General features: G+C 43.7%; 1 protein-coding gene and 1 long non-coding RNA gene across 3 annotated transcripts; both read left to right on the top strand.

Moving 5' to 3' along the window:
- Positions 1-47,758: 47,758 nt before the first annotated feature.
- apoba (apolipoprotein Ba) lies at positions 47,759-112,705 on the top strand. Of its 2 annotated transcripts, XM_084014018.1 has the most exons (29): positions 47,759-47,863; positions 48,432-48,467; positions 48,894-49,006; positions 49,923-50,068; positions 51,012-51,159; positions 56,095-56,244; positions 63,699-63,823; positions 63,901-63,977; positions 65,351-65,807; positions 81,875-82,019; positions 82,126-82,272; positions 82,359-82,570; positions 83,286-83,493; positions 83,574-83,744; positions 83,862-84,065; positions 85,899-86,072; positions 86,162-86,367; positions 86,457-86,639; positions 88,529-88,659; positions 89,316-89,526; positions 90,832-91,004; positions 93,011-93,186; positions 94,875-94,996; positions 95,851-96,224; positions 96,517-103,587; positions 104,221-104,329; positions 106,763-106,795; positions 106,902-107,088; positions 111,361-112,705. In XM_084014018.1, exons 1-29 carry the CDS (start codon positions 47,806-47,808, stop codon positions 112,531-112,533), a joined length of 12,720 nt encoding a protein of 4,239 aa, XP_083870144.1. In that variant the 5' UTR covers positions 47,759-47,805; the 3' UTR covers positions 112,534-112,705. The 2 variants fall into 2 exon arrangements, with proteins under 2 accessions (XP_083870144.1, XP_083870145.1); XM_084014019.1 differs by lacking the exons at positions 106,763-106,795; positions 106,902-107,088; positions 111,361-112,705 and adding an exon at positions 106,625-106,667.
- On the top strand, positions 53,021-53,744 carry LOC311016415. The gene is made up of 3 exons (XR_014597483.1): positions 53,021-53,110; positions 53,415-53,524; positions 53,585-53,744. It is a non-coding gene; the product is annotated as an uncharacterized lncRNA (long non-coding RNA).
- Positions 112,706-144,179: the final 31,474 nt, after the last annotated feature.

The raw sequence follows: 144,179 nt of genomic DNA, 5'->3' as shown, positions 1-144,179 counted from the left end.
TATTGTTTTGTCTTATTGGCTACCCGCCAATGTGGCAGGTAGATTTACAGTTTCACCCGCCAATCACAAAAGCCACCCGCATTTGGTGTGCGGGCGGGTGCCAATTTCATGCCCTGATTCCACATCTCTCATACATTCATGTTATTATTCAACTCTTCTAAGACATTCATACTTATTCAAACTATTCCCACTTTTCCAACTATTCATACTAATTTATCTTCTTAATACACATTCAAATCATCATACCAGCGTAGCGTCAGCTATTATTCATGACTTAAAATATTCCACATCTCTCATACATTCATGGTATTATTCCACTCTTAAAAGACATTCATACTAATTCAAACTATTCCTATTTCCTAACTATTCATACTACTTTACCTTCTTCATACACACATTCAGACTAATTCTGTCATGAACTCCAGAGCGCAGAACCGGTGGACACAAATGCACGACACAGTAGGTTCAGACAAGAAGACAGATTTATTACCAGGCAGGGTTCGGTACACGGGCAGGCAGACAGATAGGCAGAGGTTTCCAGGATCGAGAGGCAAAAGGCAGGTCAACAGGGGTAAGCAAGGTCATACACTAAACAGGCTTTGACTTGGACTATGATAAACGCTGGGACGAGGACTGTGAGGTACAACGAACTGGCAACAAGACTGTGAGGCACACAGGGTAAAGTACAAGAGGATGGGAACCAGGTGGGGAGAACAATCAGGGAGCAGGTGTGACAGGACGGGGGAAGGGCGTGCAGGAAGTAAATCTAGAACAGAGACAGGGGGTTAGTGATTTCAAAATAAAACAGGAAAGACAAGACATAAACATGAAATGTGCAACAGCAAACAGAAACTTGACAGACATGACAGGACCCCCCCTCCCCTAAGGGCTGGCTCCTGAAGGCCCAGGTGCTTGAGGGTGCGAGGCATGGAAATCACGAATAAGTGAGGGGCAGACAATAAACCGAGAGGGGATCCAGGACCGCTCCTCCGGCCCGTACCCCTCCCAGTCCACTAGGTACTGGATCCCCCGGCCACGACGGCGGGCCGACAGGAGCTTCCTGACCGCAAAGACTGGACCGCCGTCGATGAATCGGGGGGGTGGAGGGGGCCTGGCCGGAGGGCAGAACTGGCTGGTGAGTGCTGGTTTGACATGACTAACATGAAATGTGGGGTGGACACGCATGGACCTAGGGAGACGCAGACGGACAGAGACAGGGTTAACAACCTTGGTTATGGGGAAGGGGCCGATGAACCTGGGGGCGAGCTTGCGAGACTCCACCCTGAGTGGCAGATTCTTGGTCGAAAGCCAGACCTTTTGACCCGTGGAGTAAGCAGGAGCAGACGACCTCTTTTTGTCCGCCGCGGCCTTATATGCGGTGGACTGCCACAGGAGGTGCTGGCGAGCTCGCTCCCAGGTCCTCTTACAGCGGCGAACCAAAGACAGGGCAGATGGGACAGAGCTATCAGGGTCTGCGGAAGGAAAGAGAGAGAGAGTGGGTGACCATGAACTACATGAAATGGAGAAAAGCCAGATGATGCAGAGGGTAAGGAGTTATGAGCCAGTTCCACCCAGACCAGTTGTGATGACCAGGTGTCCGGGTGTCACGATGCAGTGATCCTCAGGCCTTTTTCGAGTTCCTGATTGAGGCGTTCAGATTGTCCATTAGACTGTGGGTGAAAACCTGACGACTGTGGCTCCCAACAGACCACAAAACTCTTTCCAGAACTTGGAGATGAATTGTGGGCCCCGGTCAGAGACCACGTCCTCAGGGAAGCCATGGATCCTGAAAACATGATTAATCAATGCTTCGGCTGTCTCCTTGGCCGAAGGAAGCTTGGGGAGTTGGATGAAGTGAGCCATCTTAGACAGTCTGTCAACAACAGTCAAAACAACAGTGTTACCACTAGAGGGCGGAAGCCCCGTGACAAAATCTAAGGAGATGTGCGACCATGGGCGCTTGGGTACTGAGAGGGGCAGAAGCTCCCCTGGTGGTCTCCGATGGGACACTTTATTCATGGTGCAGACAGTGCAAGCGTTAACATAATCCATAACATCATTCTTCATCTTGGGCCACCAGAAACGCTGCTGTACTACAGACAGGGTCTTAAGGATCCCTGGGTGGCAAGTTACCTTGTTGGTGTGTCCCCAATGTATAACCCCCCCCCCCCGGAGTTCTGGGACCACGAACAGTTCTGGACACTCCGGAGGAACCTGGATGCTGACACCAGCTGCTCTGACCTTGTCCTCAACTCCCCAGGAGAAGGCCGAAACAAAACAGGACCTTGGGAGGATGGTTTTGGGAGCCTGATTGGAATCGTCTGGGTCAAACATGCGAGAAAGAGAGTCGGGTTTGGTGTTTTTGGAGCCAGGGCAGAATGAGAGGACAAAATCAAATCGGCTAAAGAAAATAGACCATCTGGCCTGCCTGGAGTTTAATCGTTTAGCAGATTTCAGATATTCAAGATTTTTATGGTCAGTCCAGACCTGAAATGGCTGTTGCGCCCCCTCAAGCCAGTGCCTCCACTCCTCCAGAGCCACCTTCACCGCCAGCAGTTCTCTATCCCCAATGTCGTAATTTTGTTCTGCACTGGAGAGTTTTTTGGAAAGAAAAGCACAAGGGTGCAGCTTACCATTATCTGGATTAATCTGTGAGAGCACTGCCCCAACGCCCACATCAGAGGCGTCCACCTCGACTATGAACTGCTGGCGGGAGTCTGGGAGTGTGAGCACGGGCGCAGAGGTGAAGCTCTTCTTGAGGCGGTTAAAAGAGGTTTCACATTCTGTGGACCAGACAAAAGCTTGGTTAGGAGAGGTCAGGTGATGCAATGGAGCAGCAATGGAACTATAGTTGCGGATAAATTTGCGATAGAAATTGGCGAAACCAAGAAACCTCTGAACCTCCTTCCTTGAACGAGGCGTGGCCCACTCTGCAACTGCAGAAACTTTGGCAGGGTCCATCTGGATCTCCCCCTCAGACAGCACAAACCCCAGGAATGACACTGAGGGCTTGTGGAACTCACACTTTTCCGCCTTGACATACAACTGGTTGTCGAGCAACCGTTGTAGCACTTTCCGGACATGGTCCTTGTGGGTTTCCTCATCGGGGGAGAATATCAGGATGTCGTCTATGTACACAAACACAAATACATTGAGCATGTCCCGTAGGACGTCATTCACAAGATTTTGAAAAACAGCAGGGGCATTGGTTAAACCAAAGGGCATGACAAGATATTCATAATGTCCTGTAGGGGTGTTGAACGCCGTCTTCCATTCATCCCCCTGCTTGATGCGTACGAGGTGGTAAGCATTGCGCAAGTCTAGTTTCGTGAATACTTTGGCTCCCTCAAGGAGTTCAAAGGCTGTGGAGATGAGCGGGAGAGGGTACCTGTTTTTAATTGTTATGTCATTGAGCCCCCGATAATCTATGCAGGGGCGGAGGGATTTATCTTTCTTCTCGACAAAGAAAAATCCTGCACCAGCAGGGGAGGAAGATGGACGGATGATTCCAGCGGCGAGAGAGTCCGTAACATAGTCCTCCATAACCTTGCGTTCTGGGGCAGAGAGAGAGAATAATCTGCCCCTGGGTGGGGTACTACCTGGAAACAGGTCAATGGCACAATCATAAGGACGGTGTGGTGGTAGAGACGTGGCCTTAGCCTTGCTAAAAACCTCAGCTAAGTCATGGTAGCAAGCAGGTACCCCAGAAAGATCCGGGTCATGGTGAGCCAATGCTGGCCGAGGAACAAAACATGACTGGTAACAGCCCTGGCCCCATGACAAAACTCGACCCTTAACCCAATCAAAATTGGGATTATGTCTGGTTAACTAGGGGTGCCCGAGGATAGCCGAATGGGACATGGCGGGAAAAACATGGAAACTAATACTCTCAGTATGACTATCAGGAAACGTGACTTTTACTGATTGAGTGCGGTGGGTAATTTGGCCCAGAGGATTGCCATCAACTGCTTTCACCTCGAGGGGACGTTGTAACCGGAGCTGGCTCAGGCCCAGACTCCTGACGAGAGAGAGGTTCATGAGGTTAGCATCAGAGCCAGAGTCTATGAAAGTTGGCACCACCATGGAAATAGTGTTCGAGTGAAAACCAACCTTGACTTCATAGTAAGCAGGGTTATGAATAACAGTGTTCTGGCTCACCCTTACAGCAGTCTTGAGTCCGTACTTGGAGGCCTTGATATGGCAGTCTGCGACCTGATGTCCCAGGAGACCGCAGTAAAAGCAGCGTCCGTCCCTCTGCCGGCGAAGACGCTCCTCATGGGGGAGACGGGTGTTACCCAGCTGCATGGGTTCCTCCATGGTGTCGGCTGGGGGAGCGAAGGATGTGGAAAGTGGGCGCAGTCGATTAGGCCGGTCAGGCGAAGCACCTCTCCCACTCTGGTGAGGCGGAGCGCGCACAGGAAGACGATCCCGATCCTGATCTCGTTCCGTGAGCCTCTTGTCGATCTTGATGTCGACGGCGATGAGCGAATCCAAATCCTCTGGTAAGTCCATGGAGACCAGATGATCTTTAATGTTTCCGGACAGCCCCCTGAAAAAATGCATCGGCTAACGCAGCAGCATTCCATTCACTCTCAGCAGCAAGAGTACGAAAGTCTATGGCATAATCTGTGACCTTACGTTTGCCTTGCCTCAGTTTGATGATTGCTCGGGCAGCCTCTCGACCAGGCGAAGTGTGTTGAAAGATCTGTGTCAGCGCCCTTGTGAAGTCCGCGAGTGAGGCACATGACATGGCGCGGCGGCTCCATTCAGCAGTAGCCCAGGCTTCAGCGCGTCCAGACAGGTGGGAGATGATGAAAGCGATCTTAGAGCGCTCAGTAGGAAAGGCTGCAGCCTGCAGTTCAAAACGGAGTTCACACTGTGTGAGAAATGGCTTGACATCACCCGAGTCTCCTGAGAATCTCTGAGGCCGAGACAACTGGGGACATGGTGCTGCAGACGGTGCTGCAGCTGCATCAGGTGGTGCAGCGGCAGCAGCCATGATGGGCGGTGGTTCCGGCCCAACATTCGGCGCAGCTGCAGTGAGGGCTGCGTTGTCGAATCTCTCCAGAAGAATATTAACCTGCCCGCCCAGAGCTTGCATCATTGAGTCCTGCCGTGTGGCCAGGTCTCTCAGACTCGAGCACAGGGCAGCAAGCTGTTGCTCCTGCTGAGCTAGCTTCTGACCCTGAGATCTAAGGGCATTACGAACCAGATCTGTGTCGGCTGTGTCCGTCATGGCCAGTTCGTTCTGTCATGAACTCCAGAGCGCAGAACCGGTGGACACAAATGCAGGACACAGTAGGTTCAGACAAGAAGACAGGTTTATTACCAGGCAGGGTTCGGTACACGGGCAGGCAGACAGATAGGCAGAGGTTTCCAGGATCGAGAGGCAAAAGGCAGGTCAACAGGGGTAAGCAAGGTCATACACTAAACAGGCTTTGACTTGGACTATGATAAACGCTGGGACGAGGACTGTGAGGTTCAACGAACTGGCAACAAGACTGTGAGGCACACAGGGTAAAGTACAAGAGGTAATGAGGGAAGATGGGAACCAGGTGGGGAGAACAATCAGGGAGCAGGTGTGACAGGACGGGGGAAGGGCGTGCAGGAAGTAAATCTAGAACAGAGACAGGGGGTTAGTGATTTCAAAATAAAACAGGAAAGACAAGACATAAACATGAAATGTGCAACAGCAAACAGAAACTTGACAGACATGACAAATTCAACCCATTCCCACTTTTCAAACTAATTGACATTCTTAACCCTCCTGTTATGTTCATTTGTCAGGAACAGTGCATGTTTATTTATCCAAAGGATGTCTGAAACCCAAAAAATCCTAACAAGCAGTGTGAATACTTTATTACTAACTCCATGACTAATTATTCTATCAATATTAAGTGCAATGGTGTTCCTTACCTCTAACAGGAAATGGTTCAATTAGGATAATTTACTCGTTTTTCATAAAAAAAAATACATGTTCAAACCTTTTTTTAATGTTTCACTACTTTATTACTTTTGAAAGACCAACATATAAATCACAATAGTTTTACATAACTTTGAAATATAACATTGAAATTTTGTTTTACATACATGCACTGTGAACCAGAAATGAACAAAATCGCAATACAACAATACAACAAATATGAACGTGTGTTTGTGTGTGTGTGTGTGTGTGTCTGTTCATCTACACAGCACACGAGTGACATGTCATCACACTGTGCTTTGTGCAAATTAATTTTGCACATTTCGCACAGGTCATGCTTGTCTTGACATCGTCAGATGGCCTGCAGACCTGGCACCTCCTCCTCTTTCTTTTTCCCTCAGCAACAACCTAGAAACAAGAGGACCATGATTACTTAACCATGGTGTCTTTTCACTGATACCAAGACACACACAACACACTCTCATACACTTATACACACACATGCACACACACATGTGTGTGTATAAGTGTATGAGAGTGTACCCCCCCCCCCCCCCCCACACACACACACACTGACTCACCCCACGCACTGGTATAGTATAGTATAGTATAGTACTTGGTGCAGTCCTCTCCTGGATCTCCCTCACCATGGCTGCAGCGACTGGGGTCCTTGGCAGGTGCTGCTTCCATTGGATGTGCGGTGTCACAAACGCCTTCCCCAGCTCCTCAAGAAAAATGCACCTTTTTTTTGTGCAGAGTGTTCATGAGCACAACATTGTTTCCCTTTTTGGGGCAGTACGACACCAGGGCTGTGGTGTCTGTGAAGGCAAACATGGAAGATTGAGGGGCCCTGTTCTTGATTACCAGCAGCTCAGCAGGGAGGAGCACACCTGTGTGTGTGTGTGTGTGTGTGTGTGTGTGTGTGTGTGTGTGTGTGTGTGTGTGTGTGTGTGTGTGATTGGGGTGAAATATGTCTCAAAGTTGCAAAGAAAGAAATACTCTGACATTTCTGACACCCTTTTACCTCCAGTTTGACTGCTGGGTCAAATTGACCCGAACAGTATCTATGTGATATAAACATGCAGGGGGTGGTTGCAAATATGTGAGATGAACCATTTTCATATTATATGTTGATTACACTAATTAAGGCAAGTTTCAAACTGAAAAAATACTTTTAACTATTTTTCCTAGATCTTCAAACTTTAAAACGGGTCAATTTGACCCGTAACATAACAGGAGGGTTAATACACATTCAAATCATCATACCAGTGTAGTGTCAGCTATTATTCATAACTTAAAATATTCCACATCGCTCATACATTCATGGTATTATTCAACTGTTCAAAGACATTCATACTAATTCAACCCATTCCCACTCTTGCAAATATTCATCCTACTTCACCTTCTTAATACACACATTCATACTAAGGGCCCTAGTTTTGTGGCGCAGCGCAGGGCGGCGCAGGGTGGCGGAGCCGGCGCAATGCAAGTTTCGACCCGCGCAGCCTTGCGCACCGTCAGTTTGGCAGTTTGGTGGATCGCCTGCGCCAAGATGGGTGTGGCGGCGCAGCAGGGGGAGGCGTCACAGATTCAGCTTGGCGTAGCGGAAGTTTTGTGGCAAAAAGCCTCGCCGAGACTGCGCTGAAAGCTCGCCAGCTCCAACCTGGTCTACTTTCGGCGCAAGGCGTAAGTAAAGTCCATTCATTCAATGCGAATCACAGCTGGCGGAGTGGAAGTTTGGCTGACGGCGCGCAGTGCGCACACGTCACCGAGACCTCACAGGCAGGTTTCCACAGTTCCAGGCACATTTAAATGCAATAAACAATCACAACAAATACTATTTAATGCAACTAATTGAATCAACACGTGAATTTATATCTATATAGATTGTCCCGTCACATCTGACGTCAGATCAAAGGCGGATGGCACGCGTAACGGAAACTCAGCCTCTCAGACCTAAACATCTCCCTCTCTCTCTCCTGTTTTTTATAAGATGGGCATTGTTATTATTATGATACGCGCGCACAGCGCGTGATGAGCGTGGTGGGAGCAGCGGCGCTGCTTCTGTCATCGGGTTGTCAAGTGAAGGAACTTGCACTGAACCTCCCCTAACGCATTAAAGGTGAGGAGAGGAGCTCATTTGATTGGTGAAGACCTGAATCGGCTGTATTAATGGGCGCGTTTCGGATCGCATGCATTTGCGCCTATGCATGCACGAGACTTGAGAGGATCCGCCGGAACTCGTCATAAACACGCCAAGTTCTCACCACGTCAAGTCGGACACAGGTGCACTTCACGGACCTTTTTTTTTTTTTTTTAATTTAAACTTTATTAATAATTATATACATAACAAAAACTATCGCGCCAGGGGAAACTTCACGGACTTTGCACAAAGAATATGGCCTGCCCAGTGGCGCTGGCTTTCTTCGTCGCTGATGAACTCGAGCCGAGGCATTTGAAGTCCCGTTGTTGACGGAGGCTGAGGAATTTTCTCACGTGGGAAATACCACGTGATAATTCTAACCAACTAGGGCAACGTTGAGGGGAGTGTCTTATGTCCGCACTTATTTCAGACCATCTGCAGAGAAAAGCATGCGAAGGGAGGTACCCTGGAGATACCGCGAGTTTTTAAAGTCATGTGACATGTCGCAAAGGGAAGTTATCACCAGCATTTGTGACGTTTTTTTCCCAGAATGCCTTGTTTTGCGAGGCAAATGCATGCGCATGCTTGATTCGAAACAAGCCTATTCCCAGTCCACGCCTCGTCTCCTCCTCGTCTCCCACTCACGCCCTCTTCTCCTCCCTCTTTCCCACTTGCGCCGGTGGGCGAGATGGGAGGTGTGCCTGCGCGAGCCTGCGCGGTGCACGAAACTTGCAAAGTCCAGGCGGACACACCCCGTCGGCGCGGCGCAGGTGCGCTGAAAGCTGACTGCGCCTGGTCTACGAAACTAGGGCCCTAAATGTAGTCTATTTATCTTCTTCTGAAAGCAATATGAACAAATGATCACATGAATGATTATTATGAGGCTTCCTAAATAATTCAGTTAAAATAAAAATAATAAAAGACTATCTAACTGACAATGTATCCCTGGTACTTTCATGCAGGCTAATAAAATTAAAGTAGGCTAAAAGATGATGAATGAATAGTTGTGAAACACGTTTGATTTGTGATCGGAGTGACAGCTGACTGAACAGATGAAGCAGCAGGAGTAATCAAGCCTGGCTGTTAGCCTGGTCTGGTCTGGAGCAGGCTAATGGCACAGAATAAATCTCTATTGAAAAAGTTTCAGACATTTATTTTACATTCATCTACTATTTTATTCATATATTACACTACTTTTATGAACCTAAGACTTTGGTAAACTCATTTCAAGCACTCAAACAGTTCGTCCACATGAGTAAAGGTATGTTTTCATAAGAGATATGAAGGATTTCAAAAAGCAGAATTCAATTTTCAGACTTTGGGCCAAATAATCTCTTTACACATTGCTCTAGGACAAATTTGGGCCCCACTATACAGAAAGCTGAGTTTGTTCTGCACATTTCCATATAAAACACTTAAAAGGGGGAATTTAAGAAAGAATGATAAAAATCTAGAAAATAGCAAAAATAGCCTTAGACCTCAGAAGGTTAATTGGAATTGTACAAAAAGTGATTTAAAACTATAAAATGCCATTGCTTTGATTTAAAACAATAAATGATTTAAATAAATGACATGAATTAATATATATATATATATATATATATATATATACACAAAAAATGAACTGATTGATAAATGAATAAAATAAATGACATGAATTGAAATATATATATACACACTAAAAAAATGAACTGATTGATAAATGATTTAAATAAAGACATGAATTAAAACATACACACTAAAAAAATGAACTGATTGATAAATGATTTAAATAAATGACATGAATTAAAATATACACAATAAAAAAATAACTGATTAATAAATTATTTAAATAAATGACATGAATTAAAATATACACACACTAAAGAAAATAACTGATTTATAAATGATTCAAAGTTGAACTAATCTAAGAGGATTTCCTCAACATTTCCTTTTTTATAATGTAGACATAAAAATGTTTAGAAGGAATGATGACCTCTGGAAATTGTATGTTTCATAAGTGGCATATCTCAGAATCATATATGCCTTTCATAATCATGTATGTTTTTCATAATCATGTATGTTTTTCCTAATTAGGAATGTGTTTCATAATCATATAATGTGATTCATTATAATCAGGTAGTGTGATTCAGTATAATCATGTAATATGTTTGATATTAATCTATCCTATCATCCTCAGACTGCGACGGAGTAATGGAAAGTCACCATCAGTGAAGGAATGCCATGAGACACTCAGTGTAGAGTTTGAGTGCAGCAGGATAGAGGAAGTTCATGAACTTATACCCTCTTCATGGACACATATAACCACATTAGAGGAATAAAAACTGCAGCAGCTTACACACAGACGTACAGTCAATAATTATAGGTTTAAGAGGTACCAGTCAGAGCCAGATGGAGAGGAAACAAAGACGCAATGTATGGTAGAACACAATGTATGGTAGACGCGCATAAGTGTTGTTTTCACAGGACCGGAAGAAGAGGTTGGCAAGTGAAGAGCACGAGGTCAGCAAATGGACGAGGCCCCACTCTCGAGACAATGCCTACTTCATCGGCTCAATGGCAGAAAGAGGAACCTGCTGAAGGAGGAGCAGCATCTCAAAAATACACATATGCATGCATAAGCAGGACACATAGCCCTGCCTGTTTTGTAACACTATATATTCTGGAGCAGGTAGCTTAGACACCAGAACTTCATGCCTCTGGTACTGAGCACTGTGTTGCACACAGCAGCTCTTAGCTAGATAAGTGAATTTCTCCAGACGTCTGTATCATCTGATGTTCATCTGCCAATAAATGCCAGCAGCAATGGCGCACTAAAGAACCAACGGCTTCGCTGTCTCCGTGATCCTCCTGCAGAATCTGAACAACGCAATATAGACTCTGTGAGGTCCTTCTGATTGACTAACTTGTGAACAAAAATTCCTACAGAGAAACTTGGTGACCCCGACGTGATTCTGACAAGGGAGGACAGATTGAAGGAGCAGCGGAGGTTGGACCGGTGACCACGCGGAGTCACCTGGGCGCCTCCCGGCACGTCTGACAGTCTCCACCGGGTACCCACTATCTGAAAGGTAAGCAGTCACCTATTCTTTCTAGAAAGTAAAGACTGTGATTCGGCCATAGATTCTAAATTTGGTGGAGAAAGTCGGCATGTTGTCTAGAGGCTAGGTTTAATTTGATTAAGCAGATGAACTGAGGATTCTTTTTAGGAAGGTCGACCGCCGGTCCGGGACCGGTTAAACTCTCTAGGTAAAGGCTCAGGGAGCCTGGGGAGGAGTTTTTGGATCATGAATCCAGAAAGGTCCTCGGCGCATAAACGGTGCTCATTAAGACGTTCCGGGAACGCAGAAAGGCCGGAGGCTAGAAAGACCCTCGAATATACATTGGGCATAAGCAAAAGCGCCACAGGGGGATAGCCCCTAGGTGAGCCTAGAAAGCCACCTATTAGCGCTGGGAGCTGACGGTTCTGGGAACCGGGTTCAGGGAACCAACAAAGAAGAGAATAAAAGAGAGTATTAGAGAGTAATGTAATATTGTGCGTAATGTTGTATTGTGATCACTGTGTAATATTGTAATATAGGGGACTGTTGTGTGGGAGGTTTCGAAGGTAACAGAGAACGCAGACAGATAAAGTGTGAGAAGGTTTCTGTGATGGTGGATACACCCAGTCTGTAGCCGCTGACAGTGAAACACTGCCAGTAGAAGCTTGTTGCAGACATCACAGAAAAGCCTTGAGTTAAACTCACCACTGGTCTTCTCTTACCTGGGGGTACATAAATAACAGGGCTGTGACACTTGGTGTTTGATCAGTAAAACTAGTGGCTTATGTTTTCACACCGCTCTATCAAGGTAGAGTAGAAGGTTGTGTGAAGAGATAGCCATTAGGGACACGATCCACTGATCGGGCTATAAGTGTGTGTAAATAAATAAAGGAAAGAATTGTGAATAGTACACTACAGCGAATAACCATGGCTGCTACAGGGTGTGATTGGGAAGAATATTGGAAGAAAGTAGTTGAACAGACTCTGTCTGGACAACCAGGTCATAAAAAGAAAAAAGGAGAACTATGAGGAGAGATTAGAGGATGTAAAAGCTCACCTAACCCTATGCAAAGGATGGGGTGAGGGGGAGCCAGAAAACATGGTAATAATGATTCAGGAAGAGGAGGTCAAGGCGCAGAAAGCAGCCAGGGAGTATCAGAGCAAGGATCTAAGCAAGTTATGGCATCAAAGGAGGGAACAGAGAAAGCAGGGAGAACGGTTAGAGGAGTTTAGAGCAGACTTACATGCTGCAGGCATGGCAGCGGAGATAGTGCAGCGACAGAGAGGCAAGAAGAGGGAAGCGAAAAAGACGGACTTTCCCCCACCATACACCGGCCCCACCCCATCAATCCCCTCAGCCCCGACAGTAAACAAATTGTACCCAGAGCTGCCGCCACCAGCTCCACCGATCCGATACGCACCAATCAAACAACTGCCAATAATTGAGGCCCACGGGAGCGCACCAGTATGGATCACAAGAACTAGGGATCAGGGTCTGACAGAGGCAATGCAGGGCGGAAGTGAAGATGAGAGGGACAGGGAAACGGAGGAAGACCGTGATAGACTGAGAAGAAAATGGGAGAGGGAATACCAAGAAAGATATGAGAAAGAGGCACGAGAACTAAGGGAGATGGAGTCAGAAATAGAACAGGCAGAACGAGGAAGGGAGAGAGGAAAGGGAAAGAAGGTGAAGAATACAGGGACACAGGAGGCAGAAGGGGGAGAGGAGAGAACACACTTACCATTTGGAGAACCACCCGGACGCACACACCAGGCCCGACTGGCCTCCGTAAAGAATACTTCAGACTCAAACTTAAACGACCAAGACGATAACGCCAAAACACTACACCGCAGTTCAAAGGGAAAGGGAAAGCCTAAATCCAGACAGTTCCACCTCAAGCTAAAAATAGAAAGCTCGGACTCAGAGGAGTCTGACGGAGCATCCTGCTGTTCCCATAGCCCACCGAAAGAGAGCCACCCAGATCAATCAGAACGGGAGGATGCGGGGGAGGGCCCAAGCCACAAATCAATATCTACTAGGACTAGGAGTCGAGTAGGACCAAGTCTACAGTGTCCCTTGATACAGGGACCAGGAAGAGGGCCAGCAGTATATAAACCATTCAGTCTCGCAGACAAGGAACACATGAACGCGCAGCTACCACCACTGAGTGAAGGAGCCAATATGTGGCTACAGAAGCTAGACAGCTTAACCTTAGGAACAGAGGTCACAATGGGGGACATTAGGGGCCTTATTGGTCAGAAACACGGTGCAGGGACAATGCACCAGCTAGACACAGATGCCGGCACCACGGGGGTAAGAGATGAGACACCGCTCACCCGACACATAGTCACATTCGGCCCCGCACTAAGACGAAGGTTCCCACAACAGACTAGTCAACACACTGTGGCGTTTATCAGAAAAGACGGGGAGGGACCAGCGGATTATGTGGAGAGGTGTAAAAGGGACTGGCAGGAGAGGTCAGGAATTAACCCCGGAGCGGACCCCTTACAGGGGGCCATGTTCAAAACAGCAGTTATGAAAGGAATAGATAAGGAAGTACAAGCCAAAATGGAGGATGATCCTCGAGCGGACACTGAACCCCTAGTGGTATGGATGCGTACACTCCAACATCACATGCGCAGAGCAGATGAGAAAAAGGATGCCGCTAAAACGGAAGTGGAAGGTCTGAAGCTTCAATTGACTAAACTACAGCTAGTAGAAGCGCGGGAAGAGGCGGCCACTCAGAAAAAGGCCGGAAAAGCAGGAAACCAGATGAGTCAGCTGCAGTCAGGGTCAGCTCCAGAGAACCCAGCCGCAGGCCAATATTATGCAGGACCCCCTCCCCAAGGTGGACCATGGAGTCCCCCACAATCACAATGGAGAGAAAGATGCAGAGGGTTTGCCCCTAGAGGCGGTTTTGGAGGAAGAGGCAGGGGAGGATCGGGGTTCAGGCCGGACGGATGTTTTCTGTGTGGGAGCAAGGAACACTGCGCCCGAGAATGCCCCCAGCGACAAGGGGGGCCACCAGGGGCAGGACCACCGCAGCCCGTTGTGCCACCATCAGCACAGCTGGCTCCAGGGAACCAGATGCCTCAAGGTGTGTGGTATCCCAACCAATACTAGGGGTGCCCGGGGTCGGGAACAGGGGGAGAGGCTGACCCCCTGTTGAAAGGAGAGGTGGACGGACACCAGGTCGAATTTCTAGTAGACACTGGAGCAACTCATTCGACTCTGACGCAACCCAAGTTCGCCCACCGACTCTCCAATAGATCCATAGACCTTGTGGGATTTGGAGGACAGTCAACACCACTCCCCTTTACCGAGCCCCTCCCTACAAAACTGGCAGGCTATCAGTTTCATCAAAGCTATGTATATTCGCAGCAGTGCCCTATTCCGCTACTAGGGAGAGATGTCCTAGTCAGACTGAAAGCTTCTATACTCTGTGGGCCGCTGGGAGTACAGGTGTATTTCCCAAACGGAACAAAAGTGAATTGTTCAGAGACAATAACATCACGAAGGAGTAATGGACAATGGGTGTTGGGGGAAAATACTGACCAGCAGAAAAAGTCAGCAGACGTCTACTGGGCACGGTTGGAAGAAGACCCCGACCCACCGGTCACAAATGTCCTGAACCTATATCAACAGTGGAAACCATGGATCCACGCAGTGCATCCGTATGAACCAGTCCCTGATTCCCCGCACTGCACTCTCCTCTATGACCGCACTCAAACCGAAGAAATTTACGAGGAATATTTTAGAAAAATAGAGGGTTCACCTTGGACGCTGAGTTCTGACTGTATATATGTCTCAAAGAAAGGAGTTGCAGCATGCGTATTGCTAACCGAGAAACAAGCAGAGTGGTACCTCATGGGCGAGACAGCAGAGCCACACATAAGTCTAGCCTTAGGAGCAGGCACTCAAGCCAAGGACTTGGGGCCGATGGTAAAAATGGCATCCCAGTTAACGGACTGGGAGAAAACTTCCATTCCAGCAGTCACATACTCTAAGGGGGGACAAGTATATAGGATCACACATCACACCACATCTTTGTCAGAGCTGGAGAAAAAATTAATCACACGAACACATGGGAGGGAAAGTACAGATCATGAGAAAACAGAGGAAATGCTAGGACGAATACCTAGCACAGTGTGGGCACAAGGAAAGAACGACGTAGGACGGTGTGAACCCCCGGAACCACCAAGGTTTGAGGTAAAACCAGGACCCCCAGTATGGGTACCCCAGTACCCCACTAATGAAAAAGCTAAAGTGACCATAGACAGGACAGTAAAAGAGTTGGAACAAAATGGAGTACTTGAACCCTCCACTAGCAAGTGGAACACCCCTATTTTGCCAGTTCCAAAGCCAGATGGCACCTTTAGGATGGCACATGACCTCAGACTGGTCAATAAGAGAATAGAAACACCCCCTATTCCAGTCCCAAACCCACACACAGCACTCGCTGAGATCACTAGAGAGACAACTTATTTCTCGGTGGTGGATTTGGCAAATGCATTCTTTTCCATCCCTCTCGAGCCGGATCTAAGACAATACTTTGCGTTCACATGGGGAGGACAAAGATATCAGTACACATGTTTCCCTCAAGGCATGAACCTCTCCCCAGGCGTATTCAATAAAGTGTTGAACCAGCATCTAAAACAGGAAGTTACACTTCCAGACAAAACCATTTGTCTACAATATGTGGACGATTTGCTAATAGCGGCAGACAGTGCAGAACATTGCATACAGGCTACGGAAGCAGTTTTGAAAGCATTGGCTAAAACCGGGTACAAAGCATCCAGGAAAAAGTTACAGTGTTGTAGACCACAGGTGCAGTTTTTGGGGAGATGGATAACAGGGGAAGGAACTAATCTCTCGGGAGAACATAGGGACACGATTCTGCGACACCCTAAACCACAGGACGTCAAAACAATGCTAAGTTTTTTAGGATTAACAGGGTACAGTAAACATTTCATCCCAGACTACAATAACAAAGCGGGCCCTTTGCGAAAGATGGTACTCGAGGCGGGAATGAGAAATCAGAAAGACCTGTTAAAATGGACAATAGAGGCGGAGGAAGCCTTTATAAAACTCAAGCAGGAGATGGCAGGAGCAGCAGCTCTGCAGACTCCAGATTACAAAGAACCGTTCTACTTGGACACCGCCGAAAAAGAAGGAACAATGAACGCAGTTTTGTATAAAAAAAAACTACAAAAAGAGCAGAGAGAACTAAATCAGACAGTAATTGCATTTCTCCTCGTAGCAGTGACAGTTGCAGTTTTAGCATTGTGGTGTCTTGCTTGTATATGGTCTAACATCTGCTAAAATATGGAAGTCGCTCGACCCCGTCCATGGCATCCGTTCAGACACCCAGGCCTGTGTGGATTAAGAGGAACTACGTGTTTCCTCTTAACAGTCTCTCTGATAATTGTTCTCCCCTTGTGGTTATATGACAGACCACGGTCAGACTTTAGCAGCCCACATCCGTCCAACTCCACTCAACCTCTCAACCACACCAGACGTTCCCTGCGGGTAAAACGGGAAACAGTGAAAAGAAAGAATTGGTGTGCCAAAGAGAAGATTCGAATGACGTGGACGACTTTTTTGTGTCCACCCATTAACCAAACCACGACTTACTACATACCCTTATCCATGATCATAGGGCCACGAGGGAAGGGTAGCGCCGACACCCTCCGCCCCAAAGGGTGGTATTTAACAGGGGATTCCAACCCAGGATGGGGGGCCTGTTTCGCATTGGTCAAAAGGAGTGGGGTGCAAACCCAGCACCCGCCTCGCCAAAGCACTGCAGAAAATAATCACCATGACCTATGAACCGACAGGGGGAGAGGGGGGAACCCGGCAAATCCAGCTAACGTTTGATCTAAAACACTTTGCAGATGGAAAAGGAGAGTTTTCCCCGATAAAGTTATGGGCCTGGTACCCAGGGGCAGGCCCTCGTGATTATGATTTCGACTTCTCCATAGCCCCACAGCCGCCGCTCGAACCCAACAGCACGCAGCCACTCATCCTAACGTCCAAAGCGTTTGAGGCCAAGAAAAAGACCTCTAACACAAATACCAAAACCCCTGAAGCAGCCGCACCTATTAAGACCATGATCTGGGATCACACCAAAGAAGATAAGAAGTATTTTATGGAAACCGGTGCGATAGTGGACTATAACGCGTGGCTGTCCATAGTCAACAGCGCGGGTCATGCCACAAAGAAGGATTGCATAGTATGTATGGCGGCCAGAATGAATCTGAAACTGATTCCCACAGTATTCGAAAGGGAAAATAGCACAAAGAACGGCACCATAGCATGTATATACAGGTACTTTGCGAACCAGTGTCAGTTCGAGGATTCAGGCGTTAAATGCGCGGTTGAGTACGATAAAATCTATCCTCAGATGACAAAACAACAACGCCCCCTCCATTCGTCGCGAAACTGCCAGAAAATATCACCTGTTTTGAAAGTCATAATGGCGTCGTCAACCGCTGCAACAGCTCGGGCTGTTCGTTGTTTATGGGTGAGGTGTCTCTCTCACAATGCGATCAAGTAGTGGTTACAAACATGAACTTCACCGTCGTGCGAAGTGATATCTGGTGGTGGTGCGGAGGCACCATAATCAGGGACCGACTCCCGAGAGGATGGACAGGACGATGTGGTCTGATAAGTCTGTTAACCCCTATGAAGGTAATGCCTGTCAACATGACTAGCCTCCCCGGGAGTGCAGACATTCTGCACCGTTATCATCGTGTCAAACGCGAAATCGATTTGGAAAAGGGTTCTCCACTATATATAGATGCAATTGGAGTACCAAGGGGAGTGCCAAATGAATACAAATTAGCAGATCCAGTTGGAGCAGGATTTGAATCACTGTTCCTCTTTATCACAGTAAACAAAAATGTGGACAGACTTAACTACGTTCATTACCAAGTCCAGCGCTTGACAAATTTGACCAGAGACTCTCTAGCCGCCGTACACCAGCAACTTAGTGCCACGTCCCTAGTTGCTTTCCAAAATAGGGTGGCATTGGACATGTTACTGGCAGAGAAAGGAGGTGTTTGTTCCATGTTTGGTGACGAATGTTGTACCGTGATACCCAATAACACAGCCCCAGACGGATCTCTAACCAAGTCACTGAAAAAGTTGCAAATGATGGCAGAGGAATTAAAATCCCATTCAGGAGTGGAGAACCCCATGTCAGCGTGGTTTGAAAAGATGTTTGGAAGATGGAAAACCCTGCTTATGGCAGCACTAACATCTCTGATAATCTCTATTGCCATGCTGGCACTGTGTGGATGTTGTTGTATTCCATTCCTACGCTCCCTGACTGAACGAATCTTGGAGACCGCCATGACAAAAAGAGAAGAGCCCAGGTACTAAATGATGGCTTCTATAAATATGGAATCAACGACACACATATATGAAGCCTTATTGACTGATCCGGCAACTAGAGCCAGTACTTTCACCGGCACAGGTGACCCACTTGAAGGAGAAGTAGAGTCGGCATATTGAAGCCACTCCAAAGGATTGATCACTCTTAGGAGTGATCAACAGGGGGAATTGTAGACATAAAAATGTTTAGAAGGAATGATGACCTCTGGAAATTGTATGTTTCATAAGTGGCATATCTCAGAATCATATATGCCTTTCATAATCATGTATGTTTTTCATAATCATGTATGTTTTTCCTAATTAGGAATGTGTTTCATAATCATATAATGTGATTCATTATAATCAGGTAGTGTGATTCAGTATAATCATGTAATATGTTTGATATTAATCTATCCTATCATCCTCAGACTGCGACGGAGTAATGGAAAGTCACCATCAGTGAAGGAATGCCATGAGACACTCAGTGTAGAGTTTGAGTGCAGCAGGATAGAGGAAGTTCATGAACTTATACCCTCTTCATGGACACATATAACCACATTAGAGGAATAAAAACTGCAGCAGCTTACACACAGACGTACAGTCAATAATTATAGGTTTAAGAGGTACCAGTCAGAGCCAGATGGAGAGGAAACAAAGACGCAATGTATGGTAGAACACAATGTATGGTAGACGCGCATAAGTGTTGTTTTCACAGGACCGGAAGAAGAGGTTGGCAAGTGAAGAGCACGAGGTCAGCAAATGGACGAGGCCCCACTCTCGAGACAATGCCTACTTCATCGGCTCAATGGCAGAAAGAGGAACCTGCTGAAGGAGGAGCAGCATCTCAAAAATACACATATGCATGCATAAGCAGGACACATAGCCCTGCCTGTTTTGTAACACTATATATTCTGGAGCAGGTAGCTTAGACACCAGAACTTCATGCCTCTGGTACTGAGCACTGTGTTGCACACAGCAGCTCTTAGCTAGATAAGTGAATTTCTCCAGACGTCTGTATCATCTGATGTTCATCTGCCAATAAATGCCAGCAGCAATGGCGCACTAAAGAACCAACGGCTTCGCTGTCTCCGTGATCCTCCTGCAGAATCTGAACAACGCAATATAGACTCTGTGAGGTCCTTCTGATTGACTAACTTGTGAACAAAAATTCCTACAATAATAAATAATCAAATTTGGTGGGATTTTGCAGAGTTTGTTAGGGGTGACCCTCTCTGTGTCGTTGGAGTCAAGTACTTCAAGTACTTCAATGTCCCCATTAGGGAGGGTCCTGACCCCTTTGACGACACATCGAGTGTTGCCAGTGAACACCTACAGAAAAGAAATATATCATTTAGTCATTGTTGCATGAAGCAGCCCGCCTGATGTCCAATGAAAGACTAATTCTAAAGAGGAAGTATCAATACAAAGGATGTAGTAATTTACTCACCTTGACCTCTGTGAAGTAGGTCGAATGTAGTGTGTACCCATGAGGGGAAACTTTCCCCCTTGTGAGTCACACTCACCACCATGCCGACTTCCACCGTGCTCAGAACGGCCTCCCTCCAAAGGCATATTCTCACCTCAGCGTCATCCTACAATAGTAGAAACATGCTGCGTAAGCGGTGCTTACTTTCTACTAAAATGTGATCGAGGTATACACTGCCAAGAAAATGCTGAGAGAGAGAGAGAGAGAGAGAGAGAGAGAGAGAGAGATTCATATTTGAAAAAAAAGCACATCATTTTAATGATTCCGTACCTCCCTGATGACAAATACCCTCAGAGGGATGGGGCGGCCTCTCTCCTTGTTGTATCTTTCGATTGGTTCTGTCTAAATGTGACAGGGGAAGGACTTTTTTTAAATGCCATAAAAACTCAAAATACAATCAGGCATTTCGCTGTGGTACAATGCAAATGAAAAATAATTTTTAAAAAGTGATTTGGATCGTGTTAAAATATATGTAATGTATTTCAAAATATACACTAATTCACTCTGTCGTGTGTGTGTGTGTGTGTGTGTGTGTGTGTGTGTGTGTGTGTGACTGTAGGCCTCAATGTATCATTTGCATTTTCAACATGCTTATTGTGTTTATCTTTCACTCACTTCATTGCTGTGCAGTTTAAGCTTGTACTATTTATAGGCAATGTAAGATGGATTTCAAATCAGTGAAAACTGTGTTATTCAGTATGCGAGGGTGTAAATCTAAGGATGAAACTTTGTGTAGGAAAATGTCCACAAATTTATGGCGACTACACACCCCTCCACAGTGATGAGATTAGCCATCTCTGGCTCCACGTCCCTGATTTTTAATTTTTCTGAAGGTGGTGCCAACAATGTTTCGGCCACCTTCTCCAGGTGGGCAAGCACATCAATGGGGTGGCAAGCATAGATGGCCACCCCATATTATGCTGGGTCAGCATACATTTTTTAGGGCTGAATTTGCTCAAAGCATCATTTTTTATGGCATAGGAATTTCCTTCCTGCACTTGATTTTCCAGTTCTTCGAATAAAGTAAATTTGATAACTGTGCTGCCGTCTGATACGGCAGCCACAGTGTTGGTGTGGGTGGACAGGGGGATTGCCGTGCCATCAGTGAAGCTCCAGTTGGGGACCTGTATTTTTTGCCTCAAAGCTTACGGTCACAGTGGGGCACCTCTGGTAAGGCGTCGTCGCGGACCCAAAGGTTTTACGCAGTGCCATTCTGAAAATGCAGAAACAAAAAATACAGTTTTATGAGGTTTTATGGCCACAACATATATTTATTGTTCTCAGTAGCATATAAATTACAATATACAGATTAACCCGATAATAAACTCATTTTGAAGATTATGACTGTTGTTAATGTTGTACACTCCAGTACACAAGGAGGCGCTATAAACGTTTCGCGCAGAGTTGCACAAGAAGCCTGCCACATGAAAACAAAGTGGCAGTTCCGGATCCGGTTTTATAACACGCCCCCGGACCAAAGTGCATGGTCAAAGCCATGCTCAAGGCTCTCTGGACCGCTCCATAGCCACGCTCTCCGGGAGGGAAAGCTCTTGGCTATACGGCGTGGAAGTACCGAAGATCATGCGAATGCAGGCAAGTGATAAATGACATATATTTTAAGTGATTCGATTGACGTAAAACCGTTACGTTTTCTGTCTGTGATCTTACCAAGCTAGCGTTAATGCTGATTAGTGGCTTATTTCGAACGTTAGCTAACGGTGGCCAACGGCTCATTTCAAATGCCAGCCAACGGTGGCCAAAGGCTGTTTTCGAACGTTAAGCCTCGGTTATGCTTCTGCGTAGTGATCACGCAATGGCCACGCAGTTGCTTGGACGCAGTCGTGAGACCGTGATGGTTCTGCGTGGGGTTTACGTGCCACACCAGTAGAGGGCACTATGTTTTTTGTAAAGACTGACAGACCGACCGAGACTCTTGTGACGTATATCATCGTTAGCCTCGTTATAGCCTATTTGTTTACCTTCCGGCTTTAAACATCCACAATTTTTCAGAACTTGGTGTTTTATTTCTTTGTGCAAAAGCGACAAGGTGCAAACAATAAAACAAGGTGCAAACAATAAAAGTAGGCTATTAAAAGTTTAAATGGCGGTGTTTATGAGTGGAAACCAGAAAAGCGGTCTCCAGCAGATGTAGTTAGCAGACCAATCACAGCCAATGCCGCTCCGTTGGTGGTCTAGGATTTTTGGGAGGTGCACGTCAGGCCCTTGCGGTGGACGTAATGGGGGTCCGCAAGGACGTAATGGGTCTGTAAAGCCTCGGTTATGCTTCCGCGTAGTGATCACGCAATGGCCACGCAATGGCCACGCAGTTGCTTGGAGACCGTGATGGTTCTGCGTTGGGTTTACGTGTCGAAATGCAATTCAATGCCACACCTTTGGCTAAATCGTTATAGTTGCTGTCTGTGAGTTTAACGTGTGTTTGTGACTGTTGGCTAAATGACAATGTTGCAAAGCTAATGCCGGTCAACGGCTTTTTTTTTTTTTTTCGTTGCGCTGCTGGTCTTCAATACGGTAATATAGTAACATTACTTGGCGAAACTGACGTTGTCTTACTTAAAATAGGGATTTATTTTCGGTATTATATTTATAGAATATTTGCTGGTGTTTATATGTCCAGATAGGAATATACATCTTGTTAAAAAGTCAGTGTAGTGTGGTGACCTACCTTGTCAGTTCCTTGGAATGTTGTAGAATAACGGCTGGGCTGTCAATCAATTTATATAATATCATAACCACTGTCTCGCGCACCTAGAATGCCTCGCGCACCTGTAACATCCTGAGTCAGACAGGGACATCATATGGAATGCATTGAGTTGCACCTCTCAATTCCCTGCTTGTTGTTCCAAGACCGTAGCCCTGATCGCTTAGATTTTTGACAGTGAAACAAAGGACAAACTGGTGGACATGCAGTGTAACATTTGTGAGTGTAGAGAGAGAGCTGGAGCATTTTAAATTTAAAGACTATCAGCCTTTCAGTTAATACAGAAGGCAATGGTCACAGTTTTTTGCCCTAATTACTCCAGGACTTTTCTCATTCATTGGTTGTGCATTCTTTGTGAAGAGGTGTACACATCAGTGAAAAGTTTAACCTTCATCAACTCGAATATCCAGTGGCAAATAGCTGAGAGCTCTCTCCTCCTCTCTCCTTTGACCACTTCTTATAAATCTGTTGACATGTACCTCTTATGTGACTTGTGTTTTATCTCTCCTTCAAACATCCCAGAACCAGGCTGACAGAGGAACAGGAAAGGAAGCATCAGAGGCAGTGCAGCAATCAGCATTCAATGCTAGACAGTCTGTAAGTAGCTTCTAGAGCAGGTGTGTCAAACTGATTCAGTAAAGGGCCGCTGTGGCTGCAGGTTTTCATTCCAACCGAGCAAGAACACACCTGACTCGATTTATTCACCTAATCACCTGAATTGCCTTCACACCTTGATCTGTTGGATCAGATGTGTTCTTGCGATCATAGGTGGCGTCTATCTATTTATTTATTTATCTATTCTTAACAGAATTTTGGACATAAGACCTATTTTCCAAGTGAGCCGGTGTGTTCGAGACGTCTGGAGACGTTTTCAAGAAATTTCATTCAGTTCTTGTAGTTGCCGAGTTCGCTTATGCTATGGCTAGCGCAAGTCAATGGTTCTTAGCTAGACAGGCATTAAAACATTCTTGCCCACTCCACAGTGCACCCGAGGCAAATCCATTGTAACGGCAGACTATCGATGTACATATGTGTTGATAGAATGTTTGAAATAAAACCAACCTTGCATTTTTAAGGATTTATGTCTCAGCAGCAGCAGCAGCAGCGTGTCATACTTCCGAGTAGGCTATGGCAGCGGCGGAGTGATATCACCTAGCACTTATAAGTTACCGGTTCTATAATAGTTTGTTTACCTGCTGTCATTGCTACAGACGCAGAGTAGCCTGCAGTGCTAGTTTCTTCAATCTCACAGAAATGGTCACTTTTGGAGAATATACTGAAACTTTTGAAGACTCTGATGAGGAGTTTTTTTCCACCCAAACCCAACTGTACCTGTACGAGCCTGAATATACAGGGGAAGAATTGCGCGAGAGGGATGCTCAAAGGGCAGAACGTGAACGAGCATCTGTGGAGACCGAGATAGCCCCCGTTGGAGCTGAGAACCGGGACCGAACAAACGGAGACGGGTGTGCCAGGAGGGAATCCCCCGCAACGCGTCCGAGGGTTTACGGGTCTACGGACGGAGCAGAGGTCCGGGTTCGCGGTGTGTAATTGTGGGTTCGCGTGGCCGTGGGCTGCCCGGTGTTTGAGTGAGCTCCGAGGGCTTTTCACCCAGGTCTGAGGGCATGAGTCCCGACAATTCGTCCCGGTTCAATTTACCGGCAGTATTTCGGGCGGCGCGTCTTAGAGTTTTGAGTCCAACGGAGAGTCCGCATGTGTGGATTTGCGGAGCCGCCCGCTGCCCGGTGTTGGTCTGCAGTCCAAGGGCTTTTCACTCAGGTCTGAGGGCATGAGTCCCGACAATTCGTCCCGGTTCGATTGCCTATTTACGGGCAGTATTTCGGGCGGTGCGTTTTAGAGTTTTGAGTCCGACGGAGAGTCCGCATGTGTGGATTCGCGGAGCCGCCCGCTGCCCGGTGTTGGTCTGCGGTTCAAGGGCTTTTCACCCAGCTCTGAGGGCACGAGGCCCGACTATTCGTCGGTGTTCATCTGTCTATTTACCGGAGGGAATCCCCGCAACGCGTCCGAGGGTTGACGGTCCTCTGGACGGAGCAGTGGTCCGGGTTCGCGGTCCGTAATTGTGGCTTTGCGTGGCCGTGGGCTGCCCGGTGTTTGAGTGAGCTCTGAGGGCTTTTCAGACAGCCTTGGGGGTATAAGTGCCGACAGTTCGGCCTATTTACGGGCAGTATTTCGGGCGGCGCGTCTTAGAGTTTTGAGTCCGACGGAGCAAAGTAAAGTTCCACTGCTGCTGAGAAACTAGTTCCTCAAAAAATTGATGATTCATGCGATGCAAGGTTAGTTTTGTTTCAAATATTATTCTATCAACACAGATATGTACATCGACAGTCTAGTGTTTTAATTGATTTGCCTCGGGTGCACTGTGGAGTGGGCAAGACTGTTTTAATGCCTGTCTAGCTAAGAACCGTTGACTTGCGCTAGCCATAGCATAAGCGAACTCGGCAACTAGAAGAACTGAATGAAATTTCTTGAAAATGTCTCCAGGCGTATCGAAGACACCGGCTCACTTGGAAAATAGGTCTTATGTCCAAAATTCCGAACTATCCCTTGAAGTATTACAATAAAGAAATTAAAATTAAAGCAAGTCTAAGTGTAGATTTAAAAGTATAGCGAGTAATTAAATGCTGTAATGAAGAATATAACAAAATGAATCGAGCTAGAGCAGCAAAAGTTCGCATCCAGTAAATGCAGAAGCACTGGAAAACCAGAAATGAGACAATACCCATGTATCTCCATCTGATGACCTCTTCTGATCAGACTTTTTGAGACCACTGATCCACATTTTAAAACAAATATCGGCAGATTATGACCGGTGACTGATCAACCGCAGTACCCTTATTAAAGGGTACTGTGAATATTGTTACTGCTGGTTTAATGTGAAATAGTAACTTGTTTGTTTTTAATCTGTTAGTAATCAAGTGCTTCATGTTTTGTTTGTTCTCTTAGTTACAGCGGTTAAACATCCCTACACCAAGAACATCTGCCATCCTAGGCTCCAGGTCCCTGATGTTTTCGTCTTGTGTGGAGTGTGCCTGCAAGCTTCTTTCCTCCTCCAGGTGGACAGGCACATTGATGGGGTGGCAAGCATAGATTGCAGCATGGATGGCATAGGAATTTCCTTCCTGCAATTGATTTGCCAGTTCTTCAAATAAAGTAAATTTATTTGGGTGTTTGTGTGGGTGGACAGGGGGATTGCCCTGTGTGGAAGAAAAACTCTTCAGGTCCAATTCTGTGGCTGGTTCAAATGAGGTTTAATCACTGACAGTGGAGAAAAGAAATTCACAGTGTATCCATGAAGATCCAGTGTCCCGAATGGCCTGGCCGAGGTGGATTTATACAGAACATTCGGGAGAACAAAAGGGAAGGCGTCATGAGTGGATTTGCATTGAATCAACACATGTCTCTCTGCAGAGGAAGAGACATCTGTGGATGTCTACAAGGTGTGACTGTTCTCAGGAGAGCTAGACGATGTCACTACAGGGGTCACTCATCGGGCCTTGATCAATGTATATGAGACAAATGTTACAGAGACAGTTCAGGAAGAGGGAAAGATCAAAGAGTCTTTTCATCAAGACGGTGTAGAAGAAATTGTGTTACCTTACATTTCTTATTTGGTTTTGGTATAATGTTCCTTTCTCTCTAAACATCAAATGTCCTGCTGAGCTGTTTTCCATTGTGTTAACCCTTGCCGTCTTGATGAAAAGACTCTTTGATCTTTCCCTCTTCCTGAATGGTCTCTGTCTCAAATACATTGATCAAGGCCCGATGAGTGACCCCTGCAGTGACATCGTCTAGCTCTTTCGAGAACAGTCACACCTTGTAGATATCAACAGATGTCTCTTCCTCTGCAGAGAGACATGTGTTGATTCAATGCAAATCCACTCATGACGCCTTCCCTTTTGTTCTCTGGCATGTTCTGTATGTTAATACTGTGTTTTCTAGGCTACAACAGGTTTCGCGATCAGTGACCTATGCTTGGCAGTTGCCCTCTCCTCAACTTTCTTTAAAACTTCAAACATCTATGACCATATAACCAAACAACCCACTTCTCCTTTCCTTTCTTGGCTGATTTCTGAAATATCTGACTCTTTGCTCTGGTTTCCCTCACTCCATTGTCTAGCTCATCACGATGCAGTTCCAAATTCTGAGTATATTCAAAAAAAGCTGAGCAAGATGAAGGAGCAACCTCCCTCTTGCATGATTATGATATATATTTTGGTCATGCAGGGATTGCACTTGATGTAAAACTATCTCTCACTCAACAACCTATGTTTCAGAAGGATGATGGTGTTCCCCATATCGCAGTAGCTACTGCTAACAAATACGACACCTTGGAGCTGGGCAAGATGGTAAAGTTATTCCAATGTTGTAATGACAAAACATTTTGTGATACTGTAGCCAGTTACCCACTGTACAAGGTTGGCTCTTTGGGGTACATCCTGTGCGTCTCTTTTGACCCACAACCTGTTATCTTTTCAACTCTGTCACAGACAGAACCACACCTAGCCCCACCAGCCTATTTCTCCATCTACAACCTCCTTCCATATTCATCCCAGATCCCTCCTGCTTTGTGTTCCTCCCACCCTAATGATGTGGGACTGATTCTTTCTGCTTCTAGTGTAAAAATGAATGTCAACCCAGATAAACCACTCCCAAAGAAACGCCAGTATCCCCTTAAACCCGACACAGAACTTGGAATTGCACCTGTGATAGAGTCCTTGTTAGAACAAGGAAGAATAATAGCTACCTCCAGCCTCTGTAACACTCCCATTTTGCCCATACCAAAAAAACAAACAAACAAACAAATAAGACAAGTTATAAGATCTCAGTGCAGTTAATGATGTGTTAACCCTATTTTTCCTGTAGTTCCAGATCCAACCACTCTCCTCTCCTCCTGTTCTGTTCATCCCAGATCACTGTATTTTTTTTTATTTCAGTCACGCTGTGGAAACTACTTCCTCCATGCTACTGAGATCTCCACAAAACACTATTTGCCCCCCACTCTGTCTCCTATGTTGTCTTCCGCTCTGAAATGCAACATTTTTCCTCCTCTAGAAAGACTTGTTATGAGTTCACCCTTCTTTCCAAACCTAACCTTACTATTGAGCGCTGATCACCTCTTAACTCTGATCACCTCTTAACTCTGTTTCCCTCCTTCCTTCCCTAATTGATGGCAAGCCATATAGTTGTGAAAGTTGATCTTAGTTGATCATTATGCTCACCCCGTCCCGAACCACTAGACACACCACTTGCAAAACCTGAGTGAATTTGTTTGTAGATGGTAGCTCATACCGCTCTCCCACTGGAGCACTTGACTAGAACCCTATGAAATCTGTTTTAATTTTTCAAGATTCCTTTTATTTTTCCAGAATTTCGTGCTCTCCGTTTTTATTTTCTAAATTCTGATTTCCATTTTTATTTTTCTAAATTCCATGTTTTCCCATTTAATTTTTTCCAAATTCCGTACTTCCCGTTTTAATTTTTCTAAATCCCGGTTTCTGTTTAATCTTTCGAAATTCTTTTTTCCAGTTTAATTTTTCAAAATTTTGTTTTCCGTTCTCCTTTTTCAAAATTCTGTTTTCCGTTTTTATTTATGAAATTCTGTTTTCCGTTTTCATTTATAGAAATTCAGTATTTTACAATTTTATAGCATTTTTCATCAAATAGTGTCTAATCGTGTAGGTGATAGATCAAAATAAAGAAATTTCTAGCAGTCCCCTGCCCCTGACTTTCGCTGTGTCTAAAATCAGCGTACCTGTCAATCCACTCGCTGCTATTTATGTTTCACTTTTCAGACATATTCCATCAAACTCGCTAAGCGCAAAGCCGGGCTAATTTCGATAAGCCTCGCTACCTTTAGCGAGAGTTGCGTTCCATCAACGTGACTTGAGGGACTCTCCGCTAAGTAACCATGGGAATTTATCTGACCAAACTAGCCTGCTCCGGGGCAGGCTAAACATCAGGCTTACTTTAGCGGGGGTTTCAGAGAAGTCCGTCTGTCGGAAACAACTGTACCAGCAGAAGGTTCCGCCAAGTCTAGTCCTCGTGATTTCATCACGTGAAAGACCAAAAATTACATATATGAAGTACAAACTATATTTGCATCAAGTGTCTAAGAATACATGCTTGCAATTAAAAAATATGAATAAATCGTTTATTTCCTGAACACCGACTATCTAAATACATATCTATTTCTTGTGTTGCTAGTCTCCCAGTTGGGTGAGTGGTGATGCACCTGCCCCCAGGTGCAGGCAGTCCGTGTTCACATCCCGGCCAGGACGTCTTACAAATAATTTTTTTTTGATTGCATAATTGTCTTTAGATCAGAGAATTAGACCAACATTTTACTTTAACTATGATAAATATGTCATACAATTTCCCCAGAACCCAAATATAACTTGCAAAAACATGATAGATATAATAGCATGTTATAGATCCCAATGACAAAGGCATTGCTGCATGCAATTTTCAGCCACATAAATTCCTTTCAGGTGAGTTCATTAATAGGTTCATTGAATGTATTCATTAAATTGTTGCGATAAATGAGTTGGTCAATGTAGATGCATTTACAAGGCCTATCTAAAAAAAAAGAGAGAAAGAGAGAGAGAGAGAGAGAGAGAGAGAGAGAGAGAGAGTTCCGGCCAAAGAAAGAAAAAGAAACGACTACGGACGGGAATTGAACCGTGGGCGGCCGCATGTACAGCCGGCACGTTACCTCTACACTATCCTCACATTAGAGAAAACGTAGTCAGTGTTATATTAGAACATGTTACTCTTAACGGTACTTCCGTATTAAATCGCTCGGCAATTCTTGCCCAAGCAGCCTCGCGATTTTTATTCATCACTACAGTATTCCCTTTATTGGTTATGATGGGTTTGTACTCCTCGTACAGTTCCATCAATAATTTTTGCTCTGGTCTTTTCTGCCATTTTCTCGATGATTCGACATTCACGGTTCTGGTCTGGCTTCATATCCCGTGAACGTGCGTAACACAAGACAAGGTTAGCCTGGCTTGAATAAGCCTCAACAAGGCGCGGCTGAAATGCGTTAATGGAACGGGTTTAGCCGCAAGTGGAAGTTGGCGTTAGTTCTAACCAGGCTTAACCAGGTAAGCGCCGCTTTAATTAGCGAGTTTGGTGGAATACCCCTCTGGATGAGGCGGTGTTCCCGTTGATTACACAACGTTTAACCCCCCCCCCCCCTTTTCCCTTTTCTTTCAGCTTAGGTATGGTAACAAACTCTTATAATGTTCGAGAAAACATTGATTTTCAGATTTTGACAAATTGCACGAAATTCAAAGTTTTACAGGTATTCTTGTCAGATTCTGCGTTTTAGTCTATGTGCATTGTCGGAATCAGAGAGCCCTACACTTGACTCAGGTTATGCAATTGGTCCCCTATTTGAGATCCTAGAATCTCACCCACCCCCTCCCACCCCCCATGCTCAGCCCCACAAGCTGAGCTCTTTGCTTTAACGTGGCTACGTTACAAGCTGCCCCCTACACCTCTGAACGCTCTCCCTGGTTGTGTTGTTTTATGAATTGTGGAGCTCCTGCGACGGCCGCGCATTAGCCACACATTTCTTGCTTCCTCAACTTGTTTGTGTGACACATGGTGTGACTCACAGGAGCAAATGGGGAATGGTTGCTGCAATAAGCAGATTTACGTTGCTCCTGTTACGTCCCTAAATTCAAACAATTTTGTCGACACAAACCAAGAAGAGCATTCCCCCCGTGAGGACTCTTTTGTAAATATGCTGATTGACTTTGTACAAAGTCATATGTTCACATGTTATTGTTATTGTTTTTTTTTAATCATATGTTTTCAACATAGACTGAAGTTTTTGCAAACAGAAAAGCAGACACCACAACAGTGACTACTCTGCTCCTCAGAGACATTGTCTGCCTGTTTGGGATCCCACGCTGCATTAACAGCGACAACGGCACCCATTTCAACTCCTCTATCACACGAGAACTCTGCAAGGAACTGTGTTCTTCTGTCGCTCTGCACTAACAGGTGATCGCAGCTCACACGCCTCCCACTGACGGGAGCTATCACAACCTTCAGCCTGGTGATTTCAACCCTGAAGCAGTTCAAGCAAAGGAACGCTCTCAAGCCCAGGTGGACCGGCCCATCTCAAATACTGCTGACCAACAACACTGTCATGAAGTGTGTGACACCCCACATGGATCCACTCTTCACACCAGTGAAGATCAACAACCCAGCAAGATGCCAACATGGACCAGTGAAGATCAACAGCCCAGCAGGAGAACAACCCGGAACGGTGCTGTTCTGACCAGATGCTGATGAACGACACCAACATGGCTGCTGCTTGTGACCGGATTATCACTTCTGTGGCTCCTTTGCAGTACCAGTATTAAGCAATGGGGACAGAAAGTTGCTTTGGAAGATCCCCCTGTTAATACTGAAACCACGGAGCCACCAAAAAAAAGAAGCATATTAGCAACATCTCGTCCCTGCTTGAATGCTCCATCCTTCAACAGAGACGGGAAACTGGACCCGATACATTTCCCACACATGACCAAATTATTTCTACAAACACTTATATCAACCTGCCTAGAATGATAGCTGACAAAAGCTCGAATTCTAACCATAACGGTTACACATGTGGATTCATCCCACATAATACCGATGAACTCTTCCCACTGATGACTCTGCCCATTTCCGAATGTGACACGTGCCATATACTTCACCGGAATACACACATCTCACACCCATGAACTTTCTCCAGTTTTCACCTGAAATTAGAACTTTATCCTGCAAAATATCCATAAACAAGTGTCAGGCGTGCATGGATGCCCCTGCTACCATCCCTCTTAGTGTAGTTCCAGGACCATTAGAATTGTGTATTAAAGGCACCGGAAGTGGACATGACATGAATTTCAAATTGTCACTTCGTGCTTTCCTCCATGACCAACAAGGACTTTGTTTGGACTTCAACCTCGTCTACGCCTCCTGCCTACAGCTTTAGACAATCTTTTTAGCATCTCAGGGTGACACTTGTGCAGTGATTTGTGTTGAATATTGTACTTATGTGACAGATTATCATTGCACGCATTCAACACAATACTGATGAGGTGCACACCAGCAATATTAGCAAAACTTTTGAATGATTGGAAACGAATATAGAATAGATGTTTTTGTTGTTATGTTGGAATAATCTGTTTTTTTTTTTATTACCCCTTATTATTTTTTCTTGTATCAGAGCAATGTGTAAAATTATTACAGCTAAGGTGACTACTCAATGAACTACTCACGACGTACCTAAATAATTATTTCATGATGTTTTCGACAAATTGTGTAGAATTTATGTATTGTAATTTTCTTACTTAACTTGATTACATTTTCTTGTGTATTTACTGTTGTCCTATAGGACAAAATGGGGAATTGTAGAAGAAATTGTGTTACCTTACATTTCTTGGTTTTGGTATAATGTTCCTTTCTCTCTAAACATCAAATGTCCTGCTGAGCTGTTTTCCATTGTGTTAACCCTTGCCGTCTTGATGAAAAGACTCTTTGATCTTTCCCTCTTCCTGAATGGTCTCTGTCTCAAATACAGTGATCAAGGCCCGATGAGTGACCCCTGTAGTGACATCGTCTAGCTCTTTCGAGAACAGTCACACCTTGTAGATATCAACAGATGTCTCTTCCTCTGCAGAGAGACATGTGTTGATTCAATGCAAATCCACTCATGACGCCTTCCCTTTTGTTCTCTGGCATGTTCCGTATAAATCCAACTCGGCCAAGCCATTCGACAGACTGGATCTTCATAGACACACTGTGAATTTCTTTTCTCCACTGTCAGTGATTAAACCTCATTTGAACCAGCTACAGAATTGGACCTGAAGAGTTTTCTTCCACAACGGCAAGGGTTAAACACAATAAAAACAGCTCAGCAGGACATTTGATGTTCCGAGAGAAAGGAACATTATATGAGATACAAATAAGAATTGTAAGGTAACACATTTTCTTCTACAATTCCCCATTTTGTCCTATAGGACAACAGTAAATACACAAGAAAATGTAATCAAGTGAAGTAAGAAAATTACAATACATCAATTCTACACAATTCATCGAAAACATCAGGAAATAATTCTTTAGGTACATCATGAGTAGTTCGTTGAATCATCATTTTAGTAGTCACCTTAGCTGTAATAATTTCACACATTGCTCTGATACAAGAAAAAATAACAACAAAAAATATAAAACAGATTAAACCAACAAAAACATACTGAACTATATTTGTACCCCAACGACCAATGAGTGTTTCCAACCATTCAAAAGGGCTACTAATATCGCTGGTGTGCACTTCATCAGCAATGTGTTTAACATGTGCAATGACATCAGAAAGGCTAGCATTATAATCTGGCACATAAGTACAACATTCAACACCAATCACTGCACAAGTACCACCCTGGGATGCTAAAAGATAGTCTAAAGCTGCTCTATTCTGTAAGGCAACTAGACGGGTTGCAGCCAGCTCTTTTGATAAGAGAGACAAACCTAGGGAAGTGGTATTAGCTAAATCCTCTATACGTTTGGAAAGATCTCTTATCTGATTCAGGGAAGACAATACACCATAACTGGGAATAAGCATGCCGAATAGACGGCTCCAATATGTCTGTGAGTGGGTGATTAACACATCTCGTTTAGATCTTGTTGACCTTAATCCTGAGGGAATTGTAGGCAATTTATCTACAACTCGCATTGCTGGGACTACGTAGCCCAGGCCACACATTCGCTCCAACCCTTAGGAAGATATTCATATGCTTTTTGTCCACATATCCAGTACATCCCTTTTCCAGCTGGGACGGAACAAAAAGAAGCCGCTGTGGCTAACCTAGAAAAGTTAATGTCAAGTGTAGAACAAGCTGTAGGTGAAGGGCTGTAGTCCGAAGTCCATATTCTGGGAGAACTTCTTGGTATTGGATAAAACAGAGAGTCACAGTTCGAATATCCCATGTCATGACCAACTCCGGTACCTTTAATACACCACTTTAATGGTCGTGGAACTACCCTTAGAGGGATGGCAGCAGGGACATCAGTGCATGCCTGACACTTGCTTGTGGATGTTTTGCAAGGTAAAGGTCTCAGTTCAGGTGCTTGGATTGTCTTTATAGGTTTTCCTGGATTATCCTGCCGACAACGCCATATTGTGGAAGAAAAACTCTTCAGGTCCAATTCTGTGGCTGGTTCAAATGAGGTTTAATCACTGACAGTGGAGAAAAGAAATTCACAATGTATCCATGAAGATCCAGTCTCCCGAATGGCCTGGCCGAGGTGGATTTATACAGAACATTCGGGAGAACAAAAGGGAAGGCGTCATGAGTGGATTTGCATTGAATCAACACATGTCTCTCTGCAGAGGAAGAGACATCTGTGGATGTCTACAAGGTGTGACTGTTCTCGGGAGAGCTAGACAATGTCACTACAGGGGCCTTGATCAATGTATGTGAGACAAATGTTACGGAGACAGTTCAGGAAGAGGGAAAGATCAAAGAGTCTTTTGATCAAGACGGCAAGGGTTAAACACAATAGAAACAGCTCAGCAGGGGCCTCATTTATAAAACTGTGCATAGGATCCTCACTAAAAGTGTACGTACGCCCAAAAGCCAAAGTTAGCATGCGCCAAAAAAAAATCTGATTTATAAAACTGTGCGCACGCAAGCTGTACGCAATGTTTCCTTTATAAATCACAGATCACCTACAAGTGTGCGTACCTGAATCCCGCCCTGTACACGCCCACTTTTTACCATATTTATGAGCCGGCATGCATTGTTTCCGTGTGGTGAATCACGGCGACAGGTCAGGAAAAAAGCAAAGAAACGTAACTTTACAGAAACCGAGAAAGAGACACTTGTTGGGGAGGTGGAGGCCCGGACAATAATTCAATTTAGTGGCCACAGCAGCGGGATCACGAATAAAAAGAAGCAGTGCGAGTGGCAACAAATTGCTGCAGTCGGCGTCAGCTGGACTGAGCGGACGGTGGCAGAACTTACGAAAAAGTGGTCCGATCTGAAGGTAAATGACATTGTTCTACTCCTTTACCAACATGTATTTAATGTATTGCTTGCGTATTTGAGGAAGTTTGATTTTGATGTGACTTTGACAATGATTGTGTCTGAAAAGGAGGGAGACACAGACGCAACCATGAGACCAGATGGATAAGGGTAAACAGATTTTAAACTTTTATTATATATAAAACAAAACGTTAAATCGTTTCTGTCCTTCCAGAGTCTGCAGCGTTGGGCGTAGAGGAGGGTGACGGTGAGGAGGGTGAAGGTGACGGGCCCTTGGCACAGTGTCCGGGGTGCGCTGCTGCTTTGCGCCGGACCCGGACGCTGTGCCAAGGGCATGGCACATCAAGCGGTCGGGTGCTCACTGATGCCGTCCTGCAACTTCAGCGAGACACAATTGCCGCCATCAACAACATTGCAGATGAGCAAACGCGCACTGTGATTAATAAAATAATACGTTTACAATGAACATTGATTGTTGTCTTCCTTATCTTACAAACGCATGACATCCTCACGGATTCTTGCACCCTGTTGATATCCCTCCAGTCGGGCAGGGGGCCGTGGCTCGGGGTCATCATGCTGGGGACTCTACCACCTTTGCCGGGTGGTAGAGTCTGCCTCCTAAGTTCGCTAAAGTTGCGCTCTCCACGCTCCAAGACTGAGCGCGCACGAGCGTGGCACTCATTATAGCGCATTTCCTCTGCGCTCTGGTGGTTTAAAAACGAGGATAAAGTGTAACAATTATATGATGGCTTAATGGCTGTATGTGTGTTGATGACATATGCACAGTAAATAAGGAGAATGTTTAGTTATTCCCGTTGTGTTCTGCAGTGATCTAATGGAGGATATTTATTGTATCCTGTATAACATGCAGACGGGCCGTTTCCTCCTCCTCCTCCTGCGGTGACAGCGCTGATTCAATATTTCAAAATTATTATGATTTAAGATACAAGTCAGATTTTAAAAGAAGGTGTTAATATGAAAAATAATATCACTCCGTAAAAGCGAGTTCATCATGATAACGCGGATCAAACGTATAATATGGAGTGAAATTAAATGTGTGCGAGTCATCTAAACTGTAATAGTTGTTCTCACGTTTACTTCCTACAATCTGACATCTGTATCGCTGACTCCCCTCCAGTCTCCAGAATGTCGGTACCGGTACGCATGCCTCAGAGTTTGCTTACCTGTGCTTTGCTTACAGGTACGCACACTTTCCCGTCAAGTTTGGTTTTTATAGATCACAACCTTTGCGTGGAAAGTGGCGTACGCACGTTTCCAGCCCCGTTTTGTGCGTACGCAAGCTTTATAAATGAGGCCCCAGGACATTTGATGTTCCGAGAGAAAGGAACATTATATGAGATACAAATCAGAATTGTAAGGTAACTCATTTTCTTCTACACCTGCCATCAGAAAAGCTCCAGTTGGGGACCTGTATGTTTTGCTTTGAAACTAGTTAATTTCATATTAATCAGTTCTTTTTATTCATGTAATTTCAATCAGTTAATTTCATATTAATCAGTTTTTATTTATGTAATTTCAATCAGTTCCTTTCATATGAATCAGTTTTTATTCATGTAATTTTAATCAGTTCCTTTCATATAAATCAGTTATGTTAAAAGAATTTACCCGTAAACAAATAAATTCACCCAAGGAGGAGATCGGAGACATAAGTAAAGTCGACGTCTGACTTTAATCTTGTACAAGAGGAGCAGTTACAATGCAACAACGTGTGAGGATGCTCCAGAGGAAGTGCTCAAATCACTGTTGTGACTTGAGTCTTTTAAAGTCACAGGAGATAACGCGTCATTGACAACATGTAATACAAGACATCATGTGCACAGGGCCCCTGATAACGGTTAGCTGTTCTACAGGATGGCTTTAGGGCCTGTTTAGGTCATCAGTGGAAATACTAAAGTCATTAACAGTTCAGTGCATATGTACTAAAGTCATGGACAGTTCAATATATGCTTTAAGACAGTTCAATATATGCTTAGGAGGCTAAGACATGGGACCTCAGAGGTCACTGTGGATGCTAAAGTCGTAAAAATACTGAGACCCCCAAAGCTCTAACAGAAACAGAGAACACTAAAATCATGTGGTTAAACAAAATTCTTATAACAAGTTATTTTCATATATGTAATTTAAATCAATTTGATATATTTAATTTCATAATTTATTATTTCTTTGTGTGTTTACTTTCAATCCTTCATTAATCAGTTCTTTTTATGTTTAATTTCAATTTTAATATGTGTTTTGGTTATTTGTATTAATTGTATTATTTAATTATATGTTGTACATATCACATTGATGGGGTGGCAAGCATAGATTGCTGCATTATGCTGCAATCTATGCTGACCCAGCATAATACGGATTTAAGGGTGTAAATCTAAGGATGAAACTTTGTGTAGGAAAATGTCCACAAACTTATGGCGACTACACACCCCTCCACAGTGATAAAATGAGCTATCTCTGGCTCCACGTCCCTGATCTTAACTTGTTGTGAAGGTGGTGCCAGCAATGTTTGGGGTCCTCATCCAGGTGGGCAGGCACATCGATGGGCCTGTATTATGCTGGGTCAGCATGGATTTTTTAATCCATGTAATTTCAATCAGTTCCTTTAAAATAAATCAGTTATTTTCATATATGTAATTTCAATCAATTTTATATATTTAATTTCATAATTTATTATTTCTTTGTGCTACTTTCAATCATTCATTAATTAGTTCTTTTTATATGTTGAATTTAAATTCTATGTTTTAAATAAAAGGTTTGAACTAAAATGACTTGTAATGCAACACTGCTGGTCTAATCTGCATACACCTCTGGCTCTAAAATTATGATATCTATTAGTTAATTGTTTAGAGGTCCATGACTTGATTGCTAAGATTTCCTACTGCAAGTGAATGCACCATTTTATTTTGTCTACCATGTGTATGAAGCTTGTGCTGTTGGTGTAATGACTGCTTAGAACACTCACTGGCTTTCCTGCGTGACAATGTTTAAAAGGACCGTTATGGCACTGATGTGTCTCTGGGCTGTTTGGCTGTGTAAATGAAGGACTGTTATTTTGTCTACAAGATTTATGAAGCTGTTGGCCGAATTATTTAGATTGATGACTGATTACTCATATATCTCCACAAGAACCTTTATGGAAAAGTTGCTAAGTCTCTTTAAACCTGGGCTGCATAACCTTTTACACTGAAATATAGGAAATGGTGATAATTAATGAAGATGTGTCTATATAGAGACCCAAAGCCTTCTTAAAGTGTAATTTACCAGTGTCCCTGAACGCCTCAAACAACTGCGGTCATGTCACCTGAGCTAAGGCCTTTCACTTTGATGCTGCGTCTTTGAGGTAGGTGGATGTTCTCCCAACGGTTAACTCTTTAACGGTAAAATAAGCCGGTTGAAGTGGTTGAAATTGACATTATTGAGGTTTGATAATTGAGAGGAGTTTACACATTAAATCACCATAACTATACTTATATTGTAAGTTAACATTAGCAACGACACTTAATGGCCACATCATTAACGTTACCTAACTAACGGTCGGACAGTTGCTGATGCTAAGTTTAGCTATGTTAACCATGGACATATTAAAGGGGCCATATTATGAAAAACAGGTTTTCTCTGGTCTCTACACCTATAAACTGGTCCTCCCTGAGCCTGCCAACTCCCAGGATGAGGAAAACAAGCAATTCCTGCATGGTCTCTGCAGCCCACCCTCTGGTAAAACGGTGCTCCTACAGGCTGTTCAGATTTAGCTCCTTTCTTTACGTAACGAAAGGAGTCATTTGCATAACCCGAACTCCTCTGCATGATGATAGGAGATCCGAAAGGGGGGCGCCGGTCATGGCGCTGGGTGATCTGGCTGGTGCTCCGTGAATAAATCCCTGTGCAGGTGCAGCTGGAGACAATCCTCCCTCTGTCTCACGCGCACTGGTGCGTCTTCTGCTGCCTCCGGTCGGACGGAACCCAGGGGCGTGTGTCCGACAGAGCACCGTGCACGGCGGTCCGGGTCTGGTCTCTTGCGTTTCATTTTTACGGCTACGGTCCGTGTTAGCGTCTATGTGTGTGCTAACCACTTCACATCGGACTGCTTCAGTAACGAGGGTCAGTACAAAGCTGGCTTTGCCTCGACACTGACCCTAGTAAAAGGATCTGTCCCCACAATACGGGCCCCAGCAACTTCACCTGAGCCACATACGCGAGCCATAGCAATACATCCACGTAAACATTGCCGCATGCTGCCGCATAGCGCAAGCCGTCCTGTCTCTCTCAGAGTAGGCGATGACAGCCGGAGCTCATTAGCATTTAAAGGTGCAGACAGCAGCATGTTCTCAGTAGAGCTCATTTGAGCAACTTTTAGACAGCTGAAATTCAGGACCACAGATGGGTTTGGGGCAATGCATATCAAATACAGTGCTGTTGGACCTCTGACAGCTGTGTGAAATTGATGAAAACAGTATAATATGTGACTTTTAAAGTAGATGTTAACTGACAAAACAAAAAGTAACGTTTTTCTCCACTAAATAAGGATTTTGTCACTCATTTACTCTATCTTATTAGATTAGGATGTAAAGCTGTCATGTTAACATCAACCAACTGTTAGCTGACTTTAGCCTAATCATCCTAAGAATCCGTTTTAATGGCTCCTAACGGTTAACTTCAGTGCACCTATGCTTGTCCTAATGTTTCTAACAGTTTTAGCTGTTAGCCAGCAGTAAGCCAGATAAAGTAACTTAACTAACTGTATTTGTGCTCCAAACCCCTCTCATTAATGTGCATATGGCTTCGTGTTTTATACTGGACAGTTAAATACAGTTTTTAATTTGTTTTTATTTTATTTACAATTTTATGAAGGTTATCTTGACCCAGTAGTGTTAACACGAAATTACACTAATGATTCATTTGAATTCACAATTGCATTGTGTATAATTTAAATATTTACAGTTTTAATATAATAATGATGATGAATAATGAGTTTGTGTACATTATTTAATATGATTGGGTAAAAACTGTGATATTTGCATCTACATCATCTAAAATGGAAGCAAAATGTTGACCAGCAAGCTGTCTAACACATACTAAGAGAGAGGGAGAGAGCACATCAGACTAAACTCTTGTTTCCTCTCCTAGACAAAGAAGAAGAATATTCAGCCTCTGTGCTTGATTGGTGAGTAAAGGAAAATCAGAATGGAAACTCCGTACAAGACACGACTTTATAACTGTTAAACTCCCTTAGATTAAAGGACACATGGGCCAAAATTCATTTTTCATTTCCTTTTTAGATTAATTATTATTATTATGTGCAATTTGTTGTACTAAAAAGAGTAACTTTGATTTGTTCAGCTCTGCTGAAGTTTGAAATTAGATTAATTAAAACTCACAACACACAACCTGAGCTTGGTCCGCCGCTACACTCAAACAGTATCCTCTTATCACTGCAACATACTCCAACACAACCTTTTGATCATGGCAGTGTACCGTCAGTGCTGTGCACTCGCTTTTGCTCCATTTCTGCTGGCACACTGATCACCTGACAGTTGTTGAAAGTTAAAAATGTTAAGTCTGCACTCAGACTAGACTATAAGGTGTGAATTAGGCCCTTCAGAAATGCTACCTTAAAACATATGTTTCATTGTCAACAACATTCTGACTAAGAGTGCACAAGTATGCCATTTATTGCATGTTGTTTTTGTGTTGTTTTGTACATGTTTACAGTCACATGGCTGAACATAAAATGCATTTTCCATGAGGAACAAGTTTATTGAAATTAATGATTGTTTTTCTTCATTCTGGTTCACACTCTGCAAAAGAATATTGCCCTTGAAGTCCATCCTGCTTCTCTGATCCCAACCCCCCCAACCCATCTATCCTCTGTTTGCTCAATCTACTGTCTCTGCCTTCTTTCTCTCTCTCTCTAATTCACTCTGTCGGCCTCGATTTGGCTACCATTGCCAAAGGGCCAAGATTTTATGGTTTCCAAACCTGTCTGTTCTACTCTGACTGTTGTCTCTCTAGATTTTCTCTCTCCCTGTATTTCACCCCAGTCGGTCTGTTAGCAGAGAATGCAACAGCCACACAAGTTTGATGAATTTTGAGACTTGAAATGAAATAAGACATATCATACTTCAAACCGACCTTGCCAGTTATCAAACTGTCAATACTTCAAACCGACCTATCAGTTATCGTACTGTCAATACTTCATCATCATGCCTCAGAAAGGGAAGAGGTCTAAAGCATCCAAACTGCGCTGGCAGAAGTGTGGTGAGTCTCAAAACTCAAAACCAACTCAACAGACAGTGAGTTCTCATCTTCATGGCAACAGAGAGGTACATTTTCCTGAGTCTTCTCATGCTAGTGTTACACAGGTGTTAGCATCCCGCAGTCAGAGTCATCATACAGTAAATATGCTGAATCCAGAAACAGTCAGTGCACCTGTAACTCTGCATCATTTCTAACTCCCTGCATGAGTTAGGACACCTTCAACGTGCAGAACTTGATCTTGTTTTGGATAGAGGCCATACAATGTATACACTTACTATCAGTCAATTGAGTGCTGATGGACGACAAGTTCACACACACTTGAATACAGAAGAAATTCCTGAGATTGTTTTTGGCTACAGACAGCATCACATAATGACAAAGTGTGAATCAATGTTTGGTGTATTTGCAGCTCTTGCTGGCGAAGGCGAAAACCTGGACCTCGCAGACAGACTGCAGTGCTTGTCATCAGGGGTAAACTACGCTTTGTTGATCATGAGTTCCGTTTGCATCGCTGTTTTCCGAGACCAGCAAGGAAGGTATGGCTTTTTTTATCCACACTCTAGACGACCAAATGGCCTACCCCATGGTCCATTCGATACTGGTACAGCTGTCATGTTTATTTTCACACAGTTAAGCGATCTGATAACAAAGATTGTCACATCATTCCGTATGTTAGGCACTAGCCCGTGTGCTCCCTATGAGCTGATGCCTGTTCTGTTTCACACTATGGATGAAAACACTCCACATGTCGAGTCTAATGCAGACATTACTGTTTTGCACATGAGAGAGCAGGACCTTAACACTGTGTGTAGAGTAACACAGGCTGATATTGAGATGTCTTTGCCATCGTGCTCAGTTACAGAGTCCACACCCTGTCCTGGCGTTACATTAGATGCAAATGATTTTGCAGAGGAATGTCCTTCCTCAGACACACCAAAACCTAACAATCAAAATATACCAAAACTATCAAAACATACCAAACAAGAAAAGAAAAAGATCAAAAGAAGACTTGTGGATTTGGAGAAGAGAAAAGCTACCCATTGCAAAACTGCTGAGGGTGTGCTTAAAAAAGTAAAAAAAAAAATAGGAAAGAGAGGGAAAAGTATGCTAAAGATAACAGATTTAACAAGCTAAAATCCCATCAAATTGAACGTTACAGGCAAAATGTTGAGTGCAGAAACAGAAAGATGTCCTATATAACCACTCGCTATCAACAAGACACTAACTTCCGAAAGAGGCAAAAGTCATATATAGCTGAACGCTACAGTCGAGACACTGCCTCTTTAAGAAGAGGCAAAAGTCATATATAACCGATCGTTATGCAAAGGACCCTGCATTCAGATCTAAAAAAAAAGAAACAATGCGACACCTCATGAGAAACAAATACAAAAATATCCTTGCATTTAGAATGACTAATATCACACGCTGTGCGTTGAGAATAAGACAAAAGTACAGACAGATAAACAGAGAACATAACCTGAGAGATGACAGTCAGCGTAACCACAGGGATGACTGTGTGATTCGAGAAGCTATAGAGATTTTTCGATCTCAAATTAAAAATGGGCCAACATATGTCTGCACCGTTTGCCACAGAGCATTATTTCCAAATCAAGTGCGACGCTGCAACAGGTCAAATTACCTTAAAAATAACACATGTTGCTGAAACTTGCCTGACAGGGAGGTTTGTTCATGTTTGTACTGATGAGTGCCAGTGCTCAGTACCAGATGAGAAAAAGGGGGAGTGGATCCGTCACACGTGTCATAATCACCTTAAGGATGGCAATATGCCATCCCTCGCCAAATGCTTACCGTTTGCCAAAATTATCCCGCTTCCCAAAGGTCAACAAAGAGCCATTCATGGCAATGTGGTATGTGTCCCTTCTGAGGTCCAAGAAACTGTTGATGCCATACCTAGACTAAGAAGTGAATCTCACGTCATGAGAGTAAAGCTAAAGAGGCGATTGTGCTATAAAGGTCATCAGCTCTTCCAAACTGTGACTTGCCCTAAACTTGTGAGGGCTCTGCTCAAACTAAAAGAAGTCCATCCCCAGTACGAGGAAATAACTATCCGAGACAAAGCTGAATTATGTGACCCAACACTTCTTGATGCCGAAGACGAGGACGCAGATGAGGATGACAAAATGGATGATGATGATTATAATGCCAAGGATTGGATGGAAATTGACAGATTTGAGAACGATGCGATTTGCGATGCAGAAAGCTATCCTGAAAACGCTGAATCGGTTGTTCATGGTCAATCTTGTGATGAACATCAACCACTGCAGCAGTCAGACAACATACATCAGGATGGTGATGAACCTAATGGTGGCATTGCTCTTGCTCTCCAGCCAGTTGATGTTTCAGAGGAGATATTAAGTTTTAGTGAGGGGATCTACTCTGTAGCCCCCGCTGAAGGAAACAAACCAGTAAGCTTTTTTAAAACACCTAAACTTGAGGCGATGGCTTTCCCTGTTCAGTTTCCCACTGGTGAAAACACGCTTGATGAAAACAGACGTATTCAATTAACGCCTTGCAGTTATTTCAAAACGAGGCTTTGCTGTGTCGATGACCGTTTCGCAAGAGATACAAATTACTTGTTCTTTGCACAGTTTGTAACAGAAATATACCTGGCCACTTCCAGCATGAAAATACAGTTACTTAAAGGCAAGCCTTTTACCCGAGATGGCCGCAGAATAAACAATGCAATGTTGCAAGACAAACACGAGGTTGAGAGACTAGTGCGTAACAAATCAAAAACGATTCATGATGCCACTGAGAGGCACCCCAGCCTATTGGGGAAAAAAACACAAAAGATCTGTTTGCTATGATCAGACAGTTAGGCACACCCACGTTCTTTTGTACTTTTGCTGCTGCCGAAATGCATTGGAAAGAGGTGATTACAGCCATAAAGACTCAACAAGGTGAGCAAATTAATTTTGATGAGCTCGACTGGTCTTCCAAGTGCAAGATTTTACGAAACAATCCTGTGACAACAATGTTTGACAAACGTGTTGAGGCGCTGTTTAGAGATTTGATCCTGTCACCTGCGCAACCGATTGGCAAAGTTGTTGACTACTTTTACCGGTTGGAATTACAGCACCGAGGAAGCCCACACATACACTGTCTCATATGGGTGGAAGGTGCACCTGTGTTTGAATTAGACTCTGATCACAAGGTGTGCGATTTTATTTCCAGATACATCACAGCTGAGCTGCCTGATCCAAACACGCAACCCGCACTGTACAAAAAAGTTACAGAAGTTCAGATGCACAGCAAAACACTTTCAAAGACATGTGTTAAAAACAGTAATTCTAATTGCCGTTTTGGATTCCCCAAACAACCTGCCTCAGAAACCATGTTAATAAGACCTGGAGATAATGGTGATCCAAAAAAAAGAAGCAGAAGCAACATACAAGCTCACAAAACTTAAACAGTTGCTAAATGCACCTGAAAACGCATCTCTGACTTTCGAGCAGATTCTGGCTCTGTGTGAGCTCACTGATGATGAATACTACGAATGTCTGTGTATCACGCTGTAGTAGTCTCTCTCTCTCACATACACACACACATGGGCGCACACACAGCATAAACTGTGTTTTATTTTGATGTGTCCTGGGCTGCAACTAATGATTACCGATATTTTCATTATGAATTTATGTGTTAGAAAGTGGTGAAAAATGTTGATCACTGTTTCCCAAAGCCCAAGGTGACATCCTCAAATGTCTGCCCTGAACTGATGTCCACCTTTCATTACTTTAGTGGCAGTGGTATATCGTCATGCTGAAAACAACTGTAAATTCACATTTTGAAGCTGATATTTGAAAAAAAAAAATCTTCCCGGAGTGGCAGGCCTCCAGTCCCCTTTAGAAAATTTGCATCCTTGTCACCTTTTTCACCCCTGGCAAGTTTGCATCCCTGCTGTATATGTTAATGCTCAAACTTGTTATTAATAAACGTTGTATCGGACCAGCTGCATGGTGGTGTAGTAGGTAGCACTGTCGCCTCACTGTCCTGGGTTCGGTTCCCGGGTCGGCCCCAGGTTCCTTCTGTGTGGAGTTTGCATGTTCTCCCCGTGTTAGCGTGGGTTCTCTCCGATTCTCCGGCTTCCTCCCACAGTCCAAAGACATGCATTATGGGGATAGGTTAATTGATGACTCTAAATTGCCCGTAGGTGTGAATGTGAGCGTGAATGGTTGTTTGTCTCTACATGTCAGCCCTGTGGTAGACAGGTGACCTGTCCAGGGTGTACCCTGCCTACGCCCAATGACAGCTGGGATCGGCTCCAGCCCCCCCGCGACCCTGAATACAGGATAAGCGGTAGACGATGGATGGATGGATGTATCGGACCATTTACACATCCTCAATGTTAATGTAGGCTACTTGTAGGTTGTCCTGTTTGTCTCTTGTATGAGTTCTTAATTGATTTAAAACTGTTTATTTCCAGGTCCGTGGTCATTCAGTCTACCTTACGGATGACAACAACAGAGGTATACTGCCAGGGTGAGATGGCACGGAGGGCACTATGAGGTGCATGGGGACGGGAGCGGTGATGAAGGTGGACCTAGCTGGCAGACCCAAAACAGGTTTGCCTTTCGCCGCCCCCCCTAGTACACCCAGTGCCTCAACACCTGGGCCAAAGTTGATGCAAAGGTAAATGCCCAGAGTGCTTGAGCCAAAGTTGATGTTCTGTCACTATTACTATCACCCTAAATGCTTTCGTTACATCCATAGGAATGTCTTAATAGCAGAGGTGGTGGAGGGGAAGCCTGAGACCACGAAATCTGTCACATTTGTCAATTTTAAATCTGTGCTGTGCTCATCTCCTGTCCTTACAGCCCCTCGGATGGACCGTCCCTTTGAGTTACAAGTGGATGCGAGTGATGTGGGGGCAGGAACGGTGCTACTTCAAAAAGACACTAACGGTGTTGGTCGGCCTGTGAGTTTTTACTCCAAGAAGTTCAATGCTTTTCAGTTGAACTATTCTGTGATGGAGAAGGAGTCCCTCGCACTTATTTGGGCATTGCAACATTTCGATGTATATGTTGGCTCAAGCGTTCCTCTTGTTATTTATACCGATCATAACCCGTTTACTTTTTTGCACTCTGTCCATTGCCCAAATCGTAGGTTGATGCGTTGGATGCTGTACTTGCAGTTGTATTGCCTGGACATTCGCCACATCAAAGGCTCGGAAAATGTTGTGGCTGATGCCTTGTCGAGAGTTTATAGCTCCTGATTGCCTTGCTGGACTCGTTATGTGTAAACCCTCCTGTCTTTGTCTGTCACTCTTAAATGCTTCTCCAGGCGCCGGAGTTGCTGGGGACAGTATTGGGCTGGTTGGCTTGCCAGGGACAAGCGGTAGGACGGTCAGTGTGAGCTTTGTTGTAATTGTAGTAGTGAGTATAAGAAATGTGTATTGGGTATAAGGAATGTGTAATATGTAATTTAAATGTTATAGTCTTCTCTGTAGTGTTTTGGGGGGCTAGCAGTTGCGGCGTTCCTTTTTGGAACCCCTCTCTTATGGGGGGGTGTGTGACGGCCCCGCCTTCGATGTTGATGTGTTTTCGGTTTGCTGGTTGGTCTGTTGTTTTCCAGGTTCAGCAGGGGTGGGACCGTCATTACGGGATGCGCTACACCTGGGCCCGGTGGAGCGCATATATACCCACGCTGGCTGACCTCCCTCTGTCTCTCGCTCCATCCACGCCGTCTGAGGGGACGCCACGGCGCGGCTGTGCCTCCTGCTTTCTTTATTATTCAGCATTCGTATTATTATGCTTTAAAATCCTTTGTTACAATAAACATCACTTTGGTGTTGGAACCTCGTCTCCTCTCCCATTTCTTGGCTACAGTCTCCGAGCCGGACTGTAACAAGTGGGTCTGTTATATATGCGCTCCACCGGGCCCAGGTGTAGCGCATCCCGTAATGACGGTCCCACCCGTATATATCTGTAACTTATCTTTCCAAACGGGTAAATTCAATTATTTATGGAGCAGTTACAGTGTGAGCATAGTCTACGTTTGATCGATCCAAACGCCATTCAGAAAGCCACACTTTAAAAGTTGTTTGCTTATCATCTTATCAGACCTAACAAACCATTACTTCAACCGTTACTTCGGCATCCTTTTTATATGATTATCACAATTCAATTGCAACAAAATTGTTTGGGGTTCATACCACTGTAGTAAACCTGTCTACGTGCTGCTTGCTATTCACAGGGAATTCAGCACAATTAAATTCACCGAACACCTCTGGGTGTTGTTATGAACACAAGAAGACATGATATAATTTTGTTTCTGGTGTATCTGGGACTTCCAGTAACATCTACAAATCAGCAATAGAATTTATTTCAGCCATGATTGATGAAACCTTTCAACCTTACATGGAGCTAAGCCCCCCTCCTCTCTGGAGCTTCTTGCTTGGGTGACGCAAAATAAACACAAATGATCCCATGAATAAATACAACTGGTCCTGTGGCCAAGCATGCATTTGGTGTGAAAGTACCTGTCCAGATGATGGTTGGTACCACAGTCTGGATGAGTGATTGCAGCTAAATTTCATTGACACTGTATCTGTTGTCTGGAGACCCCTAAGTTGCTCTTTCTATTTACCCAATACTAACCTTGTGTACTAGTCAGAGTTTGTACTTTGAAATGACCACCCAGTTTTGCTGTGTCGGTATAGCTCTGGTAGTCAGGAGGGCTGGCTTATAAAGAATCGTGATAGAGGTCTTGCTGTCTTAGTCAAGACTGAGTGGGCTGATTTGACAAAGAGGAAACCTTTTTCTTTAGCCCATGATGGGTCACGGCTGCCTGTGTCTGTTACTGCTGCTGAGTAGCTACACGTTGGCTCGTAAGTAGAAAGCCATTTTAATTCAAAGTAATTTAATTAAGATAAAATTTGTCCAAAATCTTAGTAGCATTTTTGTAATTATTTGTAAATACCAGGACCCTGAAACTGAAAATGATATATTGTTTTACACCGGTGCTTCAAATAATCACATGTGTGTTTCCTACAATTACTGTTCATTACAAATATTGTGACTCAATATTTTAATGTAAATTTCGTAAATTTGAATGTTTACTTTTATAAAATATCTGTACATTGTCACACTCTGTACATTGTCTGCTGAATCTATGGATGTGAAAATAGATGAATGGATGGACTTTATTATCCCAAACTCTGTGTGAGATTAAATTAACTATGTATTTCAAAGGAACAGGAATAACAGTAAAAACCAGTCAGCAGGCATTTCATTATAAGTTGGATAACAAAATTCTTTCTTCTTAAGTTTGATAAATAAATGCAGGTCCATTACCATTTCATAATCTTATTTTCCTCAGCTGTTTTCTTGCCAATGTTGCCGATTATTATAAATAATGTCTTGAATTTTTATGACATTTTTTTTTCCGTTTTCCAGAGGAACGCAGTGGAGATAATGAGCAAACGTGTCTGTGTAAGTCGGTGTTATATTTCATTACTCAATCAACACAATCCTTTACTGTAGAGATTGTAATACTATCCTTAAATAAAAATGATGTGTTCCTCCGACACTGAGTGTGTGTGTGTGTGTGTGTGTGTGTGTGTGTGTGTGTGTAGTGTAGTGTAGTGTAGATAGTGTGTTGTTGACCTGGTAGCAGATCGATGGAGGCTGTGCTAAACTAATAAAGACATGACCTGTTTTCTGGAGATAGCAGCAGGAGCTGATGGACTCTGGCTCCTGTGCTGTTTATGATTCACTCCACATCAATTTGCTGCTGCTGGGTCCGAAGTTTTGCTACTGTGATAATGTGGAACACAATGATCCTATAGGTTTGATTTAGGATCTTTAAAGGCTTGAAATGAATCAATATAACCATGTGATACAACAATCTTACTGCAGTGATGTCCAGATTCAAGACCAATAAGAAGTATGTGTACCAGTACATCACAGAGAGCAGGAACAGCGTGGTGAGCACGGCAATCCTGAGGAACGGCCCTCGAGTCTCTTGTCAGGTACAGGCACGTTTATGTGTCCCACTTACTGTGGATCATTTACACATATTTTCCTAAGTTTTTTCTTAAATGTGTTAATAAAAAAGGTCCTAAGAAAAGTCTAATTTGAATTCATGAAATTTTCTTAAACTGCAGAATTGTTCGCACTTGTTTTCTTATAATGATGAATCCCATTGTCTTTGTAAATTGAAAGGACGTGCCAGTAATTCCTAATTAGCAAATGCAAACCCCCCGCCAATCCCCATAAAAGGGCAGGAGACTGCAGGGCCGTGTGCACACAGAAATCGCACACAGAACTTGAAAGGAAAAGTTGAGAAAAAAAGTAAAAAATGCCAAAACTGAATTGGAGGCAGGCTACTGCTGCAGGAAATGAACAGCAAACGGGCTGTTATATTTTGGAGCGTCAGTAGTGGATATAAAATTAAAATAAAACAAGATGCATTGGATGCTATTACTCGTTCACTGGATGCTGAAGGGCACACAACCAAACACAGAAGAGAGACGCTGACCACTGGAGGTGGAAAAGCTTGCCTCGAGTAATCGGTTTAAAACTCTGAGACACTTGAATACAAATTAATACAAATCTTAAAAATAATGATGCTCTGTAACCTGTTAGTGGAAGTGATTAATTGTTTTCTTGAGATTAAATGTAAACAATCAAACTGTAGAAGTCTAAATTTTAAAGCCTTTGTTTACAAACCACCGATTAATTGCTCATGGACTTGGACAGCAAGTCTTTTCTCTGGTCCCAGGAGTGGGTCATGACACACATCCTCTTGATGTGGTGGCTGAAGGGGAAATGTCACACCGTTTAATGAAGAAAATTCATTTTAAGGACGGTTGGGGCCCATTGGTCTAATCTGAGCTCCCTCCCTGTCTCTACATTGACCCTGTGTCTGCTGTCACCTGTCTTTAGGTTGAGATCGAAGTCCCCCAGATGTGCAGATTTGTCCTGCACACCAGAGGCTGTGCCCTCAGTGAGGCATCCGTGATGGATCGCCAAGGCCAGCCGGTCTATTGGCATACTCCCAGCTCTGAGGCCTTCCAGGCTGCCATGGAAACGTTAGTGGAAATCATTCTTCATGACATCTGATACAACCATTTTTAAAGAGAGTTTAAGTAACACCCCTTCATGTGTCCATGGTACCTTAATTTGCAAAAGTATGTACAGTAGTCAACATTTTTTTTATCCTATTTGAATTATACCGTGAATTACAAATATGATATCAGTTTAAAGGATTATTGATCTCAATGCTGTGGAAGTGAACAGATTCAGCTCAGGGTCAGCAGAAGTGTCCTGCTTTCAGTGTATTCAAGTGATGAAAATCCAAAATGTTCTTGCACAGTAAAAGAATCATAACGGATAATGTTTTAGGGTCAAAAGAGGCTTTTCTACATCATGACATAGACAGGCGAGGCGGAGCAGCACCACGTCATTTAGAGCATCAGGGTGAAAGTGAGAAATATACACAAATCTATATTGTAATTTATTCCCATGCATGCTGATCAGAGTAATCTCAGTCAGCAGCCCTCCTCTTACACTGTGCAAATGCATGCATAAGTGAGTTTCTTTGGTGACGTGCATGCTTTGTGTCTCTAACTCTGGAACTTTCAGGAAATATACCATTCTAGATGAACACTTGGTTTTCATAGCAGCATATGTGGTGTAGAATTGCAGGAAATTTATTCAGTATTCCTAATATTTGGTCCCCCATTTTGGAACATACCCAGGGTAAGGAGCAAATAACTTTATTATGTTTTAAAGAAAAAATATGTGTAATATCTGGAGTGTATGACAAAAATTGTAGTCTGTATATCTTAATTCATGAGGCCAGAAAAGGGTTGAGACGTTTGTGGAGAATGGTTACCCTTAGCTTTCTGAAAAAGGTGGCTCTCTTAACAATATATTTGAATAGCCTTGGCATATATGCTGCAATATTATCAGTTCTATTAGAAAAGAACTGAAAGAACAGCAAAGATCGATAAATGTCTTTTCTTTACCCAGTAACCCTCTGAAGTTCTCAGTGGACGAAGTCACCAGTGTCCAGCTTTACCCTGAGACAGACGAGCCAGTCAACATACTCAACATTAAAAGAGGAATCGTTTCATCTCTCTTGTTGCCCGTCATGGAGGAGGAACACAATAAGTTCATGGTTGGTGTTGTTACAGGTCCCAGGGATGAATAACCATGGTAACAGAAGTATAACCTATATGAAGCAGCTAAAACAGATTCTCGTTTCCCTCTGATAGTATAATTACACAACTAAAAACCATGACAATGCAACACATTTCACATTCAAGTCCTTCGCTCAATTCACTTTTCTCCATTTCAGTAAAACTCACTTTCACTTTTGACTGTTACTATCTGTGATACACATTTCCATTAACTTTTATATTCCATGAACACCTTTAGTACATTAGTAGCGGCTGTGGCTCAGTTGGTAGAGCGGGTTGGCCAATGTTCGGAGGGTCGGCGGTTCGATCCCCGCCCTTGTCACTGTGTCATGGTCGTTGTGTCCTTGGGCAAGACACTTTACCCAGCTTGCCTCGTGTGAATGTGTATGACTGCTGTATGTTTGAGGTGGTGGTCGGAGGGGCCGTAGGCGCAGAATGGCAGCCACGCTTCCGTCAGTCTGCCCCAGGGCAGCTGTGGCTACTATCGTAGTTTACCACCACCGGTATGACTGTGTCTGAATGAATGGAACCCGGAACCCTGTCAGAGCCCTTTGAGTGTCTTGAAATGCGCCATATAAATCCAATCCATTATTATTATTATTATTATTCACAGTATCTAAGTGGTTTACACACTGCTATTCGCATTTATGGGGCTGGAGCCGATTCCAGCTGACATTGAGCGAAGGTGGGGTACACCCTAGACAGGTCGCCAGTCTATCACAGGGCTGACATGTAGAAACAGACAACCACTAACACGGGCAGAACATACAAACTCCACAGAGAAGGAACCCGAACCCAAACTGGGAATCGAACTCAGGATCTTATTATTATTATTACTTATATTAGAAAGAAATGCATTTGTAAATTAAGTTTACATGCAAAGCTGGGATATGTGTATGCACGCGATTAGGGTTTGTCAATAGCAAAATTCAATGTCAATAGCCTGGTTTCAACTAGTAGAGGACAGTGACTATGTACATTTATAACACAATATATAGAATTGAAATACTTTGCGCTTCAATGTCAATATACAACAAATTCAAATTCTCAAAAATGTGGTCATACCATCTTATATGGGCCCCAGTATCATCATCCCACAACCCATAGTGTCTTCTCTTAACCAGAAAAGGCACAACTAGGTTACAGCATTAGAGTCTGTAGACGAAAACACAATGTATTGCATTAAATGGAGTTAATGGACATGAAAATGAAATCGCAGAAAATGAAGAGGAAATTTTGGTAACGATACTATAGTACTATTTTGTGCGGTGGCCCAGAGGTGTCAGGCCAAATACAAAAGCCACAACACAAATACAAAAGCCACAACACAAACACAAAAGCCACAACACAAACACAAAAGCCACAACACAAATACAAAAGCCACAACACAAATACAAAAGTCACAACACAAATACAAAAGTCACAACACAAATACAAAAGCCACAACACAAATACAAAAGCCACAACGGAAGTGACCCACAACGGAAGTGACTTCAAACACATCTCATACTACATTTTTTTTTTTTTACTTTATTGACATCTCATCCTCATTTTTTCTCACTTAACTGAATCAATTTCGGTTCTAGCTCCCGTTTAATGGACATTACGTATCAAAATATAAAGCATGATTAGTATTACACTTAATTAAATATTTAAAAATATTTTTTCAGTCAAACTACCATTGTCAAATGTTTTCTACAGTTTTTTATATATGCGCGCTCTCACGCTTTCGCTTTCTTCCTCTTACCTGAGTAGCTGCTTTCACTCGCCATCGATCGCGACTATTAAGCAGCTTTTATCGATCATTAATGTTCATGGATTGTATTACTCCTCTGACCACGGAACACCAGCACCTTCACCACGGAGACGACTGAGGCAATCGGAGGAGCTTCATTATTCACATACATGGAATTTGGATTTCCCTCTGAAGTAAGTAATATCACTTATCTGGTTTAAATAAGTTATTTGATTATTTGATTATCAATAGACAGGCATATGCATGCATAAACAAAATCAACTGACATGTAAGCTAATATAAGCCGTTTTAATATCATGTATGAGTTTGGTGGGATAAAAAAAAACAAGTAGTGGGCAGTGAATAATTTATTAGACAAATAATCCATGTTATATATACAGGTTGCAATACGTGTATGATAAGAAATAAGTACTGTTTATCAACAAATTAACAGGAAAAAATTCAGAATAAATGTAAATCTTGTGTTTTCTGTTACAGGTCGGTGCCAGAGGGCTGTACTGCAGGTCAATACTCATGTTCCCCCGCTGGGGGAGGGGATTTAAGGAAGGACCTCCGTCTTTCAAGGCGTTCCAAGGAGAACCTCGTCCGTTGCTTATAACAGAACATACCTTATATATATAGTTTACGTAATTTCTCCGTCGGCTGAGGAAGTTTAAGGTCTCCCCCTCCATCCTGAGGACCTTCTACTCCGCAGCCATTGAGAGCATCCTCACAGGTTGTACCTCAGCCTGCTATGGAAGCTTCACTGCACGGGACCGAGCTGCATTGCAGAGGGTATCAAGGCATCCCTCACCACGCTGGAGTAGACGTACAGCAAGAGGGTGAGGCTGAGAGCAAGGAAAATCAGGCCTGACGACTCTCACCCAAATGCTGGCCTCTTTACCCTGCTGCAGACGCCAACGCTGCATAAAGGCCAGGACAGACACTGAGGAAGAGCTTTTTCCCGCAGGCAGTCAGACTTCTCAACCATGATGAACTTTAATTGACACTTTATGCACTTAAAAAAAACACACACACACAAAAAAAACACCTGCACTTTTTAAGTCATTTTTTATACTATACTTTTTTATGAACTATTTCTATAGCATCACCTTAGGTAGATGCCTGTTTTTTTTTTAAATACATTTTATTTTTTATTTTTTGCAGTGACCGACAGATTGCTTTACCCCTTTTAATTTCACTGTATGTAAAGAATGCTGTTTTTTTACAAAACATGTGATCAATAAAACTTGAAGAAAAAAAAAAAACAGATGGGTTCCATGTCCATAGTTCCACGATGGTGATGGTGGTGACTGCAACAAAGCCAACGAGCCACTCCAAATGTCCAGATCCCTGTGTTGCAGGAACATGATTATTGTTGAGGTTTTATTTTTGTTTATCAGTGGTGCAGTTTATAAGTAATACCACACAGTAGAAGTTCTTACAGACAAATGTTTCCTGTTAAATGTTTTGCGATCATTAGGTTCTGAATATCATTGTTGACTCATGTTTTAGGCCTGCAGGTCTATTTCCCTCCTGCTCTGGAGGAGAGACCCTGCTGCAGTGGTTGGCATCATGGCTGAGGAGATGGGGTGTAGTGGGGTAATAGCAGGGGCCCGTTTCACAAAGCAGGTTCAACAAACTCTGAACCTAACCCTGAACTCTGAGTTGACCAACTCTGAGATGGGCAACTCTGAGTTTTCGGTTTCAGAACAGCGGTTTTGAATTAGTTCAGTCAACTCTGAGTATGTAAACTCTGAGTTACGCGCGTGCCTGCCGACTCTACAAAGCCATCATCAATGGAGCTCCGATACTACGATTCACCATGGCAACCGGGAGAGCGTTATTAGATATTACAGAGTGTTTATGTAGAAAACAAGCTCATCCTGAGAAAGCGGAGCAACATAACTGCAGCAAAGTAGCGATAGTTGGCGTGGCAGACAATTACTGCCCGATCTAATGTGTATAACTGAATGAAACAGTCTATTGATCTAAAGGTAATAAGTCTTTATTTTCAGCTTTGTAGAGCGACACTGTGGTGTAACGGTTAGCAACGCTGCCTATGGTGCAGGCGACAGGGGTTCACTTCCTGTAGTTCACAAAGTAGCGCAATGAATAAGTAAAATATAAGCAGGTATTTCAACACAGAATTGTATTTAAACATTTCATAAATCTCCCGCAAAAAAGCTAGCTCCGTAAAGAATCTGGTTGCGGATTATGTCCGCAATATGAAATGTTGAAAATGTCGGAGAATATTGTTTAGATAATATCTAATGTGATTGAAAGGAAAGGTAATCAAAATCCTCTCCCGACACAAAGCTGCTAGAATCACTTTTATTTCCGTATCGATTTGGTTGACGATGAAAGGACGGCACATTTTTTCAGAGTTGGTTCAGATTCCGGAAAAAGGCGGAGACATGTAGGGAGAAACTCACGGTTTGTTGAAGCAAACCTGCTAGCGAGCAGGTTAGGTTCACGGAGTATGTTACCCGGGTAACTGACTCAGATTTATGCTGAACTGGCTTTGTGAAACCGAAAAACCAGAGTTTCCCTAATCTCAGGGTTAACTAACTCAAGGTTTTTACTAAACCTGCTTTGTGAAACGGACCCCAGGTCTTTGCTCCATCACCTCATCCATGACAACAAACACTTCCAGTGTGCAGCAGTGACCTCTCCTCCCTCAGTGCTGACATCTTCAGTTCCTATAAACAACATATAAAAACACTTCTCATAATCATGATTCAGCTATTCACTATTCACCACTAGTCATATATTATAATATGTACTGTAATACTGTTCCACATGGGATCAACTTAGTGGACTCTGATGTTTTGACACATTGTTGATATTACCCAGCACTGACTTTACCTGATTATTTATACTCAACGAAGCATGCGCTTCCTTGAGTAGCTCCACCTAGGAAGACCAACCGCTGCTGACTGACAGAAAAATCGTCAGTAATTTTTTTTTTTTTAATAATTTCGCCACAGACACAGAGATCTTATTTCTGGGCAAAGCAGCAAGTACAAGCACTTTCATTAGTGGGTCATATGATCTGTCACCATTGTTGTAACTCACTCTTTGATAGATAGTAACTGAAAAGACAATTAAATAGATGAAAATGTTATGGACTGCCACTTTAAAGAAAATATTTGATGTGTTTTCCTTTGATTTTCAGAGCACGGTGCACGGCCAGTGTTTAACAACCTACCTGGTACATGCTAGGACAGACATTACAGATGTGACACTGTCCAGAGATCTGTCCCAGTGTAACAGGTTCTATAGCAGGGAACAAGTAAACAGCCCCCTGGCCCTGCTGCAAAAACTGGTGAGATATTTACCTGCTTTACTTTCTTTAATACCATTTTGTTGCTCGAGGAAGGCTTTGCTACTCAAAAATGGGATTGCTTTAGGAATATGACTTAAAGAGTAACTAAACTCCAGAGTTTAGAGCATGAAAATACACATGCATCTGCTTTTTCTGTGACCTTGAAATCCAACCATCAGAATAATACAATATCTGGTTAATGAGCTGTCATGAGCTTATTATCTGATCTATCTAAGGACTGAGATTTCCTACACTGTGACTAGAGTGTGTAAAGTACGAAGCATTAAGTTGTTCAGTTTTACTTAAAGAGACATTGGGCCCTAGTTTCGTAGACCAGGCGCAGTCAGCTCTCAGCGCACCTGCGCCACGCCGACGGGGTGTGTCCGCCTGGACTTTGCAAGTTTCGGCTCGCGCAGGCACACCTCCCGTCTCGCCCACCAGCGCAAGAGGGAAAGAGGGAGGAGAAGAAGGCTCGAGTGGGGGACAAGGAAGAGACGAGGCGTGGACTGGGATTAATACAGCCGATTCAGATCTTCACCAATCAAATGAGCTCCTCTCCTCTCCTTTAATGCGTTAGGGGAGGTTCAGTGCAAGATCCGTCACTTGACAACCCGATGACAGAAGCAGCGCCGCCGCTCCCACCATGCGCATCACGCGCTGTGCGTGCGTATCATAATAATAACAATGCCGATATTATAAAAAACAGGAGAGAGAGAGGGAGATGTTTTGGTCCGAGAGGCTGAGTTTCCGTTACGCGTGCCATCCGCCTTTGATCTGACGTCAGATGTGACGGGACAATCTATATAGATATAAATTCACGTGTTGATTCAATTAGTTGCATTAAATAGTGTTTGTTTTGCTTATGTATTGCATTTAAATGTGCCTGGAACTGTGGAAACCTGCCTGTGAGATCTCGGTGACGTATGCGCACTGCGCACCGTCAGCCAAACTTCCACTCCGCCAGCTGTGATTCGCCTTGAATGAATGGACTTTATTTACGCCTTGCGCCGAGAGTAGACCAGGTTGGAGCTGGCGAGCTTTCAGCGCAGTCTCGGCAAGGCTTTTTGCCACGAAACTTCCGCTACGCCAAGCTGAATCTGTGACGCCTCCCCCTGCTGCGCCGCCACACCCATCTTGGCGCAGGCGATCCACCAAACTGCCAAACTGACCGTGCGCAAGGCTGCGCGGGTCGAAACTTGCATTACGCCGGCTCCGCCACCCTGCGCAGCCCTGCGCTGCGCCACGAAACTAGGGCCCATTGTGTAAGAATTTTTCACATCTAGTGATGAAATTGTATTTTGCATTCAAACAAATAGTGCTTTGATAGTGCCCTCGCTTTTTCAAATGCGTGGTGCAACTATGGTAGCCGTCATTTACCAAGAAGCTATGACAACATGTCATCCAATACCACTTCAGTATTCTTTCAGCATTTGAGCATGTATAAGAAATAACTCCTCAAGCAAGATAGTGATTTATGTTGCCATGTTTATACTGTTTTTTTTTTTTTTTGGTAGCCTACCATTACTATGTCGTAGCCTATAGCATCAGCTAACAACTTGACACACAACGAACACAAACAAATGTTACTTAAGTGCTTATATTGCTCTACAACACTGATTGTAAAAAGCAAGAGGTCGTGTCTGGGATGGCACCACAGGTGGATGAAAAAGCTCCGTAAAAGTTTCTCTCTGGGAGCTCCATTAATGTTGGTTTACGTTTATTTAACATGTCACTGGACTTCACTGTTTGTAACATTCTGTCATGATGGCCATTCCATTAGGTTATGCTAACCCCTGTCCTGTCGACCTGCAGACAATTAAGCGAAATGTGTTATATGTTTCTAATCTTTTGTTGTGTTTAAAATATGTATTTTAAAAGCATCTGCATATTGTGAACATAACGAGAACAGAATGCATTAATGTTGCAATTTCTGATAATGACAAGCAATATTTGCATTCCTTTATTTACACAAGCTCTATGAGCAGTCAGAGGCAGTACTAGAGTTTGTTTACTACCTACTGAACACTAACATTACTAATTACTTACTTACATTTTGATAAATGCAAAAACACATCCGGTCCGCATGGCTACTATTGGCTAAATGTTCCGATCCAATCCTCGCTCACTCTCCTGCTCCTTCTCACGTCTCGTCCCGACTCACTTCCGCGTTTGAAACTACGAGCGGACAAGAAGGCTTATTGCCCTGAGCAGTTCAGGTATGGAGCAGGGCTCTCAAGTGTTTAACTGAGTTCAGAGTGAGATTTTGGCTGAGGCCGCGGCGTCAGCGGGGAGGGGGGGATCATGGCGAGCGATCGCTGAGCAGTTTGGGATCGGGGACGTACTGCAGTAGGGGTGAGAGAGAAACTTGACCGACACCCGCTGCATTTACACCGATAATGTGTCATCATTCATGGCCGTAATAAACACTATTACTGCTTTGTACTTGTTGTGGAAGTCCCAGACACACCGGGAAACTAAACGGTGTCCTGTCTGAGTTTACATTTACCCAGAGGGGGTTGTTCCCATTCATTGTCTATGTAAGAAGCCGTGCAATGCCGTCGAGACGGGGTGCTGCCGCCCGCAAGCTCTCGAAAATCTTTTAAACGGACCGTTATCAATCTAAAATAAAGACAGATTCTGCAACTACATAGTTTATTTCTTGCATAAAATATTTTCAGAAACACATTTCGGTGAACTATTTTCGTAAAATAAGAGGGAGGTGGGAGGCTCCAAGGGGAGAATGATACGAGCTCGGAGGGGGGGATTAAGGAGCACAGAGGGGAGGGGTGTGTGTGTGGGGGGGGGATGCTTTTTTCAAACCTTTCAAATCGTAGACTACAGCTTTAAATATCAAAATGTAGACCTGAATCAATCAACACTACAACTAGTAAGAGTTTGGGGCTTAGTTACTCTTTTAGCCATCTAAGAGTCCTGTGTGTACCTCAAGATCAAAGGTCATTGTTGGTTGTTGTGGAAACTCGCTTTCTTTATCACAGTTTGTTCTGATTTGTTCCTTTATTATTATTATTTGGGATATAAAGCAGATGTAATATGTTTAGGCAATTTCCATCTGGAAAATGTTGGCTTGTCTTTTATATTTATGGTATTTTAATATGTTTGATTTAGATATCAGATGTTGCCCTTTCATTCCTGCTCAATGAGCTCACTACGGCAAGCTCCTAACGTCTGTTTTTATGGCTATAAAATCAACTATTACACTGCTGATACATCAAAAGAACACGAATGAGTGTGTAGCTCAGTGGAGCCCAGTAGAGCTGGGTTATTTAATCACAAGGTTGGTGGTTCAATCCCCGCCTAATCCTGTCCACATGTAGAAGTGTACTTGATCCAGACACTGAATCACAAGTTGCTTCCCAGCAGCCCAGTGCTCCTTAGGATGGTTGAATGCAGAGGTCAAATTTCATGGATATGACTGTAATTTTTAAATTTAAAGGAATACTTAACCCCTAAAATGATACATTGTGTACCAATTGCTCCCCAATCTTAATCACAGAATGGAGAAAAGTCTTGATGAATTGAATTAAAATGGGGCCACTTTAAACAACAGCAAAGCTATAACAAAAGATCAGTTTACAAACTCACAACTGGTGCAGTGTGATTCAAGCCTCTGTTATCCAGTCGTATGATCACTACTTGACTAACACATGTATCTCTGCCAAAATATGCCAGAGAGATTGTATATCCCAGCTAGCCTTGAAATGCCTTGGGGGTCCCCTAGGGGGAGGTGGAAAGTGTACCTGGAGAGAGGGACTTCTAGATTGGTGCCCCCACGACCCAGCCCCGGATAAGAGGAGGAATATTGTTGGTTGGTTGGATGGATGGATGGATGGATGGATGGATGGATGGATGGATGGATGGATCGCGATGGATCGATCGCGATGGATCAATGGATCGATCCATCAGGCCACCAGGGGGTGAATGGTTGCAAAAAGTAGTCTGATTGCATGAAAGTCCATAATTCTCAATTGAATTAGTATCTCAGTAAACATTGTAAATATGAGTTTATGGTCTCAATCACTTGTTTCAAGACTTCTTCAATACAGCATGATTTACATTTAGTAAATTATGGTTCCATTCAGAGTCAAAATTGCTCCCGAAGGCTGAATCATCGGGTTGTGAATATGTGTGAAGTTTAGATTGTGATGGGCAGGTGGCTCCGTGTATTGCAGCCTCTGTCATTAGTGTATGAATGGATGAATGTCGATATGTAGTGTATATTGTTTTGAGTGCTCAGAAGACTATAAAAATGCAGGTCCATTTAACATTTGCCCATGACACTTATCGTTCCGATCTGAGCAAAATGGCCTTTGGGCTAGAATCAGGCTGCCATTGTGGAGTGTGAACCAGGCGTTAGTGGTGGCATGCAAGAAAAACTCGAACTCTTCAAGAATGCAATCTTGCATGGATGAAGTAATAATTTGGGATGAATACGCTGGTATTTTATATAATTAAAGTGGGTAACATTATGGAAAAAAAATTTCCTCTGTTGATCTAAAATATCTGACATTTGTGACTAGCCACAGCAAAACCAGGAACAAAGATTCTGAAGGTGTAGTTTCTAAGCTTTCCAATGATGTCTAACACATGGAAAACTGGCCTGAAAGATTTTGCAAATCTCACCTTACCTCACCTCACCTGGCCAGAAAGGAAACACAATGGTGCTCATTTGCATCTCATTCAGATAAGCCCTCCCCCCTACATATGCCACTCAGTGATATCTGGTATCTGTTAGCCTGCAGGGCATAAAGTATTGTAGTGGTTTGAACAATGGTAATCAAAAGCTGTCATCATGTAGGTCAGTGATTCTTAACCATAGGGCCGCAAAAAACTTTCAGTTTTGCACCTGTGGGCCACAAGGGCCACGGGACTGCGTAGATTAATCAAGTGAAGAAACCAGAGATATGTTATGCATGAGACGCTCAGTAACAATACAGCTTTCGACCACGTGGTGGCAGTAATGAATCACTCAGTTGTTTAACAAGTGCCAATACACAGAGAAGAAGACTGTCTTCTTCGCGGCAAAATGACAATTTTTTTAAAACGAAAAAATGAAGAACCAACCCCCCCACCCAAAGGACAAAGTTTTTGAGGAAATACCAACTCTAATTCATAAAATACGGTTTCCTAAATGGAGGAACAGAGGTAGTGCCAAAAGCCCAGTGTGTGTAGTGTGGGCTAATGCTGTCCAACGAAGCCCTCAAGCCCTCAAAACTACTAAGACCAAGCACCTGATGCTCGTGGGAAAGCCGGTGGAATATTTTAAGAGGAAGGAAAGTGGGCTGCAGATGCAGAAAAGGTCTGTCGTGTCACTGACAAGCAGCTCTAAATGTGCATTGAAAGCCAGCTACCTCGTAGCCAGACGTGTGGCACAGAGTAAAAAAGCATTCACCATAGCGGAGGAGTTGGTTCTGCCCGCCGCTGTTGATATGTGCCGTGAGATGATCGGAGAGGCCGCTGCAAAAAAGCTGCTGACCATCCCACTCTCAAACGACACTGAGTCACCGTATCGCGGACATGGCCTCAGACATACAGCATCAACTTATAGAAAGAATAAAAAGTAGCCCTTCTTTTTCTTTGCAATTAGACGAGTCCACGAATGCTGCACTGCTGCTAGTTTTTGTTCGCTATCGCTGGGACAGTAATTTGCACGAAGACATACTGTTTTGTGGAGAGCTACCAACACAAACTACGGCTCAGGAATGTTTCCGCTGCATGGATAACTACTTCACTGAGAACGGCCTGGACTGGCAGAGCTGTGTCGGCGTGTGCAGTGACGGTGCAGCATCAATGACTGGCAAGCATCATGGTGTCATAAGACAGATACTTGATCGTGCACCAGAAGCTAAATGGACACACTGTTTTCTTCACCATGAAAGCCTTGCAGCAAAAAAGATGTCACCAGATCTCCACCAGGTAATGGATGTTAGTGTGAAAACCATAAACTTTATTAAAAACAATGCTGTGAACTCCAGATGTTTTGCTAAGCTTTGTGAGGACATAGAAGCAGATCATGTCCAGCTGCTATATCACAGTGAAGTGAGATGGCTCTCAAGAGGACTGGTCCTCAACCGTTTGTTTGAACTGAGGAATGAAGTCTTCTCTTTTCTCACTGAGAAAAAATCTCATCTTGCACATTACTATGCTGACACAATGTTCACAGCAAAACTTGCCTACCTCTGTGACATTTTTTCACTACTGAACCAACTGAACACCTCACTTCAAGGAAGAAACAGCAACATATTTTTTGTTGCAGACAAAGTTGAAGCTTTCAAGAGGAAACTTGCTTTGTGGACCAAGAGGGCCCAGGAAAAGAGGATGGACATGTTTCCACTTTTGTCTGACATTTTGGAAAACTCCCCTCGGGTGAAGATCAGTGACTCGGTCTCCCAGCACCTCTCACAACTGGCGGAGGAAAATAAACTATCTAGGATTCCCTCAGTAGCGGCGAGCGAAGAGGGAAGAGCCCAGCGCCGAATCCCCGTCCGCCGGGCGGGCGGACGTGGGAAATGTGGCTTGCGGAAGACCGCTTGCCCGGTGTCGCTCGGTTTACTGTTAAATCAGATGCCCACATTACGAGCCAAAAACCTCCCATTACAGCTTAGTTTCGATGTGCATATACTTTTAAAACGACAGTACTGAGCTAGCTTAGCTAGCTAAGCAAAGTAGATAACTTGGATGTTAACAGAAACTCACCCCATAAGAAACTGAAAAGTATTCCTGCAGACTTCGTTGGCTCTGATGAAATAAGAGGTCCGGGCGCACTTTCTTTTCGTCTGCGGCTTTTTGGTGGATAGTCATCTCCGACGTAACTACTGCACTACTACTGTTTGCTCTTGGCAGCTAAAGAATCCATCTGTATGCTGTAAGCTCTTGAGAAAGATTGTCGCTACATGAATGTCTTCCAAGGAGAGAGTTCTCCTTTTATTCTTCCGTAGCATTTGCAGTCAAAGTTACGGATTTCCTCCATTTCACTGTCTTTATCCCGTTGAAATGTAACCGTAGATATAGCGTCTGATATCTTCCACTCCAACTCCTCCGCTGCGCTGAATAAGTAGCCATGTGTTTCGCTTCTAGCGTGCAGCTGATTGGCCGAAAACATAACAACAGCGCGTGAATGGGTAATCAGTATGGAAATTAACTGCATCGCCGTACCCGCCCCAGCAAAGACACAGACAAGGGCAATTTTTTCCCGAAACTACAAATACGAAATGTATACTTTTAAGGCGACCAATACTGTTATCTTAAACATGGAGTGGCTTCTTCATGATCTCAACTTGGATATTTCGCGAATTCGTCCCACCCGACTTGTTGCTGGTTTTGCCACGGTGGCGGGTCACATTTTGGTGGACAAGTTGCCAAAAGCATAATACGTTTTCTCAAGTCAAAATGTTCTCTTCACTTTAGCATTAACATGCAATCATTTTTGTTTCCAGCATCGCCCAATTTCAAAACTGATTACAAGCACTCAAGACTGCAGCTACCACTTTGATAACAAAGGAAAACACATCATGGCAGCCACATGCACAGAAAAACACATCTACTCGCCATTTTCCCACGAGTAAGTCATCATGTGAATACAGATTTATATGTATATACTCTTGTGCTTTTTAAAGCAGTTGTTAATGCGCCTTGCAGGAACAATGGAATATCATCTGTAGTGACCCAGGAACTCAGCTTTCAAAACGTCAAAAGGATCAACAACAAAGAATTTGGTGAGTTATAATTTCAAATATTTCTGCTGTGCCTGACATTCAAAAGGTGGCTGTTTCCATAACACTAAAATGGAGGACACTTTATTCAGTGAAGCCAGGCTCAAAGCTAAATAATCCCAAATTTGCAACATAGAGAGACACCAAATACTGCACATGAATTGCTGGTCTGTGCTAGCTGGTATGTGCTTGCATGTTCTCTGCTGGACATCAGGGGGCGACTCCTGGTTGCAAAAAGTCTAATTGTAAAGAAGTCTATGAGGAAATTACCCTACTTCTCACTTGGTTTATTATCTCAGTAAACATTTTAAACATGGGTTTATGGTCTCAATTGCTTGTTTCAAGTCTTCTCCAAATGAGGGTCCCATATGGAGTCAAATAATAAATAATAATAACAATAATAGACCACAAAGAAGGGTATGCTTTAGGGTGTGTATCTTGTGATTGAAAGTTTGCTACCATGCTACTGTGGCCTCACTACCGTCACTATGAATTAAATTAGCTGCTAAGATTACTTTAACATTTAGCTGTAAAGTTTACCTTCAATAATGGAAGCTACTTTGTTAACAGCCTCACACCAGAAACCAGAGTTAGAAACCTGAAGTTAGATGCAATAATGCTGCTTGTATTCATCAGATCCACTGATGAATACAAGCAGCTCCTCCACAGTCCAAATCTGGTTACTTCGGCCAAATTGCTGAACTGGAGTCTTAAAACCTTAGTAAAAAAATGGGTGATGTCACTATGACTACATCCACTTCTTATATACAGTCTATGCGTTTAACTTACCACTAGCCACATGTCTAATTGGGTTAACCCATGAAATACCAGATACATTTGACACTGCTTTTGGCCAATATTTTTTTATTGATTATATACCATCACATAAAGTATGAAATAGGGATAATCTTGAGAAGAGGACAAATGAGCATCAGGCTCAAGGCTGTGTTATAAGATGTACACAGTATTTGAAAAGTGGACCGTCCCAGTTGGATGGACACCTGGGCGGCTGTGGCTCAGAGGTAGAGTGAGTCCAATCGGAACATCGGCTGTTTAAATCTCGGTTCCTCCAGTCTGCATGCCGAAGTATCCTTGGGAAAGATACTGAACCCCCAATTGCCCCCGATGCTGTGCATCGGCATGTGAATGTGTATGGATGAGTTAGATAATATTAGATCCTGTGCAGGCAGCTCCACTCCCACCAGTGTATGAATGTGTGTGTGAATGGGTAAAAGTGACTGAATGCAGTGTGAAGTGCCTTGAGTAGCTAGTAAGCTAGAAAAGCACTATATAAATGCATGTCCATTTACCATCTACATGCATCATTTTAGTTATCTGTTATTGGGAAATTAAAGCTGAAATATGTGTGTACACAGTTGTGAAGGCCGGCCAGAGTAAGCCACTCCACTTTGAAGACCCTGATAATAAAGCTCCAGTCCAGATGAACAATGCTGTTCTGAGCACCCTACAGGACATTGTGGCTTTGGCAGGCACAGACCAAGGTCAGAAGAGGACCAGCCTTTTCCACAAGCTGGTGTCCAGCCTGCGCGTCCTGAGGAACGAGACCCTGAGCCAGACGGTCCCTGAGATGATGGATGTGTCAGGCTGGCTCACCTGGCAGGCCCTGTTCCAGTGTGGAACCAAGGAGTGCATCAGTGCCATCCTGCAGGCTATCAGAACCATTGATGGGTTGTCACTGGAGGTGGACGCTCTGGTCTATGGGCTGAGTCTACAGGCTGACCCAGATGCATCACGGGTCCGAGATATGCTCAGCATGGCTCAGTACAAACAGAGCAGGGCCATCATGTACGCTCTAGCCAACACAGTCAAGAAGTAAGTCAAATATTGTCTGTAAAGATTCTCAGTCATCCAGGTCATGGTAATCTGTAAAAGCTTTATTGTAGGCAACTGGAAGACATTTCACCTCTCATCCAAGAGGCTTGTTCAGTTCTAACTGACTAGTTTGGGTATTAAACATTGTAGGGTCGTTAATAAAGTGAGAAGTGTGGTGGAAATCGGTTTATTATTACCTGATGAGAAATAAGAATACAACTCCTAACAGAGCTTTGAGTAATTTATTCTATAAAGAGTCCAAAAACAGGCTAGCAGTCGCAGTGGCGGTCCTAGGTTTCATGACGCCCTGGGCGAACCTCACCTCCAGCGCCCCCCCCGCCCCCACATACACACAAATGGACCCCCCCCTGCCCCCCTGTTCAGACCAGACGGTAATTCTCCGCGACGGTCGACAAGCGCTTCTGCTCAGCTATTGTTCATTCAGAGCAATTTTTTTTATCATAACCTCATAAAATAAATATGCCATGTTTCTGTAACCAAAAAGTTTGTACACTTCTTCTATTTATCCGTTCAGAGAGAGAGAGAGAGAGAGAGAGAGAGTGTGTAGTAGAAAGTGTAGATATACAGTTGAAATACACATATTTGTTTATCTACTCTTCACATTTATTAAATGTATTTTCTCTTCCTGTTTCCCAGTGCGAGTGTAGATACACAAATATCGCATTTGTCAATTGCGGTATTTTATTTTGAAAATTGCTTTAATTTTGAAAATTGACCGGATTGTCTCGTGTTTTTTTGTGTGATTTACTGCCAGAATTGACACGATCGCTTGCGGCACGCTTCACGGCGCGGGGCGGCCGCGCCTATTCGCGGCGCTTCCGCGGCCGGTGTGAACCAGTCTCTCTCAGCATCAGCAGACGCCCCTTTTTTTTGTGCGGGCGCTCATGCCGCCCCTCCACGAATGCCGCCCTGGGCGGCTGCCCATACTGCCCATATGAGAAACCGCCACTGAGCAGTCGTGACAGACAGACTGTAAAGCCTGAGCCTGTCAACTCCTAGGATGAGGAAAACAAGCAATTCCTGCATGGTCTCTGTAACCCACCCTCCAGTAAAACGGTGCTCCTACAGGCTGTTCAGATTCAGCTCCTTTCGTTACGTAACTCACGATGATAGGAGATATCCAAAAGGGGATGTTTCTCAACACAGAGAGCCAGCCCCACAGCGCCGGAGAGCGGACAGCGCAGACGGAGAGCGCCGACAGACAGCGCTACGGACCGACATTGCAGACGACTGACAGTGAGCACGGGACCGACAGCAGGCACAGACTGACAGCCGCACGGACCAACAGCGTGGACCTACAGCACGGACCGACAGCACGCACCAACAGCACGCAGCAACAGCGCGCACCGACGTAGAGCGTGGACCGACAGCGCGCATGGGGAGTGCAGCCCGACTTACCGGTCATTACGCTGCGTGATCCGGCTTGTGCTCTGTGAATAAATCCCGGTGCGGGTGAAGCTGGAGACAATCCTCCTGTCTCACACGCTCTGGTGCGTCTTCGCTACTGCCTCCGGTTGGACGGAACCTGGGGACACGTGTCCGACAGAGCGCCATGCACAACAATCCGGGTCTGGTCTCTTGCGTTTCATTTTTACGGCTACGGCATCTATGTGTGTGCTAACCACTTCACATCGGACTGCTTCAGTAACGAGGGTCAGTACAAAGCTGGCTTTGCCTCGACACAGTTCTCCTGTTGAGAGATGGTGACCCATCCAACACGCATGTGAATAGTTCACTTGATGGCTCAGGACCCACTTGCCCCCACCAAAGTGCTAAGGACTCAAGTTTAATTTGAGGGCTGGGTGGGTCTAGGAGTCACATGCTAAACACAGGCTAAATTTCACCTTGTCATCTTCCTGTGGACCATGGGTACTTATTTTAGAAAAAGTAGGTACGCATCTTCTTTAAAAAACTAACCCAAACTTGTGATAAGTGACGTCTCTCTATGAAACTACGATGCCTCTGTGTTTGGTACCAGGATGTAACGTTACTCACACTAACAACATGAGGGCTGCCAACTTTTAAAAAAACCTTGGAGTGAGATTTGGTGGGGCCAACCAAAATGTTGCCACATACACGGACATTTTTTGTTTGGCCCATTCAGCATCATTACCATACAGCAAAAACAATTTTAATACTGATTATCAGTGGTTGTAATGTATTAGCCTAACTCAAAAAGTGTACAAATAGAACCAATTGACCCAACAGTAAGATACAAGACACAGCATGGCTCATTTTGTGCATGTTTACTTTGGGATTCTGTATAAAAAATAAAATAAACAAATTATTGTTAATCAAATTAAATAATCAAACAGATTATTGTAAACCCCCCCCCCCCCCCCCAAAAAAGCCAGGTAATGTTATTTTAAAGCCCCCCAATTTAAGGACTCGTCCACACTTACTGTTAAAATAATTACCCGTTGGTATAGAACTGGAGGAAGGAGATCGGAGTCAGCTCAAGGTCCAAACAGGGATTTAATCTTGATCAAGAGGAGAAGTCATAAACTCAAATGTTTAACTAAACCTTGCATGGGTCTCAAACCCTACCTGGGTCATAAACCACAACTATGTTGCAAGGCACACATGGGTTGCAAAATACACACAAATGGCCACAGGCCACAGGTCACAGGTCACAGGACACATTTACCAAACCTTCTCATGTGTAAGTCTTCAGTTCAGATATCTCTCATCAAGAAGTACAAAATTTCCATATCATATCCCTCCTGTTTATGCTGATTCTAAGCATAATCATAATCATACATTTTGTGAAGTGTGAGAGCGAAAACCCTATCAGGCAGTTCAAAACATTCTTATTATCCATTATCCTTCTAGAAAGGGAAACTCTCTCACGGTCCCGCTGCCCCGGCAACCACCCGCAGGTACTCCATTTAACAAGGCACAGAAATGATATAAAAATAAGCATAAATTCTAAAGCATTTTGATTACATTGTTGCCCCCAAAAACAAAACATAAATGTCCTCGCCAAGCTAGTCAACCTATCGGGCTTGGCTACGGACCTATCCCTACCTAGTTAAACTTTCCCTTGCACGTAAAAAGAACAAAAGAAATGGGTTCACCTTCAATATGTACAAATGCTGTGAATATTTTTCTCCTAAGTGGCTCTAGTCGGCCAATACAGAAAACTACAACTTCAGTTAGATTTTCTGTAGTCTCATCATAATCAGTAGAATAAACATATAACAGCAATTATCTCTTAGTCCGTAGTGTCCTTATCCTCATCAAAGAGGTTACCATATAAATCATCATCTGTCAGATCAGAAGTAACATTTTCTTGTGCTGCATTCTCATAGTCCCCTCGGTGATCATCGGTGATGGGGATCCTTTCGTACAGCATAGTTGTTTTAGTCACAGCGGTGTCAATGAGTCTCTGTAACAGTCCTCTCAAACAGGGGATACAACAACATCCACAAACGATTAGAATGGTAATCATTACGGTTACAGATAACATCATAGTTTTTATAGAACCTGCCCATTTTCCAAAAATGTCCTGGAGCCATCCTGTCAGAGGATCTTCAAAACCAGAGTTTTCAGCTAACTCTGCAGATAGGGAGGTTAATCCATTCAACGCCTTAGTGATGCTGCAATCAGGTGCTGTATTGTTAGGAATAAACGTACAACACATATCTCCAAACATTTTACATACTCCTCCTTTTTTCAGCCAACAACATATCTAACGCCATCCTATTCTGCCATGCCATTAAACTAGTCTTATCTAACTGTTGATGTATGCCCCCAATTGCTTCCTTAGTGTAATTTAAAAATCTTTGTTGGTTATAATAGACGTAAATTTATCCAATCCACATTTTTATTAACGGTTACCCACCAAGCCAGGAGTGATTCAAATCCTGCAGCAACCTGATTTCTGGCTTTAAACTCTTCAGGAACACCTCGAGGAACACCAATTGCATCTATATAAACTCTGTTGTCAAAAGATCCTGCTGGTGCATTTCTTTTTGTTCGTCAATTATGTATCGTCACTTTTTCTAATGCCATTGTGTCATATGGTAAAATATATGTCGGCATTAATAATTGTACCATAGCACAAGTTCCCTTCCAATCAGTTGGTAATTTTGCTCTGAGTATCTTACCTCCACAGAACCACCATATATCAGCTCTGGCCATGGTTTGATCATTCACTATGCCATCAGTGACATTGCTCTCGCCCTTAATTACATCAATGATGGTTTTACAGGTTGTCAATACTCCTACTGACACAGTACCTCTGCTTCGTGTCAAGCAGGTATAATTCCCGGTGTATGGCGTAAACCAAGGTGGTTTAATCTGTGATGACACTCGGGGGAACAGAAGTTTCAAAGTGGTGCAGTTTGTAGCATTCTCTGATTTGTATAATTCTAGCATGCAACGAAAACCTTTTGGATCATTATCTGGATTAAGGGGAAAAGGCACTGTGACTAACCCCGGCCTGGCTGCTGCACATGCTAGACAATTGGAAGAGGATAACTTGCTGTTTCGGGCTGTGTGAACGATCCATTGTAGCCATACATTTGAGTCTGTGAATCCTGTTTCTAGGGCATACGTTTCCTTCATATTTCTTATGTCTATATATTTTACAGGATTATTTTTCATCGAAGTCGGTTTTTCAAGTTAGAATTTGGGTTGTATCCCCAATCCCGTGTTCCTGTATTAGCAATTACCCAACTCCACTTCTCGCACGCACACCCACCTATATGAACAGCTCTACCCCACGCTTTTCTATATGTGGTGCATACCTCCGTGGTGACACAGATATAATTTTCTGTCTCCGGCCAGTGAAAGTGTTGTCCTGAACAGGGGAAAACCTGACATGCATCAATCTGAGCAATGCAATTCATCCCTTCAGTACATTTTATTATCACTACACCTCTACTAGTGTCCCACCTGGATTGTATTCCTATAGCTCTTTTCCTCATTTTATCATGTACCTGGCCTTGTGTCGCTATATTTGAAATAAGGAATGCAATTGTGGTCACACATAAAACAGTTATCAAGCATAGCTTTAAATCCGGCATGGTGAATGTTTCTACTTATCTGACAGTGGTATTTGTGCTCTTTTGCAGTGTGTGAGATGGATCCAAGTCTGTCTTTCAGCTATGCGGACTGCTGTGGGTGTAGACAGTAACACTTGATAGGGTCCTTCCCAGCAGGGAGCTGACCAATTATTTCGCCTCAGGACTTTGATAAACACCCAATCTCCTGGGTTTATTGGCCCTCCTGTTGGTGCTGGATCTGTAGGAGGAGATACTGTAGACATAATACTTTTGTTCTTCATCATTTTTGACATGTAGTCAACGATTGTTTCAGTCAATCTTGTATCATCTCCCTTCGTATCTATTAGCGGTACCCTAAATGGCCTTCCATATAATATTTCAAATGGTGATAATCCTGTACTGTTAGGTTGAATGTGTAAGCTTAATGCTACAGCTGGTAGACATGTTACCCAACTCTTCCCTGTTTCTTCCATAGCCTTCCTCAGTTTTGCTTTAATAGTTCCATTGTTTCTTTCCACCAGTCCTGCTGACTGTGGATGATAACTACAATGGAACCTGAGTTGGATTGAAAATATTTCCGATAGCTTTTGTATTACTTGATTCCTAAAATGAGGACCGTTACCACAATAAATCTTTTCTGGAAAACCATACCTTGGAGCTATTATTGTAGCTAAAATGTTGGCCACAGTTATTGCATCATTGTTCACTGTTGGTGTAATTTCTACCCATTTGGAGAACATATCCACTATTACTAAACAGTATTTCTTTCCTTCAGCTTTGTTTAATTCAATAAAGTCCATACAGATACATTGGAATGGGTATGTCGCTTCTGGGAATTTACCTGGTTTAGGACGTAGTCTACCTTGAGCATTATGTTTAGAGCAAATCAATCATGAGGCACACATTTTTTTTGTGTAATTGTGAAATCCATATGTAGTAAAAATGTTCTCTATTGTGGATACCATCCCTCCTGTTGAGACATGGGTAATCCCATGACTCAATATCGCAGCAAATCTAAATACATTTTTTGGTAGTATAGGCTTTCCGTCCAGGCTCTCCCAAATCCCTGTTTCTGTCTGCGTGGCTCCTTTATTTCGCCACATGTTTTTCTCAGTCTCAGGTGAACTATTTTGCATGTCTCTCAAAATGTCATGATCTATATGTGTAAGCGTAGTCTCAGTAGTATAAATGTCATCTACATTTTTCTGAGTAGCAGCCGCTCGTTTTGCTTCCTCGTCCGCTTTTTTATTCCCCATTGAAATAAAATCTTTACCTGTAGCATGTGCAGCACATATTGCAACTTTTCTTGGCAGTTGAACGGCATCCAGTAGCTGCAAAATGAGATCTTTATGTGTAATAGGTTTCCCTGTAGATGTTACCATGCCTCTATTTTTCCACTGTTGTGCAAACACGTGAAGTGTCGAGAATGCATACTGGCTATCTGTATATACAGTTATATCTTTATTTCTCCCTATTTTGCACCCCTCTGCAAGTGCAACAAGTTCTGCTGCCTGCGCAGAGAAATGCGACGGTAAGGAGCCTGACTTCAAAACCTTGTCAGATGTTACTACAGCATATCCACTTACATTTGTCCCGTCAGGATTCTTTTTACATGAGCCATCTACAAATATCACAATATCAGCAGCATCAAGTGGTACATCGGTGAGATCTGGTCTTGGTAAAACTCTAGCACTAGTTTCTCCTACACAATCATGTGCTATTCCATCTGTTTCATTTGGTAGCAGGGTTGATGGGTTTAATGTAGTGCATCTCTCTATAGTGAGATGTGGCTGTGACAGTAGGATAGTCATACAACTAAGATGTCGCGCTGGTGACATAAAGGCTATTTTGTTCTGCATTAGAAGTGCTGAGACCGCATGTGACACCATAAGTGTCAGTGGGTGAAATAACACTATAGAAGCAGAACTCTGCACACTGAGTGCATCTGCCTGTACTGCCTGCAAACAAGGTGGCATAGCCTTTGTGATGTTATCAAGTTTTGATGAATAATATGCAATAGGTCTCTGTTTTCCTCCAAATGGTTGTGTTAGAACACTAGTCATAAAACCAGATCTTGCATCGCAAGTCTGAACAAACGGCTTTGAGTAATCAGGGAAAGCTAATACTGCAGAGCTCACTAGAACTTGTTTGAGTCTAACAAAAGCATCATTCGTTTCTTGAGTCCATGTTATTTTGTCTTGAGCTGCCATAGGTTGGTCATATATAGTATTTTGGAGCGGTTGTGCTATTTCAGCATAATTAGCAATCCATTCTCTGCAAAAATTAGTCATACCTAAGAAAGACATCATTTGTCTTTTGGTTGTAGGTTTTGGTGTTTGTAAAATAGCTGTTTTCCTTTTTTCGTCTAGATGTTTACCTGACTGTGAAATCTTAAAACCTAAATATTTTACAACCGTTTGCCACAATTGTAATTTATTTTTGCTGACCTTTTGTCCTTGTTCAGCTAAGAACTTTAATAGAGCTAAGCTATCTGTTTTGCAATCTATTTCAGTTTTAGACGCTATTAAGATGTCATCCACATATAATAGTATCTGGCTTTTACACAAATTTTACAAATTACAAATTTATTACAAATTTTGCTAAATTTGCGGACATGGCCATAGAAAAGATAGTTGTCTGTAGGCAGTCTACCACCGCCTTCATCTTTTCTGATTATTCTAATTGTTCTGCATGCTCCCGTATCGCATAGAAAACGTTTTAAAGTTTTATAATTGTTAACCAATAATCTGGTGATCGGTAATCGGTTTCTGATTCATGCTTAAAAATATTTCAGCACTTTCTAGTGAACATACTTCTTCTTCCTCATTTTCTGTGTCTTGGTGTGTGTGTGTGTGTGTCCATGCATGACCTGATTTATTGAAGTCACGCCGATGAATCATCAACTCGTCTGGGTCTCCCTGCTCCTCCTCTCCCCCGCCAGCCTCCTTGACCTCTGCCCTTTGGAGCTCTGCGTTCTTGAGCCCAATGTCCAAATTTACCACAACTGTAGGAGCTCTCATCTCCAAATCTTCGTCCTCCCCGTCCTTCTCCTCTTCCTCTCCCTCTCCAGGCTCCACTGTTCACATTGCCTCGGAAATACACATCAGTAAATGAATTAGCATAATTTTCATCATCATCATCATCTTCCATGACAAATAATTCACTTGCCTTTTTTGTTCCGCCTTTCTTGGCTTTTCATGGTCAGTCGTAGCTTGTATCCCAGCAGTTCCAACACCAATTAGGTGCTTCCTACGGCTGTTGCTATCGGTGCAGGAGTGGAGAGAGTAGATGCAGAGAGAGAAGGAGGGCGAGGGACTTGAGCTGAGGCTTGGACAAGAGGCGGCGGTGGCTGAGGGATGTTGTACGGAGGAGGGTGGAGACCCAGAGGCACATACTCGTCATCCTCCTGTTTATCTCGGTTGGAGTACAAAACAGGATAAAGTTTATTACCTACTGAATCTTTTTCCTTTTCCTTTATCTCTTTTTCTTCCTGTCTTTTCCTTTCTTTAACCTCTCCTTTCTCAATTTCTTCTTTACATTGTCTCACTTTCTTTTCTTCTTGCTTCTGCCTCTTCTAACCATGCTTTCGCCTGTGTGTATCCCTCTTTGTTCTGCCTTTTCTCACTTCCCTTTGACCTTTCCTCTATTTTTTCTACCAATTCTTTGCACTCTTCCACCTGCAACTTTCCTTTAAACCCATACTTCTCTTCCCACTTCTTTATATATTTTACATTATCTAGAGCTTTCTGGCTCATTCGTTTTGCATCTCATATATATTGAACCTCGTCAGGTTCACAACAATATTTAAAAAAAAAAAACAACAACAATTTAAAACAACTATTACAATTTCCCAGCTTGAATTTGTTAGTTATTTGTTTATTTATTTATTTATCTATTTAATTATTTTCAATACGTATTTTTATTTAAACGTTTTTTCTATTTTACCGGTCTTTTCATTTCTTTTCCTTTTGAGTACTCTTACCTATGGGTCTCTAACCCTCCCTGACGTCTTTTTGTTTTCGCAGGCCTTCGGGATTAGTTTAATCTTTGTCCTTCCAAAGACAGCTTACCTGGATTTAGGGTCCTGCCCTAAATCTAAGAGAGTCCTTCTCCCCCAAGCCTTGGCTTGATTCTATTTATTTCCTTTTTCCTATGAGGTCCTTGACCTATTCTAAGAGATCGATCCCCCAAGTTCCCGACTTGCTTTACTTATTAGAAATTTCTTACCCTTTCGATGAGTCCCTGACTCTGTTTGCCTGGCTGGTCCGTCTCCCCTCTGTGGTTGGCCCCGTCACCGCCCCCTCTTCAGAGGACCTGGCCTCCTGTCCAAAACGAGGCTATATGAGCCCCGCGGTGGTGGTCTTTTCAGAGGGTTTCTATTTCCTCTGCCTTAAGGTCTTCAGGTCCTCTGGTACGAAGAGAGGGAAAGATATTGGGGCCCCACGTTGGGCGCCAAAGTGTTAAAATAATTACCCGTTGGTATAGAACTGGAGGAAGGAGATCGGAGTCAGCTCAAGGTCCAAACAGGGATTTAATCTTGATCAAGAGGAGAATCCACAGAGCAACATGCTGGTCTGTTGCAAAGTGTAGACTCCACGTATTGTGAGACAAACATGATATTTATCCATCTTCTTGTGGGTGTGTTTTCACTCAGTTCACAGGGATGGAAGTCGTAAACTCAAATGTTTAACTAAACCTTGCATGGGTCTCAAACCCTACCTGGGTCATAAACCACAACTATGTCGCAAGGGCACACATGGGTTGCGAAATACACACAAATGGCCACAGGTCACAGGACACATTTACCAAACCTTCTCATGTGTAAGTCTTCAGTTCAGATATCTCTCATCAAGAAGTACAAAATTTCCATATCACTTACCAAAAATAACTTTTTTCTCAGTTTTTCCTTGGCGTCGTTTCAAGAAAATCTGCATCCACACGAATCCACTGAAAACGACTCAGCGCGCTGTAGTACATATTCCAGGCCTATATGTGGCGCTGTTTCTGCTACAAAAATGCAGAAGAAGAGACGGAGCTTGACCGGATGTTTGCCATTTACATGTGAAAGCTACGGCTTCTATCCACCCGATCAATAACACCCATAAGATGACAATTTGGCCTGTATAAACAATAAGCAGCAACAGCCCTCACCCTAAGGACCAGTGGCGGTTTCTCATATGGGCAGTATGGGCAGCCGCCCAGGGCGGCATTCGTGGAGGGGCGGCATGAGCGCCCGCACAAAAAAAAGGTGCGTCTGCTGATGCTGAGAGAGACTGGTTCACACCGGCCGCGGAAGCGCCGCGAATAGGCACGGCCGCCCCCCGCCGTGAAGCAATCGTTTCGGCGTCTGCTCTATTTTTTGGGCGTGCCGCGAGCGATCGTGTCAATTCTGGCAGTAAATCACACAAAGAAACACGAGACAATCCGGTCAATTTTCAAAATTAAAGCAATTTTCAAAATAAAATACCGCAATTGACAAATGCGATATTTGTGTATCTACACTCGCACTGGGAAACAGGAAGAGAAAATACATTTAATAAATGTGAAGAGTAGATAAACAAATATGTGTATTTCAACTGTATATCTACACTGTCTACTACCATACACACTCTCTCTGTCTGTCTGTGTGTGTGTGTGTGTGTGTGTGTGTGTGTGTGTCTCTCTCTCTCTCTCTGAACGGATACATTTACATTTACATTTAGGTCATTTAGCAGACGCTTTTGTCCAAAGCGACTTACAATAAGTACATTTGTCAAAAGAAGGAAACAAGGAAACTATCAGGGTTTCGGACTTGGAAGCAGGAGGTGGACTCGAAAAAGGAAGGTGAGGACCCAAATGCAGTAGAAGGTTTTATTTTAATAATAAACTAAATACAAAACCAAAAACTAAGACTAAAACAAAGTATCAACAAAGGAAACCACAAGGGCAAAAACGGTCATGAAAGAAACACTTACGAAAACAGGAACCAGAACTCAAAGGGACACGGAAGGCAGGACACGGGTACAGGGAAACATCCAGGGACATGACATGGTGCAAGACAGCGACAAAAGACAACGACATCGACAGCAACAATGATCCGACAAGAGACAGGGGAAACACACAGACTATATACACAGGGAGGCAGGGAGCTGACGAGGGACAGGTGAAACACATCAGGGCAGGCATGGTAATCAACATGAGAGGGAGGGGGAGTCAAGACAGCGGAAACGACAAGGACCAGGAAGTACGAGACAGGGAACCACACTGAGGACAAAATAAAACAGGAAATCAACACCAAGGAAACAGAACATGACAAAACACAGACATGACAGAAACCACAACGAATCATTGCCGATAAAGTAAGAGCCAAAAATAGAGTTAGGTCCTCATCTGAGTAAACTAGTAGTTCAAGGTGGGTCATTCTAGTCGAGGTGAAGTCTGAACAGGTGAGTCTTGAGCCTTTTTCGGAAAATGGCAAATGACTCAGCTGTCCTGACATTAGTCGGGAGTTCGTTCCACCACTGAGGCGCCAGAACAGAGAAGAGTCTGGACTTTGCTGAGCGACATTTGTTTGATTTCAGCGATGGTGGTACCAGCCGGCCAGCTGAAGTAGAGGAGCGAAGTGCTCGCTTCGGGGCATGAGGTTTGACCAGTGTTTGAAGGTAGATGGGTGCCGTTCCATTGATGGCCCTGAAGGCCAGTGTCATCGTCTTGAATTGGATGCGTGCTGCAACAGGGAGCCAGTGGAGGTCACGGAGGAGGGGGGTCACATGGGAGAATTTGGGTAGATTGAAGATAAGGCGTGCTGCAGCGTTCTGGATACGCTGCAATGGTTTAATCGCAGAGGCCGGGAGTCCGGCCAGGAGAGAGTTGCAGTAGTCAAGGCGGGAGATGACCAGTGCTTGGACCAAGAGTTGCGTTGCATCCTTTGTGAGGAGGGTCCGAATCCTGCGGATGTTGTAGAGGGCAAATCTGCAGGATCGGGCCACAGCAGTGATGTTGGGGGTGCAGGATAGTTGGTCATCGAGGATTACACCCAAGTTCCTCGCAGTTGACGACGGCAATACTGTGATGCCCTCGACAGTGACCGACAGGTCCATGCGAGGGCAGTCTTTCCCTGGGACGAAGAGGAGTTTGGTTTTATTCAGGTTAAGCTTGAGGTGATATGCAGTTGTCCAGACAGAGATGTCAGCCAGACAGTCCGAGATGCGAGTTGCAATGTGGGTGTCAGAGGACGGGGGAAAAGAGAGGAACAGCTGGGTGTCATCTGCGTAGCAATGGTAGGAGAATCCATGCGATGTGATAACAGAACCTAGTGATCTGGTGTATAGTGAGAACAGAAGCGGTCCTAATACTGAGCCTTGAGGGACACCCGTGTCCAGAGAACAGGGTTTGGACATAGAGCCATTCCATGTGACCTGAAAGGTGCGATTTGTCAGGTATGATGTAAACCAGGCGAGAGCAGAGTCAGTTATGCCAAGTTCAGCCAGAGTGGAGAGGAGGATTTGGTGATTGACTGTGTCGAACGCAGCAGATAGGTCGAGGAGAACGAGGACGGAGGAGTGGGACGAGGCTCTGGCGTCTCGCAGGGACTCGGTCACTGTGAGGAGGGCCGTCTCAGTGGAGTGAGCAGTCCTGAATCCTGATTGATTAGGGTCTAGGAGGTTGTTCAGCGAGAGATAGGATGACAGTTGGTTGTAGGCGGCACGTTCCAAGGTTTTAGAGAGGAATGAAAGAAGAGATACAGGTCTGTAGCTTTGGATGTCAGTAGCGTCTAGGGTGGGTTTTTTAAGGAGAGGCTTCACGGTAGCTGTCTTAAAATCCGCTGGAATGACACCTGAGGTGAGGGAGGAGTTGATCAGGGTGGTGAGGAATGGCAAGATGTCGTGTGAGATGTCTTGGAGAAGAGAGGAGGGGATCGGGTCGAGGGAGCAGGTGGTGGCACGGTTAGATGTAACAAGTGCGTGAAAATCTTCAGAGGTGAGGGGGGTAAAGCTGGTAAGACCATCCGAGTTGAGGGTTGGGGGAGATGTCTTCTGGGAGGGAATAGGCATAAATGAGGAGCTGATGTCATTTACTTTCTTGGTAAAGTAAGTAGCAAAGTCATCGGCAGTAAGGAAGGAAGGGGGCGGAGGGGTAGGAGGGGTGAGGAGGGAGGAGAACACGGAGAAGAGTTTCCTGGGGTTGGAGGCAGAAGAGTTGATCTTTGCCAGGTAGAAGGCAGATTTAGCTGCCGAAACAGTTGAGGTGAAGTCAGAGAGGAGGCGGTGGTAGTGAGTAAGGTCCTCGTGCTGGCCCGATTTCTTCCATTTTCTCTCTGACGCTCGCAACAATGATCTGTTGGTTCGCAGAGGTTCAGACAGCCAGGGAGGGGGGGGAGATGATCACGCAGGTCGTGAGATAGGGGGACAGAGAGTGTCCAAAGAAGAGGAGAGTGAGGACATCAGGATGGAGGAGGCTTCCTCAGTAGGTATTAAGGAGAACTGTTCTGAGGATGGTAGCGAGGAGATAACAGTTGAGGAGAGAGCGGAGGGAGTGAGGGATTTCAGGTTGCGGCAGCTGGTGACCATTCGAGGCATAGAGGGGAGGGATGTGGTGGGCTCCATGGGGAGGGAGAAAGTCACAAAGTGGTGGTCGGACACGGTGAGCGGGGTAACAGAGAGTGCCGAGATGCCACAGGATCTTGTGAAGACAAGGTCAAGTTGGTTCCCGGCACGGTGAGTTGGTGGAGAGGGGGAGAGTGTAAGGTCAAATGCGGAAAAGAAGTCGATGAATTCAGATGAGTGCAGCTTTCCCGAGTGGATGTTGAAGTCACCGAGGACGACGAGTGGTGTGCCATCATCAGGGGAGCAGCTCAGGAGGGCATCCATCTCATCCAAAAAGTCACCGAGAGGACCGGGTGGGCGATAGATCACTATGATGTTGAGTTTGAAAGGAAGGGTGACAGAGACGGCGTGGAATTCAAGTGTAGATCAGGGTAGGTGGTCCAGAGGAAGGATCTGGTAGGACCATCTCGGTGAGATGAGGAGCCCAGTTCCTCCTCCTCGCCCTGTTCGTCTTGGGGAGTGTGAAAACGAGTAGGCAGTTGAAAGGGCAGCTGGAGTGGCAGTGTTTTCTGGGGTGATCCAGGTCTCTGTGAGGGCCAGGAAGTGGAGAGACTGCAGGGAGGCATAGGCTGAAATGGTGTCCGCCTTCTTGACTGCAGACTGGCAGTTCCACAGCCCCCCTAGTACTTCAAGGTCCTTACCGGTGGAGAATGGTGGGTAGCAGAGATTGGATGGGTTACAGCCTCGAGTGAAGGGTATCCGGTGAAATCTTCTCCAGTGTGATGTCCTGACTGGGATAAGACACATGGCTGCGCGGGGGGGTAAGATGTTATGCCTACCTCGGTGGACGTCCTCGATGGACTCCCGCAGATAGACTCCCTTGTCTTCGTTCAGATGGCCAGACGCTGCAGCTGACGCTGTAGTGACAGCCTTTTTAAGTGCGCAGTTTACCGTAAGTACTGTGTGTGACCCCTGGAGGTGAGGTTCACCCAGGGCGTCATGAAACCTAGGACCGCCACTGCTAAGGACCTTGACGAGGCGTTGTCACACGTTGTGATGGATTAATTCGAAAAATAAATGCCTACATTCATGGGAAGTTAGCTAGCGGTTGTTTGTTAGCATCGTAATAAAGTAGCATATCTGCAATTTTTTCCGGAATGTTGCCCTCCCTCTCTCGGCTCCGTTGTTTTTCATACAGTTGCCCTAATACGCCGTCGTACAGATGAGCAGAATATCTGCTACAAGCATGCAGGCCGCTGTTGTTGTTGTTACGAGACGTCGCAGGGAAAGAAGTCAGGGTCGGGGAGCGGGGCGATGACGTCAGTGTATTCGTTTTTGCTGTCGAAACGAACACGAAACAGAGGGCCGTTTTTTTCTTTTCCACCCTGAGAGCTGGTTATCTACAAAGTGCGGTTTCAGGCAGTGAAAACGCCGGATCCGTATGGACGGCCGGCCGAAACGCACAAGACTTCTGCGTTTATGCACAGAAAAGGTTTCCATATGGATGAGACCTAAAAGATTTCTTGTTTCTTGCTTGCTTCTCTTGCCAGCCCAAAGTCCTTAAGAGCTGTGTGCTCTTGATGATTTCTCTCTCATTCTGACCATAGACACTAAGTTCCGATCAAAGAGTAGGCTATACAGCGCGAGATCCGAGCTCCACCCCCTCACTGGTTCTGAAAGCTTAACTAATCGATCACAGTGGCATTTGTCAAGTTAAGCTCAACAGATAACTAGGGCCCTAAGATTTACATTTTCATTTTTTCCAGATTCTGTTTGTATGTTTTAAGAAGTTCCGTGTTTTCCATTTGATTTTTTCTTGATTATGTGTTTTAAAATTTAAGAGCATCCTTTCCATCAAATGTCTCATCATGTGGTTGATGACTAAAAATTAATAAGAAAATATGATGAATGTATTGAAGAAACATTCTAGTAATTCTCATTCTAATTAGAGACAAATGTCATTCAGAGACAAATGTGCATAAATATGTAAAGGTATGCGCAATCATTTATAGAGGAGTCACAATATACCACCCGGTACCACTAAAATAACAACATTCTTGAAAGAAGAAGAAGAAGAAGAAGAAGAGAGCTGCACAACTATCCTGATTGGGTCACGGTGGTTCAGTTTGCAGCACTACTGGCCATCAGAAAAAAGCAAAATCCGGAAAAAAAAACGCATGCGAAAAAAACAGACTTGGTGTGCAAATACCTTTAGACCCAGCGCTGCTGCTAATGTTCACCAGCAAGCTAGCTAGCTTGTTAATTCCATTGCTTCAATGTTGCACTTCCCAAAAAAAGAACTGTGGATGAAGCACAGAGGGGAGTGACATTACCTAATTATACACCTCTAAAAAATAGTATGCCAGAATCCCTTTTTTAAATATTACTTTATTTATTTTTTATTTATTTATTTTATATTTACATTTAAAATATGTTCTATTTTGGCCAACTCGTTAGAAACACTCCAATCTCCATCTGACAAGCCTCTATGTTCTTCATCTCTGGCCTACAGGTTCAATAAAGAAGAGGTTACTCCGGTGGTCAAAGATGTGTCAGAGTTCATGGAAACACTCTTAAATGACTGCTCGGGAGAAATCATTGATGAAGACTCTGATGTTCCTGGTGACCCCAAAGAGATGGCCTTCCTTGTACTGAGGGTACTAATCATTACAGCATCTAATTGGTGGTATTTCTGGATTGAGCAAGCTTTTGTCAGGGAATCTGGCTCAGTACCCCAAATAATTATTTTTTTCTAATCTCCAGGTTGTTGGTGTCATGGGTCAAGCCATGCAAGCTGTGAGCCCCAGCCTGATTTCCTCCATTTTGCGATGTGCTAAGAAAACAGACATTCCATTATCAAACCAAAAGGCAGCAATTCAGGCCTTTAGGTTGATGGATATGAATGATGAGGTACCTCACACAAATACATTTTACACATTGTGCAAATGTTTGCCTTTCACAAATTCATATATGGACATTGTAATTGAACCTTGCAGGTCAGAAGCATTCTCATGGAGGTGTATCAGGATGCTCAGAGCCCTGTTGAGAAACGTGTAGCTTCCTACCTGATTCTGATGAAAAGCCCAGACCAAGACCTGGTTACAGACATCCTGAACAATTTGGAGAATGTGGAGAGTGAGCAGGTCAAGAGCTTTGTGGTCTCCCACATGAAAAACATCTGGAGCTCTGGCAAGCCAGAGATGCATCAGTGAGTAATTAGCCTCTAGGATAATGGTAGCTAGTTAATTTCAAAATAAAATACTGAAGTCAAATTTTGAATTTTCCGGTATCTGTACTTTACTTGAGTATAGTTTTCTGACAACTTTTTACTTTTACAACCTACATTTCAATACAAATATCTGTTCTTTCTACTCCTTACAGTTACAGGCTTGTTACTTTAGTTTTAATGCATTTGAGGGGAATTATCAATTTCTTTCTTCTTAATATGATGCAAGACCAGTACTTCTTTTTGAACAGTTACAGTTACAGTTGTACTTCTACTTGAGTATAGAATGTCTGTACTTTTCACACCTCTGGAAGAAGCATGTAAACAGTTAAGCTAGCTAACATTAGCCTACATTTACTTTCCACTATGACTGGGCAGGAACTTAGCTAAGCCATGGGACACATAATATCATTGGTCTTACAATGTGATGACTGAGGAGGTCGTCAAAGTCCGTAAAACAAAAATAATTTGGCAAATCACTGTATTGAATGTCCTGGACATGACGGCAAAGTATAAGATTTTAAGAATGAAGACATATGTTTGCCTTTGATTTTTCTTTTGTATAGATACTGGGTTTTTCAACTAGATATAGAAGATGTCAATCCACTGTTAACATTCAGTTGGGAAAAAAGATCTCTAGAAATATTGTTGTTTTGTCCGTGTGATCTTACTAAACCTTTTTTTCTCCTCACTAAAGATTCAGGGAGTACATTGAGTCAGCCTTGAGAGATCAGCTCCATACCACGAACAAGATATTTGATGGCATGTCAAGCAACTACAGAATAGACTCTCCCTTGGGGTCAGTGCAAAGTAACATCCTTTTCGATGCCATGGACACTTTGCCTAAGGAAGTGATGCTAGAGACCACTCTGAAAGTTTTTAACTACAACTACGACATATTTGAAGTAAGTTGTATGTGATTGTGATAAAACACTAACATTACCTATGTACAGAGCTTTAAACATTTGAAATGTCCCTCTTCAAGGCTGGTGTTGAGGGAACAGGATTTGAACCAACAATTGATGCTCTCTTTGGAGAGAATGGTTTCTTCCCTGATTCCATCTCCAAAGTCATGTACTGGGCAGGTGACAAGGCCAAGATGCTCAAAGGGGTTTTGGATAGAATCACGCCTGAAAAAAACAGAGTGAAGAGACAGGTGAAATTAATTTAATCATTATACATAAACATCACCACATTAATAAAACCTGTATATGGAGCTTCCTTGTGCATGCATGACCAGAAAGTAATGCTTACATTTGAAATATCTCGCCAGCTCCCAGTTGATCTCCTGAAAGACATCAGAAACAGTGTCCAGAAGCTCATGGATGATGTGCGTTTCTCTCCAGCCCCTGAAGCCATTGCCTATCTTCGGCTTCTAGGAGCTGAGATAGGATACATGAAGACCAGCGACATGAGAAAGATGGCTGAAACACTCTCCATGTACTATCATGTTTTCATCAGGGTGCTACCTGTCAAGGTCAGATTTGTTGTTTCCTATCTGGAATTGTGCACACAAAAAACTAAATAGAGAACAGAACTGAAACATTTTATCTGCACAAAACAGGGCATTTTGACCACACATCTTTGAATAAGCCTTTTTTGTTTTTGTTTGAGGTGTTGGGCGAGAGCGGGGTTCGGTACACGGGGACGGGCAGTCATACGGTCCGGGGCCATGCAGGAGAGGCGGCAGTCAGGCAGGCGGGGGTCGAAGCAGAGGCGAGTAGTCAGATGGTCCGGGGGTCGATCAGGGCGCGGGGTTCTCCTACAGAAGCGGGTCATACACAGGGCTTTTAGTGTTCTCTCTCTCTCTCTCTCTCAACATCTCCTTACTCTCCACACGAACGTGTTCTCCGTCGTCTCCTTTTATCCCCTCCTGTCGTCTTGCGCTGATTTCCTCCCAGCCGTGTTCCTCCACGCCGGTGATTCTGATGGGCAATCGGAACTCCATATATGGCACGCCGTCCGTTCACTGCGCTGTGCCTTGGAGGGATAGAGTGAGGTGGCAGCTCCCCGGTTCCCTCCTTACCTCTGTCCCACGGGCGCCACACTATTCATACCAGTTGCAACATTACATTTACATTAGTTCGTTCTTTGGTCAAGAATTTAAGATTAGGGGTTCATGCGTACAGTGAGGTGAATTTCTGCTCTGCCCTACTCCTGCATGATCGCGCGGAATAATTTGTGTTAATTTGCATCAGTCACAGCAGATGCCCTGAAGAGGATGGGTGTTTACCTCCATGTAAACCAAACAATGTTTCAGACCATCTGTTGCACACTTCAATTAAGACGCAGTGTGGCTTCATTCAATGGCTTTACTGGACAGTCTGAGAAAACACACTGCAATACAGTTATGCTTCTGTCCAGCCGGATGCAGAATATATATATACTGTGTATTAACATTCAACCATTTTTACTCTAACATATATACAGACAAATATCACTGGCTCTTTTACAATGACACCGTATCTATGGTTTGGTATAAACATATAAACACCTAACACACCGTAAGTTCTCTATATATCCCAGTAACTTGGCCTAGCGACTAACGTGGCTCATTGCGTGCAGTTAGCTTAGCTTTAGCTTCGGCTTCAGAGCGACAGGGATTACCGACAGAAAACATCATGTAACAGTGCAGGAATAGTCAGCCAACTTCCTCGCCACCTCTAGAACTCTGTGGTGTTACTCTTGTATGTCTCTTTTACCAGTTTTCTTCTTGCTTACCTGAGAAAACACATTTCAATACCGTTATGCTTCTGTCCAGCTGGATGCAGAATACTGTGCACATTTGGGGGGATCATCCCTCTTGTGGCGTAAAGACGCCACTACACCCCTGTATTGCCTGATGGAAAAGCTAGAGCACAGTGATTCTTTTAGATAAAATAACAGAACATATAAATATGAAATAACTAAATAATATATGGGTGTCCCAACTTATTGTCCTCACACATCTATGGTTTATACAAATACATTGCTACACATAGTCTGGTTTGGTCTCTGGACTAATTATTAGCTACTATTGTAGAGCTCTTGGTGACCACACAGGATACAAGATTCGTAACAAACTGCCACACAAATTTCAAAGTTGAAATATTTCTTTGCATTGACTTTGTTTGCGATCGCACTTGCATGGATAACATGGTTCACATTGATGTGAACATAGCATAAGTGTGTGTTTTGTCCGACAGCTCTTCTTCTCAGCTTTATTTTAAAGCCATTTACAAAAGCCACATTTTGATAGTGGACTTCCATGGTGTCATGGTTCAAAGAGGTTTGAGATATTCATACAAGGTGTTTGTTTTCATTCCAACAGGCCATTTTTGCATTAACATCTAGCACTGAAAATGAAGTCTTTGCCCATTACATCTTCATGGAGAATGCCTTCTCTTTACCCACTGCTGCTGGCTTTCCTCTGAGGTTCTCATTGGCTGGTGTGTTTGCACCTGGTGTCAAAGGAGGCCTGACTCACTCACCTGCTAGCACAATGGTAAGTTAGCTTCTCTTCATTTTAGTTTATATTTCAAAATTCAAAATAATTATTTGACATGGAATTACAGATATTCTCTCACCTTGCAGGCTGACTTGTCCTTCATGCCTTCAGTTGGGCTAGAATTCATCACCCAAATGGGTGTGCACATTCCAGATTATGTGGCTGCTGGTCTTGAGATGCACACTAATATGTACCACGAGAGTTCACTCAATGCAAAGGTGACCATGAGCAGAAACCAGTTGAGACTGTCTATTCCTGCTCCCAAGTCCAACACTCAGTTGTTCAGCATCAGGTGAGTGGCAAATATGCTGAATGCCATGTTGCTGATGTTTCTAGTGTCATGTTGCTCTTTCTCAGCACTTCTCTCCTTTTGAAATACAGTAACAAGCTTTTGTCAGTGTCCTCCGGTCAAACTGAAATAGTGCAGTCTAACGTGGAGGACCGGATTGACTCAACCGACTGCCAGCCCCTTTTCACCGGTCTGAAATTGTGCACAATAGCACGTTACTCCAATGCTACTTCAGTGGACCACACTCCATATTACCCCTTGACTGGAGAAAGCAGGTAAGAGAGAAATAGCTAACCCACTGGTTTGATTTAAGTTTTTTCTATTTGGGTAGCTAATATTTAGTAGGGGTGTGCTTCTTTCCCTTGTATGACACTTTAAATAATAAACCAGTTATATAAAAATGGCATTGTTTAACTTTAAATAGATACACTATATTGCCAAAAGTTTTCGCTCACCAATCCAAATATTTAAAATCAGGTGTTACAATCACTTCCATGGCCACAGGTGTATAAAAGCAAGCACCTAGGCATGCAGACTTTCTTCAAACATTTGTGAAAGAATGGGTCGCTCTCAGGAGCACAGTGAATTCCAGCATGTTACTGTGATAGGCTGCCACCTGTGCAACAAGTCCAGTCGTGAAATTTGCTCTCTCCGAAATATTCCACTGTCAACTGTCAGTGGGATTATAACAAAGGGGAAGCGATTGGGAACGGCAGCAACTCAGCCAAGAAGTGGTAGGCAACGTCAAATGACGGAGCGGGCTCAGCAGATGCTGAGACACATAGCGCACAGAGTTTGCCAACTTTCAACAACTGCCAAGAGTTAATTGCTTCAAACTTCATGTGGCCTTCACATTAGCTCAAGAGAAATGCATGGAAAGCTTCATGTAATGGTATGAATGCAGTGGTTTAAAGCACGCCGCCACTGGACACTGGAACGCAGTGGAGACGCGTTCTCTAGAGTGACAAATTACGCTTCGCCATCTAGCAATTTGATGGATGATTCTGGGTTTTGCGGTTGCCAGGAGAACGGCACTTGTCTGACTGCATTGTGCCACATGCAAAGTTGGGGGGGGGGGGGTTGTTTTTCAGGAGCTGGGCATGGCCCCTGTGAAAGGAACTCTGAATGTGTCAGCATACCAAGAGATTTTGGACAATTCCAAAACTTTGTGGGAACAGTTTGAGGATGGCTCCTTCTTGTTCCAACATGACTGCACCAGTGCACAAAGCAAGGTCCATAAAGACATGGATGAGAGAGTTTGGTGTGGATGAACTTGACTGGCACAGAGTCCTGACTTCAACCCGATAGAACACCTTTTGGATGAATTAGAGCGGAGACTGAGAGCCAGACCTTCCCGCCCAACATCAGTGTGTGACCTCACAAATATGCTTCTGGAAAAATGGTCAAAAATTCCCATAAACACACTCCTAAACCTTGTGGAAAGCCTTCCCAGGAGCCTATGGATTAAGAATGGAAAGTCACTTAAGTTCATATGCGAGTCAAGGCAGGTGAGCGAATACTTTTGGCATTATAGTGTATATCAAATAAAAAAACAGGGACTCCCAATTGTTTGTTTATGACTCCTTAACTCCTAGCCCACAGAGATGTGGCAGCTGTGATCAGCACATAGGAATCAAATGCATGTGATGTCCAGGCATCAGTTGTTGTTACCACCCCATGTGCCTTTGACAATTCTTGTTTAACTATGTACTTTTCTTTGTAATACAAGTCTGGTGTGCATTTGGTGGTGTAATGCTGTCTACTTGGTATCTTGTAGCTTGGCTCTAACATATTTACTATCACTCTGAACTACTCTTAGATCATACGTTCTTATGAACAAAAGGGGCTATAGAGGCCATGATAACCCTACACCTCACTGAGTTGGACATTTTGTTTTGCAACTAACTATGTTGATGTTACTTTTTTAAGGTGATAGTCATTGGCCTTTCATGAGAGTAAAGACCGTCAACCAGTTCATAACTATAGAATTGGGCAATCAACCTTTTCATTGTACATTTTAGATCAATCCAGGTGTCTGCTTATCCATGCATTTGCGTCTTTCAACCAGATCACCCCAATGCAGTAGGCCTACATCATGGTTTATCTAAGCAGATAGTTACAGATTTAGCAAGATAGTTTAATGAAAGCTGTGTTGTTTTCTCAGGTTTGCAGTTGAAATTGAGTCGACAGGAGCAGTTTCTGAGTATACAGCCACCATCACTGATGAAATACTCAGAGAGGGTAAAAAGGGTCGAAATAAAGTGGACTCTCTGAAGCTGATCCTGAAGGCAGAAGGTACACTTTAATTGTGTGTGTGTGTGTGTGTGTGTGTGTGTGTGTGGCTCCTTCTTGTTCCAACATGACTGCACCAGCGCACAAAGCAAGGTCCATAAACACACTCCTAAACCTTGTGAAAAGCCTAACCAGAAGAGTTGAAGTGGTTATAGCTGCAAATGGTGAACTGACGTCATATTAAACCCTATGGATTAAGAATCGGATGTCACTTAAATTCATATATGCTTCAAGGCAGGTGAGCGAATACTTTTGGCAATATAGTTTAGTTAGGTTTAGATAACAAAACTACTTGTTTAGGTTTAGTAAAACATCATGGTTTGGCTTAAAATGACTACGAAATTAAAGTTAAACAAAAACTCAACTAAACTTCTTGGTTCTAACAACACAGTGATGAATTACGTTGTAAGGGATTTTCACAACTGTTTGGTGCAATTTTTAATCAGTCATCGAACATAATCCTGGGTTTTGTGTAACCATCCCAGTTTGGCATGTACTTGAACTGTAATAGTACAGAATTAATGAATGTGTGCCAAATATAACTGCATTGTTTTATATGTAATTAAGGATAACTTATATTTATATAGACAGTTATAATTGTTGAAATAGATCTTGAAGACTTCAGCACATAAAATCTGACTAATACATTTTCCTGCTAGGGGACGACTCATCGGAGGTCTCTGCATCTCTGAAATACAACCGCAACAAGAACACTGTCTCCACAGAGGTCATCATTCCTGACTTTGACGTGGAAGCAGGCATCAAGCTGGCTGTGACTGACAGTGATGCCAAAGGAAAGAAGATGAGAGGTATCACCCTTGATGTCACAAACAGGAACATCCCACAGCTGAGTCTTGTTGGACGTACAAGGTACATAGTTCTATAAACAATCCTTCAACCCCTCCTGGAGTCCGTTTCACAAAGCAGGTTTAGTGAAAACCTTGAGTTAGTTAACCCTGAGATGAGGGAAACTCTGGTTTTTCAGTTTCACATAGCCAGTTCAGCATAAATCTGAGTCAGTTACCCGGGTAACATACTCCGTGAACCTAACCTGCTTGCTAGCAGGTTTGCTTCAACAAACCGTGAGTTTCTCCCTACATGTCTCCGTCTTTTTCCGGAATCTGAACCAACTTGTGCCGTCCTTTCATCGTCAACCTAATCGATATGGAACAAAAGTGATTCTAGCAGCTTTGCCTCGGGAGAGAATTTTGATTACCTTTCCTTCCAATCACATTAGATATTATCTAAACAATATTCTCTGACATTTTCAACATTTCATATCACGGACATAATCCACAACCAGATTCTTTGCGGAGCTAGCGTTTTCTATGTAAAGCAAAAGTTGTTTGGTGTCAATATATCCAAAAATGTGCGAGCTATTATAAAAGAAAAAACTGAAATGAGCATAATTCCGGAAATAGGTTGTTGATAACCATGACATGCTTAGTTTATTTTTATTTTTTTATTATTATTATTATTATTTTTTTTTTATAAACTCTCAGGTGTGAAATAGTAAAGGGCTGTCACTCTGTATAATGTCAGTGGTTTGAGATTCCTATGTTGAAAAACCAAAGCATTTCTGAAGATAGAACTGCTTGATATTGCGCTTTTACGACTGTCCCTAACCGGCACACTCATGACATTACATTTTGCGCTCTCCACTGCATCATCATCTTTGGTAATTTTGAATTGATCAAAAATGTGATCCTAAATGAGCTATCCAACATGTCCCAACACTGGGAGAAAATCGAGGTTTTGACAGGGAGCTAATATTAAAATCACTTTAGGCCGTTCTCATATTGGCTATTACGTCTTTGTCTTGCTGTTACACTGTGAATGCATTAAAATAATCAGCACACCCAAATAGTTTACTCTGCATTCAAATGAAAATGCATTCTCCATGACCTTGTCATTACGGCCAAGTACTCCGATTATAATTTCAACATATTTTACTACAATCGAGTTGAATGAATTAGTCTGCCAGTTTATACCCTTTATACCTAAACTTGTTCTGGTTGCGAACTGTGTGTGCCGGTAGTCTAAATAACTGTCAAATGTCGTGATCTCAGACGGATGGATAAATTTACAACAACAAAAAATTACTTTATTTTACTTGGGCATCCGTTAATATACCTGACACCGCCTACAATCTATATGTCCTTTTTTAAAATGTAGACTTGACATGATGAAGGACGCCATGCTGCAGTTTCAGATCATCATTCCCTTTCTGAAAACCGATGCCTCTGTCACTGCAACCCTGAAGAGGGATGAGGATGTGCTCATGGACTTAGAGACAGTCATCCACCTCCCTGAGACGTACTACCAACAGAAAGCTTCCTTCAATTACGGTAACAGCTTGAGAACAGAAGACAGAACATTCAGTCATTCATATGTCTATGGCTGCATTTGTAGTAGTACAGTTAATACAAATACTATGCAGTATGTAATTCATGATACAATAAGTGTATATATAAATATACTGAATATAATAACAATAGCACAGTATTTCAGTGTAAGAGATTAGTCATAACCAAAAAGACGCATAGAAGAAGCATAATGTTTGTAAAAATAAATAAAAATAATAAGATGATTAAAAAATATTCACATTTGCAAAAATTGCTTTATAAACCATTATTTTAAAAATCAAAAGCGAGTTGCAAGAAATGTTTCTTTTTGAATTGTCAATTTTGTTCATTAGCAACAGTCCTGAAGATAACTATTAAATATTCATTCATTTTCAGGATTTTAACCCTAAAAAATGCCAGTTTCTGTACATAATGCCACTGTTTTTTTTTTCATGAAAAAAAACACAAAACATGAATTACTTTCCATATACTAAATGCAAACTGGCCACAATGGTCACACAATCACAGTCTGGGATATGTCAATGATTAGCAAAAATATTATATTTTTGTGTAGTGTCAGATTTAGAAAAAATAATTCACACTGTGACCCTTATAGGACAAAAATGTCTGTGTCAAAAAAGTGCCATAAAATCATTATAGATATATTAAAAAAAATGTGTAATTCTTTTCAAGCTTTTTTTAAAAATATCAATCCTTCATTAACACATGAAACTGAGTGAATGAAAAATAATGCCATGGGAACCACTTGCTCTGGTTCATAGGGTCATGCAATGTACAACCCTACAAAGATGCACGCATCCTTACCACACACACCCACACATGCTGTAATGGCAGTGGGATCAAAAATTGTAGTTTTCCTGGTTTTAGTGGGATATTGTTCTCCTAAATTGAGTCAGATTTGTGTTTACAAATCTAAAACGGCATACAAAATAAAAATTCCCCACAGATTTCTCTAAATACTCATATACACCACTCTCTTACATCCATATATACACACCCACATCATTTTTGTTGCATACATGTACTCCACTGGCCTGTTATGATCTGAAATACGACAGTTTGGAAAAGGGAGGAATTTCATCTGTGTTCCCAAAATAGGAAAATGGCTTTATCTGGTGGAAAATAGTAAAAACTACAATTCTACAGCACGAAGTCCAGAATGACTGTATGCTGCAATGGCCCTGGGGTCACAAATGACAGTTATAATGGGTTTCAATGAAGACATTTTGTCTCTAAGGGTCACAGTGTACCAAAAGTGTTTACACAGTGTAAAAGGTTGATTAAAAAATATATAATAATAATTTCCCCCCAAAATACACCTTTACATAATTTTATGCCATATGCATTAACAGCCAAAATGATCGTAAAAACAAAAATGAAAAGGACAAAAATGTCCCCAAGGGTCCCTAAGGGTTAAGTTGTTGTTGTATGACAAAATTATTGAATAATTTTATAGCTTGACTTGCACCAATCCACACAGTAACCCATGCAAGGAAGTAAAGGGGGCATCCAATATATACAAAGCCTTATAATTTATATATTCCTGGATTAATACAGGCTTGCAATTGCACTGAAATTTTACTTTTAATATTGTCAACGTGTTGTCTCCAAGTAAATTTATCATTGATCACAACCCCAAGAAATTTTGCCTGTCAAATTAATCATTGCAAATGTTTTATTCAATATCCCTCCCTGTCTTATTGGTTTCCGAAGTTCCTATAAATGTTTCCCGGAGCAAAACACATTTGTATTATCAGTAAAATTGTAAAGAATTGAGTATTGGTCCAAACATGGATCCCTGGGGTACTCCTGACACTGCATCATTAATCTGCACACATTGCTGTCTATTAGTATTTAAGTATTATTTAAGTAGCTCTTCAACCAACACATCCCAAACTTTTTAATTAACTGTATGTATATATATATATATATTTACAGTTAATATATATATATATATATATATATATCATTGTATTTTCTCTTTACAGATGATGACAAGTTTGAGGTAGAACTGAAATCGGACTTGAATTCAGAGATTCAGAAACTGATCCCAAATGTAGAAGATCATTACAGGCAGCTGCAGCAGCTCATCGATCACATCCTGGACCAGAAAGTGGCAAAGACTGATATGAAACTGCGTCACATAGTCACCAAAGGAATTGAGGTATTTGACACTATTTATTTTTGTTGGGGAACTAGCAGGAGCAGCTTTGGTTATTAATATATTATTATATATTATTATTATTATTATATTATTAATTATTAATATCAATATAATTATTGATATTAATATGATTAATAATAAAATTAATAAAAAACGGGCAGGAAAACTGAACCTCGACTCAGTCTCAATATAAAGGGGTTTGTACTAAAATGCCAATAATAAATAACTATTAGCATATGAGTACAAACAGTTGAAGGATTTTTGAATTCTTTGCAGAGAAGAGGTTGATATCATTCACTCTTATACAACATAAATAAACACAGCAGTATGTTCAGAAGGGGTTTATTAACAATAAACAAATTAACATACTATCTAGTGGCCTATCTAACTAAATACTATACAAGTGTGTGTGTTTGTGTGTGTGTGATAAAGGCGACGGGGAGTAGAGAGAGAGTGAGAGAGAGGGCTGGTTGGGCTACCGCCACTAGGTGGCGCTATTCTTCCGGGTGTTCAGAGACGGAACAGCTGAATAAAGGAGGAGGGAGGCCCGGGCAGACGCTATCTGATCTCTATGATTACATAGAGCCGTAGGTGGAGGCCTCTATGCAATCCACAAAGCATGTGGGCATGGGGGGTGTGCGTGTTACAAGATGACGGCTGTGTTTGTGGGAGGCCGTGTGGCCCTGCCTGGAGAACAGGTTTCTATATATGTGTATAATTAGTGTAATATATGTAGTGCCGTTAGGAAAGTTGGATTAGTGAGCATACAAACTGTATGTTCTTGATCACTAACAACTGAACTCAGGTTACACACTTAACTCAACAATACTAAACATGAATGTCATCACATTCAGTTTCTGTATCCTAAGCAATGCCCAGATTGTACGAGTCCTTGAAGAAGGGTTGGTTGTTTCTCTGAAGAAAGGTTACTGTCTTCAGGTTCCTGTGAAGGAGAGTTGCTGTCCTTGAAGTTTGGATGGAGGAATTTCTTGTGAGATGCGTCTCGACTAGTCTTTGTTGCAGAAGCAGGCTCCAACAGCCAGCTTCTTGGCTGTTTTGAGGGCACTGCTTGGGGACTTGAGACCTGTGGTCCAAATCCCAGGAGAAAGAGGGAGGTGGGGAGGCCGCTTGTCCGGGTGGAATCCCAGGAGAAAGAGGAGACCACTGTTCAGGTCAAGGTCACAGGAGGAAGAGAGATGAGCCCTGTGGTCAGGTCGACATCTCGAAAGAAGTAGAAAGAGAGTGATCCCAACTTGGTCTGCTTGGTGCGAAGCAAAACTTCCACTGCAGTTGACCAATCAGAATGGAATCTGGAGTTCACAGGTACGTGTCACTTTCAGTGACACAGGCCTGCAGGCAGATGGGGGAGGGAGAAAGACCCCTTGTCGACACTGAATCCATGAATTGTTTCATAGACACAAACCCTGAGGTCCCAACACCTATATATTATTACCTTCAAGGAATTTTCAGTCCCAATTGGTCATTCAGTTTATTATATGTGATATTTCAAATTCAATTTCAATATATTATTTGATATTTTGGTGAAAAGTTGGACCAATGACATACTGAGTACTTTTTTAGTGTTGATAGTGCCACCATATATCAATGTTTTCTTTTTATGTTGTTTTTTTTCTCGAGTACTTTCAATCTTTATAGTGAAATGTCATTTATCTTCATTCACCCTAAAGGCAGGTGATATTTGGTTGGACAAACTGACAGCACGCATCCCCTATCTTGCAAACATACAAAGTAAGAGGAGCATCTCAGATCTCACCCTGCCAGCGCTACCAGAGAAACTGTTTCTGCAGTCGTAAGTATTTAATAGTTTGAGAGGAACCCAAACCAATATACATAATATAGATTGTTGCTGCCCTCTACTAGTTGAAGCTATTGACATTGAATTTTCTCATGGGCCTATATGGAGTCAGGTGACATTTATGGTGGCAGCTTTAAAACCAACACCTCCCGTCTCTGCACACTGTGAAGACAGGAGTATTAGTGAAGAGAAGCCCTTACCCTCTCAATTAGCCTGTGAATCACATATGGTAATTGCTAATGCTAATCACTAACATACAAAAATCCCAGCCTTGCATGTAAACACAAATTCACAAATGTTTGTAAAGGTCTGTTGACACCAAACCAAAAGCAAATTTTCTTGTGGCATTATTGCATAAAATGTCAATGCAAAGACACAAATTTGTGCTAGGTGGCGCAAATGTACATGATCAGGCAGTGCAAATATGAAATGACACAAATACACAGCATTCTCCTCATTACCTTATTTGCGCAAGTTGAAATATTTCAACTTGAGGGTGTGACACTGTGATGCGAAAGCATATCAATGTTGAGATTATCCTCCTCTTACTGAATAAGAAATGGTGACAAAAAATATTGCAGTGGTCTGTGGTCATCCAGAGCTTGATGATAGTACCTAGTAGAACAAAACTATGTGTATACATGTATGTGTCTAAACCGTAGACTCCCCATCATACAAACAACAAGGTTGCTGCCGTATGTATATCTAGATAACAACAATTCCCTTGTTTTTTGTAGTTGTTCTGTACTCTACTGTTCCCTATCCATGTACAGCATGTTAATTCATTTTCAGATGCAAAAGTTCAAAATTGGAATTATATTGATATGTACTTTCTTTCACCTCAACAGAGACATCTTGTTCCGATACCAGTTCAACAAGGATAAGATGGCCATCTCACTTCCTCTTCCACATGGAGGCAAAAAGTCAGAAGACCTGAACATCCCAACCACTCTGTCTGTTCCCCTTATAGATATAGCAGAGATAGGCCTATATATCCCTGCCAAAAATTACCCACTACCATCATTCACTATACCGCCTTCTTTGGATTTCACTGTCCCCCTCTTTGGTCTGGCTGAAGCATCCACCAAGATCAACAGCAACTTTTACAGCTGGGAAGGCTCCATTTCTGGGGGCAATATCACGGTCAATGTCCCAAGCTACATTGCACAGTATAGGGCCATGGCCCAATCACCTTTCAACTTACTGTCATACAAGCTTGAAGGTAAACATCTTGTTAAAATGGCAAACAATAATAGTTAATGGATAATGGTGTCTGCCATAGAAATAAAGTAGTACTAGAAGGGGCAATCCCAGTCAAATCAACATAGTAGGGTGTTCAGAGCATGTTTATGGGTACCGTTGCCATAGTGACTGTTGCAGTGTTGGTTTACTTACAGTGGCCCGCTACAAGGGTTGCAATTTCCCTTCTTCTCCTATTTTATTTCTAGGGTCAGGACATATTCTACCTGTCACAGTTACTGATTATAGTATTTTTTCTGTGTGTCTGTTTCAAGGAACCGGGATGATGTCAGGAATAGCTGATCATAATCTAAAGTATCTTCTGAATAGTTCCTTCAGTCACAGCCTCATTGACACAAGCTTCAGTGTTTTAGAAACATTAACAGTAACTAATAAACTGAACGCAAGAGCCAACTATAAGTTTAAAGCCTCTAGTCCTGTCGGCCTGCAAGCCTCCCTCTACTACTCTGCTCAGTCAACTTCAACATTAGATTCAGATCAGGTCTCAGGAGACGGCACCATGGATGGGTCTCTTAACATAGGTTCATTCACCACCAACACCTCCTACACCCACAGCTACAACCTGCATCCACTAGATGGAAAAGGAACAGGAGAGTCCACGCTTCATTTCAACTCGCCACTCATCGAGGTTCACAACGCCATCACCGGTGTCTATGCAAACTCTGAGCTGAACATTGTGTCCAAAACAAACACCCAGAAGGACGTCCTCAAGCATGTGGCAGAGCTCAAATATAAGGATGCACAACTGACCTTAAAGTGCAGCGCTGCTGCCTCAGCCATGGGCCAGTCGCTCAATAACAAAGTGGAGCTTGGTGTTTCCAAACATATGGCCTTCCTCAGGATTGAGTCACAGGCTGATGATGAGACAAACAGGGCATACTCACATATAACAGGATCCCTGGATTCAAACAGGCTTGAGGTGAACTCTGAAGGTTCCCTCAGCTTTAACTCAGGTCATGGTTTGCACAAAGCTTCCGTTACATTTGGCAGGAATGGTCTTACCATGAGTGGAACCAACAGCATTGAGTGCAGCCCTGTCACGGTGGAGAATATATTTAATGGTGCCATATACAGCAACAGAGCGTCCCTTTCCTCCAGGACCAAAGTGATGGCTGAGGAGAGCAGAGGAGAGCTGAATATTGAGGGTAAAATTACAGCTACAGAAGCCTCTTTGAATGGCATCCTCAGGGGCCATGCATACGATGCAACCACCAGAAACAACATGGATGTTGTACTGAACCACAGGGCTTTGACTTTCACCAGCAATAACATGGGAAGATTGAACCAGATTGAGACAGAGAATAGTCACACATTGACCGTTACTCTGTGGACCCTAGCCCTCCACTCCAAGACTAACAGCTTCACCTGTGAAGATGTTTACTACAAGCAAGACACCAAGGTTGATATGAAGCCATTTGTTTTTTCATTGGATATGACAAATGAGCTCAAGTTTTATGATGTCAGCTTCAACAATGAAGGCCACATGAAGCTTGAGCCAGTTAAAATGGGTCTGAGTGGAAGTATACAGGGAGCTTATGGAGAAGAACACAACATTAATCACAGCTATGAACTCAGTTATGATGATATGGCTGGTACGATGAAATACAGAACATCTGGGAATGTAATGGATGCCCAGCTGAGTCACAACTGTGAACTTGATTTTGCTGGACTTTCTGCCAAGACAAATTGTGAAGCACGAATCAATTCTGAGCCTCTACATTTTGACAGCACCATTCGCACCATGGCACTGCCTTTCAGCCTCACTGTTGATGCTCTTTTCAACAGCAATGGAGAAATTATTCTGTATGGGAAGCACACTGGACAGCTGTACAGCAAACTGTTGGTTAAAGCTGAGCCGTTAGCTCTTGTGTACTCACATGACAGCCGGGTGTCAACCACACATATGCTTCCAAGTGGGGAGTCTTCAACTAATTTAGACAACACATTTAATGGCCTCCTGACACCAAGTGACCAGTCTCTGACGTGGAAAGTAAAATCTAAAGTGAACAACCATGTCTATAATCAGGACGTCAGTACTTACAACAATCCTCAGAAGATTGGAGTTGAGTTTTCAGGAGTTATGGTACCAGATATTTTCAGAAAAGACAAAGGATCAGATATACAAGAGTTTAGCATGGCTGGTTTCCTTAAGTATGACAAGAGCAGTGACTGTCATGTTATTGACATCGCACTCATTGAAAGCTTTCCTGTTGCTTTTAACCAGTTCAAGAACACTCTTGTACAAGCCTTAGAATCTCTTCAACAGGTCATCAGCCGTTTAGATATTAATCAGCTTATCACTGACTTTAGAGGCAAGTTAGATCAGCTACCGATGCAAGTGAGTGACTTCATGCGAGACATAGACTTGGAGAACAATGTGAACCAAGTAAAAGCCAAACTTGATTATTTGATCAATGAGTTTGCTGTAACAATGGATGACATTGAGGTTGCAATGACGAACTTGAGACAGAGCATGCAAAATGTGGTGATGGATATTGTCACTAAAACTAGAGATATCCTTTCTGCAGTCAAAGACTACGTCAAGGCCGGACATTATGCTGACAAGATGACAATGGTACTTTTACACATTGAAAGTCAGCTTCGGGCCTTTGAAGAGAAGTATGACATCAAGCAGTCAGTTGTCCAAGCACTTGATACGATAGAGGATGTCATCAGACAGATTGATTTACAGAAGCTGACAGAAACTAGCACAACTTGGCTGCGAAAACTCGATTTGAAACATGGAATCTTGGAGAAAATCAAAGACAAACTCTCCCAACTGAAACAGGCCGTCAGGAACTTTGATCTCACTTTGTTCTTCCAGGATATAAGTGATCACCTTCTCTCAGTTGATTTAGCCATGTATGTTGAGCAGCTATCATATAAAATCCCATCTGCAGAGATATCAAGAGTGATGGAATCTATGAATGATGTTATTGTCAACTGGATTGACGAGTATGAAATCCCCAACAAAATAAACATGCTGTATTCTCACATTAGGGATATACTTTTGAAATACAATCTTGATGATGAATTTAAAGAATTAATGGATCAGGCAGTGATTCTCATCAAGGAATTCAAAATTGTAGAGACTGTTCAGTTGATGGTGGATGCTCTGAATTCTATCAAGTTTGAAATGGTGTATGATACAATTATGCAACATCTGCATAGTGTGACAAGTACAATTGGAGAAATTGATTTGAGGAAAAGCATTGATGACTTTAATGAAAAAATTTCTTCAATGCTTAAGTCAATGAAGGAATTTGACTACAATGCATTTCTTGATGAGACCAACAATAAAATTGCTGAACTAACAAACTATCTCAATGAACAGATTAAAACATATGAGATTGTGCAAAAAATTGAGGCAGTTAGGACATTTTTCAGAGAGATCCAAAGTTCAATCTTAACACATTTGCAAGAACTCAAAAACACAAAGGTATCTGATGCTCTAAAAAGACTGGCAAACGTGATTGACACTGCATTTTACAATGACATCAAGTTGAAAGTGCAGGATATCCTTGAGGATGTGCGTCAAAGGATCCTTGACATGGATATCAGAAATGAAATGTACGTTTACCTCCAGAGAGCAAGTGAATCCTACAGCAATGTGATTGCCTACATTTATGCGCAGTTTAACCAACTGATGGAGAAGATCCTAAAAGTGACCAATGACAATGAGATTGTCACCCAGATGAAGCACACTGTCAATGGAATCCTGGATGCACTGAAAAAAGCTGAGATTAAGGTTCCCACATTTACTGTGCCTCTCACTGACCTTATCATTCCAGCGTTTACAATCAACCTGGACAAACTGCAGGACATCAGCATCCCAGCTCGATTATCAGTCCCTGAGTTCACCATCCTCAACTCCTACACAATACCTTCATTCACCATTGACTTTGACAATATCAAAGCAAAGATAGTTGCAAGCTTAGACAACATCAGAGAATTTGAGATCCAAATACCTGACCCAGAGGAAATCTTTGGTGACCTTAAAGTGCTCTATCTATCTGAACTACCAGATCTCACCTTCCCAGAAATAACTCTTTCAGAAATAAGATTCCCAACCATCAATATCCCCAAATTAAATCTGAAGGACTTTGAAATCACAATGCTTCCAATTCCAGAGATCCAATTGCCTGAGGTTCCCATCAACATTTGTATCCCAATGTTTGGCAAACTCCATGGGGACTTAAGAGTGAACTCTCCACGGTACACTCTTAGAACTATATGGAAGATTGAGAACTCGACGTCCACAACAAAAACCCCACAGTTTACAGCCACAATTACTTCTCATGCCAAATCACCCATCAAGCCCCTTGAATATACCTTTGAAGCCACTGCTCAGCTGGAAGCGCCAAGAATGAAGAAGTTGCTCTTCACAGAAACAGTGGAGGCTTCACATGTGGCCTTCTCCATCGATCATAAAGGATCCTTGACACTCACTGGCTCTTCTGCTGAGGCTTTAGCTAAGACCACTACCAAGGCTACAACCCAGATGTACATGGCAGACTTGGTCAACAATGCACTGATTACATTGAAGGATGGAATCTCTGCAGCAGTAGACACAACTTACAACCACAACTTGGATATCCCATTAATTGAAATGTCAAGTCAGGCATCAATGAAACAGAATATATCAGCCTCCATGGAAACAGGAAGCATTACTGTGACCAGTGAAACTACTTGTGATGGAAAGTGGTCAATTCAAGACTACTCTGATGAAGGTACACACAAAAGCAATGTAGAATTCAACGTTAATTTTAGCACTGCCAAGTTAACTGTAATGGGAGAAACAGACAGCAAGGCCTTGAAGTCGAAGCAAACACTTACTGCTGAATCGGTTTTCTTAAACCATGTTACTGTTGAAGCAAGATGTGAAACTGAAGCTCCATCTGTCAAGAAGAGTTTGATGGTTTTAAAGGGAGAGGCTCATGTTGGGGACTTAAAGGTTGCAGTGACAGCCTCTCATGATGCTGAATTCACTGGAAGTCTTACTGGATTTATGGCCAACTCACTGGAATTCATGGCCATTCCATTTGAGATTGTGCTTGATGTTAAGAATGAAGTCACCTCGAAGATCTTGTTCCCTTTGAAACTAACCGGCAAGGTAGACCTACAGAATGATTATGGTGTCATTCTAAACTCTGAGAAGCAGCGTGCTTGTTGGTTTACTTTGGCAAGATTCAACCAGTACAACTACAATCAAAACTTCATAACAGAAAACAATGGAATTGACATGTTTCTTCACTCATCCATTATAGGAGAGGCTAATCTGGATTTTTTGACTGTTCCTCTATCTATTCCAGAGATCACTGTACCTTATTTTGAGATTAAAACCCCTGAGATAAGAGACCTCTCTCTGTGGGACAATGCTGGATTGGAAACCTTGCTTACCAATACTCAACAAACATTTGACTTAAACCTGAAGCTGCATTACTACAAGAACCCTGACAAACACAGCTTTGAATTACACCTTGAACCAATTTATGATGCAATTATCGACAACACAAACATATTACAGGCTCAATTTGAACAATGCAGAGATACAATTGTTGCAGTTCTAAAAGATTCGTACAACCAAGCAAAGGCGCAGTATATCAAACACAAAATAGACACGTCTAGTCTGCCTCCGAGGATCTTCAGTGTCCCTGGATACAAGATACCATTATTGAATATTGAGGTTTCTGCTTTCAGGGCTGAGATGCCAGCCTTTAGCTATTTTGTTCCAAAGGAGGTCAGTACACCAAGTTTCAAAGTTCCAGCACTGGGTTTCTCTGTGCCTTCCTATACCCTTGTGCTGCCATCTTTGGAATTACCCGTTGTCCATGTTCCAGAAACTTTAAGTGAAATTAAACTGCCTACTTTTACACTGGCAGCCATTCAGAACAACATTTTCATCCCAGCCCTGGGTAACATAACTTGTGACTTCTCATTTAAATCCACCGTGATTTCCATAAATGCTAATGCTGGTCTTTGCAACCAGTCGGACATTGTTGCTAGCTTTGGCGCTTCCTCAACATCTGTGTTTGACATTCTGAATGGAAGGATTGATGGCACCACCAGTTTGACAATGAATAGAGGAATAAAAGTGGCCTCCACTGTGTCCCTGGAGCATAAAAATGTGGAATCAAATCATCAATGTGCTGTTAGTCTCACCAGAAGGAGGATAGAAGCTTCTGTAGCTAACTCTGCAAAAATCAATCTACCCATCCTCAATCTGGAATTCTATCAGAAACTCACAGGAAATACCAAGACCCAGCCAAGCGTTTCCTTCGAGGAAATAATAAAATACAAGTTTAACATTCCTCTGGTTGAGGCTGTAAGCAAAGGAAACCTTATTATGGACTGGGCATTGGAAACACGTTCTTCTTATGTGCACCTGCGGACCTATACCCAAGGGGAGTCAGACATCACCATAATGAACTGCTGTACGTTTGCTGGAAATGGAGCAAATGAGGCCACTTTCAGACTTAATGTTGACCAACTGCGTTCATCAGTCAAGACTAGCTTGGCCTTAAACATTGACAAACAAGAGAAAGTAAAACAAAGCGCAAAAAACAACTTCTTCCACTTTGACTTTGACAAGGAGTTGGCTCTTGAGATGTCCTTACAGCAAACATTTGCAACTATTGATTACACCAGCAATAATAATATTGAGCTTGAATATTTCAACACAAATGGAAAGCACATTTTTAGAGGTGAACTAGATGTTGTTCCTTTAAAATCCTTCAAGACTATATTGAACATTGATGCCAGTCAGCCAAGTAGTTATGGTCATGCTGGACTCATTCAGAGCACCAATGTTGACATCAGCTCAGAGAAGCAGCTTTTTACTTGGAGTGGTAAGGAGCAACTGGCATCTCTCATCCATGCTAGTGATCTACTCATGTGTAATGATGACTCTGAATCACGCATTGACCTGACTAGATCAGTGGAAGGCCACCTAGCTTTCTTGAAGGCATTTAGGCTTCCTGTGTATCAGAAGACTCTCTGGGATATTCTCAAGTATGATCAGGTCATAAATATGGGCGACTTACAATTCATCAACATCTCTTCCAGCATTGTGTACACAAAGAGCATGGATAGCCAGCAGTATACAATACCATATCAAATATTTGAAGACTACATCTCCAAATATTTGAAGACTACAAGTGTGTTTATTCCATATTTTGGAGCCCTTACTGCCACTCTGAAGGTTTCCTCCCCTATTTATAATGTGTCAACAACTGCTAACGTGGAGAAAAGTGACCCTGGCCTTGTAACATCCCTGACTTCCATCTGTACGTCTACTATGATCTTCTTGGAATATAAACTCCATGGTAAGACACGCACACACTCTACTTTATTTCATAAGACTAAATAGATTGAATGCTGTGTTCACACAAAACTCTGAGCAAAATTTCTTTGGATCATTTGTGTTTATTTGTGTCACTTATGCAGACACACTGAGACACAAATAATGTTTCATAAATCATGGTTGAAATGATCACTATTTCTGCTTTGTAAAGCGTCAAATACACCGGGAAACCTAATACCATCCTGTCTGGGTTCAAACATCTTCCAGGGATGCTCGGTGAATTTTGCTATGATTTAATCTTAATATAACGATGAAAAAGATGCAATAATAACTACATAATGAAGACAATATGAAGTCTAAAATCATGCTTTGTTAGTTCTGTCTGCAAGAAAACAAACAAACAAATGTTATAATGCTTGTTGCTAGGCTATGCTAACATAGAAGCTGAGACTCAACACTGACAGGCTTTCATGACACAGGGTCATGCTAATTTTTCACTCAAGTTTAAACTTTGTCAACTGACATTAACATGTGAATACATGAATGATGCAAATTTGCATCTTTGCTGTGCCAAAAATGTGCTTTGCCTTTGGTGTGAACACATCATAAGGCATTATTTTGCAAATAATATGTTATTTTTCTTATGTCCCCTCAGCCAATGCAACCCTTGGATTTGATGGAGGAATCAATCTAAATGGGAAGTGCAACTTGATTCACAGTGATGTAAATCTGGACTGGCAACATGTTTTGGAACAGAACCTGAGGTAAGTATACAGCATACATTTTGTTTCTTCAATTTCTAATTTGAACAGAAATCTAGATTATTTAATATACTTATTTGTTTTATTTAATCTCCATGTGAGATTTACTAGTGTAAGTGTTTCATGCATCTCAATTTCCAAATACATATTATTTCGCCTTGCATTAAAATGTTATTGTATTATGTATCTAGATATTATTAAACTGATTACATTTACACCTGGTATTACAGCCCAGTCTAATGTTTAGGGACACAATGTGTCTATTTTTCTTTTGTGTCTCTCAGCACTACAACAATCAATGGAAAGTTAATTAGGACCCTTTTTCATGGTGGACACATGAATTAAACAAATCCATGTGACAGTGGATGGTCCAGAGCTAGTGATGTAGTATTAAATATTGACAAAGACTACTTGTGGTGGGGGGTGGGGAGTTGGATGGGTCCAACAACACAGGACTTCAACTACCAGATCGGTGTTGGGCACTGCATGTCTCAAAGTGTTGTTGTGAATTGACACGTTGGTGACCGTTTTCCTAAACCTAACCAAGAGTTTTTTAAAGGTGACTGAAGTTGTGCTGAGCAACAAGAAAAAATGCACATCTTGTGTTGCTCAGCATGAAACCAATCATGATATAATCATGAATAAACGGGGCACCACCCTGGGATCAGGGAAAAGATAACCTAAAACTGTATTCAGTCTCAATATAAAGGTTTTATACTCTCATGCCAATCATCGTGATCATTGACATAGAAGCATAAAAACAATCTAACAATTAAGAAGGGCGTGAAATTCAAGCACTAGCCTTCACAACCTGCTGTTATCCAGTGACATATACACAACAAGCACAAGAGACCGCTAGTTATAATATAATAAGATTTATTAAAATCAGTAATAATGATCACAATCAATAACACTGCAATTAACAAAGCCTTATTACCTAACTACCTAACAGACGAAACTAAGCTACAGAAGGAGAGACACACGTGGAGTGTGTGTGCGTGTGTGCGTGCGTGCGTGTGTGTGTGTGTGTGTGTGTGTGTGCGTGTGTGTCGAGAGAGAGAGAGAGAGAGAGAGAGGGAGAGATGGCTATGTGCGGCCACCAGATGGAGCTATTCCTCACAGCGTTCAGGGGCTGAGCCACTGACGTCCGATGGGGTAGCGAGAGAGAGAGAGAGAGCGAGAGGTGGAGCTATGTCCTTAGCGTCCGGAGCTGGAAACAGCTGGCGTAGGACACGTGTGTGCGGTGTGTGTGTGTTGGTTAGCGGGACACAAACAAAGAGAGAGAGAATGCGCCAGCGATATTCTGAGGCTCAGAAGCCGTGCCGCTATGACACGGCTTCGCGCGAATGAACTAGCGTTTATTCCGCGAGACCGGTCTTTTAACTGATAGTAGAGGCTTTCTGAGCTCGCGAATATGGCGGAGGTTAGTCGAAAACACTGTTACAGAAATCAACCCAGCGGCGATCACGATCAGCATTCAAATACAGCAGCACATGAACAAACGGACTCGGCGGTCCGCGATCAGAACTTAAAACACATTAACAAGAATTACAAGCATATCCTACACTATCACTTATGTCTCTGCCCAGACTGATAGCCTCTTACTGGTATCGTTGCGTAAGCTGCGAGTCCGTCCTGGCGATGACAGCGTTCCGTAACGCGGCGGTAGTTCGTGGGCCCCGGCGTGAGCGGGGGACGTGATGAGTCGGCTTCGTCCAGGCGAGAGCGGAGCGGGTTTCCTCTCGTTGATCAAACTCAAATAAAGAAAACAGTTGGTGTTTCCTCCTTCCACGAGCGGCGATATAATCGCGGCTTGGCGATTTAGTCAGCTTACTTCAGACAGCGTCTGGTAGCTGGAAGGCAGGAACCGGCTTGGTTCCTCTTGTTGCAGCGGTGCGCTGCAGGAGGGGTCGCCTCCCGTTGCAACGTGGTGTTGCGCCGGTTGTAGGAAGAGACGCCAGAGTAAGAGTAAGAGTCAGAGTAAGTAAAGAGAGCGTTCTCCAGGCGGCTTTGGTTTATAAAGCTCAGGCCGCTCCAGGGGACTCCCCGGGGTTCCCTGAAGATTGTCAGCCAATAGGGCACCAGTTGGGTGGCGTCGCATCTCTCACCTGGGTGAGATGTGAAACTAAAATGGCGGTGTAGTTTTTAATCCCCTTTTTCCCTTTGTCCTGTGTAGGCTTTGTGGGCCGCATGGTGTAGTCCTAACGGTTAGGTCCCAACATCAGTTACGTTTGCTATCAATCCAGATATGAGACAATTGAAATTACTGTAAACTTATGTTTGAAATTTTTGCCTAAGGTCAGGAGAGCTGTCACAGCCACTCTGAGGAAGAGATCAAGGGTCCTTATCTTATGTGTGTTGTTTTTAGATGATACCCTGTTTGAGCAGGCTAAATGAACTTCCTGTTATATAAACATGCCTGATTTTTTCCCTCAGGATGAAGCGCCAAACTTCTCTGGCTGATTCCATGTGAGTTTATTTTGTCCAAAGACTGATTCTCTGCATATTTGAACAGTTGTTGCTCATGGATTGACCTAGAAAATACTGCTATAAAAAATATTTCTCTGTTTTCAAGGGAGTCTCTTCATACTCTCAATGTTGACATCACTAGCCCAACATTTGTTGATGCAAGCTTCCGCTTTGCTTCTCGCAAAGATGGCATCACTGCATCTGTGTCTTGTCCATCATCTGGTTTCCTTGGACTGCAGATTCAGCGGAGGTCTCCATCACAGTTGTATGGAAAACTCTTCAGTCGCTACCTGGTAAGACACTTTTAAGAGTAACTATGCCCCAAACCACCTTTTTCAGCTGAAAGCCGTGTATCTGGATATTTACCATTTACCACTTGTTGATTGATTCAGGTCCAAATCTTCACATTTAAGTGCAAAGTATTTGATGTATACATATTGTGTTAAAAATATACATAGTGACTGACCTCTACTGGTTGAAACGTGTAGCTGAATTTTGCTATTGGACTGATCTGCAGTCAGGTGATGTATATGGAGGTTATCGTCTCTAGTGAACTGTAAGAAAGGTCTGTAAAAACATGGGCCAATGTACTGTTTTAATATGAAAGATTTTTCTGTATTGATTTTTTCACAGGTGTTTTACTCATATGTTTAATTACCCATGGAAGTTTGGGAGCAAAAACCTATGCTAGCCCCACGAAAACCTGAATTTGATTTACAGATTTGGAGAAACCATCCTCACACTTCAGTGGTAAAGAGTATCGTTTCAGTTGAAAAGAGTTATTTAGCTTTTGTTAACTTGTGTACCACTGACGTTACTGACAGTAAGGCAGGTTTGATAGTGTAATTTGTTTTTTTTGTGTAATTTATTATTTAAGGAATGTGTCTGTAAATTATACAGACCATATGCTGTAAATCTACACAATTGTTTTCTTAGGGTTGAAGGAAATGTAACGAATTAAACTTAACGGAAAAGGCACTGGTAACTTTCTGCCAGGATATTTATAATTTTTCGATGTACTTTTCTTACAGTGTGGGGGTTGTGTTGGCAATGTTTTGTCCAGAGTGACATGATTATAGTCCCCAGTGATGGCTACAAAAGTGTTTTGCAACAGTGGAGTGAATGATGAATGTAGGGCCCCTATGAATTTTTTCCACATTCCATTTTATTTTTTCCAAATTTCCGTGTTTTCCGTTTTAATTTTTCTAAATTCTGTGTTTTACAATTTTAGAGCATTTTTTCGTCAAATGGTGTCTAATCATGTGGTTGATGAATCAAAATCAAGAAATTTACTGCAGAAACATTCTCGGAGTTCTAATTCTAATTCCTTGTCATTCAGAGACCATACATGTGCATAAATATGTGTATGTAATAAGTGTATGTGGAATCATTTATGGAGGACTTTCACCGTGTCTAAAGTCAGTGCATATGTCGATCCACTTGCCGGTATTTAAGTTTCACTTTCAGTTGTGAATCAGTTCATTTCTGAACATTTCTGATGTGAGATTCTGTTTGTAGCTGCTCATCACGGATTCTTGCGGGTCAAGTCATTCATGTTGAGAAGTTAGAATGAATGTCTTCGGCATGACTATCGATCTGTGTGTGTGTGTGTGTGTGTGTGTGTGTACCGCCCTTCGGTGAAACAGAGAGGACAGATGCGGGATGGCCCATTAATTACACTGTGTTTTCCCCCCTTTTTCAGCTTAGGTGCAGTGACACGCACTTATAATATTAGAGAAAACATACATTTTTATAAATTGTATCCAGAGTTTGACAAATTCCACAGAATTCTGCATTTAACAGTTGATTCCATTTTCATTGTCAGATTCCCTGATTCCGTCTGTGTTTTCTGCATTACGTAAATCACAGGGCCCTATGAATGTTGCCAACTGCCTCAGCATCAGCTAATGGAGGAATGTAACTACTATAATAATACAAAACATAACCCCATAGCTAGCAGTTCAATGTCTAGGCCCCAGAAACAGTTCAATCCTTCCACATTTCTTCTTTACTGCTTCTTATCACGTACCTGTCCATCTCAACAGTCATGAGGCAGAGTAGAGCCAGTGTAGTCTGCTCCCATGAAACCCACAATGCTGCACTCTCGGTATTCCCTCTGTGTCTAAATCAGCCTGCCTTTCACAAGGACCTCACGTTTCCCATAATGATGGCTGCAACAGAAAGTTCGAAGGCATCGCCTGTGCAGCACCTTTGGGATTTGATTGATTTATTGATTGATTTTATTTCGTGATTGCACAGAAAAGGGCACATATGCACTTCACCTAGACATCATCACCGAGGATAACACAATAAAGCCCTAAGGCTTGTTTCCATTGTGGTCCTCCGCAACATAAAAAACAAACAGGGAGGCAAATGCACATAAACATAACATCTAAAGGAATATAAATTATATAAAAGAAATTTAAAAAAGAATACAATTTAAAACAATTGCATATGTTCTATAACATTAGGCCTTTTTATACAACATTAGAATAGAAGATAACATAATAATAAAGCTATTCAGTTCGTTATATTCAAACTAAAATCGACTTATTTAGGTGTTATTTTGTAGCCAGCTTCTTAAAACTCCTTTAAAAGCAATCAGAGAAGTGTTTGTTTTAACCTCTTTAGCTATTTGTTCCATTGCACTGCTGCACTGTACATGAAACTGTTTTTACCCATCATGATTTTAAAACGTCAAGGCTATCTAAAAAAGGAGCTTTACTACTTCCTCTTTGGTTAATCTTGCCTATCATCACGCTCACACAAACACAGAAGGAACCCAAGCCCGAACTGGGAGACGAACACTGCCATGCAGTCCCACCAGATAGGTATTTGTCTAAAATACAACCAAGGTAGTTTATTGACTCGGTTGTTTTTATTGCACTCTCTCTAATCCTGACCGTAAAAACCTGGTGCCTTCGACAAACTAATTTTGCTAAAATGGGTAAAATGGCTTCAGTTTCATCCGTATGGAGGGACAGTCTATCTGCTGATAGCAAGTCACATGCCTTCTGCAGTTCAGCACTAAGAGTGACGTCAACCACGGTTTTGTTTCTTTGAGCAGTCATCAACACTGAGTCATCTGCGTAAAGATATAAATCACAGGAAACAGCAGCTTTTGAGTCATTAATAAATAACAAATAAAATATGGGGCCGAGGATGCTTCCCTGTCAAACTCTCCATCCCAGGGTTTTCTCACTTGATACCGTCCCATTTACACACAATCTGTGTACGGTTTTCGAGATAAGAACTCACCCATCCAAGTGTAACCTCATTAAAGCCTATTGCTTTTAGTTTCTTGATTAAAATGCCATGGTCTACCGTGTCAAAGGCTTTCTGTAAATCCAGCATAACCAAACCGCAGTAGTTTCCCTTGTTTATTTCCTTTCTGATTCGGTAAGTTATGTATACCAAGCAAGTCTCTATGGAGTGTGCTTTTCTAAAACCAGAAAACTGAAATAGAACGGCCTTTTTAAAAATAAATAATGAATCTGTTCTAGAACAAGCCTTTCCATTATTAGTCTGTAGTTGTTTGGGTCGTGTTTGCTTCCCTTCTTATATAATGGTATCACCCTCGTGTTTTTTAATTTGGATGGAACTGTGCCTGTTTCAAAACTTAAGTTGATAAGATATTTAACGAAAGGAGTGATTTCTTCTGCAGCATCCCTTAAAAACTTGGATGGCGGGAGATCTTGACCTGTGCCTTTAGTGAGGTTTAGTACACTAATTTGCTTGAAGACAGTAGCATCAGAGACCATGTCAAGTTTAAATGAGTCTGGCGAGATTGTTGTTCTGTTCACCATAAGCCCGATTCAGTTAAGGGAGTTTTTCCACCAGCTGCTTTGCTGTTGACTTTGATTTTACTTTGGGATCGTAGCCAACCTCCTTTTGGCACTTCCAAAGTTTTTTTAGTTCATTCTTACATTCCATGATCCTGTCACTGAAAAAATCCTTTTTAGCCTTTGTGACCATACACTGTACATCATTTCTCAAACTTTTAAACTTGTGGAAAATAGCAAAACTGTCGTTTCTTGCTCTTATGGTCCTTAAGATGTCCTCATATATCCACTTTTCTGCTCTTTTATCTCTGACCAATTTCACTGGAGCCCCTTTTTTTAGTCAAGAAGAGCAGTATTAAATGGTGAAGTGCTTCATCAGGTCTTTTAGGTCTTGCCCAGTAACAGTACCACTGGTTCCAATGCCTTTACTCCTCTCTGCATGACTCACTGTTACAAAAAGTATAAAAAAGTAACAGTATAACCACAGAAAAGTTGCAAAACACATAATAGCCATTGCCGATCAATCAGTGAAGCAAACCCACACATGAACAAGAAAATAAACAGAGAAAACGCCTATGCTGTGATTGTGATGCTACAGTGGTTATGGAAATTTAACCAACTTTAGACCAAAGCTCTGGGGTTAAGTTACTCTTTAAGCTGTTTAATTTGCATACTGTTGTTTACAGTAAATCATTTTGAAATCTATAGATGCATTAAAATTATATGTGGTGCAGTGACACTGGTTTAACAATTCTTGTTCTCAATTTCGTCCCTCAACTTCAGTCTACTCCTGAAAAGGACACCGATGTTTTCACTGCCAAAGCCATGCTGAGAAACTCTCAGAAGTTCATCTTACAGACGTCATGGAACTGGGACTTCCTCCATGATGTGATCGAGGGTACCAAGGACAGTATTCCTGCTTTAAACGACGCTGTGCTCAAGTTAATTAACAAATACCACATTACTCACTTTGGCTTCGATCTCAACCGTGGCAGCATGAAGCTGAAAAACACAGTCTCCAATGGCATAGAGAGAGCTTATCATGTGGTGCCCATGTCTTTTAATAGGCTGCAAAATTCAATCACACATCTGAGTGATGAAGGAGAAGACATGTATAGGAGGGCTTCTGATACCATGATGTCAATGAGTGTGCAGGATGTAATGGACTGGTTGGCTGACGAGGTTAGCGGAGTCTTAAAACACAGTGAAAATAAGATTTTTGTTTTACTAGATGCAATCACAAGGTTCTTGAGTGACACAAAGATAACATTGCCTGGATCTGAAGAGAAGCTCTCGAGCCTGGAGATGTTGCAGCGAGCTCGGCGTTCTGTATCCAGAGCCACTAACAGGGCAGTCCAGAGGTTTGCCAGCATTCTGGAGATAATTTCTAGCTATGTCAGGCGAATTGAGTTCACTATACCTGTAACTGATGTTGTTCTCAATGGAAATTACATCATGGATAAACTATTGTCTGGATATGATCAGTTAAGATATTCAGTGCACAGAGGCTTCAATTTGTTTCGCGAAACACTCAATAACCTCCCCTGGGTGACTGCTGAAAAAGCACAAATTTTGATTGCCTATCTAAAAGATGAAAATGTGGACATTGCTTCTCAAATTGATCACTTTTATGCAGAAGTTGAGCTGTCTACAAAGCAAAATATTGAGGAGGCAAAGAGATATGTCAGTGAGTATAAAGACCATGCCAAACAGAAGATTCAAGAGGCTTATAATGCTTTAAGTAGGGAGCAGGTAAACAATGGAACAAAGGAGTTTATCAATATTTTCCAGTCACATCTGTATGGAGGACTTAATGAATGTGTAGATCTGATGAGACAGGCATCCCAGAGCACAGCGCCGTACATCAGAGTGAGCAATAAAAAGATGGACATTGAAATTCCTTTACCCTTCCTATGGAAATCTTTCAGCGAATGGCCGAAACAGTCAACTCAGTGAGTCATGGCTCTATTCATGTCTCTTTGAAAAAAATATTTTGTTTGATGGCAGTATAAATGTTTTTACTCACAGGCCATATAAAGTTAGTCTTAAAATTTGACAATTTATACAAGGTTCCTCCCAATGTTTTGAATGTAAGTCACTGTTCAATGATTATGTTCAATTAAACAATGCTGAGTAAACATTTGTGTTTGTCATGCTGTCCCAAAATGTTATAATTAAATCAGTAGACCAGAAACGTTAGATGTCTATGACAGAATTATTAGTAAATTTACATTTAGGGCATTTAGCAGACACTTTTGTCCAAAGCAACTTACAATAAGTACATTTGTCAAAAGAATTTTCAAAATTATAACAGTCCAGCACAGTGCATACAGATTATATTAGATGCAGCAAGTCCAAAATACATCCACAGCAATGATCTCAAAGATCCTTGTTAGGTCTTACATTTCAGGCAGTTGCACTCTGAGTTCTCAGGTACCTTAACACTTTATCAAATCTCATACCCATTTGGTCATAACAGCCTTTCGGCCCAACATAAGCATAAAAAAAATGTACAGTGTTTTTATGTGATCTTAGTGATTCAGGGAAATATCCCAATAAACATAATATTGGATTAGGCTGAAGTTGCTGCTTAATTATCACACTAACCTCATCACATACAGTTTGCCAAAACCATTGAATCTTTTCGCATTCCCAAAGGCAGTGAAATCTTGTCCCTAAAATAGTCTTACATTTTGGGCAGTTTGGAGAGGCCCCTGCTGTATATTTACTATACATATATGGAGATATATAAACATTTTGTAAGATATTAAAGGTAGGTAAAAGTAAAATTTCCTGCCATATTTCATCGTCTATGAAATCGGCGGCGCTGCTTCTGTCATCGGGTTGTCAAGTGACGGAACTTGCTCTGAACCTCCCCTAACGCATTAAAGGTGAGGAGAGGAGCTCATTTGATTGGTGAAGATCTGAATCGGCTGTATTAATCCCAGTCCACGCCTCGTCTCCCACTCACGCCTTCTTCTCCTCCCTCTTTCCCACTTGGGCGAGACGGGAGGTGTGCCTGCGCGAGCCTGCGCGGTGCACGAAACTTGCAAAGTCCAGGCGGACACACCCCGTCGGCGTGGCGCAGGTGCGCTGAGAGCTGACTGCGCCTGGTCTACGAAACTAGGGCCCATTGAGTTTTGTTGGTCTGTTAATGTCAGGAGGATATCATCCGCATACAGCAGAATTTTGTGCTGTGTTGTTCCTGTCACTGTGCCTTTGATACTGGAGGCTTGCCGGACAGCAATTGCTAATGGCTCTATAGCTAAAGAAAACAACAGAGGTGATAGTGGTGACTCTTGAGCTGTGCCTCTGTTAAAGGAAAACACCACTGCATTTCCATACTGAACTATGTTCTGCTCTGATCTTAGACGAGGTGATACATACCTCCCTCTCCTCTGTGCGTGCACTCAATGGCTCTTGCGCGCACTCCGCGCAGCGCTAATTTGCTAGCATGTAGCTTGTCCCAGTATATTCCTTAGGATCAGTGCTTAATTTGTAAATCATAAGGTGCCGGAACGCAAAGTACATATAACAGCTCGGGATGACGAGACGGGCACAGGTCCCGGAACGTATACACAAAACGTGCTGAAAACAACATGCAAATGCCCACTTGCCACGCCGTGGGACTTACAAGACTCAATTTCAAATTATATCCATGGTATAAATGTTATGACGATAATTTACAATTATTTTAGGCTATACTCCGCACAGCACAGGCAAATGCCCACATCACAGCTGGGACTTACAGTATCTACAGTCAGCAATTAATTTCTCAACAGGTCAAAAAAAAAAAGAAGAGCTTTTTATAAATCACACAAATCTTCCATTATTATTATTATTCAAAGATTGGCACGGCGGCCTATTAATATAAAGTATGCTCACCATTTAGTTGTCCAAAACACCCCACATCACAAGCATGTCCGGATTCTCCTCCTCCTCTTTTTTTCGGGCTTTGCTGCGCGTGTCTGTGGCAGTTCTGTGTCCTTTGGCCACCCACGACCTCACGTACGGGACTGGGTTGAATTTAGCGAGGGGGGGTCCAACAAGATTTAGGAAGAGTAAAGATGATATGGTGGATGTGAGCAGTGAGGCACGGTTGGCAGTGCAAATCAAGTTCATTTGAGAAAATCCGCGCTCACATTCAGCACTTGCAATGGGGATGCTGTTGACAGCAACAAGTAACTCCATCAGCTCATCGGGGGTGTCTTTTCCATCTGAGTCTCTGTACTTTCTGTAGGCCCGTATGACTGCGCGCGGGTTGTCAATGTTGAAGCGCTGACACAGTGACTCAACCTCAGTCTCTCCATACAGCGCACCTGCGTCCTCGGGCCAGTACTGTGCGTAAAGCACCTTCAACTCCTCAATGAACTTGTTATATCCAGTTTTATCTGGCATCCGGCCTCCTTGAGATAATATGCGATCCTCCAAGTTCTTGGCCACAGTTAGGAAAAACTGCTTGGGGTCGAGTGTTTTGTCGCTTGATTTTCCTCCATTCAGCGTGATGCCATGGAAAGAGTTTTCCCCAATTCCCCTTTGGCTCAGTTCAGTGTAGCGCCCTGGCCGATCCGACATGGCCTCAAGTACCCTGATTTCCCGACAAATTGTCTTGTGTGCTGAAATGATGGTAATGTCTCGTTTTTGAAGCACGACTGAGAGCTCGGATAATTCTTGCAATGCATCGCACATTATGCCTAAGTTGTTAACAAATGCATGCGATGATATGCGCATAGCAAGCCCACTGTATGTTTGCTTTGTGACACTATCACGGGAGGGATCTTCTGATGCAGTTTTGAAATGCTTGTAAAGTGCTGGATAATTCCTCCACACTGCTTCAACGGTTCTAAAACTCGATGCCACCCATCTAGTGTCTAAAATACGACCTATTTTGCATAGCTGGACATCCAGGCTCTCAGCAGACTCTCTCAGCTCCATTCGGTTTTTGTTAGATGTGCTATACACTGCGTATAACTTGTCCATCAATATTTTAAAGTGATTTATGGCGCCCATCTCTTTCACTACGTCTGCGACTGCAAGTTCAAGCCTGTGGGCTGAGCAGTGCCACACAGTAATGTTAGGGAAAATGGCCTGGAGCCGACTCGCCACTCCGCTTTTACGCCCTAACATAACAGAAGCACCATCACAAGTTACTCCAATGAGGGTTTTAGAGAGAAAATCCTGTGTCAAATGCAGGCGCTCCAGCGCAGACAACAGTTTGTGGACAATACCATGAGCAGTTAGATCATCTAGCTCTACGAGTTCAGTAAAAATGTTTGTAGGCTTGTCCATATCAAGCAACTGAGCCCTAAGGTATATTATTAAGCAGCTCTTTTTGCTTAAACTGGTTGACTCATCCAGCATTAAACTGAGTTTGGGGGTGCACTGTACTATTTTTTCAAACAGTTTTCTTTTCATTTCTTGAGAAATATGTTTCTGTATGTTTACACACGCAACATTGGAATGTAAAATCCTCCCCATATCGAGTCCATTTAATTCTTGGCAATCAATATCATGTTCGAACCCATATGCGGGATGGTGGCGTTTAGCCTCCTTGTACGCCGTGCGAAATACGCGAGCTGTAGTGGCTATCTGTTCAGACTGACTATTAATTATAGACTGTCCTAAAGTGTCCACTTTTGCCTTTTCAAGAATGCTTGCTGCTGCTAGGTGAGCCTTGGTACGGGCATGTTCAAATACTTTTTTTCTGATTGCGCGTTGCTGTTTTTTAATATCTGGAGCAGATGAGGTTACTGTGCATGAAACCCACTCTTTTGCGAGTTTCATCCCCCCCGTCTTCTCTGCCCCCAAAGTCCCCACCGCCTTACACGTTGTGCAGCCAAAACCTGTATTTTTCATAAGAAGCCAGGGGTAGTAGCTCTGCTTAACTTTGAACTGAGTAGCTGTCCAAACTGTGCATCCCATCCCGGACGTCCCATCTCCGCTCAGTGCGCTCCCCTCTCCTTCCGAATCTTCCTCCTGTGAACCAGCTGATGTCACGGCGGCGGTTCCCGCCTCTTGCTCCGGCTGTTGTACCGGGCTAGCTGATGCCAGGGTACCCGCCTGTTGCTCCGGCTGTTGGTGGTCCACCTGGCTGACTGCTAGCGCTGTAGCTGGCTCCTGCTCCGGCTGGCGGTGAACCTGACCAGCTGCTGCCACGGTGCCAGCCTCCTGCCCCGGCTTGGCTAGCTGTGGGTGAACCCGGCTAGCGGCGCTAGCCTCCTGCTGCAGCCGGTTTTTACCTTCAACGTGACCGCTGCAGCTGCCCTCGTCGCCGGCTTTTCTGACTCGTTTTGAGTCATGAAACTCTTCTTTTTTCTTGAAAAAGGACAGTAAATTCAACTGTCTCTTTGACATGTTTGCGAAATGCCTAACGGTTTTTTCTTTCTTCCTTCTCCTGAGATGTGGCGAATTTCAAATGTTTAATTTTTTTTCTGTAATAGTGACGGGGGCGTGGTTTGTTGATTTCAAATGACGTTAAATCTTAAAAAACACATCATTTTTGGGATTTGTTCTGTAAATTAATACATGCATATTATTATTTTATTTAAATTTTATTTTAAACATTTTTTTATGTGTTTTCTTTCTTTTTTTTTTTATGAGAGGTGCCGGATCTGCCGAAATAGGTACCGGAACACAGGGAGGCCAAAATTAAGAGGTGCCGGATCTTGTTCCGGCAGGATCCGGCTCAAATTAACCCCTGCTTAGGATCCAAAGGGGGGTGAAGTTAGAAGCGACCAAGCACTTCCACGTTGTCCCTATTTAAATACGGTTACGTGAGTAGTTACACGACCCAAGTTTGGTTACACAAAATGAAACATGCCAATTTTTCTAAGCGGATAACAAGGATAACTATATAATGTATGGCGGAATAACAACTGGAAGCACTTCGACGTCGGTGCAGTAATATCATCACTCCCCTCCCCCTCTTACTTCAGTCAATAGAACCTACATGACCTGCACGCCGTCGCCTGCACTACCTGTAGTAGTTTGTGCACAGTTGAGGAAGCATCAGGTTGTAGTAAGATAGTTTGTGAACAATCAAACATCATGGTTATAACGTGCATCGTACAGGGTTGTGAAAACAAGCAGAAGGTATATAGTCCCGTCATGTTTTGAGTGATGATATTACTGCGCCGACGTCGAAGTGCTTCCAGTTGTTATTCCGTCATACTATATAGTTATCCTTGTTATCCGCTTAGAAAAATTGGCATGTTTCATTTTGTGTAACCAAACTTGGGTCGTGTAACTACTCACGTAACCGTATTTAAATAGGGACAACGTGGAAGTGCTTGGTTTTTTCAGCTGAAGCCAGTTTCTTTTTGTGCCTGGGGGATTACACCTACATGAAAATGAATAATTGTTTATTGCACTACTTCATGAACTACGGGAGTCAAACTCCTTTCGTTTGCACCGTAGGCAGCGTTGCTAACCATTACACCACAGTCTCACTCTGCACGATTGAAAAAAAAAGACTTATCACTTTTAGATCAATCGATTGTTTCATTTAGTTATACGCATTAAGTCGGGCTGTAAATGTATGCCACGCCAACTATCTCTACTTTGATGGAGTAATGTTGCTTTGCTTTCTAAGGATGAGCTTGTTTTCTACATAAACACTCAGTAATATCTAATAACGCTCTCCTGGCTGCCGTGGTGAATCGTAGTATCGGAGCTCCATTGATGATGGCTTTTGTCGTTGCAACTGAAATCTCAGTTTAGTCTAGTGCAGGTGAGAGTTTGGCAATGAAATACCAGTAGACATAATATCCGAATCTGAAGATCTTTTAATGCTGCAGCATGAGCCACTCACAGTGCGACGCAGGAGTGACTGAAGAGTCACTGTTTCTGTTGGCACTTATAATGCAGTTGAATTTACATACAGGTCTGACATCCTACAGCCCCCGTTCCAGGTGTCCCCAGAAGTTGTGTTTGATCAAAGGGTCATTGTCTTATCCTGCATCAATGGGCTTGTCTGGCCCTGGTGACAAATGGTCCTGCAATACGCATTGAGGACAGACAGTCATTTGTCCACAGAGATACATGATTAAAAAGGAATTTCCCTCACACTTTGTAGAGTCGGCAGGCACACGCGTAGCTCAGTGTTTACATACTCAGAGTTGATTGAACTAATTAAGAAACTCAGAGTTGCCCATCTCAGTTGGTTGACTCAGAATTCAGGGTTAAGCCGAGTTCACACCGGACCGAAAATCGGCATCTTTGAGAGAGTCGGTGTCCGTGACATGAGTCTACTTGGTGTGGTCGCTCGAATCGGCCACATCGGCGTTCATTTCAGCCGACTCAAATGTATAATCCGCCATTCGAGTCGGTCATTCTTTTACCGTTCTGATTGGTGGAGGCTAGCAGCTTGACTAGCGAATCAGTGAAGCCCGGAAGTGACGATGGTAAACTTATCAGGAAAGAGCAGAGCGAAATTTCTGAAATCACCTGGCTCGTCCATCTCCAGTTCCCGATACAAATTTGGATAAGCTCCTTGGGCTGCTCGCTGTTGTATCCACGGCTTCACCCACTTAGTGCGCCTAATAACTGTTCTCTTTCATTTTCACTTACGACTGTCTTCTTCCATAAGAATAAGTGCGAGAGCTGACAAGGCCAGTGTCTCCGTATCAACATCATCCAACATTTTAGATTTTTCCGTTCAGAGAGTAATCACAACTACAGTCTACAACCTCACTCTGCTGACAACAGTGACTGGTGAGGACAGCGTGCTCTGTGTTATGGTCTAGAGAGGACCGGCTACTTCCGGTTTTCGTGTTTTTTGGCCCACAATACAGATTAGCGCCGCCTGTTGTTTTGGAGACATTACATCTCGCGCAAGCGCGGAACGTATGGCGTCGGCTGTAATTCCGTAGGTGTGAACCGCCCATGTCGTTGCTCGAGTCGGCCATATTACAGTTTTTCTCCATTGGTTTGGCTCTTTTCTTGAAACAGAAATTACATTCTCAAAACAACATGGACAAATCTCCAAACCACTTGGCAATTGTCCACAACAGAATTGCATTTCTCATTCATTAATCAAATTGCAATTGTCTTAGTACATGTCTCAATATCTCATTACATCTTTGCAAATGATTAAGTACAGGTAGCCTACATTTAGCACAATTTCCAAGTGAATAGATCTTGTTGATCTAAACTGATTGTCGATTCTCAGTCTAATGGTTGTTCTCTTCAAAACATGTCAGCATCATTTCATTGTGTAAGTCATCACTTGCACAATAGTCTGATCAATTGTCAAAATTAGTCAAGAACATAATACCATGAATACCATATATGAATCTCTTGGAACATTTGATAAATTGAGTACAGTAATTGACAGTCAGGTGAAACTAGAACTTGACTAACGAAGGAGGAGTTTCACTCATCTCAGATGACCAATCAAACCGTATGTTTAGTTACCTGACAGGTGCTGTCTATGATTGTGAATGCTGCCAAACATATACAGTATATACACTCAACAAAAATATAAACGCAACACTTTTGTTTTTGCTCCCATTTTTCATGAGATGGACTTAAAGATCTAAAATTCATTCCAGATACACAATATTACCATTTCTCTCAAACATTGTTCACAAATCAGTCTAAATGTGTGATAGTGAGCACTTCTGCTTTGCTGAGATAATCCATCCCACCTCACAGGTGTGCCACATCAAGATGCTGATCTGACATCATGATTAGTGCACAGGTGTGCCTTAGACTGTCCACAATAAAAGGCCACCCTGAAATGTGCATTTTTTTGCTTTATTGGGGGTCTGGGGACTCAGTACCAGTCAGTATCTGGTGTGACCACCATTTGCCTCATGCAGTGCAACACATCTTCTTCGCATAGAGTTTATCAGATTGTCAATTGTGGCCTGTGGAATGTTGGTCCACTCCTCTTCAATGGCTGTGCGAAGTTGCTGGATATTAGTGGGAACTGGTACACGCTGTCGTATACGCCGGTCAAGCACATCCCAAACATGCTCAATGGGTGACATGTCCGGTGAGTATGCTGGCCATGCAAGAACTGGGACATTTTCAGCTTCCAAGAATTGTGTACAGATCCTTGCAACATGGGGCCGTGCATTATCTTGCTGAAACATGAGGTGATGTTCATGGATGTATGGCACAACAATGGGCCTCAGGATCTCATCACGGTATCTCTGTGCATTCAAAATGCCATCAATAAAATGCACCTGTGTTCTTCGTCCATAACAGATGCCTGCCCATACCATAACCCCACCACCACCATGGGCCACTCGATCCACAACATTGACATCAGCAAAGCGCTCACCCACACGACGCCACACACGCTGTCTGCCATCTGCCCTGAACAATGTAAACCGAGATTCATCCGTGAAGAGAACACCTCTCCAACGTGCCAGACGCCATCGAAAGCATTTGCCCACTCAAGTCTGTTACGGCGACGAGCTGGAGTCAGGTCAAGACCCCGATGAGGACGATGAGCATGCAGTTGAGCTTCCCTGAGACGGTTTCTGACAGTTTGTGCAGAAATTGTTTGGTTATGCTAACCAATTGTTTCAGCAGCTGTCTGAGTGGCTGGTCTCAGACGATCTTGGAGGTGAACCTGCTGGATGTGGAGGTCCTGGGCTGGTGTGGTTACACGTGGTCTGCGGTTGTGAGGCCGGTTGGATGTACTGCCATATTCTCTGAAACGCCTTTGGAGACGGCTTATGGTGGAGAAATGAACATTCAATGCACGAGCAACAGATCTGGTTGACATTCCTGCTGTCAGCGTGCCAATTGCACGCTCCCTCAATGCTTGTGGCATCTGTGGCATTTTGCTGTGAGACAAAACTGCACATTTCAGAGTGGCCTTTTATTGTGGGCAGTATAAGGTACACCTGTGCACTAATCATGATGTCAGATCAGCATCTTGATGTGGCACACCTGTGAGGTGGGATGGATTATCTCAGCAAAGCAGAAGTGCTCACTATCACACATTTAGACAGATTTGTGAACAATGTTTGAGAGAAATGGTAATATTGTGTATCTGGAATGAATTTTAGATCTTTAAGTCCATCTCATGAAAAATGGGAGCAAAAACAAAAGTGTTGCGTTTATATTTTTGTTGAGTGTATATAAAGGTTGACCAGGACCAGTACCATTTCTGAACATGGAGGCACCTGGCCAAGCAAATGAACAAGGGCAACTGCCTGCTCCATGAAGAAGAAGAGGAAGAGGAGTAAGGGTGCGTGGTGGTGGAATAGGGGGAAGAGGCCGAGGAGCACGAAGACACCATGTTGTCCCGGATGAAATTCGGGCCACAATTATAGACCATGTTGTCAACCACCGCCTCACAATGGTGGAGGCAGGTCGCAGAGTGCAGCCTAATGTGCCTCGCTCTACAGTCTCCTCCATCATCCAAACCTTTCACAGGGAAAACAGGTATGTACTCATATCAGTCAATAATTGAACTATATGTTGTATACTGTAGGACTGGACACTGTGTAGTGTAAATACACATTTCTTAATGCACAAGAAATGTGCATTTACCTATTCATTTAGTGTGCGTGTGTGTGTGTGTGTGTGTGTGTGTGTTATAGCCCTGCAGTAATGTACCTCAATGGGATACAGTAGTATTCCAGTCACTGTTCAGTGATGCATTGGAATAGTGGTAAAAAGTAAAGCAACAATACAATTTCATTGGTAACTCATTCTGTAAGAAATACATAAGACATACATTACGAATGGAGTGTTGTCCTTTGAATTCTATGTTTGAACGACAACCTGGCACGGGTGGCTACTCTTACCGTAAAATCCTATTTTTTTCAGTTTTACACACAATTGTATTCTGTTAGCTAGATAAAAAAAACGAGCACAGTAACCATTGTCAATGAAGGACTGGGCTAAGACTTAGTGGTGGACATGAGGGATATTTCAATTGTCCTCTGCCATAGTGACAAAACATCTAAACATTTTGACTTGCAGTGCTTACACAATGCCAAAGGGACAATGCATTTTGGGGGCACTGACTATTTATATGAGAAAGAAATTTAGATTTGACACATGAGCGAACTGTTTTGGGAGAGATATGAGCTTTTGCAGGTGAACCATGGTGTTGTGCTGAACCATCCAGGTTATTTTGGCAAATGCACCAAGAGTGTTGAGAACGTCCGGTCTGTTTCGAGAAATGAGCCAAAGCAATTGAGAAGGATCTTTTGTCTTTTGGGGGCACTGACTATTTATATGGGAAAGGAATTTAGTTTTGAAGCATAAGTGAACAGTTTTGGGAGAGATATGAGCTTTTGCATGTGAACTATGGTGTTGTGCTGAACTGTAAGACTGTTTTGCCAAATGATCTTAGAGTTTTGAGAATGTAATTTCTGTTTCAAGAAATGAGCCAAACCAATGGAGAAAAACTGTAAGTAGCCCGACTTCATTTACCGGTGTGGACTCGCCTTAAGGTTCAGAGTTTGTTGCGCCTGCTTTCTGGAACGGGCCCCAGATCCACCTGTCCCTCCTCTGCAGTCCAAATATGGTCACTTCCTTCATGCCAAATTCGAGGCTTCAAAAATGTAGTCCATAAACCAATAGGTGACGTTACGATGAAAAAGTCCTATATGGTCTTATATACAGTCTATGATTTCATCAGCACTTTCAGGCTGCATACATCCTGTCTGCTGCACATGCATAGGTTCACCGACTCATCCAAACTTCATCATCATCTCTGCAGAACAAGAACACAACTATATTTCTAAAGGTCACATGGGACTAATGCCCCAGTCAGTCACTTAGTTCCTTACAGCTAACTGAAGGTTGATGTCACTGTTTTTCCCTCCAGTTCAACGACCTGACTGATATGATGGAAGAAACAGATATGTTATCCTCGGGATGTTTTTGGAGATATGAGTGCAGCTTGTCCTGGGCCCGGTTTCCCGAAGCCTTCTTAAAGCCTTCTTAACGCTACGTCATTCGTAACCCCTACTTAGAGTTCCTACTTCCAACATTTTGCGTGTTTCCCGAAATGTTCTTTGCTACGAATCTCTTTCGTACGTCATACGTTGGTAAGAGTGGTCTGGAGCACTCTTAGAGCCTTCTTAGCTCTACCATAGCGATGTTTCAGCTCCTGTGTTAGTCACCGCCACTGTATAGTAATCCAGAAATCCCCGTTGCGCATGGAACTGCACATTGCCAGTGTTGTGTTTCACCAATGGTGTGGTGTCCATTTCGACCGAAGTTTCTTGTGGCGATGAACAACGTAAAAACGTGAATGTATTGTTACGCACACTCTTGATATAGAAAAAATATTTATTCGATCCTTTCCAGGAACAAAAAAGTAATCAAATGCGCTTGTAAATTAGGTAAAAAATGCCATCTTAACGAAGAAAATATCAAACAAATAATTTATATCAACAGTAGTGGTCAAAACAAAGTATGTTACCAGGCTACGCTCATCATAATAATACGAAATCATTTTGTCATACAAAAACCTTCCATACTCCAAAGCCAGAAATAAATTATATTAAAAGTAAAAAACAGCAAAGTGGCTGTAACAAATGGTTTTAAGTCATTCATGAAGAAAAAAAAATAAAATGCGCATGCATTTCATCACAAGGCTAAGCTTTACCGCAACCTCAGTAGCCTAGGTATATTACAGTGTCATTTAATTAGCCCATTAGGCCTAGTCAATGTCAAGGCATGCACAATCCTGCAAGCAATTTGGGAAATTGGCACATTGACAAACAATTAGGGTCTGAGTGGCTAAAATGTCATAAATGGACGCCGGTGACGGTTGTGAACAGTAGCAAAACTATGGTAGCGATACAACGCATCCTCGTGCTGAACCAAAGATGTCGCTGTCCTCACAGCCGTTTAGTTGAGATACATAATTTCATAAGGATCAACTTCAATTCCATGGATATATTGACTGACGCTGCTATAGTGCATAAGTTTTGACTACAACGGCAACAAATACGCATGTGATTAAGGATGTAATTGGCTCAATCTCCCCCGCTGTTTCTATATTTTCTATATCTTTTTTTAAATCAGTATAGGTAGTATGTTCGACCATGGTTAAATAAATGTTTAGGCCTAGAAGGATTTCTAGCAATGTTTTATTCGCAAACACTGCAATAGCCTACATTTTATAATATAATGCTGTCATGCACTCGCGCATTAAATGGAAAATCGAACTCTGAGCAATCGATTTCAGCACTTTCTTTCTGGACAGCGCCGTGTACCTACGACGTAAGGAGTGTTTCTTAAGAAGACTCCTAAGAGACCGTTCGGGAACCACGACTATAGAGGTAAAGAACTTTGGTAAGTCATAACGTAGGAGTCTTCGTAGCGCGCTAAGAGTGGACATTATCAGGAAACCGGGCCCTGACTAGAGACGCTAGCTGCTAGTGGTCCCAATAAGTTTGAGAAACAAAGGTATTTTCACTTTTCAAGCTTAGAGAACTAACTACTCTTATACAAGGATTTTTTTTTAGTTTGTTGTATGTATATTCATATAAAAGCTGCAAATAAAAACATTTTAAGAAATGCTGGTGACCCACCTCTTCTCATTAGCATTTGAATGAGTTGAGCTTAATTGTCTGCTGTGCATTTTTTTTAATTCTTATGGACTTCAAGCGGGAGTTTAGGGTTGGCGGTTGAACACAGTTGTTGTCTTCACAAAGAGATAATAAAGGTTGACTTTGACCATAGCAAACCTGTTATTCTTAAGAGCACACTTAACATGGTGTCAGAAGTGGCGAAATGGCAAAGATCCAGCCTCCTGAAAGTTTTTGTTTTGAAAGACCCGCCGAGTGGACAGAATGGAGTGGTCAGATCATCAACAGAGGAACCTAGGTAAATATATCATAGACCTATCCACAGTGGCCCAGCCCCTATATGAACTGTAAAAAATCAGAGTCATTGTGGATGTGGGGCCCAGCACAGCAGACAGCCTTCGAGAGGATCAAAAGAACTCCTCACAACGTCACCTACCTTGGTGTTCTATGATGTAAACAAGAGGACAGCAGTCTCGGTGGACGCAAGCAGCTATGGGATGGGGGGGTCCTGTTACAGCTCCACGGCGATGACCGAGACCAGTGGCGTACTGTTTGAGACGACTGACCGAGGCGGAAATGAGGTATGCTCAAATAGAAAAGTGCCTAGCAAGCGTGGGGACATGTGAGAGGTTTCAGATGTATCTCTATGGCCTGCCATCCTTCAAACTAATCACCGATCACCAGTGGTGGACAGTAACGGAGTAAATTTACTTAAGTACTGTACTTAAGTACATATCCAGAGGATTTGTACTTTACTTGAGTATTAGATTTCTTTGGTACTTATTACTCTTACTTGAATACATTTCCAAGACGAATTCTTTTACTTTTACTCGAGTTAATTTCTAGAAAGGCTGAAAAGTACTCGTTACTTTCAGGTCTGCTCTTTTTGTTTGTTTGTTTTGTTTTTTTAATACTATTGGACACAAGCTGTGTTTGTGAAAGAAGGAACCCTATCACAGTGCACGCTCTCCACTGGGATCTACGTAAAAGCAGAAATACGTAATCCCTCCCCATAAGGATACCGCCAAAGTAGCCACGCTGTCGACTGTGTTTGTCAACACAAAACCGCGACAATGGCTGAGTCTCAGACTGAGTGTGATAATGATCCGGAGGAACTTTCAGAAAATGTTAGAGCTATGTTCGATGCAGCATCGAACATAGCTACGACAGTGCAGTTTCCTTGGCAATATTACACTGTAAGATACATTGGGCCCTAGTTTCGTAGACCAGGCGCAGTCAGCTTTCAGCGCCCCTGCGCCGCGCCGACGGGGTGTGTCCGCCTGCAAGTTTCGTGCACCGCGCAGGCTCGCGCAGGCACACCTCCCGTGTCGCCCACCGGCGCAAGTGGGAAAGAGGGAGGAGAAGAAGGCGTGAGTGGGAGACGAGGAGGAGACGAGGCGTGGACTGGGATTAATACAGCCGATTCAGATCTTCACCAATCAAATGAGCTCTTCTCCTCTCCTTTAATGCGTTAGGGGAGGTTCAGTGCAAGTTCCGTCACTTGACAACCCGATGACAGAAGCAGCGCCGCTGCTCCCACAACGCGCATCACGCGCTGTGCGCGTGTATCATAATAATAACAATGCCCATATTATAAAAAACAGGAGAGAGAGAGGGAGATGTTTTGGTCCGAGAGGCTGAGTTTCCGTTACGCGTGCCATCCGCCTTTGATCTGACGTCAGATGTGACGGGACAATCTATATAGATATAAATTCACGTGTTGATTCAATTAGTTGCATTAAATAGTGTTTGCTGTGATTATTTATTGCATTTAAATGTGCCTGGAACTGTGGAAACCTGCCTGTGAGGTCTCGGTGACGTGTGCACACTGCGCGCCGTCAGCCAAACTTCCACTCCGCCAGCTGTGATTCGCATTGAATGAATGGACTTTATTAACGCCTTGCGCCGAAAGTGGACAGGTTGGAGCTGGCGAGCTTTCAGCGCAGTCTCGGCGAGGCTTTTTGCCACGAAACTTCCGCTACGCCAAGCTGAATCTGTGACGCCTCTCCCTGCTGCGCCGCCACACCCATCTTGGCGCAGGCGATCCACCAAACTGCCAAACTGACGGTGCGCAAGGCTGCGCGGGTCGAAACTTGCATTGCGCCGGCTCCGCCACCCTGCGCCGCCCTGCGCTGCGCCACGAAACTAGGGCCCATTATGTTAATCTAGTCGTACTAGTTAAAGGTATATGTATTGTATTATATTTTATTATCTTGTGTGACTGTATAGCGCATAGCAGTGGTTGGTATATACTGGTGGTGCAGGAAGACATGAACCCCCAAAGACTTTTTTACACAAATATTTATTAACTATGTTAAGCCTAGAACCATTCATTTTATTTGAAATTTACTTTTAGTCTTACTTTTACTTAAAGTACATTTAAAAGCAAGTACTTTTTTACTCTTACTCGAGTACCATGTCGACTGAGCTACTTTTACTTGTAACGGAGTACATTTTGACCAGTAGTATTTGTACTCTTACTCAAGTACTGGGGTCGAGTACTCTGTCCATCTCTGCTGATCACAAACCGCTCATTCCTCTGATGAACTTCATGGACCTTGACAATGTGCCTCTCCGCTGTCAGAGACTTCTGATGCGGTTGATGAGGTTCAAGCCAGAGGCTGAGTATGCGACAGGAAAAACCCTGGTCGTGGCAGACCTGCTGTGCCAGAGCACAATCTAGCCAGTCACACGGACGTGGAGTGCTACGTTGCAGCGGTGATGAGCAGCGTCACCCACGAAAATGGAACTGCATTCGGACAGAGAAAGCGGCAGACGAGCAACTGCAAGGTGTGATCAGGTACATACAGGGGGGTGGCCTGAACACATAGTGCAAACACACACCAGCCTTAGTGAGTACTTTCCTGTTAGGGATGAACTGTCTGTGAGTGATGGGCTAGTAACCAGGGGGTGCAGGATAGTGATACCTGGAACAATGAGGTCAGAGATGCTAGATTGTATACATGAGGGCCATTAAGGAGTTAACAAATGAAGAGACAGAGCCAACGCTTCAGTACACCATACTGAAGCGTTGGCCTGGCATGGCGTCTCAGATCACAGCTAAGGTTGAGAATTGTATGTACTGTTGTGAGCAGAGGAGAGCACAAAACAGAGAACCTCTCCTGTTGACGCCTCTTCCAGACAGGTGTGGCCGGAAGATGTAGTGGCCCGCCATGCCTCTGTGCATGTGCACCTATATAGGCAGGTGCCCGACCACACCTCTTCCCCTCTCCCTCTCTGTTGGATGATTCCTGTGGTGGTGGCTGCAGCCTGGCGTGGCGGAGCAGTCCGTGTGGCGTGATAGCGTGGCCGCCAACGTTCTTCACGGTTGTCTAGAGGTAATGCACTCTGCCAGTATACTCTCTCCATTCCGGTGCGCAATTGGCGCCGTGTGCGCACTGGTGACACCGGTGTTTGTGTGTGTGCAGTTGGCTGTTGGTGCAGAGGGACGGATCACCCCGCTTGGAGCCGGGGTGGTTGGCGTCCGGTCCTTTTTGCGAGTCAGCGTTGTCTGCCCGGCTGCAACAGCTGGCACCTGACTATCGGCTGACTGATGGCTTAATACCCTTTTCATCTTCCTCCTCGTCAGTGAGACTGTACCGTTGCCCGCCGGTAGGTGAAGGTCCTGTTTTTTTAATGAATGAAACTCACCTTGAGATGATTAATATATTCACCAAAATTGTTAATATAACTCAGTTGTGCCCTTTTTGTTAGAGGCTGTCAAGGTGCCTGGCCTGCCACCGGCCACCACCCCCCAAGTACGCCTGCTGCTGTTTTGGATGCTGGTTGATGTGCGTTTTGTGCAGCTACTGACTGCAGCTGTTCGCTGCTGCTCTGCTGCTCTGGTCCCTTGCTCATGTTGATGTATTTTGTTTGGTTTCCCATTTTCACTCCTTAATCATTTAATTAGGCTATTTGTTGTTTTACGTTGTCTTAAGAATTTGAATCTGTTTTGTATTGTATTTTGTTAATATCATTTGGTTGGTTGGATTTCGTTATTGTCTTTGCGGTCCTTGTACTGTCTTTTTCTTCCAGATTGTGTTAATTTCTTTTGTTTATTTGACAGGTGCTGTGGCCCCAGGCAGCAGTTCACTCCTTTGGTGGTGGGTTTCTTCATATTCCATATTTGTTTGCTGTGTCACGGGTGATTTTGTTTGGTGGTGGACCCATGTCCCTCGTTTTGATCCCTGCTGCCGTGGTAAGCCCAGTCCTGTCTTTAACCTTGTTTAGTTTTCCTTTATTTTGTTATTGTTTTTTTGGGTTAACTTTGTTTGGTTATCTAATAAATCTTTTTTTGCACTGAAAACGTTCTCTGCCCCCGTGAAATCTTTTATTGAACCTGGGTCCTGCGTGCTAATATCAAGTGAAAGACCATATAGTAAAATAGTAACATCTTACTTTAATAATTTCCTGGGGGTGAAATTCCCCTGGGTGGCATTGTTACAGCAACTTGTTGAACCACTCTGCTACATTTTTGGCGTTGTTGACAGGATTTCACATTTAAAGGGGCAGAGACATTTTTTTTGTTTTGTTTTTGTCTTGGTTTCTCCCCATATTGTTGTTCTCTTTTTTTTTGTGTTTTTTTGGCGTGTGTAAGTTGCGCACAGGGAGAATCAAATTACAGCAGCAGCCGTTACTTTGGGTACCCCCACCCCAATTTCTATCATTCCAAGAGGCTTGGTGCAGCTGTCGGTATGGAGGAGGAGGTGCAGCGGCTGAGAGACCTGGTGTTGCAGTTGGAGGCGGATAACGAGCGACTTCTTGGGGGGCGTGATGCCTCGCCTTCGGGCTCTGATGGCTCTGCCTCTGCTTCCTCTGCTCCAACTAGTCATGTTCCATCTGCCGGTGTTGCCACTGCCGCCGCGGAGCGCTTGATTGTTGTACCCAGGGACCATAAATGTCCCATGTTCAATGGTAAGACCGGCATGGGAGTAGTTGAATGGATTGAGGAGATACAGGCATGTGTGCGTGCCCGCCACCTTTCTGCCATTGACCAGGCTCTTTTCATCTTTGATCATCTGGAGGGGGAGGCAAAGGAGGAGATCAGGTTCCGCCCAAGCGCAGAGCGAGGTGACCCAGCCAAGATTTTCGCCATCTTGAAAGAGCTATATGGTTGCGTGCAATCATATGTCACGCTACAGCAGGCTTTCTTTTCAAGGCGCCAACATGATGGTGAGACATTGCTGGAGTTTTCCTTAGCCCTCATGGCTTTAATGGAACAGGTTAAACAGCATGCACCTGATGGGATGCCTAATGCAGATGTACTCCTGCGAGATCAGTTCATTGAACATGTCCTTGACAGTGCCCTCCGTCGGGAACTTAAACAGTCAACTCGTCGCCAACCCACTATCAGCCTGCTATAGTGAGGCTATAAGATTGGAGAGGGAAGGTCTCCCAGGGGGTGCTAGGGGGCGGAGCGCATCACTTCCATCAACTTATGGCCTACAATACGAGGTGCAGGGTCGTGTTCATCCAGCTCCTCGTGCCACTCCGCCGAGGTTTGAGCTGAACGAGCTAATGGATCTCTTGAAGCGTCAACAAGAGCAGCTCAACCAGCTCACTCAGACTGTAGCTTCCTTGCAGGCCTCTCGCTCTCAAGGTCGGACTGCTCATCATGGCCCTTTAATTTGCAGAAGATGCCAGCAGCCTGGCCATTTCGCTCGTGAGTGTGATGGTGAGAGAGCCCCCCCACGGGCCCGTGCCAATTCTGTTGCTGGCTTAGTCTCCAACACTGCCAGGCCCACTTATCCTTCACATCAGCCAGAAAACTGAAGCCCACTGAGCTGCCGAGCCACAGCTCAGTTGGGGAGTCTACAGGCTCACGGCCGGGCGCATCGGCTGAGTTAATTGCCGCTTGTCCAACCATTGACGTCTCGATTGGGGGAGTCACGGTTGCATGTCTGGTGGACACTGGGTCCATGGTGTCCACAATCACCGAAAGTTTCTTTCTGGCACGTTTTGCACCTTGGGGCCATGATCGCCTTCGCTCTTGTCAGTGGCTACAGTTGCAAGCCGCTAATGGACTAGCTATTCCATACATAGGCTACTTGGAGCTTGATGTCGCACTCTGCGGCAAGGTGATGCCTCGATGTGGAATCCTCGTTGTTAAAAACCCTCCTGGTGCAGTGTCTTCTGTCCCTGGAATCTTGGGGATGAACGTCATTCGCCGATGCTATAGAGAGCTCTTTGGAGCATTCGGCCCTTCTCTTTTTGACTTTCCTGCTGTATCACAGGCACCTGGCCCTGTCGTTGAAGCCTTGCAGGAGTACCACCATGCTGCTGCCCAAGCGTCAGGGATCCCCTCTGGTACTGTGAGGGCTGGGGGCAAGAGAGCAGTGTGCATACCTGGGGGGGGGCGATGAAAATGGTCGCTAGCACCTGTCCCGATTCGTTTTCAGGTCAGGTGGCGCTCTTCGAGCCTCCAGAGTCTGGTCTACCAGCAGGGTTGTTAGCTTCTACATGTTTGGTCCAAGTCATCCGGGGTACAGCCTACATCCCAGAGATCAATGTGGGGACTAATGATGTTCTTCTTTACCCACGGACTGGTCTTGGTGTTATCGCTGCTGCCCAGGTCGTCAGCCTGCCCGCTGGAGTGATTGCGGTGGAGTCGGAGGTTGCCACTGTCTCTTCCCACCTAGCCACCACCCCAGTGCTAGACCGGGTTGACTCACTGGATCTGTCGGCGTTGGCTGAGCAGGAGCGGGCAGACGTACAATCTTTGCTACAGAAATATCAGTCAGTCTTTTCAGCCCATGACGGCGACTTGGGGTGCACCAACCTACTTTCACATGATATACCCCTGCTTGACGATGTTCCTGTCCGTCCATGCCCTTTGGTTTATGCAACGCCCCGAGTACCTTCCAGCGGCTGATGCAGAGGATGCTTGGTGCTCAGCATGGTCAGTCCCTGCTCCTCTACCTTGACGACATAATAGTCTTCTCATCCTCTGTTCAACAACACCTCCAGCGGCTGGAACTGGTCCTTGGGCGGCTCCAACAGGAAGGCCTTAAGGCGAAGCTCCAAAAGTGCTTGTTTTTCCAACAAGAGGTTGGCTATTTGGGGCATGTCATCTCCAGCAAGGGAGTCTCTACAGACCAGGCGAAAGTTGAAGCGGTGGCTAAGTGGCAGCGTCCCAAACATGTTTCAGAGTTGCGCTCCTTTTTAGGGTTTGCCAGCTATTACCGCCGGTTCGTAGAGGGCTTTGCAAAGCTGGCGGCCCCTCTGCATCAGTTGGTGGTGTAGAAGAAAATGTGTTACCTTACAATTCTTATTTGGTTTTGGTATAATGTTCCTTTCTCTCTAAACATCAAATGTCCTGCTGAGCTGTTTTCCATTGTGTTAACCCTTGCCGTCTTGATGAAAAGACTCTTTGATCATTCCCTCTTCTCTGTAACATTTGTCTCAAATGCATTGATCAAGGCCAGATGAGTGACCCCTGTAGTGACATCGTCTAGCTCTCCCGAGAACGGTCACACCTTGTAGATATCAACAGATGTCTGTTCCTCTGCAGAGAGACATGTGTTTTTGAATATTAGCAATCGGTGCCAAATTCAAAGGGTAAAGGAAGCCTCTTGTAAAATTCCTAACTTTTGCTGATATTCACAACACCCTGTCTCAGGTCCAGATCTTCCATAGACCCAGGTAACGCGATTAAAATTTTCAAATAGCAGCGGTTGACTGCAGGCTGTTCTGGTGAGTTTTAAGCAAAAAAAAAAAGGCCTTTGGTAGCATAATGACAGTTTGCATGGTGAAATTCTCCGTGACCTTATGGGTCTGAGTGTTTCTCTATGTGAGGGATTGTTATGTGAGGTCGATGACATTGAAGTAGGGGTAGCCAGACCGCCGCTCATGTCATCGCAAATCCTATTGGTAGTATAATGACAGTTTGCATAGTAGAATTCTCTTTAAATGAGGATTTTTCTATGTGAGAGATTATTATATGAGGTCGATGACATTGAAGTAGGGGTAGCCAGACCGCCGCTCATGTCATCGTAATCCCTACTTGGTAGTATAATGACGGTTTATATAGTGAAATTCTCTGTAAATGAGGATTTTTCTGTGTGAGGGATTGTTATGCGAGGTGGATGATATTGAAGTAGGGGTAGCCAGACCGCCGCTCATGTCATCGTAATTCCTACTTGGAAATATAATGACGATTTGCATGGTGAAACTCTCTGTAATCTTATGGATTTCAGTGGTTCTCTTTGTAAAAGATTGTTATATTGAATGAATGAAGTGTGTGAAACCCCACATGGATCCACTCTTCACACCAGTGAGGATCAACAGCCCAGCAGGATGCCAACATGGACCGGTGAGGATCGGCAGCCCAGCAGGAGAACGACCCGGAACAGTGCTGTTCTGACCAGATGCTGATGAACGACACCAACATGGCTGCTGCTTGTGACCGGATTATCACTTCTGTGGCTCCTTTGCAGTACCAGTATTAAGCAATGGGGACAGAAAGTTGCTTTGGAAGATCTCCTTCTTAATGCTGCAGCTATGGAGCCACCAGAGAGAAGCATATCAGGGATAGCTCATCCCTCCTCGACTGCAGTCTCCAGCCTTCGTCAGAAACGGGAAACTGGACCAAATACAATCTCCACACACGACCAAATGATTTCCACAAACACCTATATCAACCTGACTAGAATGGTAGCTTATCACAGCTCAAATTCTACCAATTGTTACGTATGTGGATTCATCCCACGTAGCACAAATGAAGGCCTCCCCCTGATGGCTCTGCCCATTTCTGACTGCGACACGTGACATTTACTTCACCTAAATACACACACATCTTACACCCATGAACTGTGCCCAGTTACACCTGAACTGAGACCGTTACATTGCAAAACATCCACAAGCAAGTGTCAGGTGTGCATGGATGCCCCTGCTACCATCCCTCTTAGTGTAGTTCCAGGACCATTAGAATTGTGTATTAAAGGCACCGGAAGTGGTCATGACATGAATTTCAAATTATCACTTCGTGCTTTCCTCCATGACCAACAAGGACTTTGTTTGGACTTCAACCTCGTCTTCGCCTCCTGCCTACAGCTTTAGACAATCTTTTTAGCATCTCAGGGTGACACTTGTGCAGTGATTTGTGTTGAATGTTGTACTTATGTGACAGATTATCATTGCACGCATTCAACACAATACTGATGAGGTGCACACCAGCAATATTAGCAAAACTTTTGAATGATTGGAAACGAATATAGAATAGATGTTTTTGTTGTTATGTTGGAATAATCTGTCTTTTTTTTATTACCCCTTATTATTTTTTCTTGTATCAGAGCAATGTGTAAAATTATTACAGCTAAGGTGACTACTCAATGAACTACTCACGACGTACTTAAATAATTATTTCATGATGTTTTCGACAAATTGTGTAGAATTTATGTATTGTAATTTTCTTACTTCACTTGATTACATTTTCTTGTGTATTTAGTGTTGTCCTATAGGACAAAATGGGGAATTGTAGAAGAAAATGTGTTACCTTACAAGTTACCTTACAATTCTTATTTGGTTTTGGTATAATGTTCCTTTCTCTCTAAACATCAAATGTCCTGCTGAGCTGTTTTCCATTGTGTTAACCCTTGCCGTCTTGATGAAAAGACTCTTTGATCATTCCCTCTTCTCTGTAACATTTGTCTCAAATGCATCGATCAAGGCCCGATGAGTGACCCCTGTAGTGACATCGTCTAGCTCTCCCGAGAACGGTCACACCTTGTAGATATCAACAGATGTCTCTTCCTCTGCAGAGAGACATGTGTTGATTCAATGCAAATCCACTCATGACACCTTCCCTTTTGTTCTCTCGACTGTTCTGTATAAATCCAACTCGGCCAGGCCATTCGGGGCAGACTCTAGGCGGGGCATGGACCTCTCAGTGTGAGGAGAGTTTTGAGGCCTTAAAGTCAAGGTTGGTTTCAGCCCCAGTGCTGACCTACGCTGACTTTTCACGCCCTTTTATTTTAGAAATCGATGCCAGCCATGGTGGCCTTGGGGCTGTCCTCTCCCAGGAGACAGACAGTGGTGTGAGACCTGTGGCCTATGCTAGTAGAGGCCTTCGGCCCCCTAAACGTAATATGTCAAACTACAGCTCTATGAAGCTCGAATTTCTTGGACTTAAGTGGGCCATGACAGAAAAATTCCGTGAGTACCTGTTGGGGCACAAGTGTCTGGTTTACACCGACAACAACCCGCTGAGTTATCTTCAATCTGCCAAATTGGGGGCCACGGAGCACCGATGGGCTGCTCAACTCGCTGCTTTTGATTTTGAGCTAAGGTATCGATCGGGCCGCAGCAATAGGAATGCTGACGCACTGTCACGGCAGTATGTATCTGGTTCAGACATGGTCAAAAATTCCCTGCCTGGCACGTCTGTTCCAACCAGTCTTCAGCAACCCTTACGCTCAGACCCTGCGGTGTTGGCAACTCAGTCCATGGTCTCAGTTCTTCCATCACACTCTGTTTCTGATCTCCGGTCCTTACAGGAGACTGATCCTCTCCTGAAGGACCTTTTGAAGTTTTGGCGGCGAAAGGTTCAGCCTACCTCCACTGAAAGGCGACAGTTCTCTAAACCACCGATTGCACTGTTGCGTCAGTGGGACCGCCTAGTGGAGGAAGATGGTGCCTTTTTCATCAGGGTTTCCGTCCTGATGGGGGAGAAAGATTTCTCCAACTCATCCTGCCTGCAGTCCTTAAGCAGGAAGTTTTGAATCAGCTTCACCAAGAACACGGTCATCAGGGCATTGAATGGACCACCGACCTTGACTGACGTGTTCAGTAAGTTCACTGTAGCTGTCCCTACACGAGATCAATGGGCCTCCACTGTGGCCCAGGTTTTGTCGTCTGAGTGGTTTTACAAGTTTGGTGTTCCAAGTCGCCTCCATTCAGATCAGGGGAGAAGCTTTGAGAGTTGTCTGATTCACCAGCTTTTCAACCTGTATGGAGTTGCAAAGTCCCGTACCACTCCGTATCATCCTGCATCTTGTCTGTCCATCGTCGGGACGACGATGCGAAAGGGGGGGGTAGATGTGGCCGGAAGATGTAGTGGCCCGCCATGCCTCTGTACGGCACTGCGCCGGGGTCTCACTGTGCTGTTTGCTGGGCGGCACCATGCGCACCTATATAGGCAGGTGCCCGACCACACCTCTTCCTCTCTGTTGGATGATTCCTGTGGTGATGGCTGCAGCCTGGCGTGGCGGAGCAGTCCGCGTGGCGTGATAGCGTGGCCGCCAACGTGCTTCACGGTTGTCTAGAGGTAATGCACTCTGCCAGTATACTCTCTCCATTCCGGTGCGCAATTGGCGCTGTGTGCGCACTGGTGACACTGGTGTTTGTGTGTGTGCAGTTGGCTGTTGGTGCGGACGGACGGATCGCCCCGCTTGGAGCCGGGGTGGTTGGCGTCCGGTCCTTTTTGCGAGTCGGCATTGTCTGCCCGGCTGCAACAGCTGGCACCCGACTCTCGGCTGACTGATGGCTTAATACCCTTTTCATCTTCCTCCTCCTCGTCAGTGAGACTGTACCGTTGCCCGCCGGTAGGTGAAGGTCCCGTTTTTTTATGAATGAAACTCACCTTGAGATGATTAATATATTCACCAAAATTGTTAATATAACTCAGTTGTGCCCTTTTTTGTTAGTGGCTGTCAAGGTGCCTGGCCTGTCACCGGCCACCACCCCCCAAGTACGCCTGCTGCTGTTTTGGATGCTGGTTGATGTGCGTTTTGTGCAGCTACTGACTGCAGCTGTTCGCTGCTGCTCTGCTGCTCTGGTCCCTTCCTCGTGTTGATGTATTTTGTTTGGTTTCCCATTTTCACTCCTTAATCATTTAATTAGGCTATTTGTTGTTTTACGTTGTCTTAAGAATTTGAATCTGTTTTGTATTGTATTTTGTTAATATCATTTGGTTGGTTGGATTTCGTTATTGTCTTTGTGGTCCTTGTACTGTGTCTTTTTCTTCCAGATTGTGTTAATTTCTTTTGTTTATTTGACAGGTGCTGTGGCCCCAGGCAGCAGTTCACTCCTTTGGTGGTGGGTTTCTTCATATTCCTGATTTGTTTGCTGTGTCACGGGTGATTTTGTTTGGTGGTGGACCCATGTCCCTCGTTTTGATCCCTGCTGCCGTGGTAAGCCCAGTCCTGTCTTTAACCTTGTTTAGTTTTCCTATATTGTGTTATTGTTTTTTTTGGGTTAACTTTGTTTGGTTATCTAATAAATATTTTTTTGTACTGAAAACGTTCTCTGCCCCCGTGAAATCTTTTATTGGGTTAACCTGGGTCCTGCGTGCTAATATCAAGTGAAAGACCATATAGTAAAATAGTAACATCTTACTTTAATAATTTCCTGGGGGTGAAATTCCCCTGGGTGGCGTTATTACGGCAACTTATTGAACCACTCTGCTACACAGGCCGTGGAAGAAAATCGTCATAGATCTATGTGAATATGAGAGAGAGAACTGTCTTATAGCAGACTACTACTCTAGATACTTAGAGATACTCCACATGCCAACCACGAAAACAACTACACAGATAGTTTTGAAACTGAAGGCCACATTTGCTAGGCACGGGATAGCAGAAGAGGTAGTCAGTGAAAATGGGCCTTTGAGACTTTGCTCGTAAGATGGACTTAAAACACAACCTCTAGCCCCCATAACCGACAATGGAATGGCCATGCAGAACGGCAGTCCAAACGGCCAAGAGGATTCTGAAACAACCTGATCCCCTGCTTGTTCTCATGGTTTACAGATCCTCTCCACACAGCAGCACAGGGGTGCAGTCGAATAGTCTTTTTTGCTTAGGAAGGTTCCTAACTGAAGAAGTGACCCGGAAGTAAACAAGTGGCATGATAAGAGATGTTCGAATTCTCTAAATGCAAAGGAAAGGAGCTCCTATGCTTCCTTTCAGAGCTCCTTTAGCATAGGATGCAACGGACCTTCCTATGTGAAAGGAAAGGAGATTACGCCGACCCACAATTCTTTGCGAGAGCAACATTTAAAGTGCCGCACACCTCGGCCGTTCATGAAAACAAACAATATGCCTATTTACATATTTAACAATTACTTTCATGCAGACATATAGTAATTGGAATAGTGATGATAAATGTGTGTGGACAGTGATAATAATTGAATGGTATTTATTTTTATTTATTTCAATCATGTTACAAACTTGACAAAAACTAAACTAAAACCACAAATGAAACGTAAAAAAAGCAACCGGTCAAACAGGAAGGAGGAGCTGCTGGACCTGAAGCTGGTCAGTGAACCAGCTGTTTATAAAACCAACATGTGGAGAAGTGGACGACGCGTTTTTTGTAGTCCATTATTGTAGTTTCTCCAGCGCAGAGGCACGTCGATCGCCGGTGCCGATCATCAGCTGTCAATCATCAGCGGCCACGTTATAATGACGTAGCTTAGTGAAAGTCCGGTCGGATTCTCTGAGCACCGCGGCCGACTTTTCCTAAGTCCTTTTTTGCGTTCTCCTATCGCCTTTCCTTAACCCCGTGACGTTTTCCCCAGAGGTCAAGGAATAGGAGTTAGGAATAGGAGTTAGGACCTTATTTTTTGACTATTCGACTGCACCCCAGGTGTCAGCCCTTCTAAGCTCCTGATGGTTAGGAAGATCAGGACGATGTTGCCCACATTGCAAAACAACTTACAGCCAAAGTGACCGAGCAGAGAGCATGTCAGATCTCAAGATGCTGCGGAGAAAAGCAAACAGGCATTCTATTTCAACAAGCGCCATGGTGTGAGACAGCTCACGCCACTGCAGCAAGGAGACCATGTTCTCACCAGGCTGGACAACCAAAAGACCTGGGGCCTCATTTATAAAGCTTGTGTACGCACAAAACGGGGCTGGAAACGTGCGTACACCACTTTCCATGCAGATCTATAAAACTTGACGGGAAAGTGTGTGTACCTGTAAGAAAACTCTGAGGCATGCGTACCGGTACACACATTCTGGAGGAGGAGACGGCCGACTGCATGTAATACAGGATACAATAAATACCCTCCATTAGATCACTGCAGAACACAGCGGGAATCACTAAATATTCTTATTTACTGTGCTATCATCAACACATAAATACAGCCATTAAGCCATCGTATAATTGTTACACTTTACCCTCGTTTTTAAACCACCAGAGTGCAGAGGAAATGCGCTATAATGAGTGGCACGCTCATGCATGCTCAGTCGTGGAGCGTGGAGAGCTCTGGATGCCTCAGGAGGCAGACTACTCTACCGCCCGGCAAAGGTTTGCAAAATCATCAGGGTGCGTGGAGTTTTGCACACCGTGGCCCTGAGGAACGGCATCCCTCTCCCTCCTGACCTCCCCCCCCCCAGCATGATGACCCCAAGCCACAGCCCCCTGCCCGACTGGAGGGGTATCAACAGGGCGCAAGAATCCATGAGGATGTCATGCGGCGTTTGTAAGCTAAGGGAGACAACAATCAATGTTCATTTTTTAACGTATTCTTTTATTAATATGGCAATTTCTTGCATCACAGTGCACGTTTGCGGTAGCTCATCTGCAACGTTGTTGATGTGCCATGCTTGATGTGCCATGCCCCCCGGGTGCACTCCTGCTTGGCGCGCTGCTGATTTGCGCCGGACCCGGACGCTGTGCTGAGGGCCCGTCACCGTCACCCTCCTCACCGTCACCCTCCTCTACGCCCAACACTGCAGACTCTGGAAGAACAGAAACTATTCAACTTTTTGTTTTTATAAACAATAAAAGTTTAAAATCTGTTTACCCTTACCTCTGGTCTCAGTTGCGTCTGTGTCTCCTTCCTTTTCAGACATAATCCCCGTCAAAGTCACATCAAAGTCAAACTTCCTCAAATACTCAAGCAATACATTAAATCCAGATGTCATTTACCTTCAGATCACTGTCCGCTCTGTCCCTGTGACACTGTTGACTCGCACTGCTTCTTTTTATTTGTGATGCCACTGCTTAGGCCACGAAATAAAATTATTTTACGGGCCTCCACCTCCCCAACAAGTGTCTCTATCTCCGTTTCTGAAAAGTTACGCTTCTTCGCTTTTTTCTGACCTGTCGCCATGATTCACCGCACAAAAACAATTGCATGCCGGGTCATTAATATGGTAAAAAGTGGGCGTGTACAGGGCAGGATAAGAGGCAGATTCAGGTACACACATTAGTAGGTGATCCTGTGATTTATAAAGGGAAGATTGCGTACAGCTTGCTGGCTTTGGCTTCTGGGCGTACGTACACTTTTAGTAAGGATCCTACGCACAGTTTTATAAATGAGGCCCCTGGACTACACCTGCTGTGGTGGCAGGTGAGAGCACCACACGGAGATCTTACATCATCGAGACAGAGCAAGGAGCTTTGTACAGGCGAAACTGCCGCCACCTTCAAGCTGTGCCTGTTGAGGGAGCCACGGCGACAGCCAACACGAGCCCTGGCTCTTGCTTCCGGCTTTCTTACAGTGCAGACGCTTTTCCTCTTTCCTCTCACCTCTGCCTGCAATTTTCTGCTGAGATATATTTTTTTGCTATCTGCTTCTCCTCAATAAGAAACAAAGAGCAGCAGCTCCTGGATATAACCAGTGGGATTATATTTTCTTTTATATAAAACAGGCATTTTTCGATATTTTTACGACTTCCTCAATGCTACACGAGGAGGCTACCAAACAAGAGCCTGTGCTACATTGCTAAATGTAATTAGCAGAAGATTCCTCCCTTCTCTGTGGAAGATTTCCACAAACTCCTAAGATTTTACTGTTGGAAACAAAAATTAATCGGTTAGAAGTAAATGTAGAAGTGAATGGATTATGTGAGCGCATATCTGTGATATGACCGGCTGGCCTGCGTTACCATCTCTATCCAGGCACAACGCCTCCTCAACCCCACTGCCTCGTAGGACAGCAGCGGACAGCTGAGAAGAGGAGAACTACTGAGAAACCTCCCCAGCAAACAAGTGTACAACTAAAGAACATTGTGGGTGACTTCTCTGTAAAGATATGAAAAGCAGTAATAACACCAAAGTACTCTGCTTTCTGAAGGATACGGTGTCTGAAAAAAGAATCCTGGAAATTGTGGCTGCACACCCAACTGTGAAAAATATTCTGCTCATTGGTTTTAATGACATTAAAAAACAACAATCAAGACGTAACCATAGATATAAAGTTTTTTATATTTTTTTTTGTTTTTTATGTTTTTATGCCCTTTTTATCATAAAAACACCTGATTTTCTCAATGAGAAAAACACAAAATATCAATATTTTCCAAAAATAAGGTTAAAAATTGAATATTTAGGATGAGGTTATTACAGCATTGACTAGGTCAATAATTGATAACAACATTAATTTTGATGCATTATTATTTTTGGAGCAATGAGAGTTTATTCAACAAACCTACAAGTTTTAACCTCGGGACCCAAAATGGTATATTCAATAAATATTATTGGCGTTGGCTCATTAACATAGTTGGCTCATTAACATAGTAAAATGTGGGCGTGTACAGGGCGGGACTCAGGTACGCACACTTGTAGGTGATCCTGTGATTTATAAAGGAAACATTGCGTACAGCTTGCGTGCGCACAGTTTTATAAATCTGATTTTTTTTGGCGCACGCAAACTTTGGCTTTTTGCCGTACGTACACTTTTAGTAAGGATCCTACGCACAGTTTTATAAATGAGGGCTCAGGACTTTATCCCCCACCTGGAACTCGCGGGGTTGCGCTCCCCGGTTGTAGACCGGTGCCTGTGCCGTTTGGGCCTCGGCCATGTGCTCTCTCACGAGCGGCCACGGCGTCGTCATTCGCTTACGGAGGTCCTCCACATGTTCAACCATCGTTCGGTGGGGAGAGGGTTGCTGCTCCCACGCCTCCTTGGCCAGGTCCAGCAGGCCTTGGGGTCTCCGACCATAGAGAAGTTCAAACGGGGAGAAACCGGTGGATGCCTGGGGAACTTCACGTATCGAAAACATTAGGAAAGGCAGTAGCTGATCCCAGTTTCTCCCGTCCAGTTCCATCACTTTTTTTAGCATCTTCTTCAGGGTCTGATTAAACCTTTCCACTAAGCCGTCAGTCTGTGGGTGGTATACGGATGTGCGTAACTATTTAATGCGTAGTAGCTTGCACATCTCACGCATCAGTCCAGACCTAAAGGGGGTACCTTGATCGGTCAGGATCTCCTCAGGGATGCCGACCCGGGTGAACATCAGTACCAGCTCCTTAGCGATGCCCTTCGTGGCCATGGTGCGGAGGGGAATGGCCTCCGGGTAGCGGGTGGCGTAGTCCAACACGACGAGCATGTATTGGTACCCGCTACTGCTCTTTGGGAGGGGCCCGACCAGGTCCATCCCTGTTCGGCTGAACGGGGTAGTTATAATTGGGGGGGGGAACTAAGGGGGCTCTTACGTGCGGCCGGGGCGCCACCATCTGGCAGTCGGGGCACTGTCGGCAGTGGTCCTCCACCTCCCTCTTCACCCCGATCCAGTAGAACCGGCCCACCCGTCTTTTCTGCCCCCAGGTGGGCGCCGAGGAGGTGGCTGTGGGCCATCTGGAGTACAGACGGGACAAAAGGGCGGGGCACTAGCAGCTGCTCGACCTGCTCCCCGTCCTTCATTATCACACGGTACAAGAGTTTTCTCTTTATGGCAAAAAATGGGTGTGAGAGTGGCCTTACCCCTTGCACTGGGTGTTATTTGGCCATCCACCACAACGACCTGGCTCAGCGCGCTGGCGAGGTTGCGGTCCTCCAGTTGGGCCGTCCCGAACCTTCTGGACAGCCGTGGCGTAAGGGGCGGAGCGTCGGAGCCCAGGGGAAACAGGTCGAGGAGGTTCTCCTCCTCGTCGGCGGGGGAAAGGGGGCGTCGACCCGGAGTCGCGGCTCGGATCTCCTCCTTTGCTCGCTCAGCTGGGGGTATTATAGGGGGTCGGTGGAGTCCCCGGGGGCCGACCTCATTTAGTCCACATAGAGGGTTATCACGGGGCACTCTTCTGGGGAGGGGCGGCTTCCTGGCCCCGTCTCGGATCTCCTCCTCTGCTCGCTCGGCTGCAGTGCTAGCAGGGGGTATTATAGGGGGTCGGTGGAGTCCCCGGGGGCCGACCTCATTTAGTCCACATAGAGGGTTATCACGGGGCACTCTTCTGGGGAGGGGCGGCTTCCTGGCCCCGTCTCGGATCTCCTCCTCTGCTCGCTCGGCTGCAGTGCTAGCAGGGGGTATTATAGGGGGTCGGTGGAGTCCCCGGGGGCCGACCTCATTTAATCCACATAGAGGGTTATCACGGGGCACTCTTCTGGGGAGGGGCGGCTTCCTGGCCCCGTCTCGTTTTGCCAGGGAGCGCCAGAGGGGGTGAAACAGGGCCGCGTCTCGGCCAATGAGTACCTCTACTGGCAGGTCCGGGACGAGGCCCACTGCGCCCTGGAATGTGCCCTGCGTCGTCTGCACCTCGACGTGGGCGGTGGGGTAGCGGCGGGTCTCGCCGTGAATGCAGGTCACGGCCACCGTGTCTGGAAGCGGCGGGCCAGGGGCGAATTCGGGGGGGACTAGCGTCACTGCGCTCCCGGAGTCTAGGAGGGCCGAGGCGTCGCGTCCGTTGACGCGGATGGGGGTCACGGGGTTGGGTCCGTCTGCTTGGCCCCAGCAGGCGGAGAGGAGTCCACAAGTTTTTTCCGGGGGTTCGGATCGGAGGAAGCCGAGGGCATCGAGACATCCTGGCGAAGGGGACACCCCCAGGATAGGTGTCCCAGGGCCACCGCAGGTGAAACACCTCCTCAGGTCAGCCGCTGGCGCTGGGCGCTCCATGGGGGGGTGGGGAAGAGGTTTTACCGGCTCAGAGCTCCGCGGACGTCCTGGGGTCTCCACCTTTGTCGGACGGCTGGCTCGTAGTACCGCTTGTGCCGCGAGGTGTCCCTCAACGAGCGCCACCAGCTGTTCTGCGCTCTGGGGGTTGCTCTGGCATGCGAGCCGCTTCGCCTCGTAGGGCAGGGCACGGAGGTATCGGTCCATGATCGCCCTCTCCACCGGACCTGGGACAGCGGGCTCGCTGGTCAGCCACCGGTTGGTCAGCTCGTACATTTGCATACGCGGGGACTCGGCGGGGTTGACAGCCACGGCGGTA

This window comes from Eutrigla gurnardus, assembly GCF_963514095.1.
Source record: "Eutrigla gurnardus genome assembly, chromosome: 7".
Lineage (NCBI taxonomy): Eukaryota > Metazoa > Chordata > Actinopteri > Perciformes > Triglidae > Eutrigla > Eutrigla gurnardus.
Note: the sequence above shows the minus strand (reverse complement) of the source record. Positions and strands in the feature narration are given on the sequence as shown.

Coding starts and splice junctions, on each gene's coding strand:
- apoba (XM_084014018.1), top strand. CDS start 47,806: ATGATGGGTCACGGCTGCCTGTGTCTGTTACTGCTGCTGAGTAGCTAC. Junction 82,571..83,285: donor GGCAAGCCAGAGATGCATCA/GTGAGTAATTAG, acceptor TCCTCACTAAAG/ATTCAGGGAGTACATTGAGT. Junction 96,225..96,516: donor ACTGTCATACAAGCTTGAAG/GTAAACATCTTG, acceptor GTCTGTTTCAAG/GAACCGGGATGATGTCAGGA.